Raw genomic sequence first — 144,179 nt, forward strand, 5'->3', positions numbered from 1 at the left:
AATTATTTATCTTCAAAACTATGATCTGGAACTCCTAAGACAACGAGGAAAGACTGGCTAGCACATTACAGACAAAATGGCCCTTCCAAAGCGCTTTGGAAAGCTAGCGTTAATATTCCAAGTCCTTCTGGTTTGTGACACGCACACAGAGGCAATAATTCAAAGTACCTACAGCTCAAGAGTTGCTTAAATTACTGTATTTGACCGAATTTAAAGCAAAGCAATCTCACGTTATATTGTTTCCACAAAACTGAGAAATTTGAAAAATTAAAACTAGTTGCTGACAACTCAGAGCTGCCACAGTGCCATCCTCATGACTACTCAAAGCCCACTTTCTTCCAACTGAACCTCTCCCAGTTTCTTAATTCCCCATTGTAGCAACCTCATGTATTTCCCATCAGAAGCAAGATTCTGGCGATACAGCCAGATGACACAGGGCCTCTCCAGGCCCCTTGGTGCACGGCCACATCGCAAGAAATTGAGTACGTACGGTTCTTGTGTCCTGTGGATGGGAGGTGGGGTGTGAGAGGCAGTCCAGTTCCCCTTTTCTGCAAATCCCAGACCTGCTGCCTGTGGTCCCAGAGGCTTAGGCAGGGTCCTCCACAGAGAGGCCTCTTCCAGGGGTTGCACTGAAAATCCATAGCTGGAAAATAGAAATTTGAAAATCTTCCAGTTTGAAGTTCTTAAGACACTTTCCTGATACTGGTTACACATTCTCCTGGCATACCAGACACCAGAAATTGTACTGATTGTATCACAAGCTCCATGCTGTATTTACAAGCAGTTACAACACAGCTAGTGCCTGTGAAGACAGACCAAAAAAGCAGCATTGATTTCTAAATGTGAATACATACAAAGGAATTATTCTGGTAAAGCAGTTCAAGCCCCTTTAATATGGTGAAAATGTCCATTCTGGTTGGAAAGAGAAAGAACAACACAATAAAAAGACTACTACTTTTTAAATTCTGGAGAATGCAACTACCCATGAGAGAGTGCTAAATGCAAACAAATCTCAGTAAACAACAAAGAGTGTATAAAAATGCAGTTTAATCTAAATTTTCCTGGAGCTAAACGCTCCATCTCACTTCATACCACAAAAGGGAATAAGGAGAAAAAAAAAAAAGGAAAAAGAAGAAAAAGACTTGCTCACAGGGAGGTAAAATATTTTAAGAAGTCATTAAAGCAACAACCTTCCCAAAGAGAATAAATCTGCAAAGCAGCAGCTAAACAAGCTGCCCAGTCTATTTTATCAAAGAGTTGGGCTTTTTTCCTATTACATGACAAACAACTGGCATCCAAGCTGCCAATTATTTAACCATGGTGAGACTTTTAACTCCATTTAGGAGGGAAAAATAAAGCTGCTGTAAATTTAACACTGCACAACAATCTGCACCGGCTGCCTATAAAATTTACTTTACCCTTTTTTATCTCTGTCTCCACTAGTAGTTTCATCAACATGTACAGAGAAAACGTTCTCTCTCTTGCACTGGTTGAAAGTTATTTTTGTCCTAGTCAAAACATTACAAATAACTTTGAAATAGTTATGTAAATGGTGGATAACATGATTCTGCATTACCATTTAGATGGCTCTGTTTCATCACAATTTATGTGCACAATGAAATTTCTCTGCATCAGATACAGCATTTTATATTGTTTGTAGGAGTGTAAACTCTGCTAATTATTATGGGCCAAAAATTGAAAAGAAACCTGATTGACTATTGTTTCCAATGGTTTAAATATTGTTCTCTCATTCCAAGTGAGCACCAGCAAGTGGCATACCAACTACCATGCTGACCATCATGGTACTCAAAGCTTGAATTATATGAATGCATTGTTTCTCCTCCCCTTGCTTTGAACAAAAAGATTTTGCATTGGAGTTATTAATCTGTGTAGTTTTACGTAGTTAACTTACCAACTAGTTTGTGAGCAAGCGTAAACTTTACCACATTAATTTATCTAATCCATCTCCAACTTCCACCTACTCTCTATAAAATTTGAGAAAATTAGGACATGAGTCACTATAACCACAATCTTTCTGATTATAGATCACAGAGTTTTTCAGGGTCATTAAAAGCCCTGATTCCACTCTTTATGGAATCAGATAACTGCCAATAAGGGCACCTTTTGAATACACCAGCTATTACAAAACCTCATAGTTAGAGCAGGCTTGGGGAAAAATTCACACATGCCTTTTTGTACTCATTTTAAGAATATTTCAATTAAAAAATTAAATAGTCTCAGTATACAACAAAGAATGCATAATAAACAAACGTGCAATTACACTGAGGCCACAAGCTTTCTGCAAAGTGTTAACTGGTATATGTCAGTAAAACATAAGCTAGTAAGCATCTTTTCTCAACCGCATGAAACGTTAAATCAGAAGAATGCTGGATTTCTGTAAAGTATGCCTGTTAAATGACCACAAAAATATACTCTCTTTTCTGTAGCTAACTAGAGAGAACAAGGCACATTAAGACAAAGGGGCTACTGACCATTAGTTATTGATTTCAACGGGTCAACTCCTCAAATGGAGGCTCAGAGATCTTTCTAAATGATGGACAGAAAATCATGTCCTTGTCCAAAAACCATCCACTACTAACATCCAAGCAAACAAGCATTCTTCTTGGATCGTTCAGTGCATGAAGGAAGATAAAAAGTATTTCCCAGCTTAAAGTGGTCAGGCAGGCTAGACAGTTGTTATTTTAAAAAGCAGAAAGTACTAAAGAAAAAGAAAAATTAATTTGTAACAAAAGTCAACCACAAACAATTAAGGACACCACAAAAACTCCAGCTAATGAAAGATGTTTCCTTCTTTATTATTGTGTAATACTTCTTTCACAGAAACATGGTATTTACAAATATACACATATAGACTGCTGATCATAAAATGTTACTGAAGAATTAGTCAAAAAATCAATTTACAAAAACCAAAAACTTTCCAAAGATATTCTGGCTGAAAAAGTTTAATGAAATTTCAAGGAGATGCTTCTGTACAGAAAGATAGGTTTTAGCTCCTCGAGTTCTGGTAATATTAGACGAGTCGTGAACCAAGTGAGCTAAGCTCAGCTGTACATTTGAGATGAGGCAGTTCTTTTTATATTGTTCTTTTTCACACAATTTCTTGATGGTCAGTTCAACAAGTCTCAGGAGGCACTAGTTTGTATGTTTTTGGAAGCTGCAAGCATTGCTCTCACTTTGGCCATAAGATCCTGTAGAAAATAAAAGGAAAATGATCAGACATGTCTGGGCTTTGAACAGAGCTAAAGCATGCGATTGCAAAAACCTGCATGAAAGGGTTAGCTTATACTCCAGTCACATAGAATATTTAGATTCATGACCATCAGATATTAACAGTCCTTAGGCTAAATGAACGAAATAATTTGGAGAAAGTTCCTACGACAGCAACTGAAGTCTGTTTTTACTAAAATGCTACAAAGTGCTCTGCATAAATATTTAGAGCAGTTTCTATACAACAAAACAGAAATCATGTCAACTGAAATGGAAAGAAACTATGACTGTATCTTCACAAAAACTGTAATGAACACACAACTACTAACCACTGACAGTTTAAAAAAGAAAAGAAAAAAGAAAAAAAGAGAGAGAGAGAGATGGTAAGAAGAGAGTGCTAACAATAACTCTATAACAGAAAGCTTTTTTTGTTTGCTTTGTAAACCTGAACGAAAAATTTACATAGCAGCAGTATTTTCACATATGACAGAGTGACGGAAACATTAAGACTGTTGTGAAACCAAATAGCAACTCTCAGTCTTGTCTGAATATCCAGTGGGAACAGCATTACAAAAGGAAATGAAATTTCATGTAAATGGCATCGCATAATTGGGTTGCAAAAAATGATCACAAAATAAAAAGCGTGTATCAGTAATGAATTAAAGTTACTTAAAAAGACTTCTTCACAAATGCAATATAAATGAATTAAAATCCTTAGTTCTTTTAAAGCATTTTTCATCTGAAGCTCTCAAAACACTTCATAGGGGAATTCAGCATCATTATCCCACTTTACAGACTGAAGGATTTGAGTGAGAAAAGATACTGAATTGGTCAGGGTCAGCCAGCACATTGGCAGCAAAATAATCTTACTAATAATTCGGTAAATTGCATTTCTTTGGGTCCTTAAAGATAAAAAGAAGCTAAACTAATTATATTGGGAAATACCTTGCAGATTCACAGAAGTTTCACTCCTCTCAGTTACTATTTGCAAAAAAGAACTGTATTTTAATATAGTAATCTTTCCTCCTCTTACAGCTGCACTTCAAGCAAGCAGACTAACATTAAACTAGCAAATGCTATGCCATAAGCAATATTTAACCCAAGAAATGCAGGAACCAATTAGCTTTGTCTGAAGGGTATATGTTTTTAAAGGGTGGGATGTTTACTCTACTTTGAAGACGATGATGTAGTTCATATTTCATTTCTCATACCAGGAATTTCCATGCATTTGTTTGGTAGCCTAAGAAATACTACAGCGGTAGTACTCCATTTTCTTTCTCCAGTGCCTATACTTGCTATTTTCTATTTTCCTGAATATTCTTGTTTTGGGTTTCTCATCAAAAACGGATCAAATATGCTACGTAAGGTACTAGTCTACTAGTATTAATTCCCAACTACCACTATTTCACTAGCAGAATTAAATTTTTGAACAATATTAATTTATTGAAAGAATAATCTATCCATTGAAAAAATGGGAACTTAAAAAGCAACTCTGATTTTATACTGTAAATTTTCCAAAGCATAATTAAGAGCTTTCCTCCTCTAAACTTGGCATATTCCATTGAAAGAAAGTTAAATATGCATGAAGACTCTAAGAGGATGAGTGAAATTAAAAATTTTAAAGAGTGATACCATGCAGTAGCTTTTAAAAAAGGAATGGTATTATTTTGACAGAGGTCGGATATCTTAAAACTGCGTTAGGGAAGCTGAATGCATTTTGATTATTGCACAGCATATAGAGGCACATTCCTGATATGCCATGGTTCACAGCAAACTTGAATATATCAACGAAATCATAACAACAATAGTTCAGAGACATAAAGAGCAACAAAGGTAAGATAAGTGAGTTGAAGATACTGCTTAAGGCAAAGCATACACTTACTTCAGTTTGTAAGAGGACATATTTTTCCTCTTCTGCCAACACTACAAACTTAGCCTTTGCCAAGGCATTTCTCCTTCTTTCTTTCTTCCACGAAACTTGTTAAGAGCACTACATGGTAAGATGGGCTCTCAGTAATACCTGCGATTGGTAACTGGGGTATTGTATCACAGTGTGGACTTTCATATCTTAACAGTGGATGTACTGCAGCATAATGAATCTAGCTTGGTCTTTAGAGGCTTGATTAAACTTGAAAGGACAGTAGCTAGAGAAGTAACAAAATTGTTTTTCTCATAAGCAAACAGATTAAGAATGACAATGAACATGTCTACATCATATGCAAAGCTCAGAATTGTACAAGGTAGTTAAGAGAAGAAAACGATATGACGGACACATTTAAGTAGGCAACATAGTCTGAATTTGTTTATTTGTACCTGAGTGATTTTACTCTGCACTGAAGACACAATCGCTGAAGAGATTTGGCCATCTTTTTCCTGAGAAACTCCCCTAAAAAAGTAAAATTAGAATTAGAAATTTATAGTAAATGTTTTTAAAATGCATTTCACTCACCATCATGATGTTGGGTTTTATTGTACAAGTCTCTCAGATGTTAGTCAACAGTTCTCTCATTCAACTAGAAGCCATGATAAGTCACAGTCAGAAGAGTCACTCGTACAACTGATACAGAGAAATCTGAACAGCCTAGGAATTTTTACAGGACTGTTCTATATTCTGTAGAAATAATTTAATTATGAATCTTGCACACACATTACAATTCAAACCACTCTATTAAAATTCTACTTCAAAGAGTTATCCCATTCAGTCAGTTTCCAATTTCTAACTTAGAATTAGGTTGCAGAATTTTCTGCACCAGTTTTACTGTAAGAGTATATCGAGATGTTTACTCCAGTAGGCAACAGAGATCCAATGTCTTCATTAGACTGATGCACGTAGTGCTGTCCTCCCAGTGTCTTCTACTTTTACTATGCACACATCACACACACACAGAGTTCCTCACCATACAAGTTAGGTCAGAAGACACACTCACAGTCAAGAGACATCAGCACTGCAGTATTACAGTAAAAGAGCATATTACCTGGAGCGTTCCTGGCTGGATTCCCTGCTCTCCACAGGAGAGACACTAGTTGAATGTACAGAATTTTTGTGTGTGGATGGTTTGCCTGGTGACATGGATGGTGAAGGAGACCTAGCTTTGGACTTGGTACGTGATCTAGACCGCCTCTTCTTCTTCTTTTCATGGGGACTTCTGCGAGAAGAAAATAATTTATTGAAGAATATTTAAAGCAATATTACACTAGCTCAGTTGAAGTTACTTTTCATGCTTCTAAAAGCTTATGTAGCCCTCTTCCACAGGGTACTTCTCAGGCATTCAGCAAGTATGACAGTCTTACCCCAATACTGCACTTCTATGGTTGTGCAAAATACTTTCTCAGAAGCTCTTTTTAAGATATTACATTAGGCAACTACTAGTACCTGAGGTTGTCACTCAGAAGGCTGCTTCATGGGTACACAGGAATTACTGGCCACTATTTGATAGTTTGAAGGATGACAAAGAAAAGTCTTCCACTGGAGATTTGCAGAATAACTTTGCTAGAGGGAAGTTCCTTCCCAAACGACATCAGACACTTAGAATGTAATGAGAAGTGTAAGAGTTTATATCCCTTACAATTTTCCTAGCTCATAAATGAACAAACCATGGAATCATAGCTAAGCAAAAGATCTACAAGGCAAATCCATGGTTTGTTTGTTTGCTTTTTTAAAAGAAATTACCCCTTTTCTTGTGATCAAATCCGTAACGCGACAAACAGCAGGCTCAAAATCATAAACAAGCTTTTGTATGCCACTCAAACAAACCTAGGCCTAGCAACATGTTTTAAGTGCAAACCATTTATGACCGGGAAATCAGATACGCAAATGTTTGTCACTATGAGAGCCCGAACAACGGACTTAGGGGTACCTGATGCGTTCATTATTGACAGAAGGGGAAAACAGAGGTAGCCTCCTCATATGCAATATTAAGCTCAAAGAGAATTCAATTAGTAATATACTAGAGACGGAACTATCAAAATCTTTATACATGGTTATGGATTTATGTCTGTATGATTTACATACCAGTACTGATATTACTGTAATTAGAATTGCTAGAGTAATGCCTTAATTAGAGTTAGGCAATACCTCACTGTAGGCATCTCCCTCTAGCATGCACTGCTAGAAGTCTCTTCAGAAGAATGTTGTTGAAGCTTCTAGAACATCTTAAAACACTGTAAAACTTTAAGCCATCTTTTAAGTATCACATTATTGGTTCCTTTACTTTGATTTTCTTAGGAATTTGCTACTTTAAAAGCAGCTATGCTATAACGTATTAAATTCCCACATAAATACCGTACACCTCTGATGCTTAGAATTTATCATACAGATATCTGATTTTTATATAGAATTTAACATTCAAGACTGAAAATTGCAAAACATCTTACACTTTCTTTCACAAATAATCATTAAGTGGCAGAAGAAAAACCCCACAGCTCCACTGGCCTCCAACATTTTCATGACTATACAAAAAACATCAGCTACAAAGTCGGTTATTCCTTGACTAGCTAATTATGTACTGTAAATGCTCAGTTTCTTAAAACATCATAATGTAATCAAGCTGTGAACATATTTCATACTTAATTCTTTGTGCTGGTTTTGGCTGGGGTAGAGTTAATTTCCTTCCCAGTAGCTAGTGTGGGGCTGTGTTTTGGATTTGTGCTGGAAACAGTGTTGATAACACAGGGATGTTTCAGTTATTGCTGAGCAGGGCTGACACAGAGTCAAGGCCTGTTCTGCCTCTCACCCCACCCCACCAGCGAGCAGGCTGGGGGGGCACAAGAAGCTGGGGGGGGACACGGCCGGGACAGCTGACCCCAACTGACCCAAGGGATATCCCACACCATATGGCGTCATGCTCAGCATATGAAGCTGGGGGAAGAAGAAGGAAGGGGGGGACGTTGGGAGTGATGGTGTTTGTCTTCCCACGTCACCGTTAGGCGTGATGGCGCCCTGCTTTCCTGGAGATGGCTGAACACCTGCCTGCCGACGGGGAGGAGTGAATGAATTCCTTGTTTTGCTTTGCTTGTGTGCGCAGCTTTTGCTTTCCCTGTTAAACTGCCTTTATCTCAACCCACGAGTTTTCTCACTTCTACCCTTCCAATTCTCTCACCCAACCCATCGGGGGGGGGGGGGAGCGAGCGGCTGGGTGGGGCTTAGTTGCCAGCTGGGGTTACACCATGACACTCTTGAAAATCTCAGCAAACATTCATCATGCAAGAAGAATATATCACAGCAAGCTTTTTCGGTGTTTTTCATCTCAGATTATGATGAATAAACATCATAACAGCTGAATCAATGTGTCTATCAATTTTCTATTTTTAGAACAGTCCATTTGCTAAAACTAGGCTTATTTTTAAATATTTTTCTAAGTACAAAAGCTAGCATAAAAGAACTATGCATATTCTCTGTGGAAAGTAATTCACTGCAGTCAGATTAAAACACTAATTTACATTAGACTTCTTCTTAAAATGACTATGATGGCAAGCGAGGTACAGGATAAGCAGAAGAAAAAACAATTGTTATATTTATTCTGAAGTACACCTCATTCTACAAGCAGTGAGCCAGTAATTCCCAAACAAGTCAAAGTAAAGCATAGCTTCCTAGTTCTTACATATTTTCTTCTGGAAATATACCTAAAAATTTACAGGCAATGCTAGCTGTTCAGCATCACTGATGATATCAGATTAATGCCCTGAGCAAGTTTAAAACATTGCAGTATTTATTAATTCTAATTTTCAGTCCTCTGACAGTACTGGATTCTAAAGCTTGCCTACTTCTTAGTGTAACTGTGGTTAATAAAAACCACTCGTCTGACTGCTGCCATGCAGGATTGAAACCTGCTCTCAGCTATCAGGCAAAATATAAATTACTCACTCATAGAAAGCCCAAGTAAACTAATTAGCTTTTAATAGACCTTGAACCCAAACCTTGCTTCCATTACACCGTTGCGAAGAATCTACTCCATAACTGAAGATGAAAACTGGTCCATCACAGCATCTACATTTTTACTTGAAAATTTAACATGTCAGTCCTAGCAGGCTGAAACAGTAGGCTTTCTGCAATCAGAGCTGCAAAACATCCTCATCTACGTTTAACTACAATATTCTTTCTTCAGTCTACATTTTTGCACTTACTGCCATATTTTATTGTGTAGTGTTCCATTTTCCTGTTTGAGGCCTAACAAAAGTTTACAATTTCTACCTATATAAAAAATATTGTTCAAAGAGGAATCTAGTTTGTTTCACAATTGTCATCATAGCATTAAAAATAGCACAGGGCTGTGAAAAAATTCTTGCATGTGTTTATAGAAGAAAAACATTTTAAGCTTCCATATCTTTTCTCCTAACCAAATTTGCATGCTAAATTCCACAGAAGCCTCTATTATCTCGAGTTGATGAATGCGAAAAACTCAATCAGTTGAAGGATACTGATGAAGTTCTCAATTACACATACCACACATCAATTAATTAGAGGCTGTCAAGAGATGGAAAGTTATCTTAAGAAACAATAGAAATTTTTTAATAACCATGAAGTTGAAAGTGCTCTCTTTGCTTCTTATTCCACAAGAGATATGGGGAAACAGGTTAAAGACTAAATCTTCGCCGATCAGGAGAAAAATTCTGTATGATCAGTTTAGTAACTTCAATGTGTGGGGTTTTGTGTACACTTTAGATGTACATATACAAGCATGAAAAATTTTCACTTCCTTGCATGTTAAAGACACAACATGCCACAAAACATTAGAGACAAAACATTTCAAAGCCTTCTGGGCACATGCTTTGCAAATGTTTTTCTTCTGCAATTAGTGAGCTGAAATAATGGTAGGTATGCCATTTTGATTATAATAGGTTGAGAGAGACTAAATGCAAGGTGCTCTCAAAAAAGGCACCTCTTGATTCATACTTCACGTTCCACTCTGCCAGTAAAATAATTGCTAACTGTAAAGCATACGGTTTGCTAAACTGGAGTTTCCCCTTATTTGTGCAGATATGATGAGATGTCAAGCAATACCAGTAGGAATAACATAATACCACTATATGACCTCTGTGCAGAGGTCATACAGCTCGCACAAGCAGAGCGTGAGAAAATGACCCAACAAGAAGGAAATGTGAAAGTCCAAATAAAATGTGAACTCTCACAGCTAGGAGATAGTAGCGTATTAACATTCACTGACTTGGTTGGACATTTAGTGTTCAAACATATGCAAGAATGGGGGAAGAAGGAGTGCTTCCATTATTTTTTTTTCTCCACGGAAGTATTTGTCTATTAAAATAAAGCTCCAGAACATAAAAAACCGTTAAGTTCTACCTAGGGAGTATACAACACATCAGGCAATGTTTAAAGTCTTTTATGATGCCAGGACATAACCTTCTCCAGGACCGGGTATACTTACTTGGAACGTGGGCGTTTCCTACTATTTCCAGGACTATTACTAATGCGATAAGCTGTTGGAACACTTCTTTCATCTCTCCGCCTTTCTGGTGTGTGAGCCCTTCTCCTAGGTGACCTTGATCGTGACCTGAGCAGGGAAAAAACATCCAAAAGTTTGCTTTTTGTTACTTATTCATTACTTTTATTTCAGTGGAATTGTGCTGTCAGCAAATGCAAATATAACATCTTTCAAATGCCTATTTTATACGAACATGGGGTATTTAGTCTCCAAGACTTGTCAGCTGCATAAAAATTTCTTACCCATCCAAGACATTTAGGATGTAGTTATCCATTGCTTTTCACTCCAAACAGGGGGGAAAAAAGAAACTATTTTTTGGTATTGTGTGCTAATGTCAACTTCTGCATTAGTAGGCGGGAAGTTTTACTTCAGTCTAGTCACCTTTTGTGGCAACAGAGTTTACTAACATTGGTATGCAGAAGTCCAATTTGGCTCGAAGCCTGGGATTGTCAGGCCTGACCTTGTCTTCTCAAATTAGTGGTATGTTTTTAGAACTGCTGCATCACAGAGATAAATACAAGTTTTTGTTTTCAGTGCATCTCCAACACTGACAAGTCCAGGAAATTTTGTCCCTGATGCTGCAGAATAATCCTAGCACAGCCAGTATTTTCACCTGTGCAAGTGACCAACAACCCATGATCGGCGTTGTTTGGCACTAGCACTTCGACTTGAGATATTTTTCCTAGAAAAGTGAGAGAGAGAAAGAGATCGAGACGGGAAAAAAGAAAGCATGCCCAGTTAAGATCAGAGATCAACTTAAGAGCTTAACTCTTTTTCTATATGATTTGGAATTAAGTGGATGTGCAAGTAAAACCTGGGTATTTCTTAATAACAAAATAAATGGAATGAGAAAAGTCCTGAGAGATGGAGGGGAGGGGAGAAGATAGAGAAGGGGGCAATTCAGGGACCCAGACTGGAAAAAAGAAAGAAAAAAACCAAACCCCAAATCCGCCCCAAATTCTTGATAGTAACAGTTAGTTTTGTTCTCACTAAAATATATAGTTCTAATAATTTTACTTCTATTTCCTTATTTATTTTAAAGCCTTTCTTATTTATTTACTATAGGTATGTCATTCCATGTATACCAAACATTCATGTTCTTGAAAATACCTAATTTGCAGTGACTAAAAGACAAGCCATTTGTGAAATCACTGATCTTCTGCAGACTCACACCATATATATAATATATATACACACACACACTCCTGAGCCATTTCTCTTACACCTCACAACAAAAGAGATCAACTGAAAATGAAAAAAAGTAATCACAATGGCAGTTAAGTGTTGCAAATTAACTGCTTTGTCACTTAGAAATCTGATCTTTACCAGGCCATTCAGAAGGATTAAAAAAGGGAAAAAACCAACAGATTATAAAGTTTGGGGTCAGTCAGACACCTTGACATTTTACCAGGATTTCCCTCAAAAGAGCTCCAGCAGTCAAATCTTTTCGTTGTCGAAGTTGCCTGATAATTTTCCCGCTCTGTTGCTGCTGCCATTGATGAGCTGCTCAGACTTGGCTCCATGCTCAGTGTCCCTGTGGATGCTGTGAGTCTGTGATACGGAGGCACACACTTCACATTCAGAATAAAATGTGCTAGTTTTGGTATTAACTAGAATCCTGAAAAGGCTCAGTCCCTTAACCAAAAGCTGAACTTTAGTGAAACATGCCTATATGGACCAGCCTAAAAAAAGTCCAAACAATCAGAAAGAAAAAGGCATTAGCTTCATTTTTATGAACTGACGTTTGTGGTTCTACAACATTCTTCCAATCACCAAATGTTAAGAACTTTGGCCATTAGTTTCAAACAATTAAAAACAGCTTAACAGTTTTACTGCAATACATCAATTATTACTTTCATTAGACTGTTATTTCAAAAGGCACTCTATTCCTTTAAAGTCAATATCACTTGTGTTTAGTAGGGTCCCAAAAGTTCAAAGGGTTACAAAGCTTGGCATGTCTCATTACAAAATAGGAACTAAAACTATGTGAATAGACACTGCCTCTCAGCAGTACGAAAATCAGTTTGGAAGGAGAAGAAAACCCCGAACCACCTTTTTTACAAAGAACAGCTACTTCCAAGTCTCTTAAATTTCTAACATTGAGGCAAAAAGTCTCACACAAACACACACACAGGTGTACTGTCTCCAAACTTACTGAAAAGTAACCTGTTAATAAAGTATGCCACTACTAATTACAGTTTATAACTCATTAACTGGATAAATTTTGTGGCTTAGTACTACTCTATTACTAGACAGTATAGAGAAAAACAATCAACAAAGAAGTTTAGACTTTCCATCTCTACTCTAGTTCAAAATGAACATCCAAATTTCATCTAACCAAATCACTAAATCATTTAGTGTGTAACGAGTGCCTCTGCTTCCCTTCCTCTCACCTCACATACACACACAGACCACACTCACACACACAAATACATCATTAGCTTAGATCATGTACTACAGAGATCTATCGGTAGAAAACAGATTCAGATGAATGTTGTCATTATTTACACTTACTGCCAACCAGCTGTGAAACCTAACTTCTCAGCTAGAACAGCACACTGAAAACTCCAGTGACTGACAACCTCCCCTTCTTTAAAGAGCACCACTGTCAGGTACACTTCACATGAAGCTTTTTAATGGTGCTCTGAGGTCGATTAGAAAAAAAGACACTGACATTACTACAGATGACCGAAAGGTACCAAAGGCTGTTTGTTTTCCAAGATAGACTTAACAAATGTGCCCCATCTTTGACATTAAGTACTTATTTGTAATAACTAATTATCTCTTTGGGACTAACAGCTCCAAAGCAATCCATCCTGCAATACCTTACAGCACTCTTGGACATGGTTTACTGTTTCCATGACTTTTGTTTAATCTGTCATGTTGGTCTAGAATCAAAACTGTATGATACCACGAGCTTTATGGGACTGATTTTGGTACAGAAATTTTGTTCCAGAAAATAACGTGCATTTATACAAGAGAATTGCTGTTAGCACATCACATGCCACAGTTAAGCCAATATATCTGGGTTCCTTACGTAGCTACAATTTTTTAAACTTGTTTCTGTAGAACAGGTTTGGTTGTGCTACCCAGAAAAATGAATATCCAAAACGTGCTTTGAATCAACTTCATGTTATTTGAACAGAATTTTTCAGCTTTAATACTGCTGAAGATGCATTAGAAAATATAAAAAAATGCAACAGTACAAAAATTGTATCTTACCACCAAAGACTATTTTTAAATGAAGCAGTGCCTCTAGACCTCTAACAATGAAAAAATAAATGATAAACAAGTGATATAAAATGGAATACAGAGAAGTATATTGCAAAGTTCACCTGTAGGATTTCTAAGCACAATATGCATTTTGGATAAAAAAAAAAATTAAGATACACAAACCAAAAAGGAAGAGCTTGAAAAGTATACTGAACATCACCTGAATAAAGAGCAAAGAAAGTTACTGCAAATTTCTATGTTTAACTTCACTTCCCACATCTCATTCCCTATTAACTTGTCACAGTAAGTTATATGGTAAAGGTGATTTTTAATCTTACTTTTGAAACAACTTACACCATTAAATAGTAACTACTCAAAGTGTTTTTAAACAGAAGCTCAGCTAACGTCTATATGGAAACCTCACAAAATCTGAGGCTTTAAGACTGTTCCCCAAATACAGGGCATGTGCTGAGTGGTCATTACTACAATTTAGAGATTACAATTCATTATCATCTGGATGGAACATAGTCTAACGAAAAATTATGAAATAAGCATAGCTCCTCTTTTGGCTGTCACAGTTAATTCAAATATAATAGTTTAAATAACTTCAAATCCAAAATACTTATTTTCACTGTGCAGATATTTCAAACCTAATAAGCTACTCTCTAAGAAAGTTATGAAAGTTTGTTTATTCAGAACAAGATCTTGTTTGTTATTCTAAATTATTTGCTTAACAGGAACCGGAGCAGTGATTACTACAGAAAGGGAAAATTCCAGCTTTTTTCAGTCCACTCTTGAGGTAAAATAAAGCACCAATAACAACTTTCTATTAAGATTTGTAGGTTAGAATATACATTTTGGACAAAATAAAATTAGGCAACAAAATCTCAAACACACATTAGACTGAGACATTCAAATAAAGCACAGTTACTCAAAATAGGGATGTTCCAGTATAATTTAGCATTGATGTCCACACAATAAATCCTACATCTAAGCACCACCCACTTAATACAAGATGAACACATTAACCTCTACAAATAGTTTACGCTTTATCCCAGGAGGGTATGACTCTTTACATAATTATTCATTCAGCAGTAAGCTGTAACATCCAACATTTTGGGAATCTAGGAAAAGAATACTGTTCTAGGTGAAGCACAGGAATACTGAAGAACAAAGAGATGTGAAAGGTGCCATGTTTTGAATGAGACAAGACAATGCATGGAAATAATTTTCTCTGAATCAATGCTAAATATGTAATTAAATGAAAAAAATAAATAGTCATCTCTTCTAACTAGGCAACAACATTTGCCTTTTTTTGGCAATTACCAAGACAAGGCATCATTTTTGCCTAAACATCTGAGAGACAAAACACATCAGTATCTGACATTAAAGTAAACCAATACAGTCACTGTATTAAGTGTCAGATGCAGGAGAAAGGTATTCATTACAGTTGAATTACAAGAGGCCCTTGGGCAGAAGTTTAGATTTAGCCATGTTCTTGTGAAATGCTATAGATAGGAAGGTACATTCAGATTTCTAACAGGTCTCCCACCTGACATAACTGCCACTAAAAGCACTTCATAAGGCCTGCAAAAAGCTCAAAGGGAACAGGCACCCACTCAGCACCGATGATGCTACCTTAAGTTCCCAGAAACAATGGGTTTCTGAATGGGAGAGATACCCTCCAGAGACCTTTGTTTAAACTGGTACTTGCAGAACAGAAAGACAGGCTGAATGGAAAGCCCTTTCCCGTTCAGCTCTAACTTCTGTCACGTATTATAATACGCAAAATGTTTTCAGTGCAAGATGAGGTGCAGTTGTTCTGAAACAATTTTAAAATTCAGCTAGCCAGCATCAAGCTTTTTGGACTTCTCAGGTTGTAGAACTCAACAGCTGATCTAGGAAATATCCAACCAGATTTAATCAGGTGTTGTGTTGATTCATGATGTTAAGGCTTTTATGTGTCTGTTAATTGATTTGTGCCAGGAGGCACACTCAAGATGGCACACAAAGATTAGCTCCAGTAGATTAACTACTCTTGGTGATTTCTGGGTAATTTCTCCACCAGCTGAACTACAGCCACCAAAAAAAAAAACCCAACCAACCAAAACATGAGACTACCCACTATGTATGTGGTAGACTTCAGTAGACTGTTGTCTTTTCACCAGCAGAACCAAATGTAGACCAGCTGGAAAAGTATTCAAGCCTCTATAAAGGACCAGATATCTTATCTCCCTGAAGTCACTGAAGACATATCTCAGTAAATATCAAACTGAACTTGCAAGTTCCCATTAATCTGGTTACTGCCCGATGCAAACTCATGCAACATGCAGGATTATCTTTATCCTATTGAGTAGCATACCCAAGTACTGGTAAGGATCTTCTCAGATGATTATTTGTCCTTTTCAAGGTACCACAGAAGATGATTTAAATTTTTTTTAGCATTAGTATGAGGTTTCTCCTTGGTTTTACCATATATCAGTAAAATCATGGATAAATATACGCAACATAGCTTGGATGAAGTGACATGGGAGGTACAAGTGAAGATATGGCTTGACAGGGAGTTGAAAAGATAAGTGATTCACCTGAGGAGACTTTACCCCAAGATATCCTTAACTCTGAGAAGACTTGCATTCACTTCTTAAACAAGGAAAGCTTCATTCAGCATCATTCCCTTTACACGCTCATAAGCACAGAAAAGGGATGGCACACAGTATTTTGGAAAGTGCCTTATAACATAGAGCATCATGACCACCTATTGTCAAAGGCAGTCAAATAAGCAGCATGTCAGACTGATCATTTCAGCCCAAGTTACGTTCATTTAATTCCTTGCATCTCTGAATAGCAGAGATGTCTTCAGCAGAGTATTTTATTTAACCTTAAAAATCTAGTATAAAATAAAAATTGTAACGTGTTAACACTTACTCACATTAGTGTAGTTAGACACTCTGTTAAACAAACAAAAAAATGCACAAGGAAAATATAAGGTGAGAAGTTTTGCCACACCGCCGTAAAGGGCTAGAAGCTGTTTTTCAGGAGGAAGCATATGTCACAGGCATGGCCACAAAGATAAGGAATGTATGATGATTTTGCATGCATCACATACATAGATAACTGTGGTAGTATTTATATGCACAATTCGCTGGAACTACAAGTTATGTAAACACTGTTCTGTAGCATGATCCAGAGAATGCAACCTCAAGAATAAGCCCTTCCTACTAACCGCAATAACTGCTATGTGGCAGAGCATTCAGATATGACAAATCTTACAGATAGTAAACTTTAAGGGTGCCTGGACCCAAATGTCTTAGATGTAATTAACAGTATTAATATAACACAATATATATCATCTTATAGTGGGATAATTAATATAGTGAGTTTAATCTCATTAATGATTAAACATAGAGTTAACTACACTGGGCTACATTCTTCTATGGTCTCCCTTCCTCATCAACTCTGTTTTCACCCTTCTTGGATTCTTGTCATATCTCTCCTGCCACTCATCATCATATTTTTTCACATGCTACCCAACTGCTTGCTTTCCTTCTGAGTTTTGCTGTTCAACCACCCGGTTCTCTACCTCTAGTTATTGTCTTAATATTGTCTGGTTACTTTACTCCAGCAACAGCCACAGACTTATTAGCAAGTTCTCTTCCTGCTATAATCACATTGCTACATATTATTGCCAGGTATTTCACAGATCAGAGTGAAAAAGCATTTACTGGTACAAATTTTGCACTATGTAATTAGAAATTAATGATTCATTATTTCATTAAAACTATTTTCAAAGACCTTCCACATTTGATGATATTTATTTACTGTCTTCAAGGTGACTATACCCTTTGTAATGGGTACAGAGACACTTATATAATGGAAGAAGTGCAAAAATGTTTTAAGTGTTAGCCCACACAGAACTCTAAAGAATATGTTTGGTTTCCAAACCCACCTTGAATGCCTGACAGTTCTATAGGCAGTGGGAAGTGAGTGCTTTGCTTTTGAATGTGATCTAGATCTGGACTTAGATGATGAATGATACTTGAATGGTGATCGAGATCTTGTCCGAGACCTTTTCTTGTGTTTTTTTCTTTTCTTTTCTTTTTCTTCATCCCTAGGAGGATCTTTGCTTTTGCTTGAAGGCCTTTCTGCTTGTTTAACTTCTAAGGTGGGTAAAGTTCTGACTGCAGTCACAGGACATGGTATACTATTGACACTCTGAAATAAAAGGTAAACAAAGAACATTGTTCAGTTTTCAAAGTTGCATGCAAATTTTTAATTTGAGAAAGTTCTCTAAGTGTGAATGACACATAAGCATCTCTAGTCCTTTATACTAAACAGAGGACTACATCTACTCCTGTGCGTACCACATACATGCACATTCTGGCAAAGAAACTTAAGATATATGCATCAAAAGCAGCGTGGCCAGCAGGTCGAGGAAGGTGAGTCTGCCCCACTACTCTGCTCTGGTGAGACCCCACCTGGAGTGCTGCGTCCAGCTCTGGAGCCCTCAGCATAAGAAAGACACGGACCTGTTGGAGTGGGTCAAGAGGAGGGTCACAAAAACTATCAGGGGGATGGAACACCTCTCCTGTGAAGAAAGGCTGAGAGAGTTGGGGTTGTTCAGCCTGGAGAAGAGAAGGCTTCGAGGAGACCTTATCGCAGCCTATCAGTACCTAAAGGGGGCTTATAAAACAGATGGGGACAAACTTTTTAGCAAGGCCTGTTGCGACAGGACAAGGGGGAACGGTTTTAAACTGTAAGAGGGTAGATTTAGACTAGATATAAGGAAGAAATTTTTTACGCTGAGGGTGGTGAAGCACTGGCACAGGTTGCCCAGAGAGGTGGTGGATGCCCCATCCCTGGAAACATTCAAGGCCAGGTTGGACGGGGCTCTGAGCAACCTGATCTAGTTGAAGATGTCCCTGCCCACAGCAGGGGGGTTGGACTAGATGACCTTTAGAGGTCCCTTCCAACCCAAACTATTCTATGATTCTATATCCTGCTCGGTAGTCTTGCCAATATACAATATAGCTTTTTTGCAGAAATGCTGGATAACGAGTACAACAGCAAGGAAAATAATAACTAACAATCACCTCACATTTTTTGACTCATGAAAGTGTGTGAGAAATACATCCAGCTTAAAAAAGTAGTTGTTAAATCAATAACAATCTAACCTCCCACGAATGCTTTAAAACCTCACAGTGTGGCATCGGTATTATGTAAAGTGTGCATAAGTAAGGCTGACATCTTCAAAAACATGCATCTAGTAGTATTTAACAGAGGCCTATACAGTTCCTCAAAGATACATATGCAAGTTGGGATATGCACGCTAAGACTGTCAGCTTAACTAGGACATAGTTCTGAAGTTTTCATTTTTAGTTTTTAGAAGAAGTGTGTTCTAAAAAACAGGTATTATTGGATATCTTTTCACCTATTTATCCCTTTTATTTTAAAAAGGATAAACCTGAAAATACAATCAGGAACTACTGACATTCAAAATTAAGTTTTAGTGTCACTTTCATCCCCGAACTGCGCTGTTTAGACTACAATCTCAAGGAAAACAGCAAAATGAATTAGTGTCGATACAAATTATTTCTGTACTTTGCAAAATAAATATTTTGCATGTAAAGGGTTGGAAAGATCACAAAAAATATTAATCTCAAAGATCGAACAGGTCCATACACAATGCATGCTCAGTAATTCTGACCGCAGTCAGTTAAGCAAAACATACCATACTCCAAAAATTTTTCAAGTTATCAGCTTGTACCTGAGAGAATTCTGCTCAATACCTTGTTTAGAACAATTCAAGTGAGGTACCATAGATATGCTCCTCATTTCAAAGCCTGTCATTCCCCCAGCTGCCATTTCAAGGCAACTGGAGAAATCAGTTTCCCTCTGTCATAATTTCTGCTCCACCTGGTCTGACACTTTCACCATTTGATACAAGGAAGCTTACCGTGATCAGCATAAAAAGTAATACATTAAAACCTGAAACAACCAAATTAGAAACAGGTGATCTTTTCCTTTCTTTTTACCCTTCTCCTACTGTGAATATGTCAAGGCAATAACTGACCACATTTGAATAATTGGAAATCCAGCTTTGCTTCAACTTAGAGAGCCATGACACTTTTCTCAGCTTTAACTGATAACTGCTATCACAATATTTACAAAAATAGCAATAAAGCAGTACTAAAGTCGTTTGCTTCAAGGATTATAAACATTTTATAGCATGATCATTTGAGTGACTGGTTTACCAGAGACAGAAAAAGAAAACAACAGGTTTCAGCGCGCAAGTTCATTTGGCAGCATAAAACACAAGCTATCATACCACTGCCAAAAAGGAAGTTAATCAATGAATGACACATTTACTTTTAGCTCACATATAGAGATTCTCTCAGCAATCAGAATGAAGAACCCCACAATGCTAAGCACCCCTATGTATCCACCAAAAGCATCGGATACTGAAACCATGGGCTCTCCCTGACTTTCAGGATGCTTACGCTAAAGAGTGACATCTCTGAGAAAAGCACAGCTGCAGGCTGGCTGGCTGTAGATTCAGACACCACTGCTTCAGGTTACTAACGAATCACGTTTGGAAAGCCATACAGAAGTAAATTTAGCTACTCCCAGGTGAATATGTAGGTTCTGGAGTGCAAGACAACAGCTAACACGCAGGGAGAAGTCACCTACCCGTCCAAACCTACACAACGCACCACTGCAACCAGGAGCTCAGGTGATAGCTGTCAGGTCGCAACGGCATGATCAACTGTGAACAAATGTGCTGATTTCCTCAGCAGCAACCCTGGTTGCCTTCAAGAAAAATATCACCAGCAAAATGACCTGATTCACTGTCAGAGCAGAACATAAAGTTCAGTGAAAGAACTTAACGTCAGCAAGTTGCCAGGCCACAAAGAAAATTTCTAGGTGTATAAATAAAGCTGCTGAGTAAAAATATTTGGAAAAAAATAAACTGTCTTAGTGTCTGGCAAATACAGGAAGCTGTCAGTGGTTTGTGTTTTTACTAGTAAAAGCTGATCCAGGCAAACTAAGGTAATGGGAACTCAAATTGGAGGCATGGATGCCGGAGGCGGGGGACGGGGCCGGAAAATCAAAGCAAGCACAGATACTGGGAGATTATTAAGCATTTCCAAAAGGCAGAAACACTCTGTTTTACTGACCAGGCTCCACAAATCTGCAGACCAGTAGAACAGAGTTTTGGAAAGCATGGCAACAAACTGGTTACCCGATGAATTTTATTATGCATCTCAAGGGATGAGAGATTTAAATTTTTTGAGAGCTCTTCTAAGAAGTTACACTGCAAACATTCAGATAGCATTCACTGAATCTCACTTCTTTGTCCACTTTGGGTAATAGCACATTTTTTTGGCCCTTATTAAATGCTACAGTGTCAGACAATTTCACTGGCAGAGTTGTTCTTCAGTTTTTTATTTGCATGACTGAAGCAAATCCGACTAAAAGAATGCTTCCTACAGTAAACACTTGGTATAAAAAAATGTTTCAGAGATACCTTGGAAAACAAAGATGATTCAACAACTCTTTTTTAGCAGGAATGGGTTAGGAAAGAGCTATATGAGAACAGAAACGAGCACTTCAGTTCATTACAAGACATTTGCATATTTGCAGTATTCGTAAGACCAGAACACACATTCATTATTCCGGGGTTACGCTACTTAATCAAGACACAAAGCCAACATTAGAAGTGAACCAAAAGGTGCTTATTGCAACAGAACAAAAACCACTAGCATTGTTCCAATAAATTGGCCCAAAATGATTAAATAGAAGTGATAAAAACATTTCCTATAGAGTAAGTTCCTATAGAACAAATAAATACTCAATACTCAAAGACTCAACGGTTTCATCAGGCTTTAGCTGCTGCACTGAAACATAGCTATTAACAGTACACTGACTGTGGTCATTTCTTCAAAAACACACAGAATTTTGCATTCTCAGTTTTGAAGGGCCAACTGTAAAGAAATTAGTAGCTGTGAATCTGTTTGTTCTATGGATCAATACGCCTTTATAGCTTGAGTACTTTGAAGACTAAAAAATCAAGGCATAGAACATTCTTAGCTCCCTCACTTATGTTAATTAAGATGGCAGTTCCTGATATTTACCTTTTTCCCCCTATTAAATATTAATTAAAGTATTTACAGTATGAGGAATTACAACTCTTATGTAGTTTTTGATAGTAGGGTTCTTGCAATAAAAAAAGGTCCACATGCCAGCAAGCTATCCACCTCCCAAATGCCACATTAGTATGTGACATTTTGTTTTATGTTTTAATCTGTCCTTTTGAAAAAGCAAGATAAGGGAAATTTACAAACACCCCCCTCTTCCATGCTAAACAGAAGATATAGATACCTATATTTGGGGAAAAAAAAAAAGTAAAGTAAGAAATGAATGGCCCTGAAATGTTCTAAAGCATTTTTTCTTTAAATACTTACTGGATGGTTTTCATTAGACAATTACATTTTGCTCACAAATTAACATCAAGAAAATATGCAATCATAAAAATGTTATACATATTATTCCAAAGAGGCATGCAGTAATATCTACAATCCATTGCTAAAAAAAAGTAGGATCAACCACAGCAGTTAAGTGTGAAAGATGTACACTATCTAGAGTTGTCGATAACCCTGCTGTGCTTGGCAAAACTTGAATAGCTCTTATTTTTAAACATGGCACACTTCTATTTCACTTGTAAACAGACTACTTTCCACAGGGGGGAAAAAAAAGTTACATACAGGACAAAAGTAAGGACAAGCCATCTAGAGAAACAAACGATAAAACAGGGCTTCAAAAGAGAGAAGATGAAAGAGCCAAAAGAAGTTAAGTTTTGCTTTGTGCTATAGAATCTTTATATTCAGAGGCACAACAGCAGATGACACTTGGGGCAAGCCATTAAAACAGAGTTACCTTCAAATCATGTGCATGTCTGTTTTTGCAGCATTATGATTATGGATTTCTCTCCTTGTTTAAATTGGATACCAAGGTTTATACAGGTAACAGTTTGGGTATAACCAACTGTCTTTTACACGCATATCGAAGTACTATCACCCCTAAAGCATTCTGACATAGGATAAAATACGAGAGATTAGCAGAATAATCCATCTTAGAAACCCACCAGACACACTATTAGTTAAATCACGCCCTGTAGACAAAGATCAGACTGTACTACACTTGCAGAACACCTGTCACTACATCAAGGAACTTCTCTGAAGAAGTTAAATACAGTGTGCCTTGTCTAGCCAGCCACCAGTGCTGGCCCCTTCTATTTTTGTCAGGTATTACCAGCACCACTAGATTCTGGGAGACACTTTATCAATTAAATTACTTTAATGGTCACTTACGACCAATTTCTTTGACAAAGAATGCAGGTCTGCAGGCCTTCCTCTGACAGGGACAGCAGGGAGGGGACTTTACCTACACAAATTATATTTACCAAAACTTTTTGCTGGAATCAGTGATTTGGCAGCTTAGATTTTCCCTCTGCAAGACTCCTATAACCTGCTAACCATTATCAACTACTGTTAACAAAAACATTAAGCAAGTGTTCACCAGCAAGACACTGAACCATGCCAGTTTTCTTCTGTGAGGCCTGGCTGCACACAGATGGAGAACCACGGCTTCATAAGAGATTCTCTTCCTTTCTCTTTTCCAACCTTTTGCTCCCAGATGCACCTAAGAACAACACTGCTTAGATGGACAGGGTTAGGGATAATCAAAAGTTTTTAATTGGCACATTTGCAGACAAACAACATTTTAACACCTGAAAAAGGTGGCAAAAATGTTACAGGCCTACTAAACCAAGTGTACTGTACCAAGGCCTACTACCAAGGGTGACAATTGTATTCAGAATTCAACGTGTGCCAATAGCCAGCATATTTGCTTTATTAAGCTGAAAAATAAAATAAAATAAAGTAAAACAAAACAAAACAAAACAAACGCACCATCTTAATGTGAGCTCTCCCAATGTCTAATCTACTTAATTCAGGTTTTGGTAAATATACATAGGAACGAGCACAACTAGCCTTTATTCTACTTGTATATAAATATATAAAAATATAAATGTCATCTTAATTTTTAAAATTTAAATTAATTTTAATAATTTTGGAATACGGTCTGCATTTCAGATTACAAAACACCTTACTTTGTTTAAAAAAGCACTTCAACGCAGCACTCCAGATAACCTGGCGTACTCCAGATCTGCATATCTAGAAGAACTGCAGTTGTTAAAACTACAGGTTGTTTGCTGCTGTAGGACAAAGAACCTATGCTCATCGCAGTGATTGCAACTTCTCTTTACTGACACTACCCGGCAGATGTGCCAGTTGGCATGATTTTCTTATTACAACAGTGTCTATGTGAATTATATATGTAAACACAAGAAGTGAGATGCCACCCAGTTACTGTTTACCCCAGTCCTGAAAAAGGGCAAAGACTTCACTAGCTACAAGGTTACTGGAAGCTGATGGGCTTTGGAAACTGAGCTAAGCTACATGTTTTCCAAGTACTGGTTCGAGGAAATATTATGAATAACTGTACTGTTGTAATGCATGCAAGAATGGTGAGGACCCATTTGTGAAAAGCTGTGCTGCTTCATTGCTCGAGCTCATTTTTCAGCCTTTTGTTCCTCTTGCTTGATTTCACCTTAAGGAAGAACAGGAAACCGTATCAAAGAAATAACTGAGCTACAGAAAAAGTAGATCTAACTATTTTTAAGATTCAGCTGAAGCCAAAAAAGCTTAAAAGCACTATGTTCTGTGGTATTGACTGTCCTTTACATGCAGTCAGTAGAATCAATTTGTTCAAAGGTATAACATATACTCAGTACCAGCACTTCTTTCAAGAAATACTAAGTATCAGGAAAATCTGACAGAGGTCAGAAAAGCTTTGCTCATTTAATGCATTTCTACACAGTGTGATAAGCAGGTTTTCAGCACAAATGTACACTGCATATACACATAAATAGCATTACTAGTTTTTATACAGTTATTAGGCAGAGGCAATCTCATGGGAGTTACGCATCTCCCATGGACATTCTCAACTCCTTTTCATGCTTTATTATACATCTCAGTCATTACTCCATTTTTTGAGACACATTTTAAGCTACAAAAATCATTCCACTACATTAACTCTATGATGACTGCATATCAATCTTTGTTTCCTGGACTCCTCATTGGATGCTCCTTCCCCCAAAATGGGAGATGAAATACATTAAGCGACATTTTTGGTGGACTTAAATATTTAATTTTTTTCCTTAGTTTTCTGAAATTTCCCCAATTAGTTCCATTGACCAAACTACAAAACTAATTTTACATCTCTCTCTTGACTTTTTTTTATACTTTTTTTTTAATTATAGCCACTGTAGTTACTTCTTGTTACTTTTGCAATCAATGTTTTTAAATGCATCTTTTTGTTTCTGAAACATGACTGAAAAAGCTGAGAAAACCCCTGTGCTATGTACTTATTTATAAACTGATTTAGACATCATGATTACTGGATTCTCAGTGTATATACAACAGAGGTTAGCAAATCTGCAGTATGATTTCACTTATCTTTTTCCAATAAAATTTCTTGAATCAAATGGGCTGTTACGAATAGCCAAACGAGGCAAGTAGAGCAGAAGGCAGATTACGCATTGGAACAAACGTAGATGGAAGCTTTTTCAAATATAGCAAATGGAAAGACAACAGCTTGAAAACAAACTTTTATATGCAAAAATCTATACAAACATATATAAGTGTGTCAATAAGCAAACTACACTTAGGAGGAATATTACTTCCAAAGACATTACGGCATTTTAGACTGTTCGTTAACACAGTACTAGCATTCCCAATACAAGAGTCAATTTTATTTCAAAAAGTAAGGTCACATCAGTAACATTTAAATATGTATTTGAAATTCTAAATAAACCCTTTTATAAAGAAAGCATCTCCAAACCATTTCTATTGGTAAGAAGCAGTGAAACTGGTTATGTTAAAACTCTTAAATCACTGGATTTTTTTGTGTGAGAAAGAGAGATGCCTTCTCTGAAACTGTACATATGCGGAAGAAGGAAAAAGAAGTTTTTAGCAAATCAGTTTACTGAGAAGTGGGATTAGGGTGCAGTTTTTGTTGAAAAGTTCACTTGCTTTTTTAGTAAGTTCAGCTTAGAACTTCAGTAAGTTCAGATGTGAGTGAGGACACTCATCTGCTCTTCTGAAAAAGAGTCAGCTGTTACTGAAGAGTTACTGGTTATTTCAGGCATTCTCTTAAAGAAAAATATCAAAAGAACCTTAGCTTAGAAATATCTATGTTCTTGACAAATCCCCTTGAGAAGGAGAGCAGAACTGCAAGTCTGTGGAGTTTTGCATTGTCATTGTCTCTTTGCATTCACTCTTCAATATATAGCTGGAAAAAAGTACTGAACACTTGTGCCAGTCAGGGAAAATTTATTAGCAGTAGCAATGAGAATCCCAAACAGGATCTCTTTTGGGATGTGACCACACTCAATTCACGTATCTGCTACTCTGCTGATATGGATCACCTAAATTGCAGGTATGTCTCTTTCAATTGTCTGTTCTCTTGAAAGCATTTTGAGGTATAATCCATGATTTATTTGGAAAAAAAAAAAAAAATAAAATCAAGAACTGGGCAATGAATTACTTGTTAGGTACTGAAATTCTTTCTGTGGGAAAGGAAACGATGGAAAGCCATGTCATTCATTCTTGTAACCAGTCTTGTCACAATCAATATCTGAAATTTTCCATCAGTATCCAGAGATGAAGTTTTCCTTGATTAGTGCAACCAAGAGTGATTTACTGGCTTTTCTGGAAGCAATATAATTCCAAAACCAGGAAACTGAGGTTCTAATTCCCAACAATATTTGTATTTGCAATGTGCATGGAAGGTCTGACTGCAGCATATACAGACAAACACAGGAATTTCAATCTGGCTTGTGAAGGATCCTGCAACAATACCCCAAGCTGCATAGATTTCCGGCCCTATTTAGGTTAAGTTTCAGGAAACTACATCATCTACACCAAATCCCATTCCTACTTTTTCCCCACAGCTGTTTACAGCTATTGCAGTGAAGACATAAGTCTAAGGTGACTTTGTTGAAAATGGATTTTGACGGTTTTCCTTCCATTAAGGAAATAGATTGTCTGGACTTGTTGGAGGTGTCTGTACAGGTGCTGGAAACACCGAGTCCCCCGTCTTTTAGCAAGCATGCATCAGATCACGCTGGATTGGGATGTGCTTACGATAAAATGATGCTTAGGCTGAATACAAATGAGTGACACTCCTGGAAGTAAAATTATCACTTCTTAAGCTAGGACAAGCACTATACCGGCAGAAAGAGAGTGGCTCAGTGAAAAAGCTGGAACAAGGGGAAAAGAGAAAAGAAAGAACAGAAACCAAGTAGGAAAATAGCCTGTTCTCCTCTGTGGATGAAGTTAAGCAATTAGGAACTTAAATGGAAAATATACAATGTAAATGGGAAAGTGACTCTTCCATAGAGAGCATAGCTCTGCTGCCAAAACCTGCAGATGAAAAAAAAACTTCAGGACAGCGCTATGATGCATGAACAAATCAATACTTGAAGGATTTTCCTATATAATAAATTCAAATCCCTCATTTACTTTTTTAAAATTGTAGTTATTTTATTGAAATCAGAAAGGGTTTATGCGAAACATTATTTCTGAGCTATTTTAAACAGCATTTTCTGTTTATTAGTAGGGAAAAAAACAAATGTGTGGCTTTGATCAATACAGGTTTTTAGAGTTTGGTTTTGTATTTCATTACTGAAGTTTCATTACTAAAGTCTTTTGGCCCAAGATTCCTCTTTAACCTTGCCTACTCAAAAAATTCTAAGTCTAATAAAACTGATTTCTAGAGGCTCTGCCCAAAAAGATATTTTTATTATAACTACTCATCAACAGACTGACTAGTAATAGTTCTGTTTGCTGCAGAAGATAATGCCAACGAACTGATTAGCAGTTACTTTTGCACGATAAATCCTCTTTTTCCTCTTTGTGATAAATTCTAGTAATCCAACGTATGGCTATGAGAAATTAGCTTTTAATTTCCTTTGGAAACAATAGTCCAAACAGCCAAATGGCAAGGGAACTTATTAGCAATTTTATCGTGTTCCTACAACCTAATAATAGGTCATCATCAATATCCAGGTTACTCTTAGATTTGGCCCAAGAGTGCAATATCATGACGACCTACTCAAAACAGAGCTTCTGAAAGCCCTCAAACTGACATTACCCTAGTATTATCTATTGTGGTTGACTATCCAAACAATGAAAACGGGTGCAAATGGACAAGAGAATTACAAGGCAGAAGAAAGATGGAAAGCAGTCTGCCTCTGCCACGTGACCATTTCCTAGTAGTTTTCTAGAAAGAAGCAAAGCGTTCGAATTTCTAACACAACTATCAAAAATTGTTCTTTGAAAGAGGTGCAGGAATACTAACACTCCAAATTGATTTGCTACAGAAAGATACTTGCTTCTACTCTCCAAAATAAGAGATTCTGCTGAACAAACCCAATGGATTAGGTCATTTCATGATCAGGTAGGTGCAGGCAGTGTGCCTACCTCCAGTTCTCTGGAAAACAGCTAGCAGATAATTAGCCCCCTCAATTATTTCACCGTGAGTTTTTTGTTTTGATTCTTCATTGACTATGCCCGGTGAATAACATACATACATGTATTTGTTTGAATTTTGTGTCACTCTCTGTAAATTTAGCTTCATTTTAAAAATCACATCCTTATAATAAAAAAAAAAAAATATCTTTTATAACTCCCATACTAAACTTGGGCCTAAAAGAGAGAAAAACATCCTAGCATTCTAAGCTTTTAAGGAGTTTACATGAAATACTCAACTAACACAAAGATGATGAAAAGCAACCATTATATAGCAGTTTTTTCCCACCTATGTATTTGTTTTCTTGATTAAGGATGTCCCAGCTAGAAACCTTAAATCACATAGATCAGTTCACTAACTATTCATCTCAGTTTCATGCCAGTTAAATTAATAAAAATCAAACAAAACCCAGCAGAACAGGTCCAAAATAAGTCTTAAAGTAAGCTCAGTTGCCTGTGAATCGTTTCTGAACTTGAAGATGTCTGCTCACATCAAAATACACATTAAGTAAGTAAATATCACAAGAGATATACAAATACTCTTGAAAGGTAAGCATTCTAATTCATGGACCACTAGTAAAGAGTTAAACTTGCAAGCTCATTTTCCTTTCTGTAACTGGCTAACTGACCTCTGAATTATGCATCATATTTCTCGACCAGTTCTTTAATGACAGATGAGAGACATATGTAAGATAACTGAAAAAGATTGTGTTTAAAATTCAAATTTCTCCCCATTTAGAAAAGCTTCTATCTCTTCAGTCAACTTCATAACCTACTGTCAGATTCACACTCTATAGGTAAGTTTTCTGCTAGCTTTATGGTAAAGAGAAATTTATTTCCTGCTTACCTCGTTATTGAAAGAATTCTCTTCAATTTTCTCAGTTTCCGCCTCTGCCAGAGGGTTTTTCAGGGTCTGCAAGAACAGTGCAGCCTTCCTTTTGCGCTCTGCTTGTAGCTGCTTTTCTTTTGATTCTTTGGAGGCCTGTGCAAGCTTCTCTCTTGCTGCAGCTGCTAATCTATCCTCTAGTTTTTGCTTTGCTAAGAAAGACAATTAAACATAAAGTTTAGAGCGAGTCACACCTGGGGAACTTACATTTCCTTGAAACAAACACACACACACACAGTGTAACACAAACAACCAAACAGTCCCTCCAACCATTCTCAAACCTTTCTAATACATCCATTCAAAGACATAATAAGGACATATCGACTTGAAATTATGAAATTCCAAGCATCTTAATTCATAGATATATCATTTGCTTGATGAAAAGCAGTACAGGTGAAGTAAAAATTTTTAAGCTTAAAGAAAATGACATGAAAATCCAATCCTGAAAATTCAGGATACTTGTCCTTTTCTATTTACAAAAGCTACCTAAAAAAGTAGCACTGTAAATTCAGAAGCTTTTTCTTGTACTTGTTAAAGCGATGCAAACTCTCCATTTTGCTCTTTCCACAGATCTGATTTTTACCTTCTATTTTCCAGCCCTATTTACATACATCTTAAAATGTTTACACAAAGGGCTGCTCCGGAAATTTTCAGAAACTGTTTCACCATTGTTACAACCAACAGTTATTGTTATGTGATTACAGAAAGAATAAGCCAATTTATTTAACTATGCACCTAATGGATATTTTGTCTAACCTTTTTCATCTTACACTTCCACTTTTGTGTTCTGTGCATGTACAAGACTGGGTTTTTTTGTTCAATTGCACAGTTTTTCCAACACACATTTTTTCCAAACATGTTTTACACTTCATTTTTATTATCATACAAAATATTTCATATTTGCTTTAGATATCACCATAGCATACTTTATGCTACTGAAGTTTACAAAGGAACTGCTACTTAGGAGAAAAAAAAAATAATTTTGAAAATGAAGTATTAAATTCCTGGGGCATACTCTAAGAGAAATATTAAGTTTTTAAGCTGGTAAACACTGACAGCATCTCCACTTTATTAAACGCTCTCGTCTGTGACACAGCCTTAGGGAGGAATGGGGGAAATTTGATCCCTTTAAAAGATAATTTCATTCAAATTCACATAGCATACCCTTCTGCCCTTACATACATAAACAGAGTAACAGGAAAAACCCCATACAAAGACTTAATGGAATTGCATTATAAGAGTACCAAACATCAACAAGGCGATATTAGTCTATACGGGAGTGCTATATAACTGAAAAATAGCTTGAAGCATTTCATTGTTCTCTGAAGATGACGACAAATGGACATGCCTTTTTCTGGGCTCTGTTGATGCAATCTGGAAACTAGTAGTTTAGTGTTTTACTCGGAGGTTGTAATGGAAAAACAAAATAAAATTCAGAAAGATCATGCATTAGGGCAAAGTACTCAACTCCAGCGTGTTACAAGTTTGATTTTAGCTGAGCAACCAATGAAGATTTCATTCTTAACAATAAGCAGGAAACTGTGGGAAAAGAAAAGAATTCTGATTCCTGTTAACATGACATAGTGAAGATTCAAAATACCTAAAATGCCATACTTATTCACATGACAGTTTTGTAGATTGCCTGAAGGACTCAATCTTTCATTTTGTTTTCAGTGTAACATGGGATACCTTGTTTAGCTTCCAACTCCTCCTGTGTAAGTTGAGGTTTTTTCTCTTCAGCAGCAGTACAAGGAGTGGTAACAGCTGGAGTATGGTTTGAAGCACTATTAGCATTCTCTTGGCCTTCCTTGCCCTCTTCTTCCTCCTCATCACTGTCATCATCTAGTTTAACACGGTTTTTCTCCAGAGGAAGAAGGTCATTTTCTTTGGCCTTGATCGCAAAGCTTATTGGAGCAAATGATGCTGTGAATGAATGGGTAGATTTTACACATCATTAGACTACAGTAGAAAGCAGGTTGAAGTTCTTGACTTCATCCATTACTCATGCAGACTACACCACACAAAAAAAAAAAAGAAACTTGTATCATCCTTATGTTATGCTAAATATTTTGGGGAAAAGGACAACACAATCTTTTTTTTTTTTTCTTTAAACAACTGTTGGAAACTTCATTTGCCCTGTAAAGATCTATCTCAAAGTCTTTTTCTAATACTTCAGTAGCAGCAGGGAAAAAGAAAAAGTTACTCTAAACCATCTCAGGAATTACATTTCCTGAGGTGAGATAAAAAATTTCATATTCTGTCCCGAATAAATTTCCATTTCAGTACTTCTTCTTTTCCCAAATGAACAATCTACTCTTCCAGGCTTAAGACGAAACGCTCTGTGCTCAGGCTCCTATCTGACACACTATAGTATGATATGGTCCCTTATGCTTCCTTCACACTAAATCGATGGTTTGCACAACAATAGCATTTGGCAGGCTCACAGAACAGTATTTAAAGTCTTATTTCCATTTATATGAAAACTAATTACTTTGGGGAGTTAACAACATTTCATTACAGGAGATATAAATGCAAAAGCTAAGTACTTTTCCCCAAATGTCTTAGCTAGTCTTGCTGTAGCAAGATGGGTGGTCAGCTATTCCTTTCAAGCAACCCCTACTACTCCAGCACAAAGAGGCAGAACAAAACGCTTATGCCAGCACACTCAAAGGAAAAAGAATGCCTGTAAAAAACATGGAATACCATAATAAAAAGGAAACTATGGATCACTTCAAGCTAGGTTGTATTAATGGATCTTCAAAAAATATTAAGCGCAGCTAATATATAACTATATTTAAGTCTGAACTAATACCCTTTGCCTCACAATTTTCCTTGGTACATTTTTCTGAGAACCATTTTCTGAAAAAAACCAAACAAACAAACCCCAGAATTAATCTCTAAACCATTTATCCAAAAATGCAACTTCTAAGAATAAAGAATGGAATTTCTCACACATCTCAAGCAAAGCAACGTACTACCATATGGTCTGCTGCAATATTTATCTTTCTCAGGATGCCTTCTGCATATATATCCTATAAGATTTCAATTAGGGAAATTGAAATACAATAATTAGATTACATACCAAGGTTTATAAAATATAAGCTTTGTATCTTGTAATTCTGGGTTAAGGATATATGCTCAGAAATAAAGAACTCAAGAATTCCAAGAGAAGAGATATTATAATAGTGATTTTCCAACTTTTTCATATGACAAAACAAATCCTAAAATGGGATTTTACTCCCTCAGAGGCAGAAGAAAAATCTAATGTGGATGTTATGTCTGTCTTGCAGGCAAGTACTGTATTTAGGTTACAAGAAAGTGGGATTTGTACCATATTAGAGGAAATGAAAATAAGTTTATAGGAATAGGATTGTCATGAAATGACTCACTGGTTACATTCCATCATCTGAATTTGAGCAGACAATTATTATTATTAAAGCACGGGCTCCAGTTTGCCATTTATTAATAACACAACAAGAAGAAACGATACCATTTTCTGTTGTATACTACATTCTCTTTATAGGGCATCTTTGAAGACAGAGAAGATTGCTTCTTCCCTGGGGAAGCTAATCAGCCTGCCCAGAGAAGAAACTGCAGAGTATGGACAGCCAGACAACCACAGCACAGAGCTGGCAGCCCGTGGAGGGAAAGAAATTGCAGTGAGGAACAGGAAGAGAGAAGAATTCCAAGGGACGACAGGGAAGTAGACAGCCTTATCAGCAATTAAGCAAGCCACTGAAGTGGCAGGAAGGCAGTACCCATCCATGGGAACACAGGTCAAGAGTGTTTTTCCTGTTTTGGTTTTTTTTTCAGTGGCTTTCAGTTCTAGTTAAAATATTTAAGTTTCTAGTTTTTATTGCAAAGAAGAAATTTTACGATATCTTTTCCTGATAGGCCAGGAAATCAGTTGCCAGGTATAAATAATCGCTTCTCCAACTCAGGACACTAATAGCGTGTTAGCTGACTTTGTTTGACTGGCTTCCAAGAGATCCTCCCATTTTGTCCCTCTGCTGCTATGACTGCAGGAGGAGAAACATTCCACTTAGACATGAAAAGGGCCTTTTTTTCCAGCATGACTAACATCCAACACAGGAAGACTGAGCAACTGAGTAATAAGCCTAGCGTACTTCCTCCATATGTATGGTTTCAAATAAGACTACTGCTTTTATTCAGAAGGAATAACTTCTTCCTTGCACAGAGCTTGTAACTTTCAAGTTTAAAATGACAAAAATAAGATTCTACTGGGGTCACTGATGAAAGCCTTCAACTTTGCACAAAACTGAAATAAAACAATTTATTCTGTCAGATCATAAATACCTGATAGTCTGATAAGAAAGAAATATGAAAGCAATCAAATTAGTTACTTCAGTCCTTTTTTGATGCTTTCAGTGAAAATATTTTCCGCATGATGAAATTCTTTTCCCTACTTGCCCCTGGCTTTTTTTTTTCCCCTTAAGTATATGCTAACAAATATTTTCACGCCCAACAAATCATGCTAACATACCTTTCACCAATTTACCATCACTGACAGTTTTAGGAGGAACATCCTTTTTAGTTCCTGGAGCTCCCTTAGCACTTGGCTCAGATGCATCTTCAGGTGCATGTTCATCTGCAAATTGAGTCTCACTTGGTGTATCACCGGCAGTATCTGCTGGAACATCTTCAGATGAAGATACTCCCTTTTCAAAAGAAATGTGCAAGCTTACTAACTGGGTAGTTCATGAAAGAATTAATGCAGTGTCTGTGGAGCTGCAATTTTGCCAGCCATTTCAAAAATCACATTATCAGCTAATCACATAACAGCTATTTTACATCAATAAGCACTCATAACCAAAAGTCTGCTTCTTAGAAATAATGCACTGCTTCATGTAAACCCACAGGCTGCAAAAACTACAGACCTACAGTAAGAATGTGTTGTTACATTAAAATAACAACTGCTTTAAAAATTATGTTTTTAAAATTAGACCCTAAAAGCATATACTTTTTTTCCAAAGTATATTCCTTTAGGTCTTGATCTCCAGGGTCCAGGACAAAATCCATTAAAGTTAATTCACAGCGACAGAATGAAAGCTTGACATTTTTTCCTAATGTACAATTGCATGATCCCTGTAAAACTTGATTTTGTAAAGAAGGTATCAACACAGGTTAAAGTGTTTGATTTGTTCCAACATTTTGCTGAAGAACATTGGGCCTATCAATGTTTTCTGTGGCATTAAATTGATACAGTACAGATGTGCTGAGACTTTCAAAAGAGTAAAGAAATACTGGTTCTACTATTACATGACTGAATCATTCAAGACGACCTCTAAACTCACAGTATAAAAATTTTAAGATGGATATTGTAGACATTAAAAATATTTACATGGCGAGTCAGGCGATGACATTAAGTAATTTAACATTTAAATGAGCCCCTCTCAATAAATAGTTTGGTTGCTTTCCACTGGCTGCTGTTAAGAATACTTAATGTTGAAATACCAGGTATTGAAGAGATCCTTTCATTGCTCCCTGCAGCCATTCCCTGACCAACAGAACTAATTTCTGAAAATCCTCGAAGTGGAAAACCACAAGGAAATCAAGGACTTCATCCTGTATTTACTGAAGCCAGTAGTACAATTTCTTATTAACTTTAATGGCCAAAAGGAGAACAATCAATTGCATTAGTTGCCTATACGTACATTACTAAAGCATAAAGATAATATTGAAATCGTTATTCTAAAAAATTAAAGAGAATGGCATTATCTACAAAACCATGCAGTAGGAAAATACGCATTGCTACACATGACCTCAAGGGACTTAAACAGTTTCTGCTTGCTTCTTAGCTGTACTCATTTGAACACTTAAAATGAATCCTTTATTATTACACTTTGGTTGGTGTACAATTTCCCCCCAAAATAAATGTTAACAAGTCCTTATTAATCATGTAAGTATTATGAATTCAACCCACTGGTTTGCAAATAAGAAATTCTAGAATAACAGTCAGCATTGTGGTACAGGACAATTTTGCATTTAATTTGTCAACTGAATAAGAGCATATTTACCACAGCTTATCTTTAAACAGTGTTTTCAAAACATTTTTCACTATTAAAACAAAATGTTAGTCACAAGAGTTTCAAACAGCAACGAGTACTGAATTTCTTCATTTTCCACAAAGTGATTTTGAGGAGTTTACCCACAGGCCTACCTTCTTCAGTTTAACGCTCCCCAATCTAAGCCTTGAGATGACAAATGACATAGGGCCTAAAAAAAAAATAGCTCTTTCCCATGAAAAGTTAACATCAGATAATGTATTTCTGATACTATTAGCAATTTTTTTCAGAAGAGAACAATCTAATGAGATTAGCTAACATGAGAATAGTTAAAAACAAGGATACCATGTCTGGGTATCATCTTCTAATAACATGGACTAGAAGAAGCAAAGCAAGTAGGAAACCGATGTGAGATTTTGAAGCTCCGATATTGTTTCAGTCAGTCACGACAGGACTCTTCTTTAACAAAACCTCCCTCAGAAAAAAGCATGTCAGAAAAGTAGTCTAGCTACTGTGCTACTGTTCTACAAAGAACCATGAGGCACACGAGAAGATATGGTTGTTAAAAAGCTATACCTAACCTTTCTGACAACAGAACACTAGTCGCAATCCTACAAAGCTCTAAACCTCCACAAAGCATAAATTCCCTTTTATAGAAAGCCAAAAGATTTTCAGGTTGCCATTTTATATTACAAACACACCGAGTGACTGCTTATACTAAAAAGCAAGAACTGAATATCACACCACCTCACATATCCTTATTTAAATGTTATTCAAAAGTAAAAAGCAACAACAACAAAAAAGCATTCACATTCTTTGCTGAATAATTTCTCCATAATCTAGTGTTCCATTTTTAAAACATCTCATGGTAACACAAAAGATAAGCAAGGCCTTTTCTCACTTACATTGCATTTTTAATATACGTATATACAAACACACATGTACCTGACAGTTGTCACTGCTCTCTTTCTGAAGGAAGAACTGTTTTTTAAATTCATAATAAGCATTATACTGGTGCCACGGTTGCAGGAACTCAAATCTGTTAAAAGAAAACTGAATATGTGAAAATGCACGTGAACATAGTAAATACCAACAATCCTTTGCCATCTAATTTTCTCTAGCAAATGGAACGCTAGTTGATGTTTGGAAGCACTGTAACTTATGCCTGTACTTCCAGAGGATACACATTCAAACCATGCTTTCTAGAGACGTTTTTGTTAGGTTGGTTGTTTTGAGGATTTGGGCAATGATGCTTTAGCATTACCTTTAAGTAGGTCCCTGAATTTCAATAAAAAACAAATGATAGTACTTCTCTTCTTGAGACCTGCATGTCCTGGTAATATATTTAAAAATGAAAACCTCAGCTTTTAAAATAAAAGTTACAATAACGTTTTCTCTTACCTGAGATCATTCTTGGCACGAACACTGGTTTCAAATTTTATCCCATTCCTAGCAACATACTCAGCTAGCTTATCAATAACAGGTTGGATATCTGGGGGTGGAGGTATAATGGCAACCACTGGAGCAATTGTGCTGAAAACATCAAAAGTACATCGTTTTTATAAATAGAACATAAATAACTTTCAGACTCTTGCTTTAACAAAAAAAACCCCAACCCAAACATTACATAGAGGTTTGCTCTCTGGGTTCATTATGCAGTTAAAATAACTTGATTTTCCATCATGCAAAAACTTCACAGTAGCTGAGTAACAATAACCACATATAATATCAAAGACCAAAGTGGAGGTAATCAAAGCTGTATGAACACTGGTGAACGTTACCAAGGAATCACCAATAATAGAACCCTTACTAAATACTTCACACTGAAGTGCAGGAAAGAGACCCCTCCAACCGACAAGCAAATCTATATGTGGTACCTCGTAGATGTTGTGGTAGAAGTCAACCCGCTGCTGCTATCGGTTGTGTCTGGAGGAGGTGGAGGTGTAGTACCAGGGGGTGGAGGTACTGTTGCTACCCCTGTAGTGCTCGATACAGTCACCCCTGCAGGCAACGCATTGTAGTAGGTGGCAACATCTATTCCTGGAGGTGGAGGTGCGAGGCAATAGGTTCCATCAGGTAGCATATAGTAACTATAATACATGGCTGCCACAGTTGCTATAAAAAGACATATGTAAGAACAATGTTCTAATTAGAAGAAAAACACCCAATAACAAAAAAACCAAAAACATTATTGCATCAGTACAAATACACTGAGAATCCAGATTCACACAACACACTAATAAATGGTATCTAAGAAATGGTATCTAATCTCTTGTGTAAAAAAAAAAACAAAGAAAAAAAAGAATGCTCATGTTAACGCACTTCAGATGAATTGCTCAATGCAAGGTCAGGTTGGACGGGGCTCTGAGCAACCTGATCTAGTTGAAGATGTCCCTGCCCATGGCAGGGGGGTTGGATTTGATGACCTTTAGAGGTCCCTTCCAACCCAAACTATTCTATGATTCTATGAATTAAGAAATATATGGGTTAAGGGGCAGAATCAGAACGTACTGAAGGTCAGTTGGAAGCCAAACAGGTATGAATAAAGAAGTGAAAGAGAGAAGGCCTATAAAAAAATGACCTGATATGAAATCATTCTTCCTAATCTAATTCACTTCTGGCAGTTTAACTCAGTTAAAACTATGTATGCATTAAGAAAGAAATGCACGTACATTAAAAACTAACGTCGAGAAATTAAACCACTAGTATCACCATATATATTAAACCACTATACCATTATATATAGACACACACCTACTTACTGAAACCTCAAAAAGTACACAGGTTTTGCAATTTAACACCAATGCAATGAACAACCGATTTGAGCAAGATTTCCACACTAGAGGCTTCTCCGATTCTAAATATTTATTTCTTGAGACTGCAAAGGCTTATAGCTTGCTTTCTTTCTTTAAGGACAATATTTTATAATGCTTTAATTAGCTTAACACTTTTAAATGGCAGTTACTTCTTGTAAATCTAAAGATTTTCTGCAGAAAGGCGTATAAACAGAAAGTATTCAGGTAAAATATTTCAAAGGATTTACATTAAGAGTTTACATTTCTGGAGGCAAAGTTTAATCAATGCATTAAATTATAATGAATTATCCTCTTAAAAGCTTCACAAACATTCTTGTGTGGCAGTATTTACTTTCTTCAAAGAATAAGTTATCTATAAGGAGAGCAGAATAAAGATCTGTTAAGTTTTAAAGGCAGGGAGAGGACTTGCAAACTTAACTTGCATTGCTACTAAATTATAATCTCCCAGTTTGCATCATATACACTCAGATTCAAGTCTGACACGACAGCAATCAGAAAACTGATGAACATTATTTTATGGAGATACTTATCCTGATTTTAGTCTTTCTTGAAATAACCAGTAATTTTCAATTTCTCCACAGAAATCTTATTTCAGTTTTATTAAGATTCTCTTAAAGTTTTAAATGAAAATTACTTCCATGCATACTCTCCATATATTACACTGACACCACCTGTAATCCTTTGGTGGGTTCTGAACCTATAATGCATCAAAATCAACTCAGGTCATTATGGTGATACTTACTCGCAACAACTTTACTAAAAAACCAAGAACTCCATCACCACCACCACCTTGAAGTAACACTACTCATTACCTACAAATTTATATCATCACGAAACCCTACTGTAGTGAAAGCTGCAATATAAATTTTCTTACATCTCAGCAGTGTCAAATGGTAAGTCCCATAAATGAAAGGGTAAGTTCCATTTCTGTATTTAAGGAATCAAGGGCTTTCAGAATTCTCAACTTTGAAAAGAATTAGAGGCACATAAACCCAATTAAGTTTGACTTCACCTTTTTGAGTATCAGAATTTACAAAATTTGCAGAAGCTTTATACAAGGCCTGCATTAAGCAGCTTCAAAGATAATGGAAACCAGACACATCCAGAGAAAATAACGTTGCTAAAAATTTCATAGCAAAGTTGATTTTTAAAAGAGATTATAGACAGGACAGTATTTACATTTATCTGAAATGGTTCAAGAAAAATCAAAGATTAAAGATTTAATAATAATTTGGAGATAGGAGGAAGTCTTGGTATTTCAGTATCGGGCATGGAAAAAGCAGCTGAGTACACAACTTTCCACATTGCTCGCTTGTAATTTAAATAAATCATTGCTTTTGTTGTTCTTTTGAGAAAAAAATAAAATAGAATATCTACTCCTTTATTAAAGAATGCCCTCTGTAGCTACGGAACTTAAAAGTTAGTACTCCCTCTCAGATATTGTAATGAGAAATATAATTTAAAAGATCAATTTCTAACTTTGAATCTTGCATATTCCTGAATTTTATTTTCTACACATAACATCGCACCAGTGCACAGAATAAAAGATAAAATAATGAAAAATTATAGGAATTGACTGTATAATAAAAGACTTATTTATTTACCGTAAAACTACTTCCAACTTTAGAACAGAATATTATACTAAAATCTGGTTTTATCACTTCAGTGGGATCCTTCACTTCACATGATTTTACCTTTGCAGATTTTTCTTAGTGTCAGACACTCCAGCAAAACTGTTCAAAGTAGATTTACCATCTGCATTTTGCTTAATATAGTAAGCTTTTTTTTTTTTTTAACAGGAATCTCATGAATTACTTCATAGGACAGTTTTATATTCAACAGTGAAGGCATTCATTAGGCTTCATTAATAGAAATTGATGGAAGTTATCAAAAAACATTAAGGGTATTGTGCTAACCATACTCACAGACTGGAGACTTGGCCTCCCGCCTTGCCCACCCCCTCCACCCCATTTCTGTTTTTCCTAAGCAGCTAACAATTCGACAGATACTCAGTGGAAGAATGCATCTTCAAAGATTCAGGAGATTGAAAAAGAGTAAATATCAGTTACAAATGATTAAGTATGAAGCTAACATATTTTCTTCCCACAAGCATCCACATACAATTCATCAAGAGACACCACCAGCTGCCTAATCACAATGCACTTACAATCAGAAGAATATTCTGCTTGTGATGTCTGTACAGCTGCCCCATCTGTTGACTGTGGTGTAGATGAGTTATTATCCGATTGCGCTTTGCGCACCAGTGCTGCAAGTGGATGATCAGGGTCTACTACCTTCAAAGGCTGAAAAAATTTTGAGAATAGAAAAAAGATTAAAATTTATACATACTTGATATATAAATCTTTCTATATAAATATATATACCTTATAAAAGTACATATTTAAAGCATGGTAGAATCAACCTAATCTGGAAAGCAAATTTATCTGTTAATAGACATCAATAATATTGTCCAAACACTGAAGTTACTGGCTTTGTAGCTCTCACATCAGAATCAACTTCTTTTTTGAAAATTAGTGGAAAACAAAACAAAACAAAAAATACTTTCATTTAATGTGAACAGAAATCCATGACATTAAAAAAAAAAAAGAGAGAAGTGGGTATTACTCTTACTCGTTTACTGCCAAGGCTGGGATAAGACACAGAACCTGACTTGTCTAAATATCAGACACCACCACTGCCATTCCTCTGAAAGCCTCAAATGTGCACAACCATCTGTCATTCCCATTATTCCATCACTGATCAAACTCAGAAAATAAAAATAACTAACACATCCAGCAAAAAATTACATATAATGAGTAGTACATTCTGCTGAAATACTTGCTGAAACTATTACTTCATGTCAACATTTTATCTACTAAAATCTAAAAAGAAAACGCTCTCAGCTTATATACAGAAGGCATCAAATATCAGTCTTTTCAGCTTCAATACAGGCTCTGTGGGATAAATCCTTAAGTGATGCCCTCAATACCAGAGGGCATAAAAATAGAAATATAATTCCCTACAAATGGAAAAATAACAATTTACATACTAGGGAAAAGGGAACTTGAAAGTTTACCAAAACAGATCTAAATTACTAAGACACAGCTGGGGGGGGGGGGGAAGGGGGGGAATCTTTGTTAACGAAAGATCTTAACACCTGCATATTAGAATTTTTGTGCCCATGAATCAGATGTTTTACAAGGTAGAAGGTAATTTTAATAGGGTCAAGTACCTTCATGAGCTCTTCAAGCCTACTGCATTTTTTAGATGCAAAGAGACTCGGATGCAGATAATTTCCATCGTCGTCGTCATCATCATCGTCTTCTTCCTCAGATTTGACTCTTGAGTCTAAATAAAAGCAATGTCTGAATTTTATTTGGGTTTGCTATGGATTTGTATTGGGAGAGAAATACAGTACATGACAAGCAAGTGTTCTTAAGAAACAACCGTTTTCATAAATCTCCTTATTCACAAAAACAGATACAAGAAGGTATTGCTAGCCATCAATAAAACTAAAACTTAAGTGCACAGGCCAACTTTCTGTTGGACTAGAGCTATACAAGTGTTTCTAAAAGCTCCAAGATCATAGCAGCTCTTCTATCTGAAAGTTTCCCAAAACAATCTTTTCTTTTAAAAATCTCCAATTTAAGCAAAATTTTGAATCATCACATCAATCTCAGCTGCAGGATCACAGCATTGCAACGCACCAAAAAGGTGTGGCTATTTTACCAAAAAAAGACCAGTGGATGTTTCAACGATTCACATCCTGAAGCCATCCATTTCACAAGCAACAACTTACGTTTTTTCTCATCCGCTTTATTTTCAGAAGGAGCAGCGTATCGTCCTTCTTTCATAGCCTTCTGAATGAATTTGTAGTAGGGATTGAGGTAGTGATCAAATCGCAAGAAGTCAAACTGGGAGTTGCGTGCTTGCTTGGCTTTTAGCATAATCTCAAACTGTGCCCCCTGCTTGCAGACAAAGTTTGCAGTTCGTTCTATAATCGCATGCATTTTTGCTGTCGGTGGCTGTGGGAGGAAAACAACATATATTTGTATTTTCATAAGCAGCTTGTAAAGTGCGTTAGAACTCCAGAGGGAATTAGAAAGAGCAGTAGTTCCCCGCCCCCCTTCTCAGCTTTCTCTAGCGACTCAGTTTCATAATCACTTTCAACTAGTGAAAACATATCAGCACTAAAAAAAAAACAGTCCCAATCTTCCCTAGCTGCTCATTCATTTCCTTTTGCAAGATCCTCTCCTGCTATCAGCACAACTGTTTTTGCCATTGCACACCAAACTGAAGAGGGGAACAAATACTGGTTGAGTTTGACGTGCAAAAGAATTCTTTTAAGCCAGGTACATTCCACAGCCATACAGACACTTCTGCTGGCACAAGAGAGGAGACAGATGTGTTTCTTGACGCAGCAGTGCCAACTTCAAGCGGCCCTACCATACAATACCTCAAGGTGCTCTGAAGACTCAACATATATGGTCTTCTTCCCAACAGCTGTCCTTTATTCTGTTATCACTGAATGAGCAAATATTGTCCCCTAACTAGAAAAGCTTGTTACTATGTATTTGCTTGGAAGGAACACGTTGCATCTTAAGACCAACATAAGAACTGCAATTCCTATGCGCTGTCATATTCCCAGAGTCACCGAACACTTTAGCAATAAAAGAAAAACGAAAATTAATAAAGTTAAGCAGCATCCATGCATTTCCACTCCTGAAATCCCATCTAAGGAGCACTGCCAAATCAAACCCAAGAAGTGAAAAGAACAAGAATATAGTTAAAGAAGGAATGAACTTCACCATTCACTGTCTCTAGTTTCATACCCAGATAGCTCTATTTTGTCTTGTGCTCAATAAACTGGTGAAACACATACTCTGTGTGCCTATAAAGACTGAAGTGTCACATTAATTATTTGTTTTAGCTTTGCATTTTTTTGGTCCAGATACAGAAGTATGTTGCAAACCTCAGAAAATCTTTTTCAGAAGACTGGAAGCACATGAGGCAGTGGTGCTCTATTTAGGGAAAAAAGTCTAAATGTGATCAAACAGCACATTTTTAGAAATTATTTTCAGCCGATTGAATCCTTTACTAGAACAACATGTTCAATATGGAAAATAATTAGTTGTTTCAAGTTTTACTTGTCCCTCTAAAACACTACCAAAGATTACTTTGAGGCCATGAAGTTCTCAACAAACTGATAACGTTTTGTCCATAGCCAGTTTCACTATTTAATCATACATCAAGTTTCTCTATTTCTGTGGTTCTTATGCAGAAATACAAAATACACTTACGGCCAAGAGATTCATAAACAAAGCTGCAAACCAGCAAGGAAGCTCAAAAAAGATTGTATCTGAAATTACTATCTGGTCTTGAATTTGAAACTGATGCCACTATGCTGTGGCATATGATGCCACTATTTTCCAGTGCTCTGGAAAATAGGCACTATGAATATTAATATGCTTTTAATTGACTTCTAAGATTACTAACACCACTCATCTACAAAACTTTAGAAACTTTACAAAGCGAAAAACATTAAATGGCAAACAGAGATGCAGATATCATAGACATATTCTTGTTTGCTATTACATTTAAAAAAAACACTAAACATTTAAACTGAGAAGACCTGTAAAAACTTCTGAAAGTAAGAGTACTTGCCAGAGCAGAGAAAAAACCCTTCTGGAAAATACTGCAGTGACCTAAGCTCTATCATCTAGTCAGATATTTTGTTCCAATCTTTAATTAGTATTGTAATTAAAAGTTTTTCATGAGTGAGTCTCCCTTACTGCAAGTTAAGCAACTATCCTCCAATCTTCAGTAACCCTGGAAAATAATTTTAAGTCTTATGTTGCCTCTTGGTATTATCATCTGGAGAAAACCAAACAATTTTCAATCTCTCCTCCCAAGTTTAACTGATAATATCCTCTGACGGCCCACTTCCATAGCATCCGCGCACTTCTTAAAATGCAATGGTCAAGAACAGTCATCTTTGCCCATAACCCTGACATCAACAGTTTTAAGCAGTGGGAGACCTCCTGCATCCTCGACACAACTCTTCTATTTTAAGTTCCAGAATGACATTACTGCTGCAGTTGGAGTTGCCATACACTGAACAGCTCACTACAGCCCCTGCATCTTTTTTGCAGTAGTGCTGCCTAACTACTTAAGTCTTCAGTTAACATTTGCACTTGGGATTGCTCTGTATTACAGGAACTATTTTGTATCTGTCTTCATTGAACTGCACCTTGCAGATTGTGAACAAAGCCTCCAAGTTAACAAGCTGATTCTCAAATTTTATCTTATTTCCAAGCACTACAGTTTCCTCCCCAAAATGATTCAAAGTTTACAAGTGTCCTCCCTCGCCATGACCATCAACAAGTACCATGTCTTTTAACTTGAATGTTAATTAGCAGTAAACGCAGGAGAGACCTAGAACACCACTCTGTCACTTCCACAAATCAGCAGTGTATCTGTACACCTTTTCCAATCACTTGTGGAACGACATAATGGCAATGGAATTTATGATGTATTTCTCTTTTTTTTTTTTAAATGGGAATAGGGTAGTGAGAAGTATTTTTTTAAACATGCCTGTAAAACCCCACCGATAATTTACCAGGCTTCTATCCTTCACAGTAATTGAATTAAAAAATACAGAATAAATACATTCACTGGTAAAACTGAATGACTTGACTAGAACAACAACAACAAAAAAATCAAGGCTTACAAAAAAAATTCTCACAATTCCCAATCCAAGGTCAAGTATAAGTTGTTTCCAGAACTGCTGTCTAGACATTTTGATTTGTTTTTTTTTTTTAAATCAAAACCAAATATGCCCACATTTGCTTTCTGTTCATTTGAATATACTAGAGTTCAATAGCTGACTGAGAAATTACTTCAGTAAGCCCCACACTGCATTCTGCAACCTCCATGTAAAATATATTTTAAGTTTCAGAACAAAATTCGAGCAAAGCAGCTATCTAAACCAGCAAACATTCCTTCACCAGCAGTTACTTTTTGGAAACAGCATCCAAATGCTAAATAAGCAGCTTCTCACTGAGCACTCAACGTTCTTATTCTAAGACTAAAGTATAACTCCTAATTTAAAGGCAATAACATATAAAAATCTTCCCTGAACTCAGAAGTAGGTTTGTAAGCACTTAACTAATGAAATGTATTATAAGATTGTAAAGAAAAGCAGAGGAAGTAAAATTAGAACAACTGAAGTTGCACATTAGATTTGTTAAATAGCTCTTATTTCATATAAAAAAACAGAACAGGATAAAAATTTTTAATTAAAAGCTAATGAAGTAGAAAAACACTCTTACACAAATACCCTGTGTTCACTATTGGTTATTCTAACAGAGAGCTTTGAATCTTGACTGGCCATGGTTATCAAGTTGAGAAGGCAGCCCAAATATAAATTAACACTTTTCTGACCACGGTACAGGAGAAAGAATATTATCTGACTTCCCAGTATCTTTTATGAAACTTGAAATAAATTGAAAATCCTCACCGTTACAACTGTACTCAGCTCCCTTCAGTAAAAATACACAAGTTGCAATTAAGTTTACAGGTTACTATGTAGCAAATTCTGGTAACATCGCATGAAGGAAAGAGCTTCTATACCCTAATACTTTCAAGTTATTTCAGAATCTCCTAGAAATAAACTATTGCTTTTCTCCTTGAATAGGCTAGTCTTAAACACAGCCTTTGTATTTGATCACTTCCTACCCCATTCAGATTGGGACTCAATTAAAAAGAATCCAGAAAAAAATCTTGAACAGAAGCAATCTTCTGGTTTAATGGTCCTTTACATTTGCAATGTCAACCTCGGCATCTCAGTAAGTATCCATTCCAAGAACAGCTGCCTTTTTTCTGCATTATCTAAAATAATATCACAAGAGATACTAAATGCACTTAGCGTAAGTACTGCAATAATTTCAGTGTGAAAAAGAAGATTCAAGAGAGTTGACAGACCTCAGGAATTCATGAAAGAACATCTGAAATTAAGCTACTATTTTAGAATCATTTAAAATGTACCACACTAAAGTTAGGGGGGGGATCAGTAAAGCACCATAAACTCCTTGAAAATTGACAGAAATGTAGGTTGGGTTAAATGTACATACATACCAGTTCCACATCAGAAGGGACATTCAGTCCCGGAGGGGCAACAAAAGGTTCTTCATTTTCTTCTACATTTTCTGTCTGAGCTGTTTCTACAAGAAATGACAGAATAAAATACTATAGGACAAAACATGCCAAAGTACGCAAATGTTAACAAAAAATTATTAAAATAAAGTATATCTAAAAGGACATGCAACCAAGGAATTTCTCAAATGAAACTATAACCAGCATTTGCACTGAAGACATTTAAATACGGTTCCTCTCCCTGGTGTTATGTGTAGTTTATTTAAGACTGCATAAATTATGTCTTAACAGAGGTATTAGGAAGAATAAAACCCTATAAACTTTAGCCCTGACTACAGTGCTGAAGACAAACAAGTGTCAAATCAAATAGAAAACATTCATTTTCATGAATATTACTTTTTGTTTTTACAAGAAAACCCACGCAAAATTAAGAGGAACCATTTTCAATGCACCGGGTGAATCCTTTCCTAACAATGACTAAAATATTACAGATATCCAGTATCTCTAAAGCTGTTAGGACCCATACATCTGGTTAATCTGAATTCAGTTCCCTGTTAATCAACCATTTCAGCCTATGCAAACAAACCTAAGTACTTTCATCAGCTTCCTAACCCTAATGAAAGTTCTACAGGAAGGCAATAGGGAGGCTAAAATCCACTTTCATCACCTACAGGGATAAACCAGTAGTTGCCTTAATAATTGATTAAAAAAAATGTTGCCATTCACCTGTGAGTTCAGTCTGAAGTTGGTATGGTTCCTTTTACACCAAGTTTAACATATCCAAATATTTAACAGATTTATCACATGAACTACTCATCTAAAATAGTTATTCTTTTATAAAGCCCAATTGGTATTACATTCTGTTACTTGGTATACCTGAAACGTTTCTCTGAAAATATTTTGCTTTACAAATTTTTGTAATAATTGAAGTGGAAAGTTTACTTTGTAAAGTAACTTTTAGTATTATCTATTCTACTAGCTTTAAGAAAAAATTTATTCTGGTTTTATCCTAACAAATCCGATAGCACAAACTGCATGAAAACCTGACTATGGGAACTGTGGACACAGACAGCAAAACAGCCTAATCATGCATGAGATGTCATAGCAATTACTGCATACAAGCTCTTACCCACGCAAGAGAGTTAACTTTTTTGTTACTGTCTGGCAGGTTGTTTTTTTTTAAATGAACTCAAATAGTTTAACTCCACAAAGGCACACAGAAATTTTAGCATCAAGCAAAGAAGGAAGAAGCAGCAGACAAAGCAGAATAGGACTGGGTTTTTTGGCATCAGCTAACACTTGAAGTGTTCACAGAACTACAGCCTGTAATTCACATTACTGCTATCTGCATCTTCCAATACTGGATTTTACTCTACTATGATTTACAAAAAAAAAAAGAATGTGAAGAATTTATAGTCCTGTATTATTGGAAATTGTTACCATATAGCAATCTATTACAAGTCTTTACAGTTCAACTACAGCAAAACATAATACTGATGTTCCTATCTCAGTTTTGCCCCAAGTACTTTTTGCCCCAAGTACTATCAAGTGTTACTAGAAAATGCCCCTTTGTTATCCATCATTACTAAAAATTTTCTAGAAGATAAAGAGTTTAGCAAGAAAGCTCACAACTGAGACAATGTTCCAATGACCTGCTATGAGGATCTCTACTTCTCGTCAGCAGTGCTGAGAATTCTCTCGTTACACTGCAAGATTTTGTAATAGCTTAGCATGGCACTTCCATGTTGCATCAAATATTAATTAACTAAATATTAACTTGTTGGAAAACTGGGTAGTTATATCTCTCTTTGTCAATGACTGAGTCGTCACATTTTAGCATTATTCCTAAAAATATTACTTCATTAAGGCCGAAATACATTATTCTACATATCTCATCATTGTAGGAAAGAAAAATAATGTGGAGCAACCCAGACACAACTTGAACTCATGACAGCTCTCTTACCAAATGAAACTGGAATTCTTATTTATTCCTTATACACTTGATCAAAGGTAGATTCTGTAACATGGCACATTTTCACGCAGTTTTGCAAAGGCCTCCTACAATACAGACACCCTATAAGGTTCAGCAGATTCCCTTTTTAGTGACCAATAGAGAGAGGGCATTCACCTTTTTAATCCCTATGCAGTAGAGAAAGACAGGGGAGCCAAACTACAAACATGTTCTTCTCTATCACCTCCAATTTTTCAGTAAGCTTATCCCTATATATACACAGATCCACACAACATGAAAAACACCCCTATGACAAGAAACACTCAAAAACTGTATGTAAAGAGAACTTAGAAACTATTTGGTTATGGAATCTACCAGGCAAATGGGAATAAAACAAATGAAATAAACCCCAGAAAAGACAACGCAATTCAGCATCAGTACTGAAGAGTACAGGAAAAACCCTTGGTAGAATGCAAGCGGCATGGACACTGCCCTGACACAACCTCTCACACACAGCAGCAAAAAACACTAAATAAGCTTTAGCACCTGTCCTGGTTGCCGACTGAGGTTAAACCACGACAGTCCCTAAAATGATCCTGCACTGTAGCACACACCTTGGTAAAAAAAGCACATCTCATACCACAGTAACACACCAATATGTAGGTTAGACAACCCAATTGTTAATTAAACAATCCTAACTTTACTAAGGTAAAGTTCAATAACATTTGAAAGCTTCCTTAAGACTTCATGGTAAAAATGCAAAGTTGTCGTAATTAAAGATGGGAACATGAGAACCTGAGTTCTGCATTTTTTAAGATCACAGAGAGGGGCACACTATGTTGAAGACAGACTTGTTTACAATAATTAAGATGACAAAATCTAAACTTAAAAAATATTCTCGTTAATTACTATTCTACGTTTGTAATGATCTTTTCCTTCTTGACCAAGAAACATAGTGTTAACAGACAGCCATGTGATGAAATACTAGTTTTTTTCTGAATAAGAATCTGCGAGACAGCAGAATTAAATTTCCTATCCTGACTACTGTAGTATTGACTGTGCTGCAGCAGGAAACATTTAAGCACATCAAGAGCGAACTTTGCAAAAACTCAGTAACACAGTTCTACAAAGACTTTGCTGAAATGCTTTTGAGATTTTTTACTTGCATTTTAATGAAACACAGATTTTCAACCTTCAACTGCAAGTGAGAGACACAGAGGTGCCATGGTCTTCCTCTCAATTAACCCTTGCTATTTTTACCCCTTACCTCTTTGTTTTGCAGGCTGATGCTCCTCCTCCTCAGTGGGTTCTGAAGGGTCATAATAATCACTGCCATAGCGGAATCCCACTGCATTATAGGTACCATCCTCTGCCAAAGCTTCACTCAGTCTTTTATATTCCTCCTCTTGAACAAAAATGCAATTAAAAATCATTAGAACATATTTAAAAGCTAATTTCTTAAAAAAAAAAAAAAGTAATATTTCTTACTTTAGTCTTTAAATGAGAAGTTTTCACCTAATCATTTTAGCGTTCATTAAAAACTGAATAGAAAAACACAGCATGTACATATGCTGATCATTTATTTCTTCCTGAAGAGATAAAGGCTGCGGGTTAAAACATTCTAATGTAATTATGCACAAGAGCACAGAATTTCATTTATGCAACACTAAAAATGAAGCAGAATGTGTTTATTTTGGGGTTTTTTGGGTCTGAAATCCCAGCCTGCCCTCAGAATCTGGGCAATTTCTGTGTGGATCTATATTTAAACTATCCTGAGGTCCTCTCACATACGCAAAGACTCCCGTTTTTCGAATCCACTGGGTACTGTCAAGATAACATCAGAAAAAGAGAGTATAAAATTAGGAGTAAATTTAATTTCATAATTATTTATTTAAACATATGCTAAACTCAGGAAGTTTCCTTGAGCAATACCTTGCCTCGCCTCCTCCTCAAGCAAGTCCGTATGCAAGGCTAAATACCTCTCTTCATCACAGAGGGCTTCTATTCTAGCTTCCTCTTCAGACAATTGATAATCTCTGTTCCACGTGGAATATTCAGCATCATATTCAGAAAGGTCATGTAGGTGACCACGCCCATCGTACCTGCAAGATGAAACAGCTGGTCAATGCAAAAAACTTAGGGCTTGGGTTTATGCGACTACTTAAATACTTACCCATTAAAAATGAAAAAAAAAATACTTATACGTTAAAGCATATTTCCTTTTAGAAGTTACGTTTAATTTTGCTAATCATTTGTCACCAACTATCGAAAATTTGTTTAATAGTCTAAATTCCTCTCAAAGAAACTAATAAATTATTACAATTAAAGGCAAAGGTATCCTTTAATAGTTTAAGCGGGATCCATTTCCTTAACAGCTCTTACCGTACGTGCTTCAACCAACCAATCAATGTCACTTGCAAAATACGTTTTTCTGGAAAGTCAAATAGCTTACATTCACACAAACCCGAATACATAAATACCTATCCGTAAGAACCAAACGGTCGAAATTTCCTCGCTTCTTTCTGCTAGTCCCGAACTCTCAGGAGATATCTTCACCATAGAAACTTGCGTCCATTGGAGGTAAAATCATGGCTAGGCTCGGCCCCTAGCCATTTGGCTGAGGAAATAAGTTCTGGGTTATGTGATAGAGAGACACACATACATAGGAACAGTAACATATACATGCAATTTAAGGAGGTTCACCGTAAAAACGGCAAAGATCAATGACGTACAGTTCCTTTCTACTAAGCAGAAATAATTTTATTTGCAGGAAAAGCACTGCATTGGGATAATGTTTATGCATCAGTAAGAGAAACTGATTGAAAAGTAAAGCAACAGTAAACTCGACTCCGCTGAGGTGTCTTCCCACACACAACTCTTGACTTGTGCCAACTTGCTAGACCAAAAACAAAGAAAGTAAATATTCTTATAGCAAAAAGTTAATGAAACATGTAGGTCTGGTTAATCAAGCTCTGTCCACAGGCAAACTTCAACCCATGTCTTCTCATAGCAATGTGCTTTTCTCAAAATGGTGAAAATGAAGACTTCCTGCTGCTGGAGATAAAAAGAATCTAAGCTTCCAAAGGAGTTTATAAGATTAGTAATTGCAAGCTATCTTAACTTACAAATGTATGTTATTTAGATTTTTCGGTATTGTATGTACGTACATGCACATACTTAGTTTTTGCTCCCAACAATTTCTGTAACGCCTGTAAATTGGGTTACTGTTGCACAGGACCACAAAAATGGCCTCTACCTACTAATGAAATCTGTCACAGAAGTGATCTGGATCAGAAGTGTGCATCATAACACTTCTATTCTCATGTGACTAAGAAATTAAACATAGCTACAAACATTTATGGTTGGTTTTTCACGTCTTCATGTTTATTCCAATTTAACAAATTAATTTCAATCATAAAAATCATTAATGGCGTAAACCCCAAAATAGTGCAAGGGCATTTCTTTTTCCTCCGGTCTTCTGGAAGGAAATGAAAAGATCTTCCGATACTGGTATTTTTCCAAGCCAAATACAGTTGTTAAATCAAAACAAGAAAAATCATATATAGCACCAAAGCAATGATGAAATTGAGGGAACAAATATCTATAGTATGTCATGTGATCCTTTTCAAACCAAAATCCTTCCATCTTTCCCACTGAGGTTTTCAGGGTCAGCCACAACTCTTAAATTGTACTTTCAGTGCTTCACTCAAATATACCCACCCTGACCTCCCATTTTCCCTCTCTCCAAGGAAATATTCAGAAAATTCATTCTGAATGAATTTATTTCTAAATCCCACCCTGCACTGCTGAAACAACTCAGAGACCAGAAGAAACATCAAAGCAGACTCCATTACTCTCTCTGGCCATGAACCTGTACCTACTGCAAAAGAACCAAAAAAAAGCCACCCCTGACATAAGATTTGAAAAGCAAGCACCCAAAATCAAAGCCATTCTGCCTAATACAGTGAATCATGGCACAAGGAAAAAGTAATTAGGCCAAAAACTGCTTTTGGCGTATCCCAGCAACAGCCTGCAGCCAGATTACGTAGGAGAAATAAGAAAACCCCATTTCCCCTAAGGTGGATAAACATCTCCACTCCTCACACTACACCCTTCTCGCTTAGAGAACATACAAAGCGCCTAGTAAGTATTCCCACGCAATAAGGCTCCCTTGGTTTCCAAGTGAGAAAAGATGATGTTTGTGGTTTGCATTGAAAAGGAACAGATCATTCCCACTCCACCCTGTAAACCCTACCCTAACAAGTGGAGCAAAAACACCCAACGCACACTGACTGTCAGAAGGAGGGGAACCTCCCAACACTGCCAGAGCGGGGAACCCCAAGTTCCCGCTGCCGGGGGGACGGCCCTGCAGCGTTACAAAAGCAGCACTCGAAGCACTCTACCAGGAGGAGCTGCCCTCCAACTCTGCCAGTGAAGAAGATCCCCACACGTCTGCCAGAACGAGCCCTTTGCTCATCCCCCGCCCTCACCTGCCCACAGCATAAGGGGAGGAACAGAAAGAGGCTATAACAGGAGATCTCGCAGCAGAGTCTGGGGGTTGTGTTACACCGACCTATCGATCATGATCTTGGGGTCTCCCATCCAAGGAATAAGGTGTCGCCCCTGCTCCTGGTACTGAGCCTTCTCATCATCTCGAAACAGCTTGCAGGCATAGCCGAACACCAGCAGCTCCACACGGCTATTCCCACCTCCACCTCCTCCTCCACCTCCTCCGGGGGGCCCGGGGACCGCTCCCCCGCCTGACAACAACATTAGGGGCGGCGGGCCTGCTTCTTCTGCAGTCCGTCGAGAACCTCCGACCCCTCCGTACATCACCAGGGGATGCAGCGAGGAGGAGGAAACTCGCAGTAACAACGACTGTCCGAGAAGCGAGTCCCCCAGAAGACCGGGCCCGCACTAAACTCCCCAGCTCCAGAGCACCACAGTCGCCATCACCCGAAACAAAATGGCGACTCTTCCGCTTCCGCTGGCGGAGCAGAGGCTAGGCCGGCTTCCGGCGGCAGGCAGATTCGCCGTCGCTTTTGGCAGCCCGAGCGTGAAACGGAAGGGAAACGCGGCGGGACGCGGCTCCGCTCCCCGCTACCGGCGGGGCAGCGCGGCGGCGGGCGACAACGGCCGGTTGCCAGGCGGGGACTGTGACGCCGCGGGCCTGACGAAAGTGCGGAACCAAGGGAGGGGGAGGAGCGGCCGGGTGCGCGGCGGGGCGGCTCCTCCGAGGCGCTCGGCGTGCCGGAGCGGGGCTGCTCCGGTCCTGCCGCGACCCTGGGGCGGGTCGCCTTTGTGGCACATCTCAGCTGAAATGCCTACGCGGAGTTTAAAAAGAGAACGAGGGAGGCCGCGGAGGCTCGGCGGGGGGCAGGGAGCCGTGTCTCCCGGTCTCTGTCACGCTGCTGAGGAGCCCCACGGGGGACCGGCGGCGGGGAGCCGTCGGGGAGACGGGCAGCGATAGAGCCAAAGGATAACGGGGAGGCTGAGCGTTACGGGGCTCGGCAGGGACGCGTGTCGGGGCGGGCGGCTGCCGAGGGGGGCTGTGGGAAGGTGTGGCAGAAAGCGGGGCTTCACCTCGGGCTGCGCGTGGCGAGTTCAAGGGGAAAGCGGGCCTGGGAGCCCAAGCGGGAAGGGGAAAGGCTGTGGCGCTGAGGAAGATCTTTCAAATAAATTGACAAATCTGACTGTTTTTTGCTAAAGTTGTGTCATCTGGGCTGAAATTTTCAATATTTTTTACCTCAGGAATCTTATTTTCGTCGCTCTTCAAGAAGTATGAAGAAACACATTTTGTGTATGTTGCAATAAAATTTTGTAATGAAGCACGTAGTGTTTCGCAATTCACAGTGGAAGTTAATTCATAGCCTTCGTTATGAGAGGTCCGGGATGCCCATGAATATAGGCAGAACTGCTGGGGTTTTCCTGTGTGAACAACTTTCCTGTGTGAACAACTAACTGGCGGCGTTGTGCAGAAGGGAATGAAATATGTAAAATAGTGTGAGAAAAGCACTGCGTGAGCACTGGAAAAGGGATGGATAGCTCGTGTCAGCATTTAGAAATACCTGCTACCATGTAAACTTAGTGAAGGAGGAATCTAGAAACTTCCTTGGAGGCTTCTGTATTCATCTGGAGTCATGCAATTGAAAACAATAATGCACAGGGTTTCCACAGTATCTTTCAAAGTGAACTACAAAATCTGAGTAAACTTTGTAATGCTGCTTTTAGGTAAAATTGTGATGCATATACAGTTCCACCTGCCAGTCCATGTCCTAGAAAAGATGGTTAAAAATCTACTAAAGTTAACACCTGTATCCTCCGCGATGAGTATGTGGAAGTTAGCAGTAATTATCTGATACTTCAAAGCTATCGGTGAACAAATCTGCTAAAGGTAGATGCTTCAGACGTATCTTACTGTTTTATAAAAATAATGACTGAGTTGTTTTAATGAAGAGAGAAGTTCTAAGTGTAACACTCGCCTTCGAGAAACAAAATACAGACCTGAACACCAAGGAGACAGGTGGGAACACGCTTGAACATTGTGCAACAATTTTATACCAGCTGGGAAACATTTGGAGTAAATAAAAGAGCAGGAGAAAACACTAGAAAGAACTCCAAGAAAAAAATAAACAGTTTTTGATGGGGAGTATAAGAAAGCAGTTGCACATTGATATGTGGCAAGGATTTTGTGACTTCCATAAGTTCTCTGGTAATGCAAATGATTCAGCAAAAAGATGGCACAAAAAATGGCTCTGTGCAGTTGAAGTGGCAGTGTAGTAACGTAACTTCAGACCATTTTACTGGGATATCGGCATTTGAGACAAGGTCGTGAGCTGTGCATGAGTCAGATAAAGGACAAAAATGGAAATCTTGGTTACAAAGAATGCAATTACAGAAAGATGGAGTATTTTAATGATCTCTTTAATGGTGAAGTGGATAAAGGCGAACAAACAACAATTTTCCAGCCAGCTGAGCCGTTTGTAGAAGAACCAAGAGGTGACCAGAACACCCAGGAGCAATGAAGCACCAGGTGTTGATAAAGTTTTCCATTGAATTATTAAGAACAGGAGGGGATGAGACTGTAAAAACTAATTTGTGTTAGTTTGGTGGTTTGAAAATAATGTAAAGAAATGGAAAAGGGGAACCACATGTCTATTTTTGAGAAAGGGGACAAAATGAAACCTGCGGCCTGGGGCAGCATCTTGCTGTTTATTACAGCATGTGATGTTCTAGGCTCTCTGTTCACATGTAATTAGCCTGTAAACGGAAGAGAGATTAAGAGAGGTTTCTTGAAGAACAGGACTACAGCACAACAGTTATTTTCAGATTGTTGAGTACCTGAGGAAAAGAAGTAGGAACATGAGCAGAGTACATACAGGGATCTTTAATGTATTTAAGAAAGCATGTCATAGCGAATTACAAATTTGCATTATAATAAAAAAGCATCTATCCCTCCCTTTGGATAGTTAATATCCTTTTTTTCCCAGTAAGTGTAAAAAAGTAAACTTTTTTCCATTTTCTTGTGTTCTTTAGTGTAAATCATCATCGGGAAGGAAACTTGGTGCTAATCATAATACAGGGGATGCTTTTTACCACATTTAAAGACACATCTTTAGTATCAATAAGAAAAAATACTCTGAAATTACTATAGGCTTCTGTTTTAAAGTCTTTATATGGTAGGATGTCCATGTTATTTCATTCAGACCTTTGATTAGTCCCAGCTGTCCTGGCTGTGATGAAGAGTGACTAGCTGTAACAGGAAAAGTTTACAAAATTAATCTCTCTCCCTCTCACTTTTTCTATTTGCATTTTGCTATAGGTAGAAAAGCAAGAATAGAGCAAGTAAAACAAGCCTTTATTTCCTAGGCCGATACCAGTCTTTTTTTCTCTGTCTGAATGGAAGTGTAGCCATCTAGTATAGTTTTGCAGTTTATCTTTAGCTAAGAGTGTAGAATAACACATTATTTTTCAGTTCTAAAATAGGTTTGAAAGAAACGTGTGTTGTGCTGATTCTAAAGAAAAATACAATTTATATCACGTTTCAGCGATCTAAAGGAATTTTCAGCATAGCAAAAGAACGCATCAGATGCTACTCCAAGCACATGGGAGATACGAAATCTGAAGCTCTGGAGTTAGAGACCCTGCAGAAAACAAAGCACAGGCTGGGTAAGCAGTTGGGTACAGAAACACATGCAATTTTTCAGTAATTAAGAAGCTATAATTTGGGAGTGGGATTTGGTATAAATTCAAAGAACAGGCTTGTAGTCTTCTGTATTGGTTATAAGGGGACAAAACTATGTATGAGAGCGCTACCATAAAGGATTTTGTTGATCAACACAAGCGCAATGTGTTTTATAGTAAAAATAGAAAGCTTGCATATCACTATGTTAATCTTGACATTAGCACTCTCAAACTATTGAATTAGGTTTGTTATTTTTGTAGAAAATGCTCTGCTTAGTCAGGCTGGAGCCAAGAGCTAAGTTTTTTTTTTTCTCGGTCATCATTTGTTCATTATGGAACTTGGCATGAACCCGCACTGCCGTCAGACTTCTTCATTCTATCTCAGTGGTGTCTTGTAACAAAAGAGCTGTCGTGTTCTTTAGGGAAGGATGCATAGAACCTGCAAGGTTTCCTTGAACACTGAAATTGTACGTAATTATTCTCTTAAATAAGATATTCTCTGAATTACCGTGACTTTTTGAGCAGATTTTATTGTTACTTCTGCCATTACTGTAGCATCCATATATAAAACATACGGTAATTCCAATCCAATTGAATTGGAATCGCATTTTAAATACAGAATTGCTGTATAACAGTAGCTAGGTAAACAATTTATGGGTATGTTAATGACTGCAGTATGTAACTGGCTGCATTAATGACTGGGTGCAGAGTAGTGGTTAAGGATTTCCAGCTCTTTTTAATTATAAGCTTGCTGTAATTCATAGCTTAGTTGCTCACTTTATATCCAGAGAGTTACTTACCTCTTGTATGAATTATATAAAGATTCTATTTACCCCTCTCTTTTATAAAAATGAGGTAAAACACCCCCCCTCTTCTTTCTAGCACAGTGTTTTTATCCATTGACTACCTTTCTTATTCTGGCAAGTTACACAGATACGCCGTGTGTCCTTTGGAAGGGTTTTTTCCTTTTGTTTTGTTTTGGGTTTGTGTGTGTGTGTGTATTTCACAGCCTGCCAACTTCTATGACTAATTTATTTGGTTACTGTCTTTAGGCCAGAGGACTCCTTTCTTGAGGGTGGTTGTAAGAAGCAAAGATGGACTTAAATATAAACAGAAAACAATACACAAAGCTTGTCCCTTTTCCCTTCCCTTTGCTTTTTCTTTTCTTATTCAAAACCATCTTCACTGTTGTATTTTATAAGACGTTTTATTACTGTGTGCTTGAAAAGGGTAAATTAAAGCTTATGAGTAGCACTAACAGTCAACGTTGGGTTTGCTCTTGAATTCTCTTATAGCAGTAGCTTTGTTTTCTTACAGTTTTTCCCAAAAAAAGTGCTTGTGTATGAGACATTTTCAGTTAAAGTGTGCAACAAGCAATTTCTGTTGCTGTACAAAAGATTTGTAGAGAAAATGAAATAGCCTTAAAACACAATCAGTTTATAATTAACCAAATTCTTTACGTTCAGCTTGCATCATAGATTTGCTTTTGTTGTTACTGTGGAAACCCATGACACGAGTTCCATAAGGAATGTGTTGTGGTTTTGTTTGCAAAGCATAGTGTCACTGGATGTGTTTTGGTTTTGTTTTTTAAGTAAAATGTTCTGTCTTGCAGATAAAGCAATCAAAATGAACTGCTACTTTGTAGACAGCACTGATGTGTTTAAGAGCAACCTTCAAAGTTCATAGTGTATCTATCTGTCTTAGGGCAGGGAGGTTTTACACCAAATTCTTCGTGCAACAAAGCAGCCAACCCTGTGTTATAGTCTGACCAATTGTATTTAATGCCCTCTTAGCTATTAAGAAGAATCCTCTCTGCAAAAGAAGAGAAGGTCATAGCTGAGCAGGTTTACTGCATACAGAAAATAAATTTATTTATTTTTCCTTTAGACCTATATTTTCCTTTAGATGTTAGACCATTTGTCTAACGGTCTGATAGCATTCCTAACTAAACCTTGACGATCATTGATCTGCTGCTTGAAGAGAACCCCACTTGATACACAAAGAAATAAATGCTTTCTGCCTTTTTTTTTTTTTTGGGTACGTTACATCATTGGGAATATACAGATATCAAAAGGTCAAAGTCTGCCCTTGTGTAACCCTGTATTAAAGCCACTGTTATTTATTTCTAATAGTAGCATGCTTTAAGAACCCAAGACAGATTCATTAGCTTTGGTGGATTGTGAGGCCATATTTATTACTAATAACAACAAGGAAATATAGACTATTAATGGCTGTCATTTTAGATGATAAAATGAATGTAGAAGCTAGGGAAAGGCTTACTTGCAAACTTCATGGTTCTGGCAATTAATTTTTTTTGCAAATGAAGTAAATGGTTTTTTTCAGCAGCCACTGCTTTTTTGAGGCTTCTCTCTCAAATGATGCTAAAGCACTCCTGGCCCTCTGTGTGCTTTAGAGAAATCAATACTGCACTCCTGTGTGGAAGTAATTACTAAAGATTTGGGCTGGGTAGACTGCTGCTCATTCCTAGAGGAAAAAGGTGGAGCAGCAGCAGTTTGTATTGTTTATTAGCTTCTTTAACGTTCTGTGATTTTTCTGTTCTGCAGAGTATTTTTTGAAGATTTTGATTTTATTTGCACGTAATTGTTAAATGTTTTACCAAAGATTAGTCACTCAAGATAACATGTTGAAAAGTTTCATAGGTAGGAGACATTAGAGGAGCTCTTAAGCCTCCCATGGTGGGGGCTGTACTGGGTGGTGATCTTGTCTTGTTTTTAATGCTGGTAGTTGAATGTCAATAAACTTAGTTCTTTGGTTCCTTTAATCCATAAGAAAAGACACAGGAATGTCTAAAAAAATAAAATAAACCACCAAAAATCCCCCCCCCCGCTTTGTTGGCATACTGTTTGTGAACAGATTGGAGTATGCTTTACTATCTTTTAGTTTTGATTTTTTAGTTGTTGTTTGCCTCACAATTACTTTCTAATTCCTGTGAACGTTCACAAATAGCAATTTCTTAAGTCTATTAATCCATCTGTGCAGCGAGTCGCCTGCTTGCTAGACCGCCATTCATGTCACTGGGGGTTTTGTTGATCCATAATGGAAAGCAGAGCGTTCAGTCCCGTATTGTCGGATGTGAGCCGTGAATACAATTGTGGTTTGCTTAGGTTTGATGGAAAATAAACTTAAAGTTTGACTAGGTTGAGCTGTAACGTCGATTGTTGTCAAACAGAAATCAACATCTCTGCACCTTTGTGCGTGGGTGAAGAGGAGAGAAATTGTCGTCGGAAACGTTCACGTTCAGAATTGCTGATGGAGTCTGCCTGGACTGCAAGCACAACCAGTACATGGACAATTTGCCGAACAAGCCTGTAGGCAGAAATGTTGCTATCAAGCCCTTGATAGTGATACACGAAATGATGTAATCATATGGACTTAGGAGTAAATGTTTGTTTGTGTGAGGTCCTTAATAAGCAACTGCTGTAACTGTGATATTTCATACATGCTTTTTTATTAGATCTTACTGCAGCAAAATTTGTAAGTCTAAAACATTTGAAAAATGCTTCTTGAAATAAACGTTTCTTTGAGTCAGAATGGTAACTTTTGGGTAGACAGCTTACAAATCAAAGCAGACTACAACTGACCTGTCAGTTACGTAGCTGAATAATAGCTTGTCAGGAGTGTGAAAGCAGTCACTGATAGACACATCAACCCAGTGCTAGGTGGCACGGTGGGACAATATACTGCATGCTGCTGCTTATGGCTCTCTGCGTCTTGAAGTTGACGATTGTGCAAAGACCTTCAGCACCACTGTCTTTTGTAAGGCTGCATGATTCACAGAGATGCCAAATGATAAGGCTGAAGTGCCGCCTTATTGATATTGCCAGTCTCAGTAATCAAATCCAGTTAATTCTTCCCTCTAAGGCTTCAAATTTTCTTGGATGAAAAACCCGTAAGTTTCTCTTTCAGCGGTCGATGTTTGGCTTCCAAATGTTTCAGCAGTGTCAAATGTTTTCTACTCAACAGCTGGCGCTTTTGGAGCGTGCTACACACTGTGCCTTCGAATCAGTCGGTGTAAAGCCATCTGTAATTTGCCGCTTCCTTCATGTGTTTCTTTCTCTAGTGCAACTTGCCATCATCCCTTGCAAAACTCTTGCCTTTCCCATTCACACATCGGCTGGGATCAAGTGAGGGATGGTTAGTAAAGACACACAGACAAGGCGTATTTGCCATCTCGGTACTGTGTGCGGTTTTGACAGAAAAGGAAAGCACACGTAGTAAGGAGACAATATTGATCAACATGATAAGCTGAAGTCTCAGCACACAAGCAATCCAAGCCTTGTGATGTTTTTCCTATTTTTGTAGGCCTTATAACTTGAAAGGCAAAGATCTCAGCCTAGTATCTGCCTCCACGCAGCCAAAATGGTCTGTGTATCAGTACACCTGCTCAGGCATGTCTGTGTGCCTGTGTTGATCCAGTTGTAGGATGAGACTTTTAGTAATGTTTTCTCCTGACTTGCTACTGTTTGCAATCGTAAATCTTTATTAATTCACATTTTGTATGGGAGTACACTCGTGCTGAAGACATTAAATCGTATCTCAGAATAACTCGATTGTACTGGCATTGTGGTTCTTGAATAATCTGATGGGTCAAAGGAAAACTTTACAAGCGATATGTGTGTTAAAGATCACTTTGTGTTAACTTCTTCAGTAATCCCAAGGGTTTCTACTGCTATGGACCTGAGGCAGAAAGACTTGATAATTATCGGTTGCATTGCTTCTGTTCTGATCTGCACGATCTTGGTCATATCTTATCATGCTAAATAGGTGTCAGACTAAAGGGGAGCACACCTACATGTGTTAACATGGAAAGGAAATAAATGCTGCTCAGCAGTCAGTTGTTTCTGAAGTTCCGTCCAGTAGAAGTAATTTACGTTCGATACCTTGGTGGCTTCTGTTTAAGAACTTAGGGATTTGAAATATTGGATCAGACAGCTGGTTCGTGTTTCAAAGGAAAATAAAGCAATAACACCATCGAGGTGTTTGATATGTCTTGGGAAATAGAATTAATGTCTTAGAGATCTAATTTATGGCATAAGCAGCAATATTTTGGTGACGGGAGCTCACGTTAGGATGGACAACAATAACATGCAAACTGAAATGAGAATGTTAATTACACATATAACATACTATATTGTGAAACTACTTTATATCTTTGTCTTAATGATAGAAGCAAGAAAAAATAGAATCAGCCACACACAATGATCCCTAAAATCTGGAGTAATGAACCCTGAGGCTCAGGGTTGATATTTCATAGCAAACTTCTTATTTTCCAGGGCACTTTACAGACAAGTTGATTTCTTCAAGCTTCACTTCATGCAGTTTCCATAAATTCAGTTTCTGGAAGGGGAAGTATCTTCAGAAAATTATAACAGATAAAAAAATCTGAAAGGCATAGAATACCCAGCCCAAGGATTTGGCTTAAGCCTTGAGTAACCTGGTCTGACTTCATAGCAACCCTGCTTCGAACAGGAGGTTGGACTGATGACCTCCTGATGTCCCTTCTAATCTGAATGATCCTGTGAATCCATACATCTCTTCCACTGGCACGTACTCAGTGTGAGGAACACACGATCCTGATAGTTTCAAGAGGGTCTGTCTCTCCTTTAGGGATGCAAGCAGTGATGGGTAGATAGTGGGGACTATGCTGCTGTAAAGGCAAAATGTGGATTTTGTTAATTTTTAAGTTTTCCTCTGCAGCCACTGTTCCACTTGTTCTCCAGCATTTTGGCTTGGGTTGCATTGCTCTTTATTATCAAGGCTTCTTAAATTACATGTCATGCAGGAAGCTGCCACTGCTGAAGGGTCCTCATTTTTTTCCATCTTTTCAGTGCAATTTGTTACTCTTTCCCTGTTGCATTTCCTGGGAACTCACGCTTGCCAGCAGATGAGATGACAATCTTCAAAAGATTAGTGGTATTTCATTGAGCAAGATGGACAATAATACAGCTGTGTGAATCACATTTGTACTCTTCTGCCAAAAAGTGGATCAATGAAAAGATTTTAATTTTAAATTGCATGTATGGGTGTGTACCTGCGTGTACATGAGGGTGTGACTGCCTTGCTAGCAGCAGGAGAATGAAGAGCACCTACTTTCTTGAATTTCTGCTCTCATAATCTGAGAGCAGATTTTAATTAGCAGATTGACAAGGAGTGCTAGAGGAAGGCTGTCAGGGATTACACTGTATTAATAATGGCCTGTGTTTGACTTGTGAAAATTGATCACTGAACTGCTGTTTAAATATGGAGACTAGGGAACAGACTGAGTTTGACCTAAATGAACATCAGACGGTCTTGATCATTGAACTGAGGGTTAGAGGCACGAACCAGGCACAGCACAGAACTAGATGTAGATGCAAACTTTAAGCAAGCTGCAAACATTAAGCTGAAGACTTAGAAAATATTTTCTTTTAAAACACAGAGGCTGACTAAAAAGCTTTGAAAGCCTTTGTGGGAGAATTTTGACAGCACAGCAGATGTCTCAAATGTAAGTTTATATCAATTTGTGTAAGCAGGACATTGGGATTAGAGAAATCCTAGAACTCCTTCAAAGGCAAAATCTGCATTTTGAGCTCAGACACCAGCGAACCCACACTGGAAAAAGACCTTAATGCTGTCAGACCTAGCATCTTCTTAGCAAAGCTGAAGGAACGCAAATTTACTGTGCTTGAAAAAGCTACATGATTTAACAGAGACGAAATGGGATCATCTTTGTACTGCGGCAGGGCACAGACACTTCCTGCTTTTTCAGTTGTTTCTTATCTGGGTGACTCCTGGCAACCTGCTGTCTTCATAAAATCTGTTTCTGGATCATGCTACATTAATTAATTATTGGCCTAATTGTATCTGCAAAATGTCAGTGTGGTTTTGGAACGTGTTCTAGGAATGGAGTGCTTTGTTTGCGGTGTTAGTCCTCACAACTACAGAAAATCTATAGGTGACTCTCTTGTTCCTACCTAGTTACTGCTGGTTTGTTTGGAAGAAGAAACAGTGCTTATTAAAAGAAACTCAGACTTTCAACCGTGTCAGAAATACTCATTTGGAACACTTCAGTGTTGTTTTCCCTGTTGTTTTCCGTGGGCACTCTTACTGCAATAAGAAGCTTGAGAAGGTCTAACATAGTGTTTCAGAACTGCAAGAAGCAAATACCGTTGTGTTCTCAAATGGGTAGTTGTCTGCAGGAATACTTTATCTAAGAAACCACTGCACAGAGTTTTGCCATTAGACAGGATCTGACCACACAAACCTTTCCCAAGTGCGTACTCTGAGCAGGATTATTTAAGGCTGACTTTCTCCTGGGATGCTTCTGTCATGGCAGGCTAGTGAAGAAGCACTTTCCTTTCTCCCCACAGCAACCTGTTCTTGCTGTAACTTCCCCAAAGTTCACTTCTTTGGTGTTTTTATTGCTAATTTTATTAGTGTTTTTCAAAGGTTTATGCTCAGCAAAAAAAATAGGTTTTGTTATCCCAAAGGAAGACTTTTTTCTATTACGAGTCTTAAAATTCAGGCTGCCAGAAATGTAATGCCAGAAATTGCTCCACTCTGTGCCTTTCTCGTGTGTGATAATCTGCTTTAACCACTTTTTTGAAGTCTGGTAAGTTTATTCTTTCTCTGAGACCTGATCATTTCACAAGAGACAGAAAATTATAATATTTTCATCCCCCTTCCAACATCAGTTCCACGTTGCATCTGACCTTAGTCTTTCTTTATAAGCAGTTTATTGACAAAAAAAAAAAAAAAGAAAAAAAAAAGTCTTAAAATACATCTTTCCTGTGCTGGTCTTTGTGTTGTTCTACTATAAACCCAGTACAACCCACTTGCTCCCATTAGAGCATATCGTACTCAGATGTAATGAAGCCCACTCACAATAAATAAAAATAAAATTCCCAAATGATAGTGTATTGAACCAGCAAAGTGTGACTACTTAGTGTGAGACTGCACTGTGGGGTTTAATTATTTTCTATGCAATTATTCTGGCATTTTTACCTGGTTCCTTCCTTAGGCAAAAATTTCTGATGTTATTGAGGTATTGCTGAGAGAAGCCTGGGTACAAGATGAGTATAAATAACTTCAGATCTGGCTAAAATTCCAAAACAATAAAAAAGTGTTAAATGGGCCTTGTAGCTCTTCTTTTAAGGCTGCCTAAAAATTTCTCCTGAAAAATAATTTTCAGCTTCAAAAACTGTAACACTATCAAGCTTCAAGTGTTGTGCCTGAAATTTTCCCCTCCTGCATAAATTTACAGCCTGAATCTTTGTTACCAGAAAAGTGGTTTAGATTGGGGCATGGGGCATGTTTTGGCAACTTTTTTTTATATTACAATTTTTTGGGGGTAGTAATACCCCTAGGTTTTGGAAGAAGCACGACTCAGAATTTGGCAGTGGTGTTTGAAAATGGTAAAATGCTTTGCTGTGAGTGTCATCCATTCTTGCTCTGAGAAGCTTTTCAACAGCACCCGTTGGCAAAATTGCCTGAACATCCTGTGAGCCTCTACCATGTGCCAATGCCCCGCTCCAGGTTAAAGGGAAAATAAACCCCATGATACTCCTTTCGGCTGACTTTAAGAAAAGGGCAGTGGAGCTCAGTGATTTCAGAAGGACTGAACAGCTCAGCGAAGTCCTGTAATTGGAGTATATTGCACATTTAGATCTGTTACAGAATAATTTGATGGTGGACAATATTCAGGGCTAACAGCACAAGCTAATGAGAAGATCAATGGCACTGATGCTTTCATGTTCGGTGCGGTGATAGTAGAAGGAAAAATCGGTATTCTAAGACTACGGAAAAGGGATTATCCTCTATCATAGTTTCCTGTGTGTTCAAAAGTATAATTTAGTTCTCCTATGCTATTTTTCACATGCTATGTGCCCAGAAAGTTCTGCTGGTCTGGGCAGCAGGCTGCAATATTCCTGAGACTTTGTGACTTCTCGGCAAATGGCCTCTTGGTTTGAATCTTTAAGATGCTTCTCAAAATTTCACTGTATTTAGCGCAATGCAATGCCTTGTCCTTTATAAAGTTCACTGGGAAACTCAGTAATTAGCTAAACAAAAAAAAAAGTTTAAACTTTCGTATTTATTATCTACATTCCCCATGTGAAACAAATACTCGGTTTTAGTAAATGTTCTGCATTTAGCATAGAAATCCTAAGAATGTTTGTTTCTTCCTAAGTGTTTGGTAATACATGCTTCCTAGCAGCATGGCTTTAATCCCCTGCATGGGGAGGAGGAAAACTTGGCTGGATTTCCAGAAAAATGGGAAGCCATGTACAGTAGCTGCCAACTGTTAACAGATTTTTTTTTCCATCAAACCATTATGTTAGAAAAATGCTGCTGTAATTTAGTAGAACTTTACGTGGGATTATTTACCGAAGAAGTCAGTGTTTCTTCATTTTAGCCTTGGTCAAAAAGGCCATTGAAAAGATATGCTTTACTATCAATTTAACAGCAGAAAGCCAAAAAAAAGCCCAAATTTGTTTACTAAACTCTACCATTTAAAAAGAATATTCAACCTATTGTCCTTTTTTGATAACTTTCCACTCTGATTGCCTAAGTCGTTCTCCTCAGCTGCCTTTGCCAAAAGCCTAGGTCTGAAAAGTATTTTGTCAGCTTCAATACGAGAAGACTCCAGATGTATTATTTTCTCAAATAATGTCAGAAGAAAGGCAGAAGCCCTAGACAAAATTAAAGAAAGATTAGGGTTCCCCCCCCGCCTTTCTTTCTTTGTTTCCCAGGTGAAAGTTATTCAACTTTTATAAGAGCCATTTTCTGTGTAACAAAGGGTATCGTTATTGTAGTCTTCAGTATAAAGAAAATACTGCTAGCAGAGTGTTTTCTCTGTATCAAGGAATCAGTTACTACTTAGATTTCTTTTCAACTGTTTAAAAAAATAAAGCTCTTAAGTAGCACCCATTCACCTTTCTAGAATGTGATCGTAACTTTTACTGCAGAAGGAGGAAAGCTATTAAAGAAACATTTTCTCTGTGTCACAAGGTTAAGTATGTAAGAGCTTGCCATTGTTTTTCTCTCTTGGTGGAGGTTTGAGCAGCCTGCTTGATTTCTGGGCTATGTAGGCTCTTTATATCCTCTTCTCCAGCCCTTAGATATCTAGAAACGTCCGAAACCTTTTTCTTCTGAAATCACCAGCTCCTTTTTCAGATGTGGAGAAAGCTGCTAACTTAGATGGTTAAATTAGTCTGCCTTGCCTATTGGCTAATCATTGATGCTTAAGAGGGCAGAAGAAGCACTAGTTTGATCCAACTTCCCTGTCCCTGCAGCATGCAGCCGTTTTTTAAAACCTTTTGTGCCATCAGCTCTGTAAGATCATGGACAGCATTGGTTAGGATTGCACCAAAAGTTAAAAAAACCCCAAACACAAAAAAACCAAACCAGAAAAAAACCAAACCAAAACCAAAAACCAACCCAAGAAATGCACAGAAAATACCAGGAAAGTAACTTAATTTACAGCATTTTGCTGTTCAATTAAAGGATCCTGTGTTTCTCTGCCCAGATCTGTTAGCTATTTGGGTATGTCCCAAACAAACACATGTCCCTGTAATTAGTTACTTCAGTCTTTGATGTGTTTTCCATTAAATGTAAATTTAAGGACAGAACCAACTGTGTTGTCAAACAAATTAACATTTGTATAGCAAATATTTTCATGATTATACTTTAATGTATGCATATTGTAGAGTCAATTTTCTGCTTAAAAAATCTTAGAACACCAGGTAAAAGTTCCCAACTAGGAAGAAGTAGTAGTTTATTAGCCAGTCGTGGCCTCTTCTGATTTTGGATTAATAGAACTGAATTTCATCTAAGTTTCTCCTTAACGTGTTATTTTAGAGCTGTACTGTAATTAAATGCTTGTTCATGTTTGAGCAATATAAAAGCCTTAACTGAGAAGGCAGAACCTCTCCCTTGACAATGTGATGTAAAAAGCTTCTGTTGTTGAGAAATACTCCCTTTTAAATGCAATATGTGAAAATTATTCTTCCTTGTCTTTCTAAAAGCCTCCTTTTTAATGTCAGCCTGCTATGGAAGCACGGGCCGTTGCACAGAGATTCAGCATAAGCCCACGATACAAAGCTTTGAGAAGTAAGTGGGTTTCCATGCCCCACCACTGGCAGCTGCTGCTTACGACTTCAGACCTGACCTCACATGGGCTTGTGTTCAGCACCCACCAGATTGATGAGAGTGGCCCTGTCTGGCGGGTGGTCTGTAGGGTTCTGCCCCTTTCGCTATATGGGAGTTTGGAGGACAAAATATCTCTCTTCAGAACACATTTAATGTGCTCTTACTCACCCCAGATGTTTGTCAATGAAAAAGGGTGGACTAATCAGTAGTTATTTTGAAACCACGCTGTCTTTGTCTCTGGGCAGCTTTAAACATACAAAAAGAATGTAAGGTTTCCCTGAAATTTCCACCAGTGTCTGCCAGAGGGGTAAATGCTGCCAAGCAGCACCATCCCTGTCATGACCTCTAAAGGTAACTATTGGCTCTAGGCAGGATCTGGTCAATCAGACACTCCCCAGTTAGTTAGTGCCCTTTTATCTCCAGTCACGAGACTAACTGTTGGAAGGTTGCAGTGAATGATTCCGACCACCATTTGAAACCTTGTTGTTTGGGGAAATTAAAGCAAAACAAAAAGTATTTGTATAATCCCAGTTTGGGGCAGGAGGATGATTTGGAAATGTGCATAGGCAAGATTGCAAGTGTAACTGGAAATGGGCTGAGCTTTTCAATTCTTAGTGTACGTAGTTATTAAAGAGATTGAGAGAGGTTTCAATTACAATGAAGTAGTATTTTCATGGGAAAAGAAGTGTTGGGTCCTAATAGTGTTTTTGTAAGAATCAGCAGATGGAAACTGAAGCCAGACATATGCCAATTAAAAAAGATTGCACATACATCACAACTGCTGCAATAAATCCCTAATTCTCTGCCCTGAAATGCCTTTGAACTAAGCTTAAGTATCTTTTTGGAAGATTAACTTTAGCAAAATATGCGTTAAGCTTTAGTCAAATGTAAATAATTGCACTAGGTCTAAGAGTGATACTTCTCCATGAAGCCATTTGATTAGACCTTCTGGGTAGCTGGCTCAGGATGGAGTGCGACTGCCTCCAAGGGGGCTGGGAGCGGAGTTAAGGAGTTGTGGCATTAGGCAGATGCGCGATTCTGAATAAAGAGCATGTTTCATATTAGATTTGAGTAAAATGTGAATGGAAAATTGTGATGGGCCCCAGGATGGTATTATGTATGTGGAAATAGCTAATCGAAGAGCATTTTGGGGAGGCTGAGCAACGTACGTATTGCACACCATGCAGAAACAGTGTTAGTATAGCTACCAGGCTAATAACCTACTGTGAAAACATCTTGAACGTGACGGGAGATGGGAACATTGCAGCTTCACACTTGTGTAAGCTAATGCAGTCTCCAAAACAGGATGTTTCCCCATCAGCCCTTAATGATGAAGAGGGATCGTACTGTTCTAGAGACTCCTTTTCCCTTTACGAGTGGTGGTAATTGAACGGCAGGCATTCGGAAGACACATAAGGAATTTTTGCAGATTTATCTGTGAACCAGAGCATTTGCTCAGCTCTTAACTTCCGCTGGTTATGTGTTCAGGCTGATTCAGAGTATGCGTACGACTCACCTCCATAATAGGGCGTAACCTCTGCTACCTCTTCACAGCCTTTGATTTGACGTACGTGTCCATAGATCCAAATGTGTCAAATATATCGCTGAACACTATTCACTGACAATTTATTGGTCTTCATTCTCAAAGCTGTGCTCAAGAAACCAACAGCATAAATGTAATAAAGGATCTTAGGGTGTCCACTGGGGCAATTCAAATGCTTCTATGCTCACATACAGCAGATAAGGTGCTGAGCCAACACCCATTGTTTTGTTTTTATAAAAATGTATTCTTGTGCTCTGAGCTACTTGTTATTGTCTTCAGATAACACAGGGAAAGAATGGCACATTTACTATAAATCAGCACATGGTGCTGGCTTTCTGTTGAGAGAAATATTGTTTATTAGAGCAGCAGTTGGCAGCACTTACTGGCAACTTTTCTCATCTATTTAAGTGATAGATAGTAGCAGCCTTACTGCATGGCCAGATGCATCTTTGGTCGCATGCTGTTTTGTTCTTCATATAGGAATAATGTATGGTTTGAGCCACTTATGAATGTGTTGTAGTCTTCTACAAAAAACAAATTTCCCAATAGCTGAACCATACAATTTCTTTTAAGGTTTGTTTCATTGATACTGCACAACTTGTGGGGATTAAGCCCTTGTAAAAAATGTACTGATGCTTTGTACAGAGAAATCTGATTGTACCATGAAAATATAAAAAGGCAAATATATTAAGTTTATAATAAGTAAGTCAGGGATAGGTCTTGTGGGATAGTTTTCTGCCTTAGAGGCTTCCTGTTCCTTGGGCAGTATGTACTGCAGTACTGAGGAATAGCATCTCTGCAGGTCTTCAGGTCAAAAGATCTAGATGCTGTACAACTTCCAGCCTAACAGCACTGAGGTCCAGGCCTATTCTCACGTATGTCAGCAGTAACTAATAAATGCAGGACAGATGTATCAAATTATCTCCTATTTACTGTATTGCCTTAGTGTCTTTAGCTAAAACAATAAACCAAAACCAGCTCTTGACTGCATCAAGTAGTAGCGTCATAAGAAAAAAAGCACAAAAATATGGACCAAACAAGCCTAGGATTTTGCTCAAATGAGGAAAAAAAAAAGAAGGAAGCTTGTTATTCTTCCACCGAGCAGCTGCTGTGATTGGTAATTAGGGAAAGAAATGAAAAGCCGTCAGTTCATTTCTGCACTTTGCTTTTAACACATCAGTAAAGAAGCAGACACACCAGAACCTGTGAGAGATTTTTTCGCTTGATCTTCAAAGAGCAGGGGAGTTCTCTGCTGAGCAAGGTAATGCTGCTTCTAATAACAGGTGTGAACCTTGCAAATCTATTGAGAACCTACTTATTTTCTCTTTAAATGATCTAGTTTTGGGATACCCCCAAAACAAATAAATCTAAAAGCTAGTCTACTTTCCTTACTCTCCTTCATCCTGCAACATACATGTGTGAGCATCAGGCATGCGTGACACTATTGTGAGTTTACTTAAAATGAGGCACACATTGAACTCAGTGATTTGTAGGACTGAGTTTACAAGGCTCTTCTGAGGGACAGAATAATACATAATCTCTCTAGCCATGAACACAGGCACAAATACCCACTTCCATTAGTCTGTACTGCTAAGGAACTGTATAGATGCTTGCATGTCGCAGCTAAAAGGATAGCATAATCTGTGACTAAATCACAGGACTGGAGGTCGGAAGTCTGATGACTTCACCTACTTGTGCCATCACTGCTATTTGTAACCGTGTCTTGCTTTACATCTACCGCTTAGTGCAAAACAGTGGCTTCTGGAGGTATATATGTGGCTGAATGAGACTGGCTTTATAGGCTCTCGAGGAATACCTCTGGCTTTGCAGGGTTTCAGCAGAGGCTTTTTTTGCAGTGCACTCACATCTGTATTTTTATTTATCTATCATCTGAAACATTTTCCAAACAGTTTGGGAGTTTCAGCACATCACTAGCGACGTCCTTTTTTTCCCCTCCCTCCTCTTCTTTCAGTTCAGTTCTAATATCTAAACAACCTGAGTTCATATGCAGGTTTTGAGACTTCCCCCAGTGATAGTTTGGAATTCTATTCTATTCTGCTAAATAGACTAGAGTGGAAAATATGCCATTGATTTTCTGTGATTGTACTGCTTTAATTGCCAGTAGGTGTGTGAAGGGGCAGAGAAGAAAGAAAGAAAACACTGTCCCAGAGACCTTACATGCCAAGAAGAGACCTGTCAGGGGAAGCTGGGAAACACAGGGGGGAAAAAAAGGAGATAACTATTGCTGATGACAATTTTGACATTGATCATCTGTTCAAACTACTTAAAGAACTCATGGTACAGTTGGTTTCGTTTCAATAACAGCACACTGGGACCACTGTCCTCATTATACAGCTATTATTATAAGGTGCCAGTTACAGACATACTGGGCATCTGACAGAATAAACTTTTTTGTTGTCACTGATGTGTGTTGTTTTCCTCTCCCACTCCCCAGCCGCGGTGGGTGTAATTGCTAACTAGGCTTTGTAACTAGAGAGGAGACTGTGGGACGTGCCACTTGTCTGGCTTTGGCAGAGACAGGTTCTAATTGCTTGGATAACTGAGGAGGGAATTAAAAGGGATGGTTAGTTTTTCTAGACAAGGTGAAAAGTCATTAGCAGATTTTCTGTGGATGTTAACGATCATTAAAAGAGAGAATCTGTTGCACTCATTCACATCAAAGTAAGGACTGCTGGCTGTCAAAGACTTTGCATTGGTCTTCTGTTTGTCAGGTAGGAGGGCTGATCTTTGTGGTTGATTCAGAAGTTTTGCTTTTAGATGTACTAAAGGCTTGAACAGAAGCACTTATCGATGTCATTATTTATATCCTGATGACTCTATGGCATAAGTAACTGACTTCTGAACTGTGCATTTTTTTTTTTTAAAAAAAGCATCTATGCTAACTGGAGATTGCAGATTGTGCAGATTACAGGATAAGTAAAACAGTGGAAGTTATTGAGCGCTGCTTGTAGCATGCAAAGCGCTCTGGCTAAATTCATGTCTGCACTGACCCACCCGGTCTGTGCAAAGCAGAGGGCCCTTAGCTCCCTGGAAGTGCTTGTAGTTCCTTGATACTCAGGTGCACTCTGACAGATTGTAACTCCCTCCCACCATTGCTATGGCTTTCTTTATAAGTGATGTGATCCTTATCTCTCCCACTTCTCTTGTATGACAGAATTGGCTGGTGTTGGAGACAACTTCGATGGCCCTCTGCCACGTAACAGCAGCCCTTTTCTAGGAAGTGGAGAGAATTGCAAACAGCATGAACAGAAGTTCGGAAAGGGTCATTGTAGAAACCAGTATCTTTCCATTTTTGGATCTCTAAAAAGGAAGCCCTTTGAAGCCTGAGTTTTGCATCCTTTATCACCTCTTCTCCTCAGTAAACATTGGATGGAAAATAAAATGCAAGCCTTCAAGCCAACAGTGCTAGAAGAGACTGGAAGCAGTTGCTTATTTAGAATTAGCAGCAGCTGGACAGTAAAAAAACACATTAATGTTAGGATAGAGTCTCCTTAACAATGCAAAGTCCTACTTTCACTAGACACTTGTATAAAGAAATTTTCACAGTGACACTATTAAATTTTCAGAGGATTGAGTCCAGTCCCATTTACAGGTGCGATGTATGTGGGTGGAAATTACTGCGCATGGACTGCAGTGTGCTTTCCTGCTTAGGCCAACAACATCTATTATGTTTGCTTGCATAAATGCTTGTTTGGTCAATATTCCATGCCTGTAAGGGGATGAGCTGAAGGAGATTAGCTAGCAAATAATCACCATTGAAATGCTTGAGTTATGTGAAACAGAATTAACTGAAAAAGTTAGTTTGAGTCTGCATCAACCACACACAACTCCTTGGAAACCGGAGTGTGAGATTCTCTGCTGGCTGGTGGGAGTCCTTTGGGAGTAAGCAGCTATTAATGAACATTGTATTGCTTACTAGCTATGGATTTTTTGTTGTCACGATGCTTTATTTGTGCCTCTTTTACAATCTCCCAGTCAGCCAAATTATGATCACGTCGAACTCTCAGTCATAAGCATTACAGAAACGGAGGACTAGTAGAAATTAGCATAATTGTTTTATGCAGTGGATCAGGAAAAGATTTCGTTATTTCAAGTACCAGTCGAGATACAGATTTTATGTTATCTTAAAGAAAAACCTTTGCGATAGGTGTAATCTGTTTCTTTGTATGCATTATACATTCATATAACAGTGACATTTCTTATGTATGAATTGCCTGAAAATATGCTGATTATAGCAGCATGTTTATCTGCAACAAAATATTATTCTACGCCTTCGGGTTACATATTAAATGACTTAAATTAGAGAAGACGGATTAATCCGCAAACTCATGCAGATTAACACCATAACATGGATGACACAGTATTTATATGGTGCTACTGTAACCCTCTTTCACAATTGTAGTCGCTCTCTGTTGCTGCTTTTACACCTCCAGCCTGATTATTGTGTTAGCAATTCTACAACAGGGGCAGAAGTCGGCGATAATCCGTGCCAGTATTTTGGAGTAGTTTGAAGCTATCTGAGTTATATATAGTAAGAACCAAATCCTGATTTCATTAAAGTTGATGGCAAAATTCCCATTGACTTAAGTGGGACCTGAATTCTGATTCCAAATAGGAAATGAGTTGTCCTAAGTGGGTGTACTATAAATATGCAAAGCACCTCTGAATAACTCAAATGGCATAGGATTGCAAATAAAATACCTCTTTAATATCTCACAAAAATTACTTGAGTAATATACTTTCTGAATAACATCAATTGATGACCTGTCTTTCAGAAGTGCTTGGAGTTCTTTTTTTTTCATACTGTATATTAGGTTAAACGACCTTGATGTGATGACAATCCAATCACAATTCCTTCCAAATAGATGGCTTGTAAATACAAAGTATATTTAATCTCATTAAGGGTGACCACATGGAAAAAAAATTAGCATCCTATGTAATGAAGCTGTCAGTGATGTCATATGGAGGGTGAACACTGCAAATCAATGCAAGTTGTTCTGCTTGTCAGCATTCAGGAAACCAGTATGTTAAAACCTGGCCACGAAGTCTTAAAATATAGACAGAAATTAATTGAATTTTAAAACTATTCTTTTCCCTGTCTTATAGTAACTTGATTTAGCTAGATTTGTACCAAGCCTATTGCTAGCTGCAGAGGGAAGAGCTATTGAACGGGCACGCAGAGTGTCACAGATTAACACAAATATGAACAAACCTGAAATTTCATTAAGGCACTTAAATGTCACAGCTTCCCCAGAGTCAGTGGTAGACCTGCTCTCCTTTTAGGAGCCTGTATTATGTACAGAGTAATGATCAGCTGAGCTGTTCACATTTATATATAGTACTCAAATGAAGAAGACCCAGAAAAGTGGCATCAAAAAAATTCATGTAAGTTTTGTAGCATTAACTTTTGTAGCTTTGTTTCTGTAAAGTGAATTTCCTATCTTGCTACCCTTTGGCTTCATAGCTTGTTCTTGGGCAAAGTACGGAGTGATTTTGAACAGCAAAAGGAAGGACATCATATTTGAGTGCAGCATAAATAAATTTATCTGAGTCGAAAAAAACAAAAAACACTTGAATGACATCCTTGGAATAACTGTTCTTGGAATAACTGAACAGAAGTAGCAAAATGAGATCAACAAGTAAATATTATGATCCCTATAGCTGGAGTCCTTTTTCCCCAAAAACCCCTGTTTGTTTCTTGCATCTTGTACATATGAAAGAGGTCAGTTGGATTTATACCTTCATCTGCTGTTAATTAGGTGATATCTCTACTCTCCTTCTCACTTGCCTGTTTTTTGCTGAATACCAGCAATATGATAATGAAGTGCTCATATTGATATGCTGTAAGTCTGCAGTGTTAACTTACCTTCTGCACCCTCCTAGGACTTTAAAAGCCAGCGGCTGAGAAAACAGGAGAGCTGGTTGATATTCCGGAGTGCCTTGTAATAAAAGCAGCAGAATCAGGACCGTGCCTGTCCCCTCAGACGCTCATTATGTATTTCTAGATGACAAATTGCAGACCCACAATAACATTTTGCCCTTTAGTTTGAGGTGCAAACAGAAGGCTATTTTACAAATGTTTTGTCTGAGCTCAGATAAAGATGTTAATAAGTAGTCCTTTATTTGCAGGAGTGATTAATGCTTTCAGCTTTGGAGTAGTGTTTGTGTTGTAATCACTATGGTTCAGTTTTGATGGCTAAGACTTTGTGCCCTATGCCAGGGTGATGCTTCTAAAAGTTAAAAAAAATTTAATGGGCATGTGAAAACGTGGAAAGGAGAATATAGCAGCCAAAACATTCCATTATTTCTTTGCCACGGCAGGGGAAATAGATGAGGTCCACTAAAAAGGTAATTGTGATACTCTAACAGTTATGTATTCAAAGGACTTTATAAGCTTTACCTGATCCTATTCACAGGGGAGAAGCTATTGGGAAGGAGGCTAAGAGATGAATTGGAGTATCAACACTGTCCTGCCCTACTGCACTGGAATGCTTTTCTACTGGATGGCATCTAGAAGCATAGCCTGCTTCTACAACTGATCTGGACAAAGAGTGTGTAGGATCACCTGAGCCATCTGAATAGTCCTTTCCTTATCCATATCTTGTCTTGAGACCTGTATTAAATCCACATAGCTCTGCGGGCTTTCTCTGTAGAAAGACTACAGAAATAAGGCTGCTTCTTCAAGTTTAAAAAAAAAAAAAGGGCGAGAAAGCAGAAAGCCGAAGGCAGGGAGGTAACGGAAAGACTCCCTCGGCTCATTTTTGCAGGGCCACTTTGGAAGGGACAAGACTTGAAAATCAGCAGGGGCAGGCTTCGCTTCAAATTCTGATATTCAGTAATGCTTCTGAAGAGATGGGCCAGCATACAACTAGCGGTTGAACTTTGAGGCTTTTAGGATGTAGCTGGTAGATAGGTCTGGGCTTGAAGGCCAGCCTGATTAGTTGGTATAAGCACGGCCAAGGCCAAGGTTACATGCTGCAATGCAGCATTGGTAGAAATCACTGAAGTAACTCCAGACAGGCAGGGGTGGTGCAGTGCTGTACAGCTCAGGTCCCCAAAATAGCAGAAGCAAATGTTGTGCTGTGGCCGAAGACAAGTAACCGTGCTCCAGTTAATTTAGAAGCAGCCGGTTTATCCAGCAAGGCTGAGGGATCTCGGCGCCACGCTGCATTATGCACAGCAGGATAAACTGCCCACGTGGTAACCAAGATGCAGGTGTGCTGCGAGGGCTGCAGCACTTCTCTGCCTCGTAAGACCTTTAGTTTTAGCTACACACAGTTTGTGCTGGTTTAACCACTTCTTTGCTGCAGTGGTTGTAACCGAATTAATGTGAAAATGGTATGTAGATGTGGTGGGTTGACCCTGGGTGGATGCCAGGTGCCCACCAAAGCCGCTCTATCACTCCCCTTCCTCAGCTGGACGGGGGAGAGAAAAATATAGTGAAAAGCTTGTGGGTCGAGATAAGGATAATTCACCAATTACCATAACAGGCAAAACAGACTCGACTTGGGGAAAAAAAAAATTATTACCAATCAAACCAGAGTAGGATAATGAGAAATAAAACCAAATCTTAAAACACCTTCCCGCCACCCCTCCCTTCTTCCCGGGCTCAACTTCACTCCCGATTTTCTCTACCTCCCCCCCCAGTGTCGCAGAGGATGGGGAATGGGGGTTGCGGTCAGTCCATCACACGTTGTCTCTGCCGCTCCTTCCTCCTCAGGGGGAGGACTCCTCACACTCTTCCCCTGCTCCAGCGTGGGGTCCCTCCCACGGGAGACAGTCCTCCATGAACTTCTCCAACAGGAGTCCTTCCCACGGGCTGCAGTTCTTCACGAACTGCTCCAGCGTGGGTCCCTTCCACGGGGTGCAGACTGCTCCAGCGTGGGTCCCCTGCGGGGTCAGAAGTCCTGCCAGCGAACCTGCTCTGGCGCGGGCTCCTCTCTCCACGGCTCCACAGGTCCTGCCAGGAGCCTGCTCCAGCGTGGGCTTCCCATGGGGTCACAGCCTCCTTCGGGCATCCACCTGCTCTGGCGTGGGGTCCTCCACGGGCTGCAGGTGGGTATCTGCTCCACCATTAACCTCCACGGGCTGCAGGGGGACAGCCTGCCTCACCATGGTCTTCACATCGGGCTGCAGGGGAATCTCTGCAGTGGCGGGTCCGTCTTGGAGCCGGCTGGCATTGGCTCTGTCAGACATAGGGGAAGCTTCTAGCAGCTTCTCACAGAATCCACCCCTGTAGCCCCCCTGCTACCAAACCCTTGCCACACAAACCCAATACAGTAGACAAATTCCAGTTGTTACAGCATTAATGTCCAAGAGGAGAGATTGCATTGCGCTGGGACTCTGTTTGCGGACACCTACACACACTCACAAACAGGGGCAGAACAGACTCAAAAAAAGCACCCCCTCCATCACTAGTTAAGTGAGTTAATCATTCACAGATTTTGTGGTCTATACCAGCCTGCTTTCTTCTTAAGGATTCTCAAAACACCTTCTGCACTTTAAGAATACAGCGGTGATGACTTTGCTACCAAACTGCTATCACTTGTCAAGCAAAGCTTGACAGCTACTTAGCTGCCATTAGCAGTACTAGAAAAGTGCCATATAGCAGCTAGCACAGCTGCTTACACACAAAATAAAAGTGGACAGATAAGTAGCAGGTTAAATTTCTTAGAAATTTAAGATTGTGCTAGAAGGAAGTTGTACATTATGATGAACTTAAATGTCACTGTATGAGCTGTTGCATACTTCTATACAAATCTCTTCATGGAGTACTTGGCTTGACGGATCTACTATTGGTAAAAGTAATCTGAGATCCTTAATGAGCATCACAAATATCCCATTCAATGGGGAGCAGCATCATTAGCACAACATACAGAATAACCAGACTTACATGTCAAGTAATTTTACCAGCTATCATGCGTTACCAGTTCCAGAAAGTGTTTTAGGCATATTCTAGGAGTCTCCTACCAATACAGTGGTATCGCCTAACTTTGCTTAGTGGGGAGGTCTGACTGATTTGTTGCCCTCAATAGTAGGCTGCATGGTTTAGACAAAGTTGTCTCTGATTTTTAGAGATGAGTACTTTTTTTCTCCCTGGTTGTCAGTTTATATACCTTTTTAAATGGACACATTTGTAGCCAGGCAATTATCCTTTTGTCATTGTGGTTAAATTGAAAAGAGCATTGTATACAAGTGACGGCACTACGTATGTTTCAGCATTGCTGAACCTAAACAATATGCTTTTCATCTGATAACCATATCCATCTGTAACCTTCCTTTCCCTCCCCTGTTTCTAGAACAACAGCAGCAGAGCAGCTGCTTGCTCACATGTAGAGAGCATATTGTAAGGCATCTAACGTAGTCAAATCATGAGATGACTTGCTACTTACACAGCAAAGGATTCCTTGGGCTGAAGGTATGCTGCAGTCTCTTGTGTAACTGGAGACAGCACAGCATCAGTAGTAGGTTTAGGTTGGATTCTTTTTTTTTCTTTTTGAGTAGTTATTTTACCCTTGTGCCCTATTTATTCTTGGATGGCAGCATATCTGAACAAAAACATGCATCAGCTAATCATAATCCCTTACAAAACTAGGAGGCTTGCAAGCATGCACTTAATACCTAAAGGACTTTCATCAAATGGAATAACAGCCAAACTAGAAATGTTTATGCCCTATTTTGATCTGAATTGTCACGGCTCTGACCTTACAGAGCACTGATCAAACTGCAGCAACACGTGTAACGTACCTGGTCTAAGTAGAATTTAGCTAGTTTAGGCAATGTAAAGTGAAGATATTGTAGGAATAACTCCAGGCACTAGCTTGCACTGATGTGTGTGCTGTCTGCATCTGCTGTGATGTTTACCTGGAATATCTGGACAGCAATCACACCCTCCACGATGGTATCTGAGCAAGTTGATGACTGTTCCTTCTCTGGGAAGGTCCAGGGATGCTTCCGCCCCGTAACACTCCTTACTCAGTCTTACCTCCTAGCCTAGTGCTTGCATGTCTGAAGGATGCGTGGTCTGGTACGGAGATGCTGAAGGACATACCTCAGAGCAGTAAGCACAACAGCTGCTGCTTCTGGGCATATCCCTCCTGCTGCGGGCCCCCTACTCTCACCTGCTAACACACTGCGATGCTTTCGGGTGCCAGGCTGGTATTTCTGCATGCTGCTGTTCTGGGCTGCACAGGCTGGTTTCTGAGAGCTACCTTAGCGGTCGTTACAGAACCAGACCTTACAGAACCACAGGTGTGGGCCTCAGAGGAACAGAGCTTTTTACTAAATCTCTGAGTGGCAAGTGAATTTTAAGTTTAGCAGAACAATTCTCACTTACCCTTATTCTTAGGAGCAGTTGGAGTGATATGGGCAGTGAGGTGTTAGCCTTCCTTTTGACGCTTTGGCTTTTATCAAGTTCTCTTGGGAACTAACAACTACAGTGAGGCAGAATTTATTAAAGCCAATGACAGTTATAAATCAGTTCCCAAAGCTGTGAGGTATGCGTAAATTAGTTCCCTGCTGTGTGTATCTCTTTCCTAATTGTTTTGAATCAGAGAAATGCAGGAACTCTAAGGAATTATATATATTTTCATGGTCATCAAGAAGGTTAGAGAGAAATTACTTCTCTTCCCGTTATGAGTAATCTTTTCAAATGAGAAACCAAGTCATTTCAACGCTGGCCCCTTAAACCATGCAGTGTCGAGCAGAGGCTGGAAATACGCTGTTTTGTGGACATGAGAAAAGAGGGTGGGTGTTCCTGACAGAGCCTGCATTAAATTAGAGCCAGGACTCTGAACTGCACCTTCACCTGCGTGGAAAGCGCACAGATTACTGTGTAGTATTCTTTCTATCCATACATCCCATTGATAGATTTAGCCCATAAAGAAACAAGGGTGTTGGAACTGTCATATTGTTTAGACATCTAGATGAATATCGTGTTTGATAGCAGACGGTATGGAAGAAAGGTACAAGAAATTGAGTATAACAGCTCAGCATGGAATAACCTGGATCAAGACGTATACAACCCTTCAGCCTATATCAGTTATGATTTGTTTTTTTTCGCTCTGAGACATATGAACTAATTCTCCCTCCAAAACTCCTTTGAGAAGGAGATGGGTTTAGTTTTGTTATGTTTTGTAATGCGTGATGTTATCTGAGCATATATTTAGTTACAAGAACATCCAGAGCAGCATTTTACAATCCTGTTGAGCTTTTCCTCCATTCCTTTTTTTTTTTTTACCTTTCTAATTAGTAGAGCTATTTATAACATGTGGGAGAGGAGTGTAAAAAAAACCAGAACAAACATCCCCCCCCTGCAAAAACAACAAAAAGGCATTGTGTACTAGAGAAAAATATGTTCTTGCACGTTTTGTTTTTTAAATGAAATGTTCAAACAAGCTCCCATAACATTTGGAAAAATGTATAATCAGTTATGCTAAATTTCCCAAAGCTTTGGGATTCCTGCTCCTTTTATATTTGTGAATAACACTCTCCCGTCATGCTGGAACAGTGTAGGTGAAGAACCACAGACCCTTTATCCTCACGGCTCCCTCCCCGCCTTTGGTAGATGCCAGGTATCTTTGTTTCAGCTACCTTGGAGAGGACATCTCAGTCAAGCATATGGTCTAGTTGTAACACCACCAAGGCTCAGTCCCTGTCCTCTGAAGGTTACAGTCTTTACTCCTTTCCTGTCTTTCCCACCCAAGGACATCGAGGGAAATCACTTCCCTGTGCTTCTGTCGTGTCCCAGGCAGTTGGCAGAGCTGGGAATGGACCCCGATTTCCTAACTCCAAGTGCAGTGTTCTCCCTGCTGCGCTACATTTTGCATAGTATGTGATGCGAAGGGGCCTTTGGTTTACTTTGCACAGTTGTTAACTCTGCCATCAACTTAGTGAGTGGAACGTGCTTGCTGAATTTGTGTATTTGCTTATTTCAGTCTTCTGTAGATATGTCTGTGTAATGAAAACTCAATAAAATTTTAATGGTTTAAAAAAAAACCAAACCAGACAACAAACCAACCCTTTCATCAGCAGATCATTATCTCATTGCAGGCAGGTCATGCCAGAGTGTCACTGGCCCAGAATCTAAACAGCATCTAACCAGGAGAAGTCATTCTTCAAACACGAATCCCAGAATGAGCCATTGCATTACATAAGAGCTATGAATTATTCATCAGCTCTGATTTAACATTCATCCTGCCACTGAGGCTAAAGCCAGCCATATATTTCCTGGTAAAAATAACAATTTGCATTACAGTGGATAATAATGCAAATTGTTATTTTATCCTTAACTGACAATATCATTCCATGATAACTTTACGTACAGACAGAAATTGTATCACTTCATACTTTGAAGTCCTCTGAGACCCAATAGTCATCCTTGAAAAGCTGTTTTATGTATGTATATATGTATGTGCGTGTGTGTTTTTATATGTATCTACACAGTCATACGCAGCTGAAACTCTACCTTTGGATTTTGAATAATACCAGAGAGGCAAAATAAAAGGACTGTGCAAATAACAATATATTCAAGGAGTTAGTATTGCATTATACTTTTGGCTATATGCTAAGCAATCCTTCACGTCTGCTTTTCTTTCTTTCTCCATTTTTCAGCATGACTTTTCCTTATGCAGTGCACGCTGTGCGTTCAGTATCTCCTTTTTTTCAGCCGCAAATGTTACAAATTATATTCTTTGACTTTTTACCTTTGTTTTTGCATAGCGGTTGAATACATTGACTCCTGAGGATAATAACCTACAGTGGCCAGCTCTGCCTGGAATACTGAATGTATAAATCAATATCATTGACTGGTGGTATTAATTATTTCAGCAAATTTTCCCGCCCTAGTGTTGCAACTTTCATTCAATTACATGTTATTTAGTCCCCTGTAGTTATGTAGGACAGTGGCAACGCAGGTTATGTAACCTAAAGGACAAGCTCCTTCTGCTCTCAAAGTAATTAGTGCTTTCTTCCTACAGTATAAAGGGTCAAATCCTCACCCCCAGGCCCATTAGGCTGACTACAGAAGGCACAAAAGGTGTTTCAGTTGCATTGCAGCACTCTGAATGTTGGTCCATTGACTTGAACGGAGCTTTTCCAGTTTTGTTCTGTTTCATCATCTTGTGGGACCAAAGGGCAATAAAATTAATTCTCTGCACTTTGCCCATCTGGCCTGCGTAGCCTACGTCCTTTTCCTCAGCACCTCCAGAAAACTTGTAAAAGTCCTTGAAACAGAGGTCTGAAATAGAGCAAAAGAGCACGCCCTCACTAGAGCCAGGTGGAGATGAGGAAAAGTGTAATGTTAACCTTAAGAGGCAATATATTTAATTTTAAAGCCAGATGGAGTTTATCCAAGATCCCTAAACACATATGATATGACTTAAAAAAGAAAATGATTGGCAAATACGGTTGACCAAGGTCTCCATTTCGTTGTGTTGGTGAATAATGATGGTGAGGGAGACTATCGCAGCCATTCATTACGCTTTTCCCTTGTGTTCAAAGCAAAATTCTGCTTTTTGTAGCATTCACTGAGATTTTGTTTTCTTTGACTTTGTGTGGAAAGCTTTGTATGCAGGGTGTGCTGCAAAACAAAAAACCACCAGCACTCCAATGCAAAACCGGTGTGAACTATTGTCTGCCTGCTCACAGTCCCGCTGGGCTCTGGACATGCGAGCCAAAACAGCTTGCACAGACATCGTTTTTCTTGGCACCGTTAATGTTCTGAGCCGAATCTGGTTTGCTCTTATTAGCCTTCAGTCATCAGAGATACAAACATCGCTGTTTATGCACTGTCAGAAGCAGATGTTTCTCCTTGTGCATAATGGAGGGACTTTCCTATGGAGAAATAGAAATGTTTCTAAGGAGAGCCACTTGTCATGAGGGCAGGAAGAATTACATTTACTGGTCCATGCTGCTTATCTTGATCTATTTTGTACGTTTGAAGTAGAAAATAATTTTTTATCACTGTGGGTAGGAGAAAACAGATTTACGTCCCCTTTGTCACAGGTGCAAGCTGCTTCAATCAGCAGAGGCCTTGTGCTGTAAAGTAAAATCCAGCGTGTCCAGCCTTTATCATTTGCATGTACAGGCTTGCTTACATGGACAGACCATTTCTGTCACTGAATATTTTTGCAGGTCTGGACATGAGACCGGAGAGTAGTTTGCTGGCTATTTCTTGCAGGTGTATCAAATGCTGCCCTGTATACAACAGGGCCTCCTGAGTCTGTTATAGAGCAAGTCAGCTCCGCCCTGGAGCTTTCGCAGTCTGCCCATCCAAATGCAACCGCTCCTGCTTCCCTTTACTCACCCCTCCTCCTACTTACCATACTGGACTATTGAGCAGATGTGAACCCTAGAGGACAGGCTAAAAGTGTGAGGACAAGAAGAGGAACAGGCAGGTAGAGGAAGCCCTACGGGACTTAATAGTTGCCAGAACCCAAAGGAATGACCCCTGTAATGATACCCATTTCAGGAGCCAGGTTTGGGTCCCATACAAGCAGTGTACTTGTAGTTTACAGCTCTGCAGGATCGGCTCCCCTAGACTCTGGGACTGGATATCCCCAGTGCCTATGCAGACTATCCAAATCCACATTTAGGATTTCAGAAGAGGGCTAGAAAATGGTGAAGATCAGTCTGTCTCATGCATGCATGAGACCTAAAATTTAACATTAATGGGCCTTGGTGTATGAAACAGTGGGAGCAGCCTTACATGAAAATTCAGCTTCTCTCTGCTGTTCATTTTGAAGTACCTGCCACTGCTGCTTACATACTCTGCATATCCACTAACGCAATGTTTCGTAACCACTGATTAGATCGCTTTTGTTCTCTCCACAATTTCTTATACCTTTCTCTTTTTTTTTTTGATCCTTTACCATTGTGCTAAGCCTAATGTTAACATGGGAAAACTTTAGAGAAGCCACAGATATATTATTATTAATTTAGCCCTATACTTTCCACTCCAGATCAAAGCTGTGTCACGAAAGGCGTTGCCGACACAATTCCCGTCCCAGAGGACTTAGTGTTACTGTAGAGGCTATAAGCGAGGGGGTTACGACGGGACATTTGGACATTACATGCTGTAATATGTTGTCACATTCCTGGGCTCAGTGCGCAGCTCTTGAAGAAGCCAGATATCTTCAGTGGTTTCAACAAAGTGGTAAAAATCTTCCTCAAATTTCCCACATTGTTATTCTATGCTATGGCTCGTTATGGTAGAAATATAACTCCTGCTAATTAAAATGGTTACTAGCAATTAAATTAAACAATGCCTTAAATTAATGCTTCACGTAATATTCAATAATGGCTGTTTCTGCAGGGGATACTTTCTCGTATGTGTATATTTTTCTAAGATGATTATGACATGATTTCCTTTGTTTCAGAGCACTGAATTCTTCAAGGGCTTGACCAGAACCTCAGCCTCCAATGAGATAGGGAGTAGCAGAAGGGGAGGAGGGAAGGAAAGAGAAAATAGCAAGCTGAACTTGGAAAATAAAATTCAGAGGATCACGTCCTCAGATTATTGGATAACCAGCTAATTTCAGTTTTTATTAAGGCCCATTTGATCTATGAGTCAAGGATATATAGAACATTTTTCTTGATCTCGGTACTTTATTATTCATAAAATAGCCAAAGTCTTTCTCCATTATTTCTCAACTATTATGGTGAGGTATAAAGCAGCAGAACATTAGATAATGTATGTACCAATATATTTAGAAGTGTTGTAGTAATTTTTATGTTATTTCAGATTACAATCCGGATGGGTACCTGCTGCTGAAACATATTTTAACTGGCAAAACTGAAGCCTATGCAAGTGCTCACTGCAGAGGAGAGTACATATTCAAGCAGTTCTTGGTGTCCCCCTCTCAGCTGTTTCAGAAGTTGCCCATCAAAATATGTTCTTCCAGCACTGAATAAAATGAGATTCCTCTCATCTCTTCAACACACAAAAGGAAGCACAGAGTTAGATATAAAATACGGTTTCACTTGAAAGATGAGCTTACAAATGAACCACCTATAACTACAATTTTTTTTTTCTGACTGCCTGTCTTTCAACATTGACCTTAGGACTGGACAGTCACTGTGGGTTACCTGTTTCAGGTGCCTAACAGTGACAGACAGTTCACTGGCCAAATTCTGCTCTGTAATCTCCTTGAATTTCTCACTAACTGTTGATGGTGTAAATTTAGCATGACTTTTATGTTTTAATTTCAAGAACTCCACTAACATTAGGAAACAAAACTGCTGTTCAAGCCAAGTTCTCATCTGACTTTGTATGACTGTCACATAGTTTACAGGTCAGAAGACACTTTGCCAAATTTGAACTGAATTTGTGGAAGAAAATCAAATGGAAACCAAGGAGTGTACATTTTTTTCAGTGCGACTTTCTAGCCTAGACCACCATTCTAAGATGGGGTGAAGTTAATTATTGCTGGACCTTTTCCTGATGGACCAGATGATCTATGTTCTGGGGTTTATGCCAGTATTTTTTATGAACCAAACTGGAATTCTGAGTATAGAGAAGTCAGATTCACATCTGCATTTGACTTCTTCAGTTTGTACTGTTTCCCCCTCCCTTTCCAATTGTATTATTTATCCTATAATATGCTGTGGTGTGCCTTACAGTTGACTGCCATGTGGAACTGAATCCTAGTTAACTTTTTCATATTGCTTTGGAAACAGAGCCAGCTGCTGCGGCATGCACCGTGAACAACTTGGCAGTTAGAAAGCCCAGCTAGAACAAGCAGTTATAATGGGTTTCTGTGGACCCCGTTTTAAGTATTTTGTTTTATTTCTGTTCTAAATGGTATCACAAGTAGGCACAGAGTAGAGACGATTATACTAATACTTCCAGTTATAACCTCCTGGGACTACTAGTATTGCTCTCTTTGGAGACCTGTCCTGAGGGACGAACTGCCCAGCTGGAGTCTCCACTCTCCTGTTCAAAGCAGGTTTCAGCTCCTGCTCTGAATGCTATTTATTTCGGGAAGGAAAGGACCAAGTTTTTTTTTTTTTTTACTAGATTCATCTGACAGAGAGCCCTCTCTTGATTTAGACCCCACAGATGAATTCACAGACATAGCGGCATTTTGCAGAGCTGCACAGCAGAAAGCAACTGTCATCTGAGGAAACTGTTGGAAAGCAAAACTCATCCTTCTGAAGTGTCTTTGCTTTTTGTAAACCAAGATTTTTCTGACTGCTTTCTTACGCCTTCACTTGCCCAAGTCTTCCTTCTCTGTGCTCACTCTTGCACTACGCTAATCAAGAGCACAACTTTCATCGACTTCACCAAATGGGAAGATCAGGCCCACGAAACTCCTGTCGTTACAGGGTACAGTGCGCTTGCACACAGTAAATGATCTGTGTGGAAGAAACTGTTGAACCAAGCAATGGGCTCAGTCCTTTTAATCCCAGTCATATGGTGTTGGTAGAGAAAGAGACAGAAGCATAAGACACACCAGCCTGGGATTTCATTTCGTTTGCAACTCCAGGGTGGGGAATGCCAAATGGATTGTGACGAGGGCAGGTTTCTAGCAGCAGCAATCAGCATGTGACTGGTTTTGTGGCTGGCATCTTCCTGGCTGCTCTGTAGGTTCCACTTTCTGTACAGCTGGTAGGGAGCTGTGAAGCTATCTATAAGTGAGAGAATGTGCATTTACTGCTGCACCATTACCATTTTTTTTTTGGATGTGTCTTTCTTTAATTTTCTATGCCAAAAACACTTGCATCACCCTATCTAGGAATGCTTTATGGTAAAAACAGCCAATTCTTCCTCTGCTTACAGTTATATTTTCTAGAAAAGTGCATTTAGTATGCCATAAACACCTCTAAGCTGATGAAAACAGTATCTCTCATTGCCTGGCAGGTCTGGTACACATTCCCTGACAGACTGCACAGGAAAAGCTCAGCACAGTTTGCATCACAAGGTCAATGTCACCCCATTATTCCCCTACAATCTCACTACTTCAATGCTGATGAGATGAGTAGCACAGAGTCTACAACTGTAGGTCACTACAGGCAGGGTCTCGTAGAAAGGGATGGAAGGCGTGGGGGGAACTGCTGGCTGTCATAAAGAGGGCAGGAGTAAGACATGGTGATGACCGTCTCGAGGCCAAGGCGGACTGAAGGGAAGGAGATAATGGTGAGTACCAGTTTTTCAAGTGAGGGTTGGCTGCAGGAAATTTGGGAATAGCAGTGCTGACAGAGATGGCATAGCCTTATGTTTATTTGAAAGCTGTGCTGTGCTCAACAGCTGCTTTCCCCAAACTAGTTTCTTTCACCTCCGCCGAGCTGCAGTGTATTTGGTTGGCTTTTGGAAAGGACTGGGACATGGTTTCTCTTTTGAGACAGGTCCATTTGATTCTTGGCTAAGTGATGCCAAACCTTTATGCTAGTGTCCTGTCAGATGAGCACCAGAGCATCCTTCGGAAAGCGTGCTGGCATTTCTGGAAGTGAAAACTGTGCTGGATCCAAGCGCCTCTTCTGGCAGTAATAGAAGAGGGCGACATTCAGCTGGCAGCACAGCACAGCCCTGCAGTGAGCGATCATTACAGAGACGTGCTCATTACTGCGTATCTCAGAGATTATTTCACTCTCTTTTGCTTCTCTGTTTTGTATCACCAGACGAGAACATAGCCTCTCAAAGGGGAATGTGGATATTAGCTCCATACGTTTGTGCCCTGAGTCCCCTAGCAAGCAGCTAGTTGAAAGCTGTGTGTGCTGAGCAGGGGTTCTGTCACTGCCTGGCAGGACAGGGACCGGGGAGAGGTGTAACCTTTCTCTCAATGCAGGCTGTAATTTGGGTCTTACTCCCTGTTAGCTGCCAGTTTTTATTAGGCCTAGAGGCATTCAGTTAGAGACCTTTTCCTCTGCCAATTTTGTTTGAAACCGGCCAACACGTTCAGAAATGAGGTGGAAGGAGTATTAACAGCACATGAATAGGCAGATGGCACAACTGTATATGTTTCGTTTCCTGTGGGAAACCAGACAGTTTTCCATCAGAAACTTGCAGTTTGGAAACATTTAATGGGAAGTCATTCAAAGCAAACTTCTGTAAACTGCAGAAACTTCAATGCAATGCCTTAGTCTTTGTGCATAGTTAAATGGTGTGCGAATAATAGATGTACTAAAAAAAGCCTGTATCTTAAGTGACTCACATTTTGCTAAATTTAGCATTGCCTCTGTGCTGGCATTCCCCGTCTGTGAAATGGGAATAGCACTACCTCTTACCTCCTGTCAGCACTGTAGATTTAACTTCACAAAAACCCTGTAAGAAGTGCTACTGAAAAGCTGACAAGGAAACAGAATTTTGTTTTCAAACTAGGATTTACCTATGATGCAGGAAGAAGGGTCAAATGCTAGGCAATAAAACAAAGATTGCACATCAGTCAAACTGAATGCTGCTGCCCATTCTGTGCACTGAATGAGGCTGGAGTCCTGTGGAAAACCAGTACATGGTCACATAACTAAATGCACTGACACAACGCATTTGTACAAGATGGTTTAACTAAGGCTGCATAAATAACATTGGTTCTGGCATTTCCCAACGCCTGAATGCTTGGCTTTTTTACTTTAATAACACTCTTGCAAGCTCCTTTGCATGTCTGTCTGTATAACAGCTAAATTCTTCCTCCCCTACCGAAGTGCCTCCCTGCACAAGAAATACAGGGACATGCCCCGGGTGATGCAGAAGGTCAGCAGAAACAATCTGATTTTGGTTAGCGTTTCCATCTCTCTCTTTCGTTTCCCCTGTATGATTTTTTCCCTTGTGCCTGAGGTTAACACATGCTCTGTGATAGAATTTTTTTCCCTTTTCCAGGAAGTGGCATTTTCCACTGTCAATTTAAAAGGATATATTTAGCCTGTGTTGGCATCACACCGAGAGCTCTAGCTTTAGATATAGCCCATCACATGATCTAATCAGGCAAAACCTTTTAAATCCAGGTGATCAATGGGAGAGAAAAATGGAATTCATTTAACCCATCTGTGAAATATCTACCTGACCATAAAGCAGTTCCAAATCCAAAATTTCACTGGAACAGTCATGCAAAAATCTCTGCAAAAGTACGAGGAACACCACCTGTCTTCTGCTTCCTTATACCCAACACACTGGAAGCAAAAGCTGCGAGCAGTTCTTTTGCATTTCATAGTTGGAAGTGGTTTGACACTGCATTGATACGATAAAAATACCTGAGAAACTGCATGCCACAGATATACAGCTGCTCTGTATAATTTTTGTTTTAACTACACAGATCATAGATTTCATGAATGAATAACTCTGTATCCCACCTGGCTTCTTCTATGTCAACACTTTGCTCACATCACGAGACAACATTTCCAAAATGCAGTGGAAGAATCAGTCTTTGGTAACATTCTCCTAACTGACTTTGACAAATGGCGTGTCATCCTGCAAACATATACTTGACAATTCCTCGGTGTATGTGGAGTGCTACCAAATGTGTCTGCTCTTCCATGAGAGCTTAGATCTCCCTGGGGCTAGCAAGCCTCATCAACTTTTTAAACCTGAGTTTTGGAGATCAGCTTGCCGTGAGAGGAACGATAAATAACGTACAGGTCTGACACAGGAAGGAGTTCTTGTGCTCTCGTTCTCATTTGGCCGTCGACATGTGATGAGGATTTGTTTGGAACATAGGGTTTCTTGCGAATCAATTAACCTACCTGTGGCTGAGGCCTGGATGGATTACGGAGGAGAAAATTCATGTCATTATATGTCTGTGAAAACCTGTAAGAAAGTTTTCTACAGAGATTAGCTAGAACATGCCAGGTAAAACCTTTCTTATTGATGCAATTGTTATCTCTTCTGCAGTGTTAACTGCCAGCGTAGAAGTGATCTTTGTTTACAGTCTTCATACTTTATATCCTATGGTACAAAACCTGACGTTGGATTGCTGACACCTTCTGGAAACAAGAACACTTAATGACTTCTAGGCTGTCTTGGAAACTCTATTTTGGTTTGTCAGGAGCTTTACAGTATGTGCCTTTCGTGTCAGTGGTCAATTCTGAAACACTGGAGAATAACTGTTACCTGCCAAAAGGACACAACTCTTTTATTAAGGACTTCTCATTCCTTAACCATGTGCTCAGAAAATAACCTTGCAATCATTACCCTACACTGCTGAGTTACAGTAAAACAGACACAAATTTTGAGATTTTATCCTTTTAGTGCTCACTGCTCTCTCTTATTTGGCTTCATCTTCTGAAGGGCACAAGGAGGAAGAAAAAGGTTAAAACCTGCAATGGTTTTCTGTGTTCATTTCTTTGACTGAGCAAGAAGGCTAATATTTGAGCCGTGATGTCAGCTCTATGGGGTAGGTAGGAGGAGTAGGTGGTAGGAATCTCATGTGAAAAAAACCTATTCCAAGTAAAGATTCAGTACAGCTGCTCTCTTCCGTTCCAAGGAACGCATCTGTCTCATGGGGACAGTTGTTTATTAGGGCTGTGCTGAAACAGGCCTCTTCTGCTGCTTTGCTTTCTCCTTTGCTTAATTTCATGCGCAAGTTTCTGTATTCCACTTTGAACGATTATGTGCCCTGAGATGCTGGAGTATTCCAAGCTGCGGATATTTCAACATCTTGTCATGCACAGGGTCATCCATAGAGAAGTAAATTATGACCTAAAGAGACAAAACAGTAGGGAATGAGGTACTTCAGACAAGACTTTCAAGTGTGACTGCTGTCTCTGTGGTACTTCAGTTCAGGTACTTTGAAAGCATACACCATCTAATCTCCAAAAATTGTCTTTCTGTGCTGTCTCTGTGTTGGTATCTAGAAATGGACAGACACTCTGAAAGTCACTGTGCTCTCCTGTTTTCTAGCAAAGGCTTTTATCTTAAAAAGAGAGACTAGAAAGGATACTGGGAAAATCTAAAAAGGAGAATATGGCAAAGGCTGAAAAAGTTTGTTCATAGCAACTTTCCAAAATTCATCACCGTCTACACATACTTGAAAATATGACTGCTGTTTTGCCCTTGAAACAACAGATAGGCTAAAGTTATTAACTAAAGCTTTTATTAATGGGGAAAGAGGGAATGTAGGCACCTTAAAAGCCTTCTGTTCTCATTACTGAAGTAGTATGTCCTTTGTTTTCTTAATCTTTGTTAGAGTAAATGGTGCAGCTCCTTGATAGAAGCAATATCTAGTTAAAGAGGTACCATCACTTCTGCCTTTCCAGGGAATTGTTTCAAATGAAGAGACAGTGTCTATCAGCTCTTCATGAAGAAAGGTCAGGCCATCAGCCACCTTGCATGTCTTATGCCAGCTAAATGAATCGTGAACAGATTGCTGCTGCCTCACAAGTTCCTCGAACATTTTGCAGCTTCTGTTGCCAATTAGGAGCCCACATAGGTCCCCCAAACTGCTGATTCCTCTTCACATTGGGCTGTATGTTACAATAGCTATGTTTTCCTCTCTGGTGATTCTCTGTCCATATGTCTGATGTACTTCCTTCTTACATGCACAGAAGAAATACTTTGGGGAATGAAATTATCCTGCAGAATCCTGGGATGTGCCATTGACCAATGTTTTGATTAAACTGTCTTTCTGCTTCCTTGGCAGTCAGGCTACTAGATGTATGTTGAATCAACTAAGACAGCAGTTTGCACAGTCACGTGAAACTGTGAAGCCTATGGGCTCTCGGGCAATGTGCATGTTATGCCAGTTTTGTTTCCAGCCCTACGTGCATCATACTACCTGCCTTGTGGGTTCGTTCTGGTCGTTGTGATGAACTGCTAGATGCTCACCACAAAGACTTCTTATCCGGGAGTCTGGATTAATCAGTTGTCCTGTGGGAGTGAGACTGTAACATAAAATAATGGTTGCTTATTTTAAAATTGAAGCATGCTTTCCAGAATGGTGTGTTTAAGTTCACTGTGAATTAAGAATGACAGAACACCAAAGATGAAGATAACATTTTGAGGCAAGAAATCAAAACTGACAGCCTCCAAAAATGGATTAAAGGGGTGGGTGACTCGTCGCAGCGCCAAGGAGCAATGACAGGTGATCATGTTTACTGATGGAAGTTGAGTAATGAGAACCAGTCAACAGAGGAAGAGATAGAAGGCAATAACTGAGGTGAATAGCAAAGTGTTTCTAACTCACCTTGGCTTTTTTCCTTATTGACAAGCAAACAGCCGAAAAAAGCCCACCCATTCCTAAACAGCAATAGCTATGAGTCTGTATTTCTAAAGAAACCTAGCAGTATATTAGAAGCTTTCGCTATATTTTGGAAAGGTTCATTTGCACGGTGTTCCTATGAACTGGAATGAATTTATCTCCGTGTTACATTTGGGAACTAAGGCACAGAGGGGTGAGAGCATGAGGTGATTTGTTTAAGGTCACACAGAGTATGACTCTCCCTAGCTTGGGCATGGTCCCTAGTTAATGTGTCTAAATGACTTGTTAGTGCTGATTTCTGCTCTACCGCCTCCCAGGCAGGAGAGCGAGCTCTGACTGTATGGCACCGCAGCAAGCAGAGCTGATTGTCAGTGTCATAAACACACACCCAAGGTGCTTTCTTTCACTACTAGTGATCATGATGGGTTGTTGCTCGCATTATAGCAAAGACTAGGGATTTAAATATCAGTTTAAATTACACTGTGGAAAATTTTGTGTGAACACAGTAAAAGTTGGCTGCTTGTCCTAAAGGTCTCATACATGTGATCTGAAAAGAGAAGCAATGTCTTCATCCTGCCATTAACGGGCATCTTTGCTTGGATGTGGATTTTCACACTGACTGCGGAGCAGTTTGGATTCGCCCATTCAATTAGTAGTGTAACTATATGTGATAGACAGAACTCCCTTCAAATACAGTGAAGTGAGGTCTGTATGCCCTGTCGGTGTAATTGCTACATGGGAACAGCACCTGGAACTAATGGCATCCTCTGAGCAGTTTTCCTAGGGATACCAACAACTAGAGGAATACCAATCAATGCATGGGGTGACAGAGGCATTAATCAGTTGTTGCTGCTTCTGTATTGTCTAAGGACTCGTCTGTTTGAGATAAATTATGCACAGAGGGGAGACTGTTAGTGTCATTCATGATATAAGAAGTAGAAAAAGACTCCAGTCAACTCCCAAAGTTTGAAAACTATTTTGTATTTAAGTAATTCCCCTATTAAAAACTAATAGAACCTAAATAATGGAGAATCTTCATTTCAATGAATTTCCATTTGAAATTCAGTGGATGATGGACACCAGTTCCCTTAGGCTTCTTTGAAAATCCCATTTACTCTGTCTTGTGACAATTACCTAATGTCTGCCTTTCAGCTAATAAATAAAGCTGGGCAACAAACAGCCTGTGTCTTTCTTTGACACAAAGGAAATGGCAGCTTTCCATGCAACTGTGGGAAAATTGTGCGGGCAGAACTGATAGTAAACAATTAGAAAGGCCAAAATATGGATATCTTTTGATATTCCTTGTCCCACCTTTCCTACATACACGAGAGATGTTTGCATATGCAATGCAATGTTTCCGTGTAAATTTAACAGTAACAGCGTGCGGAAGGGCCAATGTCTCTAATACAGTGGAGTGTACAGTGTTTGGCAAAATATCTGTGGACCTGGATTTACACCTAGGTGTAAGAAATTCAGGTCATAGTCATAATTTGTCAAAGAGAAGGAGGATTTGGTGGCCGCATCTAGGAAAGGCCAGAAAACAGGAAAGAATCATGAAAATGCAAGCCTTGAATGATTTGACATTACTTTGGACATTAGGTGGCAATGATATGTGGTTCCTTCCTTCTGTCCCCAAAAGTCTATGTTCTGGTAGAATGCAGATGGTTATTGAAAGTCACAGCAGAGCATAGGTCAGAGCATGTCAAGGAGAGATAATGATTTATGGGAGAGCAGCAAATCTTCTTTCACACAAAAATGAGGGAGATGGGAAAGAGCTGTAAAAAGAATAAGGAATGTTTTGTATAGGTGCTTAATAGATTCTGCCTTATCTTCGCCAAGAAGGTCAAATGAGAAACATACTTCTCCACCTCTTCACCTTACCATTTTCGCCTTTTCTTCCTGTGTACTCTCTTAAAGTGACTGATCCATGTTAGATAAAAAAAGATACTGAGATGTAACGGACTTGGAAATAAGTTTTTAAAAGGGAGATTAAGAAACAAATGGTGTAATTTATGCACTTAGATTCCTAGTTTCTTTTTCTCAGTTGCAGATATAAAAAGTATATAATACGTGTTAGCAAAAAACGGTTCCACTCTTAATTTGCCTATAACCCCTTCAGATGGACTCATTTATTTGGATAAGTAGAGGTTATAAGAGTGTAAGTTTTTTCTCTCTACGTCTACTCATCTCCTCTGTGAGTGGTCAAGGCTTGGTAAGAGGAACAGGTATGACTGCAGAGGATCAGTTCAATGGTTTTATGCTGAAGACAACCAAGCAAAAAATTTCCAGTTTTTGATGTTGTCTCTGCCTCTTTCAGTCCTGCATTCAGCAGCTTCCCAGTAAAATCTTGTTGGGCAACTTCCCGGGTTTTGTGTTTTCTCAATGTTTATATACTAGTAACGCGTAGAGGTCCCAGAAATCATGAACACACACAAGAGAACTCTTTTACCTCAATTATTGTATTTAAATCATATTGATAATGTTATCAGCTCGATATATGTGCTCATAACTCATGAATTAGGATGAGATCTAGTCCCATGTGACTTCTTGCAGTTCGGGTCCTGAAGTCCCTCATTCATGCATAAAACAAATTTGCTTTTGATATAGAGGTAGCGATCTTTTTAACAGAGAAGTAGTGATAGTAGAAGAGGGGAAGTAAGCTTTTCATTCTTCAGTAATTCATCTAATAAGTTTGGAAAAATTAAAGGAAAAGTGGCCCTGATACACATGTTACTTGTGAGGTACGTATTTAGAAAAAAGTGCTCCAGCCTAAATCCTGCTTCTCCTACACTGTATCTGTACCTCAGCCCTTCAGTCTTTTGTCTTAAGGGCATGGTTTTGCTTGTGCAATAGAGGATTAATTAATAATCATTGACATAGTTGATGACTGTAGGGTGCAATGGGCCACCATATAACTATTTCAGTTTATGTATTTATAACTACTCTGTGCCTCCTGTCTGTAATGTAGTAAACATACCTACCATACCGTCAGATGCTCAAACGTGAGGGGAGATGAACAGTCTAAGGTCTCAGATCGCTAGGTTTGTTTCTGCAGTTTCTCTATGTATTTTTTTTAATAGGCAAAAGGATTTTTTTTTCTTCATGAAGTGGCCTTCCCAACTAGCCGTAAGATGGGACTGTCTTTCAAATGGACTCATTCTTTCTCACGAAGGAGGATGTGTGTTTTTAACAAATGTAAGCAAGAGGTCACAGAAGAGGATCATCAATAACAAGGAGTTTCAGCTATTAGTTTTTACGGTTCAGACTAATGTCAGAACCAAAGACCACCATTAACTTTCACTCTGTAATGGAGCATAATACTAGCCAGGGATGGGATGCTTGGTTAGCATATGTCAGAGTAATTACAGAATTCATATGAAAAGTACAGCCCTTAATTAGCTGTACAGTCTAAAGGAAATGAATGACAAGCTATCTGTATAATTCATGACCTGTCTCTGTTAATTTGATGCTGCCATGCATGAAGTTCAACTCCCCTGTTTCCTACCAGTCATTGGAAAAGTGTTTATACTGATGCATCTCTGAAAGGACAGAGATACGAAGGAGAGGATGTTGTACACTGTGACAAAGATTGAGATGAGCAAAATGTTCTTAAACTATTGTGCAACGTCTCCTGTGTTTTAAATCAAGAGCAAAAGAGATACTGCTTGTATAAGCAATTGCCCTAAAGATGTTATCAGAGTCTTGATTAAAATGGAGTTGGTCCTTAAGTCAGTCTTCCTGTGAAAGTGCAATCTCGTGTAACAAGTATTCGCATCAAACATCCAATGCTGCTGAAGGAGACAGATGTCTTTGCAGAAGACTAAGAGCATTGTCCTTCTGAACTAAGGTAAACCACTTTTTAACCTACTTGGCTTTAAAAAGACCACAGAATTTTGCTGGAATCTTCTCAGTGACATGAACGAACATTGCATCCCACTCTGAAATAATGAACAATCTAGCTATGTTCATGTTATCCTTTCAACCAAGACAGAAAAGTAATAATTTTGGGTTGAAGTTACTTCATTGCTGATGAGATGCTTTTTATACAACTTTGGTAAGTGTAAAAAGGAAAACTTGTCACTTCTTATGACTGCAAATGAGAAGGTTGTGAGAAAGTATTAATGGGAGAGAGCTTTATGTGGAATGCTTTTTTCCCTGTTTTATTTCAAGGCTCCTCAGACTTTTAGACTAGTGCCTTGTGAAACCCCTCCAGCCCACCCATCTCCTGACATAACACTGTTTCCATCCTTATCCCAACATGAGCTCCCATATAGATTGAGAAACAATTTAAGTTTCTAGGAGTGCTAATTGTTCCATTTTTATAGGGAAAATTTTAAATAAAAAAAGCCACATCATTTTGCCGTGAGATAACGAGGTAAAACTTATTATCCATCTGCTGTACACACATTTTAGGTAGCAGATTTTTATTATGGTAACACTACAGACGCCCTTGAAAACCGCAGGATTGGCTTGGTTTAATGTAGCTCCCCATGATCCTCCTGCAGCCTTTTGCTTCAGGTTTCCTATTGTGATCTTCCAGAGGCAGTGAGAGTAATTGCATCCATCTCTTGGCACATTGTGAAGCCCTAGTAAATGCTCTCACTGCTTTGGTCTGGCATGTTTCTCCAAGGTATACAGCACACATGCATATGTGGACATGGAGGAAGAAGGGCTCTGAAGGGCACAGATGCTGACTGCTCGTGGAAACGTAGCTGTACCTTCATGCTGCCGTTTCTCTTCCACCACCCCAGCCCCCCTCCAGCTCCACCTCTGCCTTCGACAGCAGTTTGAAATGCAAATACATTTCTGTTACCCTTTGATCTAATTTCATCTCGGTAATTTCTCATCATGTTATAAACCACTCAGAGTGAATAAACCAGTAATTAGACATTATGACTGGAGTTAGGTGTAATTAGCTATTTAAAAGAGAGCTAATAATGCTGTTAATGGAATTTCTTATTTTGGGGAGGGAAGGGGGATAGTGTTAAAATACATCTATAAGAAACTCCAGTTAATGCATAGAATTAGCACTCTACTGATTTTATGTGTTTTGTTCTGTAATTCTTCAGGTAAAAGATGCTCCATTTTACTGACAGATTAGCTCTAACTTTAGTTTATGGGAAACCGTTTCTTGTTAAGTTAATGATAATATAAATTTTCTGAGCTATGCTTCTCGCACTGCAACTACTGCTTGCTTCTAGAGTGGATTTTTTTTGACTAATCATTTTATGTTGGTTAGGAAAATGTCTGATTATGTAGCCTGGGTCCCATGGGAGGAGACATTTGTCTATTATATATGAAACCTGCCTTAGAGAATGTTTTTACATCATGTATCTTGAGCCAGCCTGGAACATACTGAACAAACAGAGGGCAACCAACTTAGCTGAAAACCCATTCTGCATAATATGAGTCTCTCTGGCTATCTTCCTCACTCTCCCTGAAGCAAATTAATTGAAAGTGTTGCCTAGTGATGGGTACTGCTTCTTCTAGCTGTATCTGAAAAAGCCTGGACTATTACTGGTTTTTCATTTTCTGTTTTGCTTCCCACTATGCTCTTAAATTGCATTTGGCAGTAAGTGATCCTCCCCATTTTAAAAATTCTGTCTATAATTTAGTCCATTTATGTATCAAATGGCTGTGAGTAGATATATTTAACTCCCAAAGTGCCATAATTTAATGCAGGAAAAGATTAGCCTTTGAGGGTCACTTTTTCCATGTATGAATGTTAACAAAAAATAAAAACCCCTGCCTTCCAAATAATTATAAAAGAAGTTATTTCAGTTTGTTTTGAAATGCTTTCAGTAACTATTTGAAAAGGTCTTGGAACCTCTTAGTCAAAATGCTGAAAACATGTTTAGGATCTAATGCATGTGGAGGTGAGAAGGTTAGACAAAAACTTCAGTTAAATATGAGCGTGGAGAATGAGGTATAGAATCATAGGATAATTCAGGTTAGGAGGGACCTCGGGAGGTCTCCAGTCCAACCTCCTGCTCAAAGCATTGTCAGCTGTGAGATCAGACCAGGTTACTCAGGGTTTTATGTAGTCTGATCTTAAAAACCTCCAAGGATGGAGACCACACCTCCTCTCTGAGCAACTTGTTCTGTTGCTTGAATGTCCTGGTCATGAAAAGGCTTTTCTTTCTATCCTGTTTGAACCTGTCTTGTTTCAATTTATGTCCATTATTTCTTGTCCTCCTACCATGCAATACCGTGAAGAGCCTGGCTCCGTCTTCCTCATGACCTCCTTGTAGGTATTGGATGACTGATATTGGATCCCTTTAAGCACAAGATGCTGGTGACCAGGACTGTGATTACTACTCACGCTGGCTCCTCCAAACAAGAAAAAGATTTAAAAAAAAAGAAAAAAAAGAAGAAAAAAAAAGGAAGACCTTTCTTAAGAGAGGGTTAAGAGAGAATTGTGCCCATGCAGGCTCATGACTGTTCTTGGATAGTGCCCAAAGATTTATCAAACTGTAAGTTTTGTGCAAAATAATGGCTTAAAAATAGCAGCATTGGAGGAAAGGAAAGTGTTGGTAGCAAGCTTGAAAAGATCAATTTTCTGTGAGAGTGTTTCCTACGATAAAGAGCTAACAAGCTTCAAGGGCTTGATGATAGAAACAAATGGTTCAACTGTAGGATCTTAGGGGCTGGGACCATATTTTATTTGGTTTAATGGGAGTGAGGGCTTGAACTACTGTGATACAAATTGTAGTATTAGCAAAATTATTACTTCTTAAAGTAAATTCTACTGTGAGTTTGACAAGGACACTGTGAATAACTCCCTGAAAATAAAGCAACGATCAGTTCAAGCTACGAATCTTCACTGACATGGTTTTTGGCTTTTTGACATGCAATCTCTGCCATTAATCTTCTCAAGTTCTTTCAAACACAGTTTGCAAGATCCAGTTGCAGGCCTCATTGCAGGCTTGCACCATCCAGCTTCTTGAATATAGGGATGCGGGCAAAGGGGAAGAAAAACGAAATTTCCTTCAGCCAAAACTGAAGGGGTAGGTCTGTGCAATTCAGTGTTGGGAAGGTTGTGCTTTTGCTTGACTGGCAAGTCTCTCTGTCTCTCCCTTTTATTGCCTGCTGTGGGTGGAGGAATCTCTGCTGACCACAACAGTGGATAAAAAGTGGGAGACTGAACGGGAGGGCAAAGTCCATCCTACCCCCTGGGCACCAAGTGTGCACAGATGATCCAGACTGTCGTGGTCTAAACGGGGTACAGCAGGGCTTCTGTATGGCGAATTGTCCACCTTCCACTGACCACCTGGTCAGTTTTGAGGACTCCATGTGGGTGTGCAAGTGGGACACAGCTAGCTGGGGAGTATAAGGTGGATGTCAGTTTATCAAAAGATTATTATCACATGTTGCAATATGAATCACCAGCTCTTGTTCTGTTTTTACTGTGAATGTTATGTCAAAATAACGTAAAGCACCCCAAGGAGAGAGAAGGAGCTTTTGGACGACTGCATATGCATGAGAACTCACATCCATCCTCAGCCTGACACAGGCAGCTGTGCACACCTCAGACATTTGATTCACTTTGACTGTGGACCCTGGAATGAAAGCCAGTGTAGCCGCTTTCATGTCTCTGGAGGCTTTTTCTGCATTCAGCTGCTTCTGATCTTCCAAAAAAACTGTGTCAGCAGTAGAGTGATAGAAGGGATGTTGTGCTGCTCACCATGAACACAAACGCTGATTATTTCTACATGAAGTAGAAGGACATGGTGAGTCTGTTTAAAATCAATCACCAAAGGCAAGGATGTGTTTTCAAGATTAGGGTCAGCTGGATTGGTTGTAGAAGGTTGAGAGGTTTTGTTTTCTTCCAGAAAATACCATTGGGCTTTTAATTGGGGTTAATTGGGGAATAATTATTTTTCTTTCCATTACATTAATCATTTATTCCACATAGCAGCCCATTTAGTTTCACAGTGAAGAAAGCTCTTTTGTGGCTCTTGGTAGTCTAGTCCCAGAAGAAAGGATAAAAGGGTGGCTTGTTTCTGTCCCACGTTAAAGATACGTGCTCGTTACAGGTATTGCTTAGCCTGTGAAGTCTTACCTGTAATCCAGCTACTTCAGGCTCCATCAGTGAGTGTTGTCTTTTCCTGGAGCCCACTGGGAAGGAGGTTTCTCTCCTTCTTATCCTCTGTGCTCTGAAAACAACAGCTGTTCTGTCTTTGTGGGTCTTCTTTTTCTCTGCTAGTTCTTCCTTGAGGATTCAGGGATGGAGAGGTACACCACAAAACAGCTAGCAAAAGGCAGGAGAGACGAATTTGTCCTGAAGCTTCTTCAAGAGAATCCCTGCTCCTTATCTGGGGTATTTGAATGACAGCTATTGCTAGTCAGAAGTCTCTGGCATAAAAAAGAATTAACCAAAATCACATGCTTCATCATGGTAGATGACTCTGAAGTGGGAGCTGACAAGACTTGGCTGCTGGGAAATTACTACAGCGTCAGATTCACCAGCTCATTGAAGCTAGGTTTTTGGGCAGGGATTCCAAAGATATCACAGAGGGACACAGACTTTTTAAGATTAAAGAGATGACACACAACACACATTTTTTTTGGCATTAAAACTAAATTCAATTTTTAATGAAAATGTGAGCACAATAGATGGCAGGGCAGGAAGTTGACCCAATTTTTGTAAAAAAGCGTAGAGTTGGGAGTATTTTAGAACAAAGCAAAGATAGCTGGGTCCTATGCAAAAGTTATTAAATAACTTAATCATACATAGAGATGGGATTTAGTTTCAAGTGAAAGCTACATTGAACCTAAACTCATAATCACTTTAAAACATAAACACTGAACATTAACCAGAAAATGACTGAGCCTCTTCTATTTATGTTTTTAAAAAATCAATTTAAATACCATCTGTCTGATTTTGTGGAGCAGTGAAGAGGAACCAGTACGAAAACACCAGTCAGTGCTTTGTACACCTTCCAAATAGCCTATAGCTCCAGATAATAGATAATGCCATATTCGCCTCTATATGAGGTGGTATCTTTTTCCAGGAGAGTTGCCCAACAGCTCTTTTGCCCTCTGTCCAGGGTCACATTGTCGCTGGGTGTCACAGACCGCTGAATGAGGCACGCCTGCAGCCCCCCTCCTGTACCACTGAGGGAACAGTGAAGATCTGTGGGTGGCCCACCCTGTTGGGAAAGGCAAGTGGCACTGTGCTTACAGGGGACACGGGGCAGCCCCTGCTCACAGGGTCACTTAAATGCTTCCCCGGCTGGTTGTTTCTCTAGCAGAACGAATCGCTCCTTCCACCACCTCTGCTGTCTGGGGGAGAGCAGCAGCTGGATAATAAGCAGTGATGCACATGAGGGCAAGCCCAATACCTGCTCTTCAGGTATCCCAAATAATAGAGTCTCTACAAATTCTTGAGGGGAATAGACACAGCAAAGGTGGTGGAGGTGTTCCGTTTTATTCACCCTAGACTTTCCATACATTAATTTGTCCATATTGCTTTGTGGTTCATAGTAAATAATTATATGTTCTCTTTCGTGTTTTCTTTCAATTAGATAAAGCCTTTTATCCCCACCAACACTACTTTATTGCTCATAAATAAAATTCCTTAAGTCCCTGGTAATTTTTTTTTCTGTTTCCTGAACTGCTTACAGTCTTTCAGCACCTCTGTGGTAATGAATGATAATAATAATGATGATGGTAATGAAACCGAGTGCTTACAGCAGGCTGGAGAGAGGGAAATGATGTGATTGAAACCTCACTCTGTAGCCCTAAATTCTTCCAATATTTTCTGTTGTTGTGTAACTGAATGTTGTATGTAATTTGCTGTCCTTTTATGCTCTTGTATTTCTTTCACTGGTACAGCTTTCCCTGCATCTCCTCCATTGAGTTTCACATTTGACGTGGTTTCCCTGGATGATGAACTGTGGTTTTTTTCAACTTTACTTAACCTCATTCCTGTGTTTCAAACCATATCAACCATGCTGCTTTAGTGTACTCTTGTCATTGGCTTTTATTTCAGTTTCCATGTTAGGATAGTCTGCCAACTAGTAAAACAATTCATACAAACAATTTTTTCTACTGCAATAACACTTTTCATGCACCATGGTGAGGCATTTTGTTTCTAGGGCATGGTGCTGCCACCAATCTCGCCAAGGTTCCCCGCTGAATCCATCCAAAGTGAGACTGGGAAGATGAAGTCCTTCTCCCTACAAGTTGGTCAAACTATCTACGTCTACAATTTTCTCATAGTAAGATCAACAGCAATGCCAACAGACTAAATATGAGTCTCTGCAAAGCTTTAACACCTCTTTTGTCTCCCAGGTTTTCCAATTTTTGTCTCCTTGCCTCTATGCTACCCTTTCCTTCAGCCTCAGCTTCTTTGCTGTCATTTCATCAGGTTGGGAAAGAGAGAAACAGTTATTAAAACTGGAATGATGTAGTTAAACATGTTTCGAGACATTACGCTATAACTGCAACAGCCATTCAAGCTTTTCTTTCTAATTAGCATAAGTAATTAATAGCTACCCAGGAGCAAGTTTCAGATTAATTAATTCCCACCAAAGTTGTCGTCCAAAATACTCCTTTGACCAAATGTTCAAGGTAACTCGTTATAGTTTGAAAGTAAGGTAGGAAAGTGTTATTGGCTACAGTACAAATAGCAATAAGGTTAGTAACTTTCCTAAACTTTCTTCTGCCGTTTTCATGTGCTTTTTGGTGTTGTCCAGGAAAAGGAGAAAAAAAAAAAACTTTCGCACTGAGTAAGGCTGTATTGGTTTCTATTTCTTACATTATCCTGCTGAATAATTCAAAATGGTATAGTCTTGTCTTCATTAAAATCTTAACACAGGAAGGAAAAATAACTGAGTTCCCTTACTTTGGCCATTCAAATGGACAAGCCCGAGGTTATTAGCCATCTATAAAATTATTTACACAAACGTGGGCAGTGAAGAAATGAAAGTAGACCTAAGAGGTCTCTGCCATTGCCCTCATTGGGACACCACTGATTTTATCAGAAGTATGATTTATTCTGCAGTCCATACTGTGTCATGTAGAGTACTGATATGCTGCATTGGCAGTGCTAGCTAATATTGCTGCTTAAGGCATCAAAGAAATTTAGTGATAAAGCCCTAAATTTACTATTCCCAAATAGAGCTGTTCTTCCAATTCTCTCTCTCGCCAGAACATGAGCCCAGGTTCTTTTCCTACCTTGCAATACAAGGATTTTCTGTGTATTTTATTCTAAGGATACCAGTTTTTGTTCTTTGAGTCTTGAAACATAAATTAACTGCAGATAATCTTAAACAAGAGGCCTGCGTAGTGATACTAGCTATTGAATATTTGCTTAGGAATAGCTAGATCAACATGGCAGTCTTTGAACTTACCATGTCTTTAAAGCTGCACTGGCGATAAACGCTTGAAAACATTTTCCCAATGTTTTAGGTGTTCAACGTTCACCCTTCTATCAGACAAGATAGATGAGTACAGTTCCAAATCCTCTGCGAGGATTACATCACCGCAAATGATGAGGCTTTGGGGAGACTGTGTCTGCCCTTATCCCCTAAAATTTATCTTGGGAGGATTTTCGTAAGCTCTCTGAAATCCTGGATTTCCAGAACTCTTCACAGAACTCTGTAAAACCTCTCCTTGTCAAGAGCTGTGCAGGGAGGCAGTCACATTGCTCCACTGCAATCTGGCTTGAGGCTGTTAATAGTTTCTCTACAATTCCTTACATCATCATGCATTTTTTAGAAGTCTTTTTAAAGAAAGAGTGATCACATGAAGTAAATATATAGGCAATCTACTTTGAAGAGTCTGGAGTCTAGTTTTCAGGTTATGCTTTTATTTGGAGATGGTGCTAGACATTTTGTTTGTTTAAGAATACAGGAAGAAAAAAGGTTGTAGGCAGAGGTAAAATCTTTTAATAGATCAGGTGCTGAAGCAGAAAAAATGAGTCTTATGTACCCAGGAGCTTGTCTGGAGAAGGTATGTTAAGAAGAACTTGTATAACTAGACACTTTTCTAATTTGTCCAACCGAATCAGCTGGTCTAATATAGCTACTTGCAAACTCTGCCTTTTATTTAAAGGAGAATTTAATAGCTTATATTCAGCTGAATATCTGCAGTTCTTTTGGGATGATCAAGGTTTTATGTAAAAATCTAATTATCATGTTAATCACTATTCAGATGGCGCTGTAAACTACAGAGCTCCAATTGCAAGGTAACAATAGGAAGATATCAATTGTTAGATTTGGTTCTGAAATACATGAATTTTCATGGTTTGTTGAAAGCAAACCATCTCTCTGGGGGAAAAATTGCCTTGAAAATCAATGAAGTCATTGCAGTTGCAATTTAGTGTTTTGATAAAACTGAAAATTAGCCAGCTAAAATTCTTGTTGATAATAAATAAGAAACGTGGATGATATTGATTGCATGTGCAGTTTTCTGCATGATTGTTGATATATATATGTATATATATAATTTTCTTTTGCTCTAGTCACAGAGAAATAGGAAACATTATTAGCAATGGAGAAGACAGCTCAGAATTAAAAGATGATTAAAAATGCTTCTTTTCTTGATAGTGCCATTGTGTTAGGGTAGGAATTGAAGAGAGCAAGCCTTCAGAGACTGCATCGTCACAACACTGCAGCAGACAGGCAGTAACAAGTCTAAAAATAACAACGTATGGGTGAAGTCAAAGAACGCGAAGCTGTGTCTCTGCAAGGCGTTCAGCAGCACCTGCGTGTTCGGTACCTGGCAGGGCTGAACTCCTGAACATTGACACCGGGGTTCTGTTCCTCCACCTCACTTTGATTTTATCTTTGCCTTTCACAAGCATTGAAGATGAAACAGAGAAGCAAGCTGAGCTGAACAAGAAAGTTTGAAATGTGTAAAGTTATGTAGCAAATTGAAAGTGAAGGTGTCATTGTGATCTTGAATTGCTGAAGGAATTTACCTGCAAACGTGAGGCTTAGAGAGAATAGCCCAAAGCTTAGAGCACAAGAATACAACTTGGGAGAAAGAGTCTCAAGTCTCCAGCAGATTTCTCATAACTTTGGAATAGCAACTGGGTTTCATGGGGATCAGTCCCATATTTCTAACACTGACGTGGAAAAAAACTCTTTTCACATTTTTCTGTGAAAGAATAAACACTTTCCAAACCTGTGAGATGTGCAGAGACTATGGTGTGGCAAGTTGCATGGTGTAATACAGTCTAAGCATTTAGGAAGTTGGTCAGATTTGGTGTCTAAATCACAGCCATGTCTTCCAGTTTCCATAGTGCGTGGCTGGGATGAATAATTTTTCAGTGACATTCATTCATGTGAACAATAATTCAAGTGCCTTTCGCTTGTCTAGAACTGCTTGCCACAGTGCAGCTGCTGCTGTTTGGGTGCAGAATCAGCCACTGTGTGTGTGAAGAGGTACCAGGTATCACACTTCCACTGTGGCAGCTCCTTCTCTGATGGAGGACACGGCCAGTGACTTTTCTTGTGGCAGGATAGGAAAGGAGTCTGTTAGAAACGCACATTTACAAGAAACATGACACTGAACACGCAGGATATAGCTCACACCAGTCATTAAGTGGGCTGTCTTAAAGAGCAGCCTTATTACATCTGCTCCGCTTAGAAACCAGGTGACTTAGCGAGGTGATTGTGGATGGTTACCTGAAAATGTTTCTTGGTCCCCGTTTGGGGGAAGAGGCAGATTCTGTGTGTCAAATGGGACTGATTCCTCCTCCACTCCTCCAAATCATTCTGCAAATATTTCCTCCTTGAGGTCGGAACTCAGCCACCTCCTCAATAATATGTTACCGGACATTTGTTTCTGGGGCTGCTATTTTTCTGATGATAGACAGAATCTTGTTTTATGTCAGCACATACACGGAAAATCCCATGCACTTTACACAGAAAGGGTGCTGTTTCCTGTGTTCTGGCTCAATTCCATCCCACACAGTTATTTCATTTCATGTAATTTCAATTAATGCTTGCAGGCATGTGGTGACATAAATTGAGGAATTATTGAAAAGACTGCAAGTGTTCTAGAAAGCAGAGAAATATTCAGGGAAATTAGTAGACACTGTATTTGTGCCATATTATACACCTTGGTCCAAATACAGTCAGGAGACTTTGAGCCAAATTGAAGATGACAAATTCAAAAGCCAACGAAGAAAATGCTCTTAATACACAGCATATAAATAACTCCTGCTTCTTGGAAGAAGTGCTGAATTAGGTGACATAAGGACTTACCATTACATAAAAGAGGAAGCAAAAATATACCTCTGTAAAAGCTCCCTCTTTAATTTGACTCAGAGAGGTAGTAAAGCACAGACTTCTAACTCATGAAAGCCTTGATTTAGGAGACTGCTTGAGCATGCACCAGTATTTTAGGCTCTAAGTAATTCCATTGACTCCATTAACATTCCATGCTCACTTAAAGCAAAGCACATGTGAAGGGGTTTATTAGACGTTAGCCTAAGAAAACTGTTAATTATATGGCATAAGGAAGACTTTTTCCATGAGAGCTCTTTTGGAATTTGTCCCGGTGTATTGCTTTCTCTTGTTGTGCCCGTTAGGGATGAGGGGAGACCTGAATGCTTTTGTGGAGCTTGTAAGCCTTATTAGACTATACCTAACAAATGTCAAACAGCGGAGAAGTACAGTCAACCCCTTTCACTGGATTCATGACAGGCTCTGCCTGACAAACAAAGACTTAGTATTAGTCCTGGTGCAGGTAATGATGGTTCAAGTAAAAACTTAAATCAAGTTATTTAGTATTAGGCTAAAAATATTTAGCATCGCGTTCAGGTTTAGAAGTGAGGATGGGCTTTTGGTAGCTTTGCGGAGAGGATGCACTTTATTTAAAACGCACATTAGATCAATCCCAAAGTGCATGTTCATTTGTCTTTAAATCTCTGTGTGTTGCCGCTAGGCTTGCTTTCTTCGCTGAATTTCAGAAAGAAACCTGGGGTCATCAGCATAACTTTGTGCTGGGGGGAGTTCCTCTTCTCTGTAGCCTCCTGCCCCCATTATAGGTCTTCTAAAGAAAACTTCCGTTGCAGCCCAAGATGCTGGTACCTCAGTGGGGTGGGCAAAGGTAACTTGGGCCTACAAAGAACTTTTAGCACCTGCAGCTCTTCTTCAGTGCTGATGTCTATCTATCTTCTACGCACGTGTATGATACATCTTTGCATGGAGAAGGCCAATTTCATTGTCTTGTGTATTAGAGCAGAGGTATTTACTACTCACAGGTCTTCATCTGTTGGCACTGGTATAATGAGAATCACTGCAACTTCTCCCTTTCTTAGTCCTACCCCTCACCCTGAAAAAGGGACAGCAACCACAAAAGAAAGGGTTTTTTTTAGAGCAGGTGGGAAAATTCTGTGCTTGACTTCAGTGCTTAGCATTTGAGACTGGCTTGTTTTGGACAAATATGCACAACGACACAACAGGCCAGACTCAGAGCTGAATATTCTCAGCCAGCACATGCTTTAGAGAATGTGGTTTATATTGATAATTTCTGTGGGTGAACTTCTTGAGACTTGTGTAGTCTCTTGTGTGCTTGGGGCCACGTCTTCATTCTACCTACAACATCATGAAAGCAGGGTACTGATCAGCATTGGTGTAGAAAAATAACTAACCCTTAGCCTGTACAGGACATGTCTTTTTTCACCTTTACAAAGCCGTACAGTAAAGTATCATAAATGGCCAGTGTCTACAACACATAAAAAAGGTCACTGAGGAGGAATATACTATCCTATTACTTTTCTCTTATGCCAGTCATTAAAAAATCAGTCACATGTTACAACAGAGTCACAGCACAATTTATCAATTTCATTGTGTGTCAGTGATAAATTTAATGTATTCTGTACAAGAAATCCCATTATCGTGATTTTATATGTCATATATAAATATATGGATTCTATTAAAACCAAGAAACAGTAGCGCGGACTGAACTCCTTTAAAAAGGACTTACCTTAGAAAGTAACATGGTGTGATCCCTAGTAAATTCTTCCAACTTAATTTTCCCTTGCAGTGTTCATTTTTATAACGCGAGCCTTACTCTATTAAGCTGTCAGATAAAAAGAGAGCTAACAGCCTGGCCGCATTTTCATCTAACAAAGGATACATTTAGCTAGCTCAATTACTAGTGGAAGCTTTAGATAGAAATACAAAAAGAAGGACGACAGAGCAATTTATTTTTACAATAAAACTATTAATTCTTGCACCCTCCCCTCCTTACAATATTCTGATGCTTAACACTACATTAATGAGGCACTTTTAATATAATTATGGTTGCTTTTTTCCAGCTCTTCCTGATTTTTAGATATGGCCTTAGAATTAACTGTCCTTGGCCAGAGTTAAATGTTCCCCTTAATTGGGCTGAAACTGTCAGCTTTTTACAATTTCCTGCAACAACTTTTGCTATTTTTTACCATTTGGATTTAGGGCGAAGAAAGAGAAAACATCATTTCATGATGCTTCTCTCTTCAGATAATTTAACCAACCTAAAATTTGTAGCGTCGTTGCTGGGATTTGCACAGTCTAAAGCTCAACATATGGCCACCTAACTGTTTTTCTTTGCAATCTTCAGATGCAATATAATTTATTTTCTTTTACAGCAGGCTGAAGAATGCAGGATCTAACTCTTAATACAAGTAATTCATTAGCAACAGGCTATGTTGATCCTGAAACCAAATATAGCCATTACCCAAAAGGTCTTTAAACTGCCTCTTAAACAATTATTTGAAAGAGTGGGTTATTTATACAGCTGTATTTAACAAGCTGTGGAGCATTTAATCTTTTAGTTGCTGGTCTGCTCCTCAGTTAGGGTCGTGCTGACTCTTATTTGTTTGTGTCCTATGGCTAAGTGGGTTGGCGCCGCACACAGCCAGCTAGTTTGCAGTCTCAGAAGGATGGAGGAATAAATGCACCACAGCAGCTGAATTCCCTTTTAACTTTTAGCATGCCGCCTTCCACTCAGTGCAGGGAGTAGTGCTTTGTAATTCAGCTCACCACCGTTACTGTGGTGGTGTCTTCATCTTTATGCATGTTGCTAGCTGTAGCTGGTCTTTGATATGGTTATGAAATGGCAGTATGAATTACACCGCTCTCTGGATGTATGAAATTTATACCATTATCCCCTTACGCATATGAAAAGAAAACTAGTCTTTTGTTTTGGACATAAGGTGATCTTTCAAACATAAATGAGGAAATTCCTCTCATGGTCCAATTCACCTATGAACGTTATGAACTGGGCATCATCACCACACTCACAGCCCCAGCAGTTTCAGGTACTTTGTATGGGTGGTTGATCTTTCCCTTAAGCACGCAAGAGAAATTCTGCTGCTTTTGTTTTATATTGCAAACACAAACCCAGAAACTGGCTCTGGTCCCCCTGTTTACCTTAATGTATACATGAAGCGACAACGTGAATGTGTTGCAGGACAGGACATTTGTTCCCTGCTGCCCCCTCCCTAATGAGCAATTTGGCTTTACACCCCTGAATGTGGCTCTCCCAGAAGCAGGTATTAGTTTTTTGCCTTCTGAGGTTTGGCTCGAGGAAGAAGACTGGTTACAGACACAAACATCCCGCTGGAAATAGGGCCTACTACTCTTTTTCACAAAGGTGTAAGAACAAATCCTTCAGCACTCCTGGAAAAATTCAGGGTATTTGCTTTCTCAGGAGGAATATTTTAAAGCTGTTTCTGTTCTGGTGAACTTTCACGTGGTGACTGGTAAAACCAAGTTATGCAGCCCAGGGGTAGGATAGCGGTAATTTGGTAAAATATGGAGCACTGTGGTGGGAAAGCACTGATAGGAAGCTAGAAGTTGTGCCTTGGAAAAAAGAAAAATGCTAAAATAATAAAAAATAAATATTTGGCTTGTCTTGGTGGAATAAATGGCTTGTTCGGGTAATCTATTTGGGAACTGAAGGGATTCCTTTGGTTTAAAAGACTGATAAGAGAGTTATTAGAATTCCCTAGGCAGAAATATATGAGATGGATTGAGGCTGTGTGGATGGAAAGATGAAGGCTCTATCTGAGCTGCCTAGGCAGAATGCAAAAGCAAAATTTTAAAATTAAACTGAGGCAGGAAGAAGCAATTGCTCTTACAGAAGCATGGAGGGGTTCCCTGGTGCGCTGATTTTGGCTGGGGTAGAGTTAGTTTTCTTCCCAGTAGCTAGTGTGGGGCTGTGTTTTGGATTTGTGCTGGAAACAGTGTTGATAACACAGGGGTGTTTCAGTTATTGCTGAGCAGGGCTGGCACAGAGTCAAGGCCTGTTCTGCCTCTCACCCCACCCCACCAGCGAGCAGGCTGGGGGTGCACAAGAAGCTGGGGGGGGACACGGCCGGGACAGCTGACCCCAACTGACCCAAGGGATATCCCACACCGTATGGCGTCATGCTCAGCATATGAAGCTGGGGGAAGAAGGAGGAAGGGGGGATGTTCAGAGTGATGGCGTTTGTCTTCCCACGTCACTGTTAGGCGTGATGGCGCCCTGCTTTCCTGGAGATGGCTGAACGCCTGCCTGCCGACGGGGAGGAGTGAATGAATTCCTTGTTTTGCTTTGCTTGCGTGCGCGGCTTTTGCTTTGCCTGTTAAACTGTCTTTATCTCAACCCACGAGTTTTCTCACTTTTACCCTTCCGACTCTCTCCCCCATCCCACCGGGGGCAGTGAGCGAGCGGCTGGGTGGGGCTTGGTTGCTGGCTGGGCTTAAACCACGATACCTGGGAACAAAGGGTTTATAGGCTTTGCAGTCTAGCACTGATGTGCTGCACTTGCGCACTGCATCGCTCCTCTGAAAACTCCACAGCTGTGCATTGTGACAAAGACACCAGGGAGGTGTTTTTGTGTTGGACAAAATGGGGTTTTCATTACCAAGGCTGGCAAAAGAGGTTAATAGAGATTTTCCTTACTTTCCTATCAACACTTGGAGACTGCCCAGGTCTTGAAAAAAATCGCAAGGATCACTTCTTTTGCTTCAATGCCTAAGGCCATGCGCTCTGGTTCCTCTGGGGTAGAGATTAATATTTAATGACAAATCATTTTGAAACTGAAGAAAAAAATTAATGGTCATCTTTGGCCTGCTATGTTCAGGGTTTAGTAGAGTGTAATCCTTTATAAGAAGAAATCTTTGCCAGATATTTAAATCTGGCATTGTCCAATGAATCATTCAATGATGAAATATTCTGGAACCATTATAATTTTTAAAAATTAATCACGCATTAGACTTTTTGTGCCACTTAATGTAGCAAAGGAGGGTACTATTTAAATATTACAGTCTTCATTAACTGAAACTAAATTATTGTTCGAAATCAAGTGCATCAATCTCATCCTGAGATATGTCTGACCTGTATTTATTTCTGCTACTGGAATAATTATAAAGGAAATTGTACCGTCATTGTTAATTTTGGTCTTGTTATCAGGAAAAGTTGTAATGCTCACTATTCACTGTCTTGGCATATAGGAGGGGTTAGGAGCTGTGTTAGCACCGAGGGAGAGATTCGCTGACTATTCCCATTTTATTTGTATTTTCGTGGACAGCTTTTATAAATACACAACAACCCCCAAGAAACTCAGTTCTGCACAGTACCTAAAAGATATAGTCTAGATCCAGGAACAGGAGTAGGCATCTGTACTCACCCGACTTAATCCTGCATAGTGTGTAATCATTTTTATTGCTAAGGTGGGAATCTGGTTGATATAATAGGCCTTTTAAATCTATATACTCTTTGAATGTAAGATTTCCAACAAGAATAAGTTTAGGCTAGTATTCTTTCTTTTTGCTTTTGCAGATTGTCTGTCTTTATGCCGCTTTTCAGTAATTTAACTATAATGTGACAGAATTATACACTGCTCTACATAGTTGAAAATGCTGTATAAAAAGTTGCTAATTTTCTCTTACAGAAAAACAATGATGAGGTTCTGTTTTAAATGAGGTTATATGAATGCAATTGGTGACAGTTACCTCTTCAGATATGCCCATATTGTTATAAGATCAATAACTCATTGATTGAAGTGATAAGAGAACTACTATTAGATTTCATGAAGGCGTTAATTAGCAAACTACCAGTAGTGCTTACTGAATCACTAGGGTATTATTGCTTAATTATATGCCTAACTAAGCATACCCTCTGCTCTAATTAGTGGAAAAATGAGTTAAAAATATACAGGATATGGCCTACTTCTGTACCCACTCACAGCTTAACTAATTTTCTTTAATTTCCAGATATTATATCAACATTATAAAATATTCAACACATGTATTTCACAGATCTGCTACCATTAGTGTCAAATTTGTTGATGCAGCTTAACTGATCTAAAAGTAAGTTTAGAAATTAATTTTAATATATTGTTTACGAAGACTGCCAGTTGAAAAAGTACTTTAATCGTAAATAAGACATATTAATTTCAAGTGTCTGTGCTCAAATATGATTAAATGCCAATGGGAAATATATTCAAGAAGACCAGAGGTACGCTGCAGAACCCCTTTTTAGTATGAGAGTGTGATTCTTCAACTCTTCCTATAGTAGGCAACGTCCATCGAGGATCCAAAGGCCTCCCTCCCGCAAGGGTTGAGTCTGGTTTTGAATGACACCTGTGAGTTGAAAAACATGTTGAATAGATTCACTTTCATGAACGGGTTTGGTTGTGGTCCGCTGGTAACTTTAAGCAGTATCAAACACTCTGTCAGCCTCAGCACGTGCTTGGTGTGCGGGAGGCTGAAATCTGAATTCTGCCCACCTTGCTTGTGTTGATTATGGTTTGTTTTTTGTTGTTGGTTTGGTTTTTTGTTTTGTTTTGCATCTGTTTACAAACAGTAGGATTTTCAGGTGATCATAGTTCTGAAATCCAAGCTCCCTTTCTCGTTGTACCTCCATTTACTAACCTGTAGAATAAGAGAATAAGAGGACGCTTGGGAGGTTTATGCAATATTCTGGGTAACTCTGGCTACTGGCCAGAAGTTATCTAGGAAATGTAAAATGTAATCAATGAATGAGAAAAAATTATGGAAAAAAGAGTTCATCTGAGGCTGTTAAAACCAAAGATAACACCTCTGACCTTGGAAGTGCCTGAGCTGCAGATCACTGAAGGCTGAGATAAGTATCGTGAAGTATGTGCCTTGTTCTCATAGACTTCCTTAGGCATTCGCTGCTGGAGACAGAATCCTAGGCTAAGTGGGCCTTTGATCTGACCTGATCCAGACATCACAGTGTAATTAATGCTTGTCAGCGCCTGCAGCAGTCTGTAATCCACTGCATTTCTGTTGCTGGGTGTGGGCTAACGGGTGGTCTCTCGCTCTAGTCTCAAATAATGTAAATTAGTGTCTCCACTGAAATCATACTTAAGCACTGAAGTTAAAGGAGCTTCCTTTGCTTCCTTTGGCCCAGAAAGATGAGAGTGTACCAGAAGGACACTTTTTTTCATAAAAGATTTTTGTATGGGTGTATGAAGGCTGTGTCAGCTATAAAATTAGAGTGGATCATATAGATGTAAACCTACCTTGAATAGATTTTCTTTACTGAAATGAACATTTTAAGTATTCCTGTGCTTCAGCTATTTTCATTTTAAATATTTTGATTATCATTTTAGAGTTTTGTCTTGTGTGAATGTGTAGCAACTCGTTTTCGGTGTGAAGTCTTCTACCCCTTTAAAAGATATATCCTATAGCGGGTTTGTTATAAAGTTTAATTCTACGTAGACAAAAATCACTTTTAAAACTGCACATCCCAAACTGAAGGGTGCAATGAAGCTATTTACATAGAAATCCCTGGCAATTAAGACAAAACAAGCTTGACAGCATGGAATTAAGCATGACAATAAGAAACCAAATAAAATCTGTAAGTATCAGGACAGAGGGAAAGTGAGAGACATGCTAGAAATTTGTTCAGCGGGAATCGATGTAGTCAGCTTGAGTCAGGAATATAAAACCAATGATGTGTGGATACCCCTGCCTGAACAGCACATAATTCCTGTAGAAGGGGAAAAGGTTTTATGGAGTCATGGTTACCCCTCCGATGATCAGAGCAATAAAATCAGTTCTTCTAAGGTGATCCCACTGGGCATCTTCTAGTGCATATTGTCAGGACAGGCCACTGAAATGGCTCGCTTGTGAATGCTTTATTAGCCTCTCTCATTCTTCACCTCCATGTATATTCAGGGCTTTCTTCTCACTTATTCCCTATAGGGGACTGCAGCAGATGCATAACCCGGTGCTGGACCAGCACTGGGAAATTGCGAAGCTGTCTCACCATAAAGATTTCCAGGCAGAGATTCTGTATGGAGAAGCAGAACAATGAGCTAAACCTAAAATCAAAGGGCAAGTGATCCCTGCCAGAGGCTGGACAACGTCCTGAGCAAGCCACTCTGTTCAACTCTGCTTTGAGCAGGGGTTTTGCGGTAGATGATCTCCAGAGGTCCCTTCTGACTTCCGCTGTTCCGTGATTCTGTAAAATGAGGTCTATTAGTGTGTGTCAAAGTCAGTTTTCTTGGTAAGGCAGAACATCTCCTGACAGGAGTACAGAAAGAATTTAGGCTCCTGTAGAGAAGTCAGTTGCTCATAACAAACATTGTGATATATATGACAAATGTCTGTGGGGAGATAGGCAACTCTGTTATTGTCTGCTGGCAATAACACATTTCTGCAAGTAGTTTTATTGCCATCAGTCATATTTCCCTCAAGTGCGCTCAAGGGGCAAACAAGTCTTAAATATCCAGGGGATGACTAATATACTGGTGTAGAAGCAAACTTCTTCAATAGTGTCAACTTCTGACCCTTAAAAGTGATGCCATGAACATACATCTGTGCCGCCACCCTCACAAAAAGCATTCCAGGGAAGTGGAACAATCCCTTTCTGCATAAATCCTTCTTTCCCATTAGCTAGATTTCGAGTTTTGCAACAGTCCTGAGTCGTACTGATCTGAAACATAGGGGAAACTTATATACCACCGGAGTTTCCTAAATTATCAGTGCCTGACACGTTTTTATGCAAGTTTCCCATCACCTAGCTCAAAAGCCTCACTAGAATGTCTGATGCATGACCTGTATATAACAGGTGAAAGCCCCAAATCCTTTCCAGCGTGTACCTTTCACAAAAGTGCCCAACGTACCATTTTACAAATTCTCAGTGGTATGAACACCGCTCCCTCTGCGTAGGCCTGTCCTAAAACCCCACGCAGTTAAGCTCATAATCTTTGATCCAAATTCCATTATCCCCTTGTGATCATTTGACCTTGTAAACTTACTTGGAAATCGGGTCACTTAATTGTTATAAACAAGTAGAACACGAACGCCTTGAAATCTGGAGATCTTCTAGAGTTTTGTCCCAAGCTGTCTAACCTCAGGCGTCAAAGGAGTCACCTTTTAAGTCTGAACCTCAGGCAACCTTGTGTACATAGTCATGAATTTCAGGTGTATTGGAGAAGGTCACTGTTAGGAAATCCTGAAGGGATTCTCTGGGACCACATTCAGAATCCCCAGGTAATGCCAGCTTCAAGAACTTCTTAAATAAACAGTTCATAAAGGAATACATATCTCCTCAATATAGCAGGTTCCCCGCAGAAAGCATTTGCCTTTGCAAGCTGACTCCTAAATGCATTTGGACAAAACCTACAGTATACATAATAGCAGGGAAGCCATTGGCATGACTGACTTCCAAAGAAACAAGAATGGTAAATAAATGCATCACTTGTGTGCTGAGGTTTTGCAGCTTGACACGCTGAACAAACTCACAGAGCCTTACATGACTCTTCTGATGCAAGCAGAGAAAGGTGAAAAGTATTTACACTGAGCTGCTTGTGGCTCTTAGGTCTTTTTATTAGGCCAGAAATTCTTTGATAAAAGCTATTTAAAGCACTTCTAAAACCCATTTGAGTAACATGCTTTATAAAATCATGCCATAAATTAAAATGTCATTTCCGCTATTAAGAGGAGTTGAAAGGATATCTAAAACATATGGGCAGTGCTTTTGTAATTCATATGAGCAGCTGCCTGAAAATTTAAGGAAGGGACTGATCAGTCTGACCACTGGCTCTCTTTACCTTTGAATGGTGAGAAAGGGTATGCCACACAGCTACCAAGATTTCTGACACCAACATGCCTGCTGAAGTATTTCTAATGTAGACACCCCGTATTTGTCACTATTTTTCCCAGAGGTCCTTGGGAGAATTTCTCTTTCACATGGTTTTCTTAACAGGTTTGTGAGCTTTTCTTATCTGGTGAAGTCAGTTGTAAAAACTCAGCGTTGGTTTTGCTGGGTTTAAGTACACAGTAATGGTATTTGTTTTGGCATTAAGTTGCATGAATAAATGCACATTTGCAAGAGCTGGTGAGCAACCTTCAGCTGAAAATTGCCATTAACGCATCATGGAATAAACCAAAAAGGCTGGTGGATCTATTTGATTACACATATGGCAGTCCTATATGATGCCACTACATATAGACACAGCAAGATTACTAGTCCATCCATCACTTAGAAAGAATAAGTTTTCTTTCTCATCTTCCTCTGAGCTTTCTGTTCTTCGATTATGCTATCATTATCAGAAAGATGAATCTCACAGTGCCTCGGTGGTACAGTTTCTCCCATGTAAGTTTTATCCACATATATCCACTTGGAAGAGGGGAAGAGATGCAGATAATGTAATCTTTGAAAATAACAGAGAAGAATGATCATAATGAGGAGGGTAGACGTGTTATGGCAAAGGAGACACTGGCCAATGGAAAGCAGCGAGTCTGCAGGCTCTTCTGGTGGAAGAAGAGCCACCTACTCAAAGAAGTAGACCTTAGCATCCAATATTTTGATGCGCGGTGAACTGGGAATGCAACATTTTCCCTAACAGCTATCAGTAAGTTTTATGCTGACCTCTAAAAGAAGAGAACATTATGTAGTCTGTTTGGCTATAGAGGCAGGTAGGTTACACTGACAGATGGCTCTTCTAGAATGAGAAGTGCTCTCAAGACAGTGCCTAAAACGAGCTTGCAATATCAAAGGTGCTACTGGCCAACTGCAGTTGCTGTCTGGTTGGTAAGGGACAAGTTTCCTTCCTTGCCTTGGCACATAGTTGTAAGCCATTTGTGTTAGCAGAATATTGGAAAAGGCAATGGCTGTATACTTTACTAAGCACTAGAAACGTAATTTTTATTGTCTGAATTAAAAAAAAAATACCTAAATATGTTTGGTTTTGTTTGGTTTTATTTGGTTTTAGATGCATTTGATGATATAGTTTAATGATATAATTTGTAGCTGTTTGTTTACCATTCCTCTCTTGATAGTTCAGAGGAAAAAAATAGTTTATTTATCACAACAGGTAGGTCTTCAATTTCCACTCAATTCAAGTCTTTTTAGAAAACAAATAATTTCCTTCTTTTCCAATTCACAGGACAGCAAAGATAAATATAATCTTCCCTACCTGTAATTGCCCTGATAAACTGTATATATATGTGGCCACAGATAAAAGTATCACATCTGTTTTAGTGACTTCAGCATTATGAAGATTACCCTATTTATTTCTAACCATCTGAATTTGACAGTATCCCCTTTAGATTTCTATTCTACAGCACGTCAATAATCTGTGAAAAATGCATTTCTTTGCTCTGGGAGACAGGGCTGATAAGGTAAACTATTAGAATGGAGTTTAAGCATTTGAGGAAATTTCAAGGACTTCTGCTAGGGAGGAAGAGACTTCTTGGTTTTCTCTGTCTAGCTGATATTATTATATATAATATAATATATAATATATAACATATAATATATAATATTATAATTATGATATATAATATATATCAGGTGCATATATCTCATGGATTAGTAATATTTAAAACTATTTGCATTATCCTGTTGTCTTTAAAGAGTTGCTATGAATATGCATATATACCTAGAAACTTACAACTGGGCTTTATAAATTAAAGAAGTGCTTCCTCCCTTCCTTCCTTCCTTCCTTCCTTCCTTCCTTCCTTCCTTCCTTCCTTCCTTCCTTCCTTCCTTCCTTCCTTCCTTCCTTCCTTCCTTCCTTCCTTCCTTCCTTCCTTCCTTCCTTCCTTCCTTCCTTCCTTCCTTCCTTCCCTCCCTCCTTCCTTCCTTCCCTCCTTCCTTCCCTCCTTCCTTCCTTCCTTCCCTCCCTCCCTCCCTCCTTCCTTCCTTCCTTCCCTCCTTCCCTCCTTCCTTCCTTCCTCCCTTCCTTCCTTCCTCCCTCCCTTCCTTCCTTCCTTCCTTCCTTCCTTCCTTCCTTCCTTCCTTCCTTCCTTCCTTCCTTCCTCCCTTCCTCCCTTCCTCCCTTCCTCCCTTCCTCCCTTCCTCCCTTCCTTCCTTCCTTCCTTCCTTCCTTCCTTCCTTCCTTCCTTCCTTCCTTCCTTCCTTCCTTCCTTCCTTCCTTCCCTCCCTCCTTCCTTCCTTCCCTCCTTCCTTCCCTCCTTCCTTCCTTCCTTCCTTCCCTCCCTCCCTCCCTCCTTCCTTCCTTCCTTCCCTCCTTCCCTCCTTCCCTCCTTCCCTCCTTCCTTCCTTCCTTCCTTCCTTCCTTCCTTCCTTCCTTCCTTCCTTCCTTCCTTCCTTCCTTCCTTCCTTCCTTCCTTCCTTCCTCCCTCCCTCCCTCCCTCCCTCCCTTCCTTCCTTCCTTCCTTCCTTCCTTCCTTCCTTCCTTCCTTCCTTCCTTCCTTCCTTCCTTCCTTCCTTCCTTCCTTCCTTCCCTCCTTCCTTCCTTCCTTCCTTCCCTCCTTCCCTCCTTCCTTCCTTCCTTCCTTCCCTCCCTCCCCAGCCTGGGATTTGCAGGCAACCTCTTTCTTACTCACCAGAGCTCGCTCTCTGCTGCTGTTCTCTGCCCCGGGAAGCCAGTGCGGTGCTGCGGGCCAGGAGTGCCGTCCGCCCACAACTGCTTGCTCTGCATTGATGCCGGGCTGGCAACGAGCGGTTTTTCCCCCTCAGGCTTTGACAGAAGCAGCAGCACTTTGCCCACTTCTACCTTGATTGCTCCTGGAAACTTATAGTTAATTGGACAGAGCATTCCAGACGTGTCCCTCCTTCCAGGTAGCTACCTAACAGGCATCGTGAGAAATGCCGCAAAGCCAGGGCTACCAGCTCTGTCAAACATAGCAGAGCAGAGAGGGAAGAAGGAGTTGAATCAAATTATTTATTCCCTTCTGCATGAAGCATTATTCCTAGTGATTTTTTTTTCCTGTTGCTTTTTCTGTTAATTAAGTTTTGTTGGAGACTTCCCACTGTTTTCTCCTGGAGTCTGTTTCATAGTCATGTGGACCTTAGATAATTTTTCCTGGAATTCAGCCTAAAGATTTCTGTCTTTTTCTTGGTGACATGACATTACTCTTGGTTGCACGCTCACTGATCCCCTTCAGTGATCTCCAAACGCATGTTAATGTATCCCACAGAAGTGTTGGGTTATCTTGATGTGATGCTTACAGTTGGGCAGGGGGGCGCGGAAGCACAGGCTATCAATACCCCAGGCGAAGTTTTGCCCTCCATATACAGTGCAGTCAGCCACTGCATCATTTAACTTTTTTTTCATTTATGTGGGAATGTAAAAGGTGTGTACGCTTCATAACAGCTGTCTGCACGTAAATGAATTTCATCCCCAGCAAATTTCTAGAGGCTGGAACTGAGCCCAAGAGTCCTTGTATTCAATCTTAGACTGCACTACCTTCTAGTGGCATTTTACAATATCTCCTCCCTTTTAACATTTTAGCACTTGCTGACAGTGATCAGGAGAGTCTGAGGCACAGCTAAACTAAACAAAGGTAGCTTTTGAGTTTCTAATAAATTACAAAGCTTTTATTTTCTCAGGAGCAGTAAAAATAGCATGCCAAAAATCTCATTCTATTTCATGGACTTTGTTCCCACGAACCTGGAACTGAAATTTCAAAAAGTGTATTTGCTGTCATTTAATGCCAGTCTGCATATCACACAAAATCTGATTGACGTAAATGAATTCATGGTTCATAGTTAGACTTAATAATGGATAGGTTTGCTGGAATGTAAGCAGGCATTCTCCAAATATGAAACTGAAGTTAGAAGTGTTGAAGTGTTTAAGAGTCCATGAAGTGATGTTGGAATAGATGCTTACTTGTTAGTGGTTTTATTTTAGTTTGTGAGTTATTTTTCTGCAAACCAGAAACAACAATAAATTATAAAATCAATTGGTTTAGATTAAATTATAATGAGAGTATTTCAGGCTGCGTTCTGCATGGATGACAGTGCAGGAAGGCTGTAACTAACTGCAAATGTGCTTGTAAGGGATTGGATTCTGGCCCAGCTTTTAAGCTTGTGCACGTAAATTAACAGGTAGCCCAGGACTGAGCTGACGCACCAGTTCCAGCTGAGCGCACCCTCTCATTGAACGTGACGTGCTGGCTGGTCTCTTGATTACTAAGCCATCTTTTGACCCAGAAGATGCAAGAGGCATAAGAATAGCAGTTTCTTTCCAGGGCTAGCAGGGCAGTTTTGTCTATTAATATGGTGCAGCCTGCATGTGTAACCTGATTTTAGGACAGCAAGAACTGAGCTTACAATTTAAGTGAAGAGAAACCACTGATCTTTCTGTGAAAGAGCCACATAAAAGCTCATTGGATTATTTGGCCACAGGCTGGCAAGGAGGGGAGGGAGGAACAAGTTGTGCTATGGTGGGTTAGTCAAGGTCATACTTAATAGCAATGACAAAGGCGCAATGGCATAATCTGTTCTTTATGCCCATGAGCAAAAAAGTCTGTGAATTATGCCTTTTCCAGCTCTTCAAAGTAACAGGGTGTTATTGCCTTAGCATCTGATTCTTGAATGTATAAATGTCGCTGCTTTAATTTTCATCTTTTATGATGGAGACCTGTTAATGGTTTGGCAGCATTTTGATGAAGTAGCTAGGTGCTACAATGCAGTCAGGTGGACAAGGAAGTGAAATCTGTGTTCTACCTGTCATCTGGTGCATGTACATCTATTATATATATAATATAGATATATAATGAGCTCTGAAACCAGAGTGCACAACTCGGTAAACAAGGGAAAAAACTGAAACAAAACTGGCAGCAATATGTTGCTCTTCCTATGGACTCAGGATAGCCTTGTTCTGGTTTTTCATCAGGCTATAATGCTGAAACTTTGGTACACGAACAATAAGCCATGGAATCTTATTTATTGCGATCAGCTTTGCGGAGAAATGTCATCGTCTCCAAGTGAGACTAGCTGTATTGTTTTCTTTTTATTCCTGCCTAAGCTGTAAAATATTACGTACCTGTTCAGACAAATAGTGTAGGACAGCTATATCCCACTGTAAAACTTAAATGTTGCCTCTCTTGAAATTTGGTCTTATCCTTCAGGGAGTTATTGCCTGCACAGGACTTACCGTATTACTTTCCCAAGTATACACAATTGAGTGGTTTTTAAAAAATAAGATTAAGTTTAACAAAATCTGTGAAATATCGTAGTTTGACTTGAGAAGAAACCACAGTTAAATTGCATGTCTTTATGATCATTTAAGATCAGTCAGCAGAATTTTCTATCACTCAGTTCAGTGGAAGTAGAATTACACCCGTAAGATATTAGGGCAGGGGATGGGGATGTGGTACAAATGTAACAAAGCTGTAAAAATATTGTGGCTGTCTCTGATGTATTTACTTGCTTCGGTGGACAATAGGAAAGTCTACGAGAAAGGTGCCCAGATCAATATTATTATTTATATTAATATTATTTTAAAATATTCAGTATAGTAGCTGATATAAGGCCAGAGACCTGCTGCAGGCCATTTAAATGCTCATAAAAATTATAGTTGCAGCACACCTCTTTCCAGGACACTAGATGTTATACAGTCCTTCCATCTAAACCCAGTGGAGACTTTGTAGTTTATTTCATTAATTAGGGCTTTTTAGTGGATTTCCTTTAATTCAAGCTTTTTAGATGTTTATAGAGATATTTTCAAGAAGGAAAAGTTGCAGTTGCGGTTTGATTGACCAGCTTCGTAAGCATTTACTCATGAGAATTAAATGTGATCAATAAAACTTCATAGATTATCGTATTATTGATAGGTTATGTAACTAAGTACTAATTCTATGTGAGTTTTATGTCTGCTCTGCAAAATTCGGTACATCAAGCGCAGGATAGAATAGGAGAAAAGCCTCCTAATTTGCTAATAAGAACTTTTTTTGTCAAGACTGAAGGAATTTTTAATTCCCTAAGCACCTATGTCAAAGCCAAGCGGGTATAAAGCACTTCTGTAGCGGCGCAGAGTTTCACACTGAAGCTGGGTTTGCACTGAGCTCCTATGAAGCAGCTCCAGCTGCCCGTTGCTCTCTGTCATCCTGAGTTACGTGGGAACATTGCTTGTGGGACTGTTTGGCAACACAGATCAAGGGATGATCCCAGTTAAAATTAAGATGAGCCTCAAAACGCTGGAGCAGCACAAGCAAAAGGGAGACCGTTGCCAAGAGAAATGTTCCAGGCTGACTTTTTTATTGACTCTGCGTTGATGTGGCTGAATACGCAAGGGCAGAGCAGCAGGGACTCCTTTCCCTTCGTGCTGTTTGTGTGTTACGGTGGCAGCCGGAAGATCTGGTCACGAGCTAGGGGCAAGGTCGTTCTCGTCGCGGTACAGAGGGCGGGTGTGGGCCTCGTCGTGAGGAACTCGGATCTAGGCATATGTATGTAGAATCGGCCTTTTTTGTATTTTACAAATTAAATTAATTTGTAAAATTAATTTACAATTACAATTAATTTACAATCAATTAATCTTTCCTTTTCAGAACCCGCCATTCAGCTGGGACAACGCATGATAGGTTGTTTTACTACCCACTCCTGCCAGTTAATTTAATTCTTATGCACACATGCTGATGGACTTTTTCACAACACTGAAGGAATATGTTTGAGTCAAAAAGAAAAATCTCCTTTATTTCTATCTTAGTACCATGAACATTTGGTGAGTGGTTTTTTTTAATTTATTATTTTAGCGTAATTTGTTTTAAGAAAAACATTTCCTTGGCTGGAAAAGTAAAAGCCTCGAGGAAGTTCTTAAGTCATTAAACAACTTGAATGAATTTAACACTAGATAATCCCATTACCATCACAATCACTATTATGGTGCAACTGGGAGGGGAACAGATCCTGTAATTCAGATATTTGGAACAGAGAAGCAGATAGCACTTGGGGAAGAATTTAGCCTATTACCTCTTCATAATAGCTGAAAACAAGTAGAAGAAGACATAACCTAATCCTATGGTTCTGATGCCTGAAATTAACATTTACACCAAATCATCTGAATGAAATTCCTGTCAAAGAGTTTAACTTCTAAATATTCTTTTCCGACCTACATCTCAATTCAATTGCTAGTTATGGCTGAGAGATTCCTGTCGGTTTTATGATGAATGGTGATTCAGAACCCATCTCGATTTTTGTTAAACGTATTTGTGAATTGATGATCTAATAAAATAAGCAGATAGCCATGATTTTTTTAAAAAAAGATTTAAGTAATTGTTCTGATCACCTGCATGCTAAGGTTCATTCTCCTCTCCTTCCCCATACTTAATTAACAGTGTAATTCAGTTGTGAAGCTTGCAAAATAGAGATCTGAAGCAAGGGCAGCAAAAATAATCTTGGTGCAGTTCTAACTCATCACCTGGGCCTTAAGCAAAGAGTCAGGGAGGGAGGGAGGTTCAAGAGCCTTTCATTATGAACATTACACTTATACACGGGCTTTCCAAAGAAGTCTGGATAATCTGGGTCTGCGGTGCTGCTAAGAAGGGCGGAGTGAGCCTGCACCACAGTCTAATCCTCTTCCTCTCCCTGAACTAGTTTTTGTGCAGCCAAGCAATCAGCCAGTTCAGGAAACTGATCTGGCCCCAAAGCAAAACGTTATTAATATTCAGCTTAATCAACTTCCTGATTAAGCTGGCTGCAGGGCCCAATATGCCATGCCGGTGCCAGCACAAGAGGGAGAGCGTGCAAGCTTGCAGATGGGGAAGAAAAAGGCAAGATCAGCATTAAATCAATTTGACCATGAAACTGCAATTCAGGTCTGATAAACCACATAATGAATTGCTGTTCAAAGCTCTGGTATAAAAACCTTTAATGTCTGTCTAAAGCAGAGCTGTATTAAAAAATAATTGGCGGAGAATGGCTAGTAGGGGGATGGTGTGCCTGCATCAAGTTATGTTTTTTACCAGTCAGATTACTGGAGGCGCATCCATCCTGCACCTGCATTTCTCTGTCAACACCAGTGAAGGATGGCTGTCAGTCCAGCACAGCTCTGATGCAGTGTGAACGACGGGCTCCTCGCTGGACACGTGGATAAGCGGGAGCCCCTTTATTCGGTGAGTGCACCTGCAGTTATTTTCTGTTCAAATTTCTCTACTCTGTCTCTCGAGCATTCTCTGGGGGCCCTTCTACACTTCACTTCCAAGACTTTCCCAGATGGCTACTCTGCAACCCAGATGTTGTTTATTTATTCATTTGTCACTTTAAAAGGAACAATATCAAGAAAAGAATAGAATGAGACATGTTTGTTCTCCATCAAAGGAAGAAGGGGACTTGTCAGAGTTTCCAGCATGTGCGTTTTTTGAGGCCGAGAAGGTTGTCACAAACTGTTGCTCCTCTCTTAAAAGAATCTTTCCCATTCTTTTTCTACTAGAAGGCTTCTGCTTAGTGAGAAGCTGGGCTTTAGAAACTCCATTCCCAAAAAGATGTCAGCGCTGTAGGCACTCAACAGGAGCTATTTACATGTTGTATCTGGGATACTTCTCTTTGCTAATGATTAGGTTAATAACAACTCTGTTTCTGACAGCCTGTGGTAGAAATCCATGAATGTCTCTGGAATGCCTCTGTGAGGTATGACTCTGCTCCTGGTTGTTCTTCCATGGGATTAAAATACGTTTATTTTGTAGACATGCTAAGGTGGCTACATGTCACATTAAACGTATGTAGGAAGCTGAAGAGTGTTGCCATTTCATTTTCAGAAACCTATGTCAAAGGCACAGTTAGCAATCCCCTACTGACAGCCCTGTCAGATCATAGCATCTCTTATTAATATTGCAGAGAATTCAGTATTTATGAGATTAGCCTTTTGCAAGAGTTCAAGTAATAGTGAGTGAAGAAACCTTGGGTGCAAAAGTTCAAGCATCAACAGCCTTTCCTCTGGGGCATTCAAGACCATTCAGTTCTCTAGGGCATTCAAGACCTTTTCTACCACTCTGCTGTGCTGAATAATGGGACTTTCAGAATTGCATAGTTCTTTCAAAGTGTTGCTAAAGAGATTGAGGAGGACTTGGGCTGCAATCAGTCTCTTTAATGATATTACTATAAAGATTGTCTCTCTTGTGCGTTCATTTGTCAGAAAGAGTTTTTACAGCAGATACAGCTATAGAACATTTGTCATCCAAGACTAAATATAATAGAAAACCCGGTACTTCACATGCAACACACAGTTCTCTCTCTTCCTCTGAACGGGACATAGGTGTTCGAGCAGAGACTGTGGTCTGTGACATTTTCATCTATTGATGCTGTGGCTCATTTTCTAGAGAGGAAATAGATGTGTTACTATCTGAATGAACACATGTCAAAGAGACAGTCAGGTCTTCCATTTGGCTGGCTCCTGCAAGATCTATAATAGCATCACCTCTTGTTTTGCTTACAGATACAAGGAGCGGAGGGTTGATGTATCTGTATCCTCCATGCCAGTGATCACAGCAGCAGTTGGAGTACATTTCGATCTCATGTTTAGCAATGCTCAGAGCCTGAAGATAAGTTTTAATTGAGCTTGCAGGAGCTTTTCTTTTGTTGGAAATTGTTCGTATTCGTTTGTTGAAGCATATTCTAGGAAAGCTCACGGGCAATTTCAGGCTTTGACAGGATGGAGCTCATTAACTTCCACCCGAGCTAGATGTCAATTTACATAGTAACGTCAATTTCCTCTTACCTCTGTGTCCCCAGTCACATATTTTAGAAAACCAAATGCTTAAAGTAATTTTTAATCCATGAAATCACAACAGTTAAGAAATCGGCCCCAGATGTATTTCTCCAGTAGGAGCTATTATATAAGGCATTGCGAACTGTGGGCTTGTTCTCTAACTGCCTCGGAGGAGAAAGGGGCTCTTTAAGGAAGTTTAGTAAAAGTAAAAATTTTTAAATGTAGTAACAGAATTAAATATGTGAAAATTCTGGAGAACACTGAAGGTTTTTTTTTTTTCAACTTTATATCATCAGAACAAATCCATCTGTAGTTGGTAATTAAAAAGATTAATAGCAGTGGTGTAGGAGGCAATGAATAACAATGAAAGAGAAGAGACCGTATTTCTCCTTTTGCAGTGCATGCACATAGGAGGTAAATCCATAAGACAAAAAATAGGAAATCTTTTTGCATTCGTATAATAAACATGCCAAACTTGCTCGCAAGAGATACAGTTAACAGAAGTTGGTTCACATTAGCTTAAATGTCCCACTCCTTTGGGCAGAGATTTTTTTTGTTTTAAAAGGAAATTTAGTGGTCAAAGACTCATGCCATCAGCTAAGTAACAACCAAAAGAGAAATATAAGAAAGGATTTTAAAACCCTTTTCATAACACTGGGGTTTTTGTGTTTCTTGCATCTTTCTTTGAAGCAGCTTGTGATGCTTGGTCTTAAGGTGGGTTTTTATTCTAGGAAGACTTTGCTACATTTATGCTGCATTTTAGAAATAAATTTCCTCAAGCCATATTTGTGGTTTGTATTCCTTTTGAAAAGAATAATTTTGCTGTATTTCACTGGTTCTTGGAAAAGTCAAAGCAACATGTTGCCAGGATCAGGAAAAATATGTATGCAGGGCATCTGAGCCAGAGGAGATTTAGCACTCATCCAAACAGGAAACAAAAAATGTACCAATCCTTTGGCCACTAGCAGCAAGCCAATAAGGCTTGTAAAGCAAATCTTTCATATTCATAAAAATACTAGCAATTGATTTTTACTTTACACAGTGCGGCAAGGAGCCCTGTTTTGACCAAGTCTGCATCAGGAGGTGGCAATTTCTCTTTTTAATGAAAATTTAAAAAAAGGAAAATATTTCTTTAAGACTAGAATCACTATGGATGGGTATATTTCTGCTCCCATGTAAATCACAAGGCATTTACCATGATTATGAAATTTTTGGTCCTTGAAACCTTCCTCTCAAATATACAAGGTAGGATTTGTTGCTTGTTACTATTGCTCTCCTTCAATAGGACCCAAGAGCTGCTAGTATTTGCAGATTAGTGGGTGCTCCCAAAGAAGTAAATTAGTAAGCTCAGCCAAGTCATATTTGCACCGCTGCCATTTTTGGGCACTACTTCCTATAATCTTTGTACGCATGCCAAGAACCAAGAGGACGCTTTCTTGACCATGGAGCAGATTCTTACAGGTAAGGTGAGAGGGGAGGTAAAGTAGCATGACTAAGCTTTTCCATTTCTGCTGCTAATAGCTTCTGGTCTTGGTCCAGTACCCTGTGATCCAATTTCTAGGTTATGGTGTGTGTATGATATATATTTTTGTCACCTTAGAAACGTGAAAATACTTACTAACGGGCTGAAGGACTTCATGGTGACTGGAAAGTAATTTTTTGTATCTATGAGCACCCTGAAGTTTATAGACCTAAGCGTGGTAGAAGCTACAGAGGAAATAGCTGCATATGCAGATTAGCACATTTATATAATGTGCTGACAGCGCCAGCCAACTAGTCCGTCCTGCACAGAAAGAAATAACCTTGTATTCAAGTCATTGTAGGTGACATGACAAGGCTCGCCTTCTGTGTCTCTCTAAGCATCATGCAGGATTTCAAAACTAGTAAGTGTGCAGACTCATTTTCTGAATATCAAATCTGCAAGTGTTTGGTAAACTCTTAGTGTTGCGTTTACTGTAGGTACGTTTAAAAATCTTTGTTTTACTATGCATCTCTGTGAGCGTTCCAACATTAACGTATGAATATAGTTTGATGACAATGTTCTGCAAATAAAAATCACATATAGGAGAGACACAAAAATGAGCATCAGATAAAATGCAATCAGAAAAATGAACTGCAAACAAATAAGAGGATAGTGCAGAGATATAAAAAACATTTTATTTTCAGATATACCTGCAAAACTGTTGTTAGTCCCATCCAGTGATGGTAGGTGATAGGCTGAGATGCATCTCAGTTGCTTTATGTCAGGAACGAGAGCTACCATGTTCCCAGAAGACAATTCCAGGCTGATCTCCAGAACAGATAGGGTTTGGCCAAGCTCCAAATTAATATCTTTTTTAAAAATGCTTATTGCATATAATGTCAGAAAAAAGTTTAACAAATCTCCTTTCCCCTTTTAAGTTGTTCCATGATGAATATGGTAACTGAAGACACAGGGGAGAAGTCCACAGCCCTTTACAAAGATGAGTCCATTATACATACATTATTTATATTGCAGACCGAGGTGAAATTTTGGTCTGCTGAGCACTGAATTTTTACAGTAGAGCGCAGAGAAATTATTCAAACCAGGTGTTTCTATAATTGCAGTGCACTAGGGACAACGCTGAGAGCTGAACAGATCCCAAATTTACCCTTTCAGCTGAATGATACAGTGGTTTAGTGTTAGTACACAAGGCAATAAAATAAATTGCACTGGAAAACAAGGCAGGCTGGCTGGCTTTAAACTGCTGAGTTTTGATTGCACTTTGTGCCTTTATCCTTTGTTTGCTTTTGTTTAGGCCTTTATACCAGTAGAATGATATGGAGAGATGAACCTGTCCATTAAAACTGAGAGAAAACTACTTGTAATGGCTAAAATTCAGCACAACTACAACGTGCCCTCTACTCTGATCATTGGCCTAATGTGTGGTATTCAGCAAATAATATATTGATACCCCGTAGCAGGGTTATTTGCCTCCTTACTCTGCATAGGAAGAAAGGAAGGCAAGAAGAAAGGAAAAATTGAAAAATCAAGCGTTACTTCATAAATTTTGAAACATCGAGTAACATTCCACTTCCAGTGCGTTTTAATGCATTGCCACAAAGTACTTGCACATAGGCCGGGCTGCTTCACGCAAGCCTGATTTCCTCTAGAAATACAAAGCACAAACTTTCTACCATACCAATGTGAAACTGAACCTGGGTTATCTGGCTTGTACGTGTACCAATGTTTTTAAAGAAAGGACCTGTATATGACCTGCAGTATTGCTGTACCTATCGTGTCTTGGTCTTTTTAATAAGGTGTTTATGAATACTTTCAGTGAAAATACTATCTCTTGGTGGAGTTTTTCATTTGACAGCCACATCTGGATCTTTCTGACAGAATATGAAATCTCTGACTTTTGCCACCTGTTTGATACAGTCAGCCTGTGTTTATAATTTCCAAGTAATATTTGAAGGGGCATAAAAATATGAAGAAAGCAATCCATGCAGATAAGTCTCTGGAAGACAAGAAAAGATCATTAAAGCTTTTAAAGTTCAGCCAGCTATATCCCAGATCTTACAAGTTAGCCACCAAGATAGGTCACCAAGCTTAAAAGTAAACAAAAATGAAATCAAGTCTAATTTAGCTGCTGCTGCTAATATGGTTTTGGCTTATCTTTGAGATCCTTCTTGAATATCCTTTAATTAATTAAATGATATAATTTATTTTGAAATTGGATTACCATGAGATTTTTTTTCTGCCTATTTCAGAAAGATTTAATACAGTTGCTGTGACAAACTCTACAGCACTAAAACAAATTAAATCACTGTTAAAGAGCGGAGGAAGAGTGTATTTGCTCCTACTCGTGAGATCCAGCTCTACAGAGGATTTTATCCCTTTTTTTCCAGAGCCAGGACAAAAGCTATGCAGGTTTTGGTTCTATTTAGATATTTGGCACTTGCATATGATGTGATTTCAATGTGCTGGAGTAAAAGGCATTTTGAGAAAATAAAAGCACGGGGTTTACATGTATGCTTCTTACTTCGCTAAAAATTTCTTGAACTGGTGTCATGACTGAATCTGGCATGAGCTCTCTCTTAATATGCTGAGGTCTTCAGACAGAAGATTCATTTGTTAAACTGCATATGTGATCAAATCCTGAAAAGAATAATACCGCAATAGTGTCCCATGTGGAACTTAACATCTAGAAAGGAAGATGCACCAGACTCTATGTAGTCTGCTAAAAACTTGGTTATTAAGCCTTTTAAGTGGACAACACTAAGATACTATACAGACTGTCTAGGATAAGTGGATATTGACAGCTATGCCCTGCTTTAAATAGTATTTTTGTCACAGTAATAAATAAACATTGGAGGGAAAACAGACTGCTATCGGCTGTGGGGAAAAAAATGCAACCCTTGTTTCACCTATAAATGAATGTTCTCTCATAATTTTGAACACCTGTTCTTACAGTCCATAATGAAGTAAAAAACATTCTTTCAGCTGCAATATACTTACTAATAATTTCCAGATTCCTTTGTAGTTCCACTCTGGTAGTTTACCGTTACGCTAGATTTTATGTAATACATCATGGATCCTGCTACTTGCTTTTAAGCAATTTCTCTTGTATTACCTGAGTACTACAAATGAATTGAAATTAATGTATGTAAGACTCACCTCATAAACATGAATGATTTTAAGTAAACATGTCTGATTCCTGTAAAATGAAAGTTTGAGGTTTATATATTATCTCTTAGTTTAACCTGCCCTAAGCTAGTTTTTGAGTGTTAGTATGCAATTATGATAAATGTGGAAAACATACAGTCTGTATAAGGAGCTTTTTCTTTGAACCAATATGATAGATAATCCCGCACTGGAGCCAGGGTGAGCTTGATCAAGGATGGGTTTCGAGTGAAATTTCTGGATCTAAAAAACCCACATTATTCTAAAACAGAAAACAAGATTTTCATTTATTAACATTTAGTATTTACAAATTGAGCATCTCTGCCGTACTAACTTTGATAAGCTTTCCTTGTTTACAGGCTGAAGTAATTCAATTATCTGTGAGAACCCTTATAGTCCTTTCATGTATCATCATCTGCATTATATTGTTCATGAAGAGGACAGAAGCCTTCATGCTTATAAGTCAAGTTCTTTCACCTGAGCTCTACTCCACCATTTTCAACTGACTTTTTCCAGTAAAATGAAAACTTAGAAGTAAAGGAGGTGTCAGGAATTTCCTGGGCACGATGTATTCAGACAGCCTTGGAAATGAATCCTGCAAGGCTGTTTCAGCAAGGAGTAGGGGAGTAACTTTCAGTGCTTCATTTCATTGGCCTTTCAAGCTGTTGAAGAGTTTTAAAAGCTTTTTCTTCTACCTTGAGTTCTACATGTTTAAACAAAATGCAAATATACAGTATGATAAGGGGATTACAGGTGCACAGGAGATCATGCTATGGCTGAGATACTGAGGTAGTGACCACTCCTTGTAAGAACTTCAACAGTCTAAGAGTCTTAGTGCAGGCTGCATTCCAGCTTGTTGAAAGATCCTACTTTTGTTAAGGGAGGCTCCTGGTTAAATTTACTCACACTGACCGTCTGCATGATGGCATTTCAATTCTGTACTTGCTACACAGATACAGTACATGCCTATTTGCTTTGTTTTCATCCCTCTCACTCAATTCCTGACACATGGCTTAAAAACTGCCAAGTATAATCCCTTTCACATGCAGCTTTCCTTTTTCTGTTCAGCATTTAGTTGAGACCTGGAGCACAAAGGATGCAGGGAATTTAACGTTGTAATTTGAAGGCCATTGCAAATGCAAGAGCCACCACTTCTGTCCATTAACTGTCTGGGCAATATGTTGTAGGTGCCCAGGTGAGGTACCTGCAAGCGGTTGGTATGAACGCTCCCCTCTTTCCCAGTGAGAACTTCCAACCTGCGTACATCACAATTTGCAGTCCCGGTGTTGAACACCTCTGCTTTTCCTTGCTGGTGGGAAACTACAAGTTCAGCTGAATGCTGTATGCTTCAGCAGAGATATCCATTGTCCTCCAGAACCCTCGTAAAACATACTATGAAGAAGACAGTCTTGCACCCAGGCATTACCCTTGGCCTGCAGAGCCTAGGATGCTTGCTTTGGCTCATAGTTCCTGATACTAACAGGAGTAGGTCACTGATACCCTTCTTCAGTTCCCCAAACGCAGGAGGCTGTTGATGTTATCTCCGTGAAGGTTGTTGTTTAGATGCTAGAAGAAATGTTCAGATTCTAGGGAAATGGGACCTATTAGAAAAGAATATTAGCCTTTAATACTAGGGTGAAACCTGTGTTTAAGAAAGATCCACAGAACATGCAGAAAGTGCAAATGGGAGAAAACTGTTATAGCAGCCACAGCAATCCATATTGCAGAGTAGGGATGTATGCTCAAGAGGCTACTACATGGGCCATCCTCTATAATCTGTAACTGTCAGATATCCAGAATCAATAAAGGAAGGCAAATATAATGAGCCTGAGGCATTCAACAAACAACATTTATATCACAAAGCTTAGGAGCTGAGGGGCTGGCACAGTGCAAATTTTACATTGCCTTTTTCTCACCTTGTTCCCTGGAAGAGCAGGGTAGAATAGTAGGCAAAGAATACAGGGGAATTTATAAAGGAGAACAGGTAAGAAGCCAGGGGATGTGATTATTCCAAAAAAGAGAATAAAATAAAAGCAGGAATAAAGGCTGCAAGATATAAAAATACTTGGGGTGACAGCTGTATCTCAAAGGAAATGTAACAGTGAAAGCAAATAATACTTTCTACCCTGACAGCATATCTCTCTTCTACTCTAAATCCAATTATAATATTTTTTCCTTTGTCTCACTGATCCTTTTATGATAAAGAAATAGTTCATCTGTCTTAGCTGGTTCCAGGACACGGATTGGAGTAGTGCTTCCAGCAAAATATTTAAAAATGTGCTTAATTTGAAATCCAGCTGACTGTAATGGAGTTACTTATATGCTTAACATTAAGCATGCACTTAAGTGCTTTGCTAAATTAGGCCCAATATTTACATCTTCAGTGTTTCCATATCCTAATAAGAACTTAATCTTCTAACCACATAACACGTTGAGTTTGCATATTATATGAAATACTACTGCAGGGATTTGACAGGCTAAATTTCATTGTAAATAAGGAGGATTAATTCAAACCCCATTGGTGTCATTGAAGATTCCTACTGATTTCCATACTTCATGCATATAGAAGAGAAGAATTAGATAAATGTTCCCTAGGAGAAGAAGTGGGAGGTTCTTATAAGCTACAAAACAACAGATGTCTTTGTTCTATATCAGTCATTTCATTTGTGATTATTCTGCAGTAGGACTCTGCCCATGACGATTTAAATGATAGCATCTGCAGAGGCCTTAAAAAGAGTCCTCACTGCATTAACTTTATGTGGCAATGTTACACCTGAACTGAGCCTGCCTTCTGGAAAGCATTAGGTAAGATGTGAGCATAACACAAAGCACAACAAGAACATCAGTGGAGCTCCAGTCGTAAAATGCGAGGAATTATACTGAGATGTTTATAGTTCGTTCTTGCTGGTTTCGGTTATTAAAAAGATAAATCTTTATACTTAGTTCCTTCTGTACAGTACAGTGTTGCGTTGGCCGGGGGTTACTTTATTTCTGTATTAACCTTCAGCAAAATCTTGTAAGGAAGTTCTGGGGTGTTTTTTGATAGAATTATAATAAGGAGGTGGGCAAATATAAGCTACAGTTAACAGTGCATCTCTGTTGTAATTTTCAACATCTGAAGTTATTACAAGGATACCCTTAGTCCAGTGTTTGTAATGCAAGAGCCTCTTGTTTTCTTTATTTTTCTCTTGGGTTCTGTTTTCACATGCACCTGGTGCCTTTGGTGGGGATCTGAGCTTGTGTTATATTTTGAAAAGCAGATCACAATTCCAAAATCAGTTCGCTCCCCATAGCAGTTAAGATGGCATTGGGAACAACATGAAATGGGAGAACCATGGGAAGGAAAAAATTCTTTTCTGTATGTGGAAAAATCCTAAAAAAACCAAAAAGCTTTTGTAATTGATCTGAGAATCACTATGTTTTCTGAATTGGGCTAGCTTATCTCTAGAGAAGGGTTCACAACGTTATCGCTTCCTCTGCCTCACTCTTTCTTCCTTCCTTCATTTCTTTCTATTAAGAAATTTTTAACATCTCTTGTCCATCAATTTCTAGTTCTTGAGACCTGAATTTGTATTTTTGTCTGTACAATATCCAGAGTCTGGTTAATTCACAAAATGAGAGCCACTGAGTGTAGGTTACTCAGCTGGCAAGGCTGTAAAAACTGCAGGAAGAAGATGAGGGCTCTGGCAATTAGTTATTTATTTGAGGCATTTGGAATTCCTAATGGCCCCATTAAGAATATGAATACCGCTGATCTGTTTGCTGCACAGTGTCACAGGGAAGTGCCTTTACAAAGAATTTAAACGAAGATTAGGGTAGTAGCTGTGTCTTATCGGCTTGACTTTCAGAAACCTCAACGATATTGGTCAGAGAGGTTGGTGCGGCTGTGCCGGTTTAATTACAGCCGGGACTGGATCTATGGTTTATATGACGTCCTTCCTTTGCAAGAAGGCTGTGTGTGGGTGTATGTGCATTCACGCGTTCTCGCAGTCTGTTGAAACTCTTACTGAACAGAAAAACACCAGGTGCTGTACTGACCATATCTCCTTGCTCACTGGGAGCAACACTTCTTTCTGGGCTCGGTCCAGCAGCTGGCTGCTGTCAGCCCTCACAGATTTCGATGGGAGCTGCTGTTTCGGTACTGTTGGTGGGAGACAGCACCACTCCCCATGTGAAAAAGTGCTTTCCTTTGGCATTAAAGTTCTGTGCCCGAGTGCCAAATTCTCTGCTTGCTGAGATATACCTTGCATTTCTGGTGATTACAACATTAATATGCAAACCATGCAAGCTGTGATAAGTAGTTCCAGAGCTATTCACTAGCAGGAATATGTAACGTCAGAGGAGGCTTCTAACTATGAGTATTCTTTTAAAAATACTGCTGCAACCTTCTTGGTTTGCATCTGTAAAACTGACAGAGTCATATCGTTTGTTAGCTACAACTGCCCTGTTATGTATATTATTCTTACTCCCCTGAAAAATCACAACTGTTGTATATTCCAAAGAGACCCATTTTGGAAGAAACAATAACATTTAAATTGTACATTCATTTTAAGTGTTACATAGTGAACTATATTTTTTTCTAGTTTAATTGGGAAACTTTTGTAGCAGAAAGTTGTAAAGCACCAGGATTCCAAAACAACTATAAAACGCACAACAACGTCTGGAACCATGTTGCTGTAAATGAATCAAATTCGGTAATCAAACCTTTTTACACCCTTATGCAGTATCTAATTTTAAATTAGAAATAGCCAGGCAGCTAATTTTACCTCCTTCCTCATTTTTCTGTTCATCAGAGATCAACAAAGGGGAATAAACTCTTCTTTGCATCACTTATATTCCTTTGGTCACAGATGGGATGTTCACATACACGCCATGGACATCGTGGGTTGTCGTGTCTGAGGGCTGGCACACAACTTACGGAAACGAAGGTGAAACGAGCTGCGCGTTGCAGACTGGCCTGTTACTTCTACTTTTGTGTTTGTATCTGCACAGCTGTCTTCATTAGCCAACCAAGAAGTTTTTAGGCTTCAAATGTGGTAAAATCTGTAAGATGCTGTAGAAATGACTTCTCCAATTTTTTACTGAAATATATGTTGGAGTGTTTTAATAGGTTATTTGCAGCTGTTAGTTTTGCTGCACTTCTTTAAACAGCAGCTTTGTTTTCTGATCTTCATACAGGTATTGAAGCTTTGCTTCAGATGCCCATTTAAAATATTCCCGCTTTTAATTTTTTTGCAGAAAGTAGTGCCTTACAGATACGGAGTAACAAGCCAGAAAGAACACTTACAACTATCTAGTCTGATCTGTTGCAATGTAAGCTATAGATAATTTTTTTCCCTCATAACTCATTGATTCATGTATGTCTACAAAATAAGTGACCTGACATCACTCAAGTTCAGCTTAAGATGGCCTCAGTGTGTATTAGTTAGAAATGAAGAATTTCATTGTGAGGATTACAGTTAACATTTTCAAAGGGAGGAAGAGAGGCAGTTGGAAAGGAGGAAGCGAAGCAGCCTTCGTAGTATTCATTTATAATGTCAACAGTTCAAAGTATCTGTCTGTATCAAGTAGCCCAAGAAGCGCAGAGCAATTGATCTCAAAACACCTTTACAGGATGGAGCAGGAGGAAATTCCTTCTCTTTTTTTTTTCCCCTTCCAGATTTGAAGGTCCAAATCCCTGCCAGCAATGGGAAAAGCAGCGAGTGAAGATCTGTAAGGAATGATGAACACATTCCCTTCTCTGTATTGTCTTCCTGCTGGCAGGGATGCTGTTCCCTCCTCCAGAGACACTTTGTTCAGATTGTTGGATAAGAAAGACCTGACTTTTATGCCAGCAGGAATGATACAGTCTGAACGAGTACAGATAGCCCCGGATGACCCAGCCCATTAACATCCCACCATAAAACTATAGGAACCAGTGCTGTGTAAAACAAGAGCACTGAGTTTCTTTGCTGGGTAAATTGGAGTGTGAGAGGATGGACACTGTTGGAAAATGTGGCAAGAATGGAAGGAAAGAAACTGTTTTCCTCCAACAACCATTTGATTTTGAGATTTACATTGCATTTCATCCACAGCTAATTAAGGTTACTAGTGATAACCACTAGTTGCCGCATTAACAAGAAGAGAAAAGCAGTCATTAGGAATAAAATTATCCATATGGATCTATTAGGATTTGTAGCCCTAGCCCCTTTTGAGTCTGTTGGATAAAGAGTGTATAACCAATGCAATATGATATGTCTAATCCAATTAGATTTTGGACAAAAGTTATTCTCTGTTTGTTTGCACTTAATTAATGTGTTAAAATATCTGCACTTATAAACAGCAGAAGGCACTGTGATGACTCAACATCACCAGGTGTGGTCAGAAACCCCCATGTTGCTGGTATAAAAAGGTAGGCTGTAAGGTTGGCTATCAGGTAACCCTTGATCCTGAGAATCTTTTCTTTGCTACTTGCATGGTTCTTGGTAACAGAAGTCATACAAAGAAATTTGAGATCAGAAACCACAGTGCTGTATATATTAGAAGACAACTAAAATGCCAAACCCTAAACAAAACGTAACAGGCATCGAGGAGGATATAGGGATAATGTATCTGTGCAGAGCGGAATCGAAGATTTTCTGGTGTTTATTACTGTCCTAACTTGGTTTTCACTAGAGTAAATATGAACTTTTTCCGTAATTTGATTTCAATTAGAGCATTTTGGAAAAGCCTCCTTAATTTCACTGTGATCAGTTCTGTGTTTGTCGAAGGAGAGTGGTGTGAACCATTCCGCCCACGTAAAGACTCAAATTTTCTAAAGCATCCATTTTGTTTGGAAGTATGGTATCTTTTGAAAGCCAGTGCACCAGTACTACATAGCTGGCTTTCCCATCTTTAAATGAGCTTTTAATTAATAGAGAAAGTTCTGTTCAGGTGATCTTGGGACCTTCCATCTACACACTTACTCAAGTGTTCCTACTGTCTTTCTTATTAACGCTTACTGGAAGCTTTGCTTGCCTAAAGCAGATGTGATATGTCCATTTATTCCTCTGCAGGAGTATACATGAGGGAAAAAAAAATTTAAATGGAGAAACAGAATTGAGAAACATGCAATAGAGCTCAGTGGGAAACAAGGACATATGAGGATCCTTTCATAATGTAGAGAAAACTTTTAGAAGAAACAAGATTAACTAGGTTAAAAATCAATTTAATATAATCTAAGAAATGCAATCTAAGCTTAATTTTAACCAAAGATTTGTTAAGCATTTGGCAAGAAAATATGGATTTTTTTACAGGCATTCTGTTTCAATTTTATGTGCAAATGACATTTGGCAGCGGTAATTGAAATACAGCATGACTTTCTCAGTTATTTCTAATTTTGGTTGCTTGTCCCCAACTTTTGGTTCTCTCTTTGGCGTTGCTTGTGAACTTTCTTTTAGACATGTTACCTCTTCAGTTGTTTCCAATTGCTTCTCTTATTTTTTTGACTTATAGGAATGTAGATCTCATTGGACAGGCATTTATTAATAAAATGTGAAACCTTAAGAAAAAAACATGAGTGGTTTTGATCAGATTCCCGTTTGATGTCAATGAAAAAACTCATGTCAATTCATAGGAAGCCAATGCTAAGCACTTCTATTGGCATCAGGGGAATTTTTTTTTTTTTTCAGGAATGATGTCTAAAATAATATACAATATGAAGATTAGATAAATTTAGATGTGATTTACATACAGAGAGGGACCAAACAGAGCTGCAGAGAAATATTTTTGGAAGTGAGATCCAAGCAGTGCTAACGGCAAAGGAAAGAGCTGCGACCCTCTTAGACTCTGATTAAGTACACACCATGACACAGAGTTGCCAGGAGTGTGGCAGCTGAAATCGCAGTATTCCTAAAGGCAGTGAAATTCTTGCTGTTAACAATAGGCCCAGGATTTCATCCATTCTCTAAATTGGTTAAAATCACTAAAATTCCCTTCCAAACAAATATGTAGAGAAAAGAGAGAAAAGTGATTGCTTTGCTATGATTTCCTTTTTTCCTGGTTTAGCTTGTTCAAAAAGATGAGTGCTTGAAGATACAGGGTCTGGGCACAAACGGTGAAGTTAAATCATATAATAGTGGAGTTAGTACAAAGCTCTTTCACAGTGCACTGCCTGATTAATAAATGTGTCGTTTCTTGTGAGGGGTGGTGGTTGTTGTTTGACAGTCCAGAAAAAAACAAGCTGCTACCTCTGAAGGAGGGATAGTAGAAACTTTCAGAAATTTTTCTCATCAAATTGGATGAAACTTGGGAAGTTAAGTGACTTCTCTATTTTATACATGAATAAAACCAGGCATTCATAGATTAAGTTAATTGATTGGAGTTGTACAGTGAGCTAGTAACGGAACTAGATGTCTAATACATTGAAATATGACTATGACCATATTTTTCTATCTATCTACATTCCCATAAAAAAAGCAGGAGCACCCCACGATCTTTCTAATATCTTTCTAATATCTTTACTTAGAAAACCACTGAAAGATAGACTGCGTGATCCATTTCAGAGAGATCACAGAAAGCCAAGAAGACTGGCCCATGATCGCTTAAACCTGTAGTGTACAGAGGAAATGAATCAGGTGCTTACACATCCCAGACTAGCACACTAGTCTCTAGACCACCTTTTTTCTTCCCTGGGTGCTGTTCTGCCTCATACATAAGTCAGTGTGAAAACTCCAGTTGGCTGTTATCAGATCTGTGTTGAGTGTTTTTTAGAGTCTGAATTGCCCATGCTCTTGAATGAGGATTGCCTTTTTCTCTGATGGCACGATGTCAGTTGTAACAAGGCTCTAAATGTCTGCCTGCCCAAACCTTGGGCCCCTTCCCAACCAAAATAAATTTTAAAAAAATGCAATTTCTCAATGTGTATCACATTATTCTTTTAAAAACTTCCAATTTTGCTTCCACAGCCTAATTCGAGTAAAATGATGTTAATATTTACTTTTTTTCTTTCATCAGAGCCAATTAAGAACTATGGTTGAGTATCATGAAATGATAAATATTTCCTGGGTGAGGATTAGCAAGAGTAGCCCAGCCTGCTTCCATCTCAGAGAGCATGGAAATCCAGGGTTTTTTCTGCCATCAGTGACTTAGAAAAACAAGAGGAAATTGAAGTCAGAATCTTGGTCTGGCAGACAGAGTCTAGACAGGTCTCATGTATCAATAGAAAGATGAGATAAATATTAAAGAAATATTATTCAGCCCAAAACAGGATCCAGCTGCAGCTGTTAGAAGTGGTGATTTTATTCAGAGGCTTGTGGAAGAGTTGTGTAGTGAACAGCATGCAGCAGAAGATATATGATTCATTTCACAATGAACCCCAAGTGCCAGGTATTTTATTACATTACACTGGGAGTTACTTCCAGAGGTAGTAAATTTTTCATTTAAGCTTCCTTTGTTGGCTATAATCCCTTTGATTTCTTTCTTTAATTAAATCATACAAATTTTCTGGCTGTTTTTTTCTTTGTTCTATTTAACCACTCACAATCTTTTAACCGTGATGGGCAGAGGAAAAATAAATGCCTGACAAATATACCTTGGCAGCAAAACCAACGACAGTAAATCCTGTGACTGAAATACCAAGTTGTACTCTGAAGGATATTTATTGCATTTAGCCACCCCAGAAGACAGCTCTGAAAACTCTAATCTCTCCCAGAATCCCAGATTAGATACAGTAATATGATAGGGGAGAGATACAGTGTTCAGGAATGGATTTTCTTCCATATATTGAATCTCTGGTTAGTAACCTTTCTGGCAGTTTATACAATTTGAATGTGCTAGCAGTATTTCTGTAATTATAGTCTCTGGGTGTCAGTTCTACCTCAGGTTCTACCTAGTGTAGTTATCTATTAATAAGATAGCCTGCATTCATTATTATTATTGTTTCTCTTTCAGTAATACGATGTTTGTTTAATGCTGCTTCCGTTCTTACTCAAACCAAGTTTCTGTTGACTTTAGCAGGCACAAGGAAAAGGATGGTTAATGGTTAATCTCAGAGCAACAAAGAAAAGACACTGATAATCAGTTAACTATAATTTGAATATTTGATATTGATATTTCAATATTTGATATTGAACAAGACCGGCCCCAGTACTGAGCCCTGGGGAACACCTCTCGTGACCGGCCGCCAACTGGATTTAACTCCATTCACCACATCACATGTCTCGTTCCTGGAAGAAGGGAGATTGAACCACATTAGTGCCTCTTTCAATCATTTCCTTGTAACATGTTGCATTAAACTGTTTTTAAAATTATCCATTGACTCCAAACTGGTTTATATGATTGAAATTTGTTATAGCAAACAAAGTTATTTCTATTATTTGGTAGTTTAACTCATAATTATAACTAGACCATCCTCTTCATTTAATAGCAAGGTCACAGTGGCATTGCCTCCATTATAACAATAGTAATAATATGCTGTTGAGCAATGTGTACTGGTGAAAAAAGAAAAGCTGGTGGAAAGGATGACTTCAGTGACATAGCCTTGTGAAAACTGGTGATTCTACAAATGCAGCACACCACCAGCATTTTCTTGATTGAGTAAGTTACTACATAACTTTCAGATGAATAATGGCATGATATTGCTCTTTTCAAGTATTTAGGTTAACAAAGAGTAATTTCAGTCTTTATACGCCAGAGACAGAGCAGGGGGAAGCAGAGGGTTGGTTAGACAACTTCTCCTCGTCACATGATCCGCAGTTCTTACTACCCCAGCCAGTGCTCACAGTTGGTCTGTAGCTGCCTCAGGACCCCTTGTCTGTTCTCAGGATTGGGTCTTCTGTTCCCTGTGATTTAATCTGTCACAGCTACTGTTGGTTTGCTGCAAGAAATATGTTTTGGCAGTGGAGTGTGCTCTTTAGAAGACCGTAAGTAACTCGATGATTTGTAAGAACAATTTACTTGACAGTTTTGATATAGTGCTTTGTAATTAGATGTTGGTTCAATTTTCAATTCAGTTCAAGCAATACTCTGTCCTCCCCAAATCCTGTAGAAATGCATGAACTAAAGACTTTGTTAAATGAGAGAGCTCAGTTTACTGACGATAAGATGAAGTTCATGAGTTTAAGTTGGATCTGTATTGCTATAACTGGTAACTATTTAGTATTTGCTATCTTGTGATAGCGTGACCTACCCCATGGAAAATTATGGTGGCGGGAAGGGGACTGAGTGGTTGGCTCTTATGAAATACTAATTTCTTCATAAGTGACTGGATTAGGGGGAGTATGGAGATTAAATAAATGATATCGAGCTCAATCTCACAGTGAGAATATTTGGGTTGTCTTTTACCCCTTCCACAATATGAGGTATGTGATCTGTATTTTGTCCCTTTAGATGTTCCAGATATATCTGTTGGTATGTGTGAGATGCTCAGATGGAATGACAGTGATTATCCTGAGACACAGGTAAATAAGGTGATAAAATGAATTTCCACCTTAGCTCTACATTTAAAAGGATGCAACTTCAGTATTATCCAAATCACTTCGAGCTGAAGAGTTGTGAGATGCTGCTGCTCATCCATCTTCCTATAAGAAAAAGTGGTCCCTTCCATATATTTACCAGTAAAGCTATTGCCAATGAAACATCTTTGATCATATAAATACGGCTCTGTTGTAATTTCAATAGCTGTCTCCCTACTAAGTGGTCCCTGATATCCCAAGATGCCTGGATCATTGCCTCGGGAGAAGAGCAGAGCTTGTCTGTTGTTATTAAATTAAACTTCAAAGAGTTATTTTCTGACTGACTCTGGTTCTGACACTTCATTATTAACCTCACAGAAGATCTAAGCCATCATCTCTGGCACCTTGGAATGGAGCTGTATTTATTCACTTCACATATGTACCATGTTATTCTTCCACTTTATATATGCCAATTAAATACATATTAAGAATAGTTCTCCAAAAATAGTGAAAGAATGGCTTTTTTAGGTGCTTAATTGCTAGCCTAGTAATCCAAATAGTTCAGTTTTCAGTTTTACCAGTCTCAAGCACTGACCCTGGGCAAATAATTTAAGCTTGTAGTGATTGTTTTCCGGCTGTGAAATGAACATCTGCCTTCCATCCCCTGCCTTCTATCTGGTAATGTCTAAGTTTTGTTTCTTTGATATATACGGCATCAATTTTACAGTCTTTGATTCCTGAGGAGGATTCCAAGCACCACTCCAATGCAAGTGATGACCCTAGTGCCTGTTTCGTTTAAAATTATTTGAAAGGTTGGCAGACAGCACTTAGTGCAAGTCAGAAACAATCAGGGAGGGAGGCAGAGGTGGGTATAGGTGCCAGAAGTTTTTAGCAGGTGTCATATTCTATGCCAACCCTTTTCCCCTTTCCCCTCTCTTTACCAGGACTTGTTACAGTTGTAGTTACAGCCAAGCCATGACCTTTTACAACCATGCTCACAAGGGTGGTTATGAAGTCAAGATAGTGAGTTGAAATAGTTAACTTTCGTAGCTGAAATAGAGGGGCTAATTATAGTAGGAGACAGAAAAACATCCTGCTGAAATATCGCAAAATATGACACTTATTACTTGGCTAGAACTCAGTGTAACCTGTATCGTAGCTTAAGCCCAGCCGGCAACCAAACCCCACCCAGCCGCTCGCTCACTCCCCCCGGTGGGATGGGGGAGAGAGTCGGAAGAGTAACAGTGAGAAAACTCGTGGGTTGAGATAAAGACAGTGTAATAGGCAAAGCAAAAGCTGCGCACACAAGCAAAGCAAAACAAGGAATTCATTCACTCCTCCCCGTCGGCAGGCAGGTGGTTTTTTTCATGGAGAAACAGCTTTGCTATCAATTCTTTTTGAGAGAGTAAGTGAAATTAAAGGAAGTTGATGTCCTGGGCCTGTACTAAATTCATAAATGAAGAGGAGAAAACCTATTTTTTGTTATGCAAAGCATATGTGACATCTTTGCTGTCACTGCTGGTTGTGAAGCTGTTGAGGAAAAGCAATGTTCCTTGACAACATTGTATTGTAGAGTTAAAAGGATTGTGTGAGCTTAGATAAGTTTACCTTAAGAATTCTACAGAGGAATCTATCTAGGCAGGCAAAACCTGAAAGTATTACAGGTCTAAATTCCAGAAAAGCGAACCTACCCTGTCAGGTAAAAAAAAAAAAAAAAAAGGTGTTATGTTAACCTTATGTTAAAGGGTTATAAAATGCCTTAAAATGCAAGGAAACCTCGGTGCTCCCTGGGTCAACTCTCTAATGCGTGGATAGCACTTAATTGCTTTTGTAGATGCTCTATCACTGTGTGTCTGTGACTTTGCAGCTTTTGAA

General features: G+C 38.9%; 1 protein-coding gene across 4 annotated transcripts; it reads right to left on the reverse strand.

The window, feature by feature from the left end:
• Positions 1 to 2,792: 2,792 nt before the first annotated feature.
• SFSWAP (splicing factor SWAP) lies at positions 2,793 to 53,309 on the reverse strand. Of its 4 annotated transcripts, none has more exons than XM_076352539.1 (19): positions 52,938 to 53,309; positions 50,297 to 50,466; positions 49,632 to 49,769; positions 46,396 to 46,481; positions 42,059 to 42,284; positions 41,492 to 41,607; positions 40,427 to 40,562; positions 37,321 to 37,558; positions 36,845 to 36,976; positions 36,389 to 36,482; positions 33,922 to 34,096; positions 31,107 to 31,340; positions 29,379 to 29,569; positions 17,827 to 18,092; positions 12,076 to 12,218; positions 10,611 to 10,736; positions 6,204 to 6,374; positions 5,542 to 5,614; positions 2,793 to 3,209 (listed from the first exon to the last, which is right to left on the reverse strand). In XM_076352539.1, the coding sequence occupies exons 1-19, from the start codon at positions 53,195 to 53,197 to the stop codon at positions 3,191 to 3,193; spliced, it is 2,994 nt and encodes a 997-aa protein (XP_076208654.1). In that variant the 5' UTR covers positions 53,198 to 53,309; the 3' UTR covers positions 2,793 to 3,190. The 4 variants fall into 4 exon arrangements, with proteins under 4 accessions (XP_076208654.1, XP_076208653.1, XP_076208655.1 ...); XM_076352538.1 differs by having other exon boundaries at positions 12,063 to 12,218; XM_076352540.1 differs by lacking the exon at positions 12,076 to 12,218.
• Positions 53,310 to 144,179: the final 90,870 nt, after the last annotated feature.

This window comes from Aptenodytes patagonicus, chromosome 15, assembly GCF_965638725.1.
Source record: "Aptenodytes patagonicus chromosome 15, bAptPat1.pri.cur, whole genome shotgun sequence".
Taxonomy (NCBI): domain Eukaryota; kingdom Metazoa; phylum Chordata; class Aves; order Sphenisciformes; family Spheniscidae; genus Aptenodytes; species Aptenodytes patagonicus.

What these genes read in the sequence shown, in the direction of transcription:
- SFSWAP (XM_076352538.1), bottom strand. Translation starts at nt 53,197, where the DNA reads ATGTACGGAGGGGTCGGAGGTTCTCGACGGACTGCAGAAGAAGCAGGC. An exon ending in TCTACCACAACATCTACGAG is followed by an intron (nt 36,977 to 37,320) that starts GTACCACATATA and finishes TGATGTTTTCAG; the next exon opens with CACAATTGCTCCAGTGGTTG. An exon ending in TGATGGTAAATTGGTGAAAG is followed by an intron (nt 31,341 to 33,921) that starts GTATGTTAGCAT and finishes ATTCATTCACAG; the next exon opens with CATCATTTGCTCCAATAAGC.